The 103507-nt window shown below is 36.9% G+C and overlaps 5 protein-coding genes across 8 annotated transcripts; 1 reads left to right on the forward strand and 4 right to left on the reverse strand.

The window, feature by feature from the left end:
* Positions 1–7435: 7435 nt before the first annotated feature.
* Positions 7436–17427, reverse strand: LOC308682435 (putative ferric-chelate reductase 1). Of its 2 annotated transcripts, XM_081352152.1 has the most exons (15): positions 16932–17427; positions 15053–15189; positions 14784–14881; positions 14583–14682; positions 14303–14494; positions 13811–13912; positions 13571–13715; positions 12398–12511; positions 12193–12308; positions 9935–10021; positions 9335–9426; positions 9195–9253; positions 8973–9113; positions 8224–8249; positions 7436–8101 (listed from the first exon to the last, which is right to left on the reverse strand). In XM_081352152.1, the coding sequence occupies exons 1-15, from the start codon at positions 17113–17115 to the stop codon at positions 8012–8014; spliced, it is 1683 nt and encodes a 560-aa protein (XP_081208278.1). In that variant the 5' UTR covers positions 17116–17427; the 3' UTR covers positions 7436–8011. The 2 variants fall into 2 exon arrangements, with proteins under 2 accessions (XP_081208278.1, XP_081208277.1); XM_081352151.1 differs by having other exon boundaries at positions 8973–9253.
* Positions 17428–18213: 786 nt separating this feature from the next.
* aglb (amylo-alpha-1, 6-glucosidase, 4-alpha-glucanotransferase b) lies at positions 18214–53254 on the reverse strand. Of its 2 annotated transcripts, none has more exons than XM_081352344.1 (34): positions 53054–53254; positions 51722–51828; positions 44942–45152; positions 44693–44862; positions 43220–43423; positions 41549–41730; positions 41338–41449; positions 41117–41243; positions 40567–40669; positions 40218–40315; positions 38894–39033; positions 38563–38750; positions 38179–38302; positions 36102–36265; positions 35893–35994; positions 34802–34957; positions 33972–34122; positions 33637–33761; positions 32059–32171; positions 31296–31430; positions 30986–31116; positions 30769–30905; positions 30483–30616; positions 30223–30398; positions 25652–25754; positions 25346–25571; positions 22789–22906; positions 22562–22697; positions 22270–22382; positions 21581–21792; positions 21405–21502; positions 19684–19771; positions 19462–19595; positions 18214–19324 (listed from the first exon to the last, which is right to left on the reverse strand). In XM_081352344.1, exons 2-34 carry the CDS (start codon positions 51801–51803, stop codon positions 19207–19209), a joined length of 4611 nt encoding a protein of 1536 aa, XP_081208470.1. In that variant the 5' UTR covers positions 51804–51828; positions 53054–53254; the 3' UTR covers positions 18214–19206. The 2 variants fall into 2 exon arrangements, with proteins under 2 accessions (XP_081208470.1, XP_081208469.1); XM_081352343.1 differs by lacking the exon at positions 53054–53254 and adding an exon at positions 52692–52800.
* A 51-nt stretch (positions 53255–53305) lies between these two features.
* On the forward strand, positions 53306–61543 carry frrs1b (ferric-chelate reductase 1b). 2 transcript variants are annotated; one of them, XM_081352346.1, is made up of 16 exons: positions 53306–53431; positions 54205–54400; positions 54507–54658; positions 54821–54915; positions 55356–55503; positions 55655–55837; positions 56288–56386; positions 57112–57262; positions 57342–57455; positions 58181–58296; positions 58376–58462; positions 59055–59152; positions 59953–60011; positions 60303–60446; positions 60648–60748; positions 60835–61543. In XM_081352346.1, the coding sequence occupies exons 1-16, from the start codon at positions 53426–53428 to the stop codon at positions 60925–60927; spliced, it is 1842 nt and encodes a 613-aa protein (XP_081208472.1). In that variant the 5' UTR covers positions 53306–53425; the 3' UTR covers positions 60928–61543. The 2 variants fall into 2 exon arrangements, with proteins under 2 accessions (XP_081208472.1, XP_081208473.1); XM_081352347.1 differs by lacking the exon at positions 53306–53431 and adding an exon at positions 53542–53565.
* Positions 61544–61933: 390 nt separating this feature from the next.
* Positions 61934–68661, reverse strand: LOC308682838 (uncharacterized protein; the record flags this gene model as incomplete). The annotated part of the gene is made up of 5 exons (XM_081352780.1): positions 61934–62835; positions 62915–63003; positions 63141–65208; positions 67923–67945; positions 68583–68661. The coding sequence occupies 5 exons, from the start codon at positions 68659–68661 to the stop codon at positions 62752–62754; spliced, it is 2343 nt and encodes a 780-aa protein (XP_081208906.1). The 3' UTR covers positions 61934–62751.
* Positions 68662–72890: 4229 nt separating this feature from the next.
* LOC308682615 (palmdelphin-like) lies at positions 72891–92210 on the reverse strand. Its single transcript, XM_081352446.1, has 9 exons — positions 91989–92210; positions 83354–83405; positions 80672–80752; positions 80196–80326; positions 78006–78120; positions 77667–77691; positions 77455–77574; positions 74920–75846; positions 72891–73050 (listed from the first exon to the last, which is right to left on the reverse strand). The coding sequence occupies exons 2-9, from the start codon at positions 83396–83398 to the stop codon at positions 73025–73027; spliced, it is 1470 nt and encodes a 489-aa protein (XP_081208572.1). The 5' UTR covers positions 83399–83405; positions 91989–92210; the 3' UTR covers positions 72891–73024.
* Positions 92211–103507: the final 11297 nt, after the last annotated feature.

The raw sequence follows: 103507 nt of genomic DNA on the forward strand, positions 1-103507 counted from the left end.
TCTTATTGCACAGACAGGAAATCATTAACTAAAATGCAAAGTATAAACAGTAAAACTGTTTTTGGTGTCGTATGCAAACTGCGTTGTAACTCATTTTCTTAAGGGTCTTAAAGCACTTCATTTAGAGTAGCATATATGCCAGTGCTCTAGTAGAAAAAAATTATAGTAGAAAAAAGGTTCTTTAAATGCTAAAAATGTTCTTAACACTCAAAAAAAGAAAAAAAAAACATTACAGAAAATGTATCCACTATACAGATTTTCAGAAACATTTTTTCTTATGCTGGGTGGATGTCTCTTCACATCCTGATAGCAATCACTAAGTTTAGTGGTTTAAATGTATATTTTATTTGTATATGTATCTTCTGTAGGAGGCGTAGGATCACATCACACGTCATCAGCGCGATTCATGCTATGCAGAGTTAAACAGACGTCAGTCATCGAACAGCAGCCACCTTTTACAGTTCCTCCAGAACCAAAAACAATGAGCTTGTGCCGCATACACGCCATAACTTCTGTAATTTGGAAGAAATGGAAACCCGTGACGTAATACTCTGAGCGCTTCGTGACTCGAATTTACGCTCATTTGTTCCAAACCAGTTAGGATCTTATGCTTTCAAAGCTTGCTATTGCTAGCCTCTCTGAAATTGCCTACCATTTAAAGGTTCTTTGGGGAACCCAAAATGGTTATTTTACGGCATCATTGTGAAAACCCCATTTTGGAACCTCATTTTTAAAAGGAAATATCACTAATGTGTTAAATTATGTGTAAAATATGAAATCAAACAAACAGATGTGCTGAAATGTGTAACAGCTTGTCTGGCATATGTTACTATAGTTTGTTTAAGGGAAAAATACCTCAGAGACATACAGTGTCCAATCAAACCGTTGTTCTTTCATACTCCTTTTCTAGGGCATCTGAACCAGGAAAAGAAGAACTTAGCCAAGACTCTCCAGGTGATACCTGCTTTGTCCTCAAACACATGAGGTGGGCCGCAGTGCCAACTTCTCACCGGTGTATGTGATTTCACCAAGTACATGTTCCTGGATCGACATCTTTGTTGGTCCTGGAACAACATTCCAATCAACCAATTAGATTTGAGGGACAAGTTTACAGTTTATGTCAAGTTTAGGCTTACAACCAGGGTTAGGTGTTTCTACATCAGTGTTATTCACTTCTTATTTTAGTGAAAAGTTATGAATGGGGTTAGGACTCAATTTTCCAGACAATATTGTTGTTCCAGGATCAACTAAATATGTTGATTCAGGAACATTTCTTACTTGGCAAAAATCACATTGAGTGCCAACTCCTCACCACCAGAAGAGAGCCCCGGTCCACCTGCCTCTCAGTGCAGCTCGGCTCTGGGGAAGATCCCTCTCCTGTAATCCTCTGTTATCCTCTGAAGAAGATAGAAACACAAGGACACTTGTTTATGTGTTAAAACCTGAGATGAAATTGAAGGTTTTGGGTGCAGGGGCCAAAATAACAGAGGGTTCAAAATGAGGGGAACCAGGGGCCTGGGGTCAACCAGGGGTGTGAAAATGTAAAGTCGGCGTCCTTATACACTCCTGGGCAAAAATGGCAAAATAATTAGTGGTCTTTTAATGGTATTAAGCATTTTAACTAGAAATTACTGGTCAGGAAATTAGCAAGAATTGCACAAATGCTAGATAAAGTAACAGCACGGAATAGCCTTCCCCAACTTACAGACAGCTTTACAGGAAGAGTCGTCAATGTTGTTCCACTCAATGTTAATGGCTTCAAACAGTTCATGAGTAGTTGAAAAATGTCTCCCAGTTAGATTGAGTTTAATATGAGAACAAATATTCACTGATATGGACTCTGGCCAGGCCAAAACATGAGCCTGATGGACTTGTTCTCTAGCCACTTCTTAGTTGTGTTTGTAATTTGGGCAGGAGCATTGTCTTGTTGAAAAATAACATCTGATTTTCTCTTTTCATTTGTGGGAAGTAAGCCATTCGGCAATATTCTCCTGTACTCCAAAGCATTAAATGACTTTTCACAGTGAAGCAACTCACCAATACCAGCATCTAAAAAGGCTCCCCACACAACAACACCTCTTCCTCCATGCTTCACTGTGGAAGAGATGCATATATTATTATAGTTCTCACTGGATTTTCCAAGACACCGCTCTGGAGCATCACCATGCAACTCGTGTTTCATTGTAATTCATCACTCCACACACAACTTCCCATATTCTGCCAAAAACATTCTGTCATTGATGATTTTCACTTTTGCTGAGCCACTGAAGCGAGCTACTCAGAACAATTCTTCCAGTCAGTCAAAGCGGCATTACGTCACGAAAGTACGGATTCGTTGGAAGACCACAAGTTTTTAGGGTCATGGTTTTGGTTTTTGGAAGACCATTTGGGACAGGGCCTAACATTTTTAAAGAGTTTATGCCGTGAACTTCACATGCTTTAGAAAGTCCAGCATTGAGCTGATCCTGATAAGCGTCATTGCCACAGTTGTAAACACGACGACTCTCTTTTTCCATGAGGGGGTTTGGCATCTCGACAGCTTTGTTTCCAGGCGAACTGTTAAAGAACCTGACACACACGTCTCCCAGAAATCTGGCAGAATCCAACCAATCAGAAGAAATTCCCAAAGTGTTTCCCATTTTGTGTGCCCTATGCATCAGATGTTCAGCCAATGGTCCATGGGTGTAACTCTGCGGCTGAGAGACTAGTCTAGACCTGTAACTCTAGAAGTACAGTTACTTAAAGAGTTAAGTCTCGACTTGTAAAGTCTTTCAAAATTGTGTAAATTAAATATTATGTCAGTTTTAAATATTCCAGATTACGTCTGGGTCATTAGTGATATAAACAATTATTTTAATGTGCCTCCCTTATTTCAAATTCAGGTTAAATGTCTAATTTAGTGTGATTTAGATGGTACGGCAAGGAATCCGGGAGTCTTGGAGGAGCAGTACATTTGGTTACCCCTTATTGCTTAAGTTGGCGAGATGATTGTGAATCAGCAGACAGCTTAATTGTAACCGTAAAGCCTCAGCAAGGTTCGGCCAAATTGACTTTCCATGTAGCAACATTAATGGCTTGAGTGCTGAATATTGCATTGGTGCTCTTGTTTAATGTTAAAGTATTTAAAATGTCCACTATAATGGAACAGTTGACGGGAACATTTTAAAGTTTGTGGGAGGGAACTTGTATTTGCATGTGGGCATTTATTAAAAATAAGTCAAGGAAACACTTAAAGATTAAATTATTTTAACCACTGTAAAGCCAAACGTTTTAACTTTTAATGTAGTCACTCGTGTGACCGGCTGTAGTTTCGACTAGGCTGCGAGTTTAGTGATGTGAATTTAAATAACTTCACCTAAACAAGAGGATATGGAGAGATAACATCATGTTAAAGGAACAGAAACTTATTTTGTGCAAGAGGAAGTTTCAACATTCATCTCATTTGGGCACATACTGTATGCTGTAGTTGCCATGGCGAAAAACAACCGTTTAATGATTTACAGTTTGATGGAAAACAAAATAAATGCAAAATAGGGGCAGTTTTACAGTCTAAATTGATCACCGATTTGAATGTAGATACTTTGTAAATAGTATCAGGAGATTGTTTCTTTTAGCAAGGATGAAACCAAATCTTTGAAATCTCAGAGTGGGAGAAAGCTGTGCTGCTCGTGTCTACATATATCAGCAGTAATGGGAAGACACACCTAATGCTACAGACATTACATCAGAAAGAACGGCTCTCGTGAAACCACAGACACACAGAGACTCATACTCTAGTTATTCTGTAGTAAGTCTAAAACACTTACTGGTTTTCAGTAAATGATTCGGCAAAAAATGTTTAAAAAAATTAACTAAACGCATTAAGAAATTTAATGAACTGTAGAGAGTGTTCACCCCAAAATGAAATTTCTGTTATTTTGATTCCAACTTTCTTCTGTAAAACACGAAAACAGTTCACGCAGCTGTTGATCAAAAACCATCATTTAAGTATCATAAAATTACCTCACATACGTTATGTAGGCCTAAATCTCACTGCTCACAGTCATTGTATGAACATTTATACTAACTGTATATAAACTTTCAAACGGTAAATTAATATACATTTTAGGGGTGAACTAAATGTCTTAATATCTGATTCTTTTTTTTTTTTTTTTTTTTTTTTATGGAAACATCCTGAAGAAATTTACTTTGCTAAAATAATTTTGTTTACAAGCAGAATTCCTGTTGAGAACAGATTATTTTTTGCTTCAACTTTCCCTGTCTCCAACAAGACATTTTCAAAGATAAACTTCAGATACTGGTTTAATCTGTGCAGCCCAGAAAATGAGTTCCACTAAAAGCCAGAAATATATCTGAACAGAAGTGCATTTCATATCAGATTAATGTTGTGATTATTAATTAATATCTTTTGGAACACAGATGAAATATACATTGAATCTAATATGGTTTTCATCAAGTTGCATTTGGATGAATGAAAACCAGGAGGATGTAATCCTCCAAAACAACTTAAAAACATCCCCTGTTTAGGGAAATACATCCAAAAGTCATAGTGAGCATTTCAGAAACATGCTTCAATTCAAGTCCAGGGGCCCGGAGCCCGGGGCAGTTCTGCTGAGGGCATCTCCGGATCACTGACCCTTCATGCTAATGAACATCATTCAGACAGTCTCCCATGATTCACTCTGCAGTTCACTGCATCATCAAGGCAAGTTCAAAGCAGTAAGGGATTCAAATGAGAATTGAGGAACTCCAACAAACCATTGCGTAAAGATAAATAATTTACCTGTAGAATTTGTGGTGTTTTGACGTCTTGTTTTATGCGGCAGGGCCTAAGTTTCGCTCTGGTTTTTCAATTTATGTCAAGGCTGTTAACTTTACCTCAGGCTGGGGTGCGACGTCCCAAATATACCAAACGCCCACTTTGTCTGACTGCTGTCCAGCCTGTGCTTCCAAATCCAGATCCTGCTTGATCACCCGCTCCCATTTAATGAAAAACCAAAGCACATGTCTATCTTGGGTCCGTGTAGATAAGCTGACTTTTCCTAACCTTAACTCACAATATACAATAGGCCTACCACTATATTCATAACAAGATGCACTCCTTGCAGTGTTCTCTTTTTTACAGGTTTTGTCTATTGATGAAAATATCCTTTAAATTTAGTCAATATTCTGTCATGTCGTTTTAATGAAATTTACGGGGAAAAAAATTGTGGACAAAAGTTCAAAATTGACCTAACTTAACCACGTCCACCGCTTTTCAAGGGCGGGAGACAGGCAAACAAATGATAACACGAGTCGGCTAACTCGCTGAGATGCGTTATTTTTGTTTAGTGATAAATTATTTCAAATGATTTTCATCACGCAAAAATCAGAAAGCACATTATCAGAAACACGTTATGTTAAATATAACGCTAGAAGACGAGGAAATTGTACAATTTTAATTAAGTTAATAAAGATTAAGTTGAAGTTTAAGCACTAAAAACTGGAAATAAATAAAATAATAAAAAGGACAAAATTAAACTAGGCTACTAAACATTAAACACATTAAAACATACTGTAAAAATTAAAGCTAAAATATTACTAAATATGTATATATATATATATATATATATATATATATATATATATATATATATATATATATATATATATATATATATATATATATATATATATATGAAAGTATACAAATAACACTAAAATAACACTGGTGTGGCAACTGCGTCCCACCTGAAAATGACAACTCAGAAGTCAATAATATAACTTCTTGATTTAGACAAAACTGTCATAAAATAGTCTTTTTTTGCAACTGAGAAAGTGACCAATATGAAATATTGTTGTGGTGACTTTGAAAGAGGAGACTCTGAATCAAAGCAAGTTGAAAGGACGGCCCCTGACCCCGACTCAGTCGGCCTGTGAATCGGGCACACAGCAGACTGCTAGTGTTGTGCTTTTTTCCTGTGTGTTTCCTCAGTGCCACGACTGCCCTCCACGTTTACCAGCCAAACACCAGGAGGCCTGTGCTGAAACAGCAAGAACCATGAGGCACAACACTGTAAAAGATAAAAGCCAACCAGCTGACTTCACACAAGCTGCTAAATCAACACCAGAACACCACAGCGCTCTGTGTGTAAAGACTAGATGAACACCCACATACTACCCACATACCCAACATCCCTTCTTTGTTCAATGTTTTATCAAGACAGGGAGGTAAAGTGAAAGCATAAATGTTCAAAATTGAAACATTTCTGCCATTAAAGGAACACTCCACCGTTTTTTGAAATAGGGCTTATTCACTTTCTTTCCTACATTTAGATAGGTGGGCAAATGCATTTTTGTCTCAGTGCATGCATTGTTTTAGTTTGACAGGGTCGGCGCTAGCTTAGCTTAGCATAATGAATGGAATCCTTTGTTGCCAGCTAGCATGTCCTGAGTAAAAGTGATATAAAAAAATTTAAAAAACCACCTAATTACTTCTTGTGGCCTGCGTATTCACAACAAGTACAAATAGTGATGCAGATTAACACTAGGCGATTTCCTAGGCAGATATTGACTTATATATTAAGGGCTATATTAGGGGGAAGCACAGGCGAAGCACTGCTACTTGGGCGTGATATCTCTGCACCCAAGTAGCAGTGCTTTGCCTGTGCTTCCCCCTAATATAGTCCCAAGTCAATATCTGCCTAGGAAATCGCCTAGTGTTAATCTGAATCGCTATTTGTACTTGTGAATACGCAGGCCACAAGAAGTATTTTTTTTTTTATATATATATATATATATATCACTTTTACTCAGGACATGCTAGCTGGCAACAAAGGATTCCATTCATTATGCTAAGCTAAGCTAGCGCCGACCCTGTCAAACTAAAACAATGCATGCACTGAGACAAAAATGCATTTGCCCACCTATCTAAATGTAGGAAAGAAAGTGAATAAGCCCTATTTCAAAAAACGGTGGAGTGTTCCTTTAATGCAAACGATTCATCTGTGCATGTTTTTCCAAATTAAATTGTTTTCATAATCTTTCATGAAAATGTAACAACTTTCACGGCCTCTGAAATTATCTTTATTTTTGCTGACATCATCAAGTCTTAGGACACTTTTAACACTTTATTCCTAATGGTTCAAATCTTTTCCAGTTCTGTTTTTCTTTCTTTTTTCTTATCCTGTTTTACTAAGAAATATGCCACATAATAGAGGCTTAAATCAGTGCTAAAGTGCTCTTTAGACACTTAATTCATTTTATTAAATTAAACATGCAACAAAACAATAAAAAAAGGCTTGTCAACGCTTATAAAAGATCTTTTCCTGATTTCTATCATACAGTTTAATTAGTCATTCAGTTAATATTCATCATTCATTCATACATCTTATCGTGAGCAAATCAGCAATTATTAATCCAAAAAGTAAACAAAATGGTTCATTTATTAATCGAAATATATATCAGAGAGTTCGTATTTATTCCTTCAATAGCCTGTACAACAAAATGTCACATTGTTGTTTAAAAATACCTGTCATGACACTGCCATCTAGTGGATGTTGACATGTACACTTAAGTTACAATCACAGTATCATGTCTATATACATACAAATATATAAAAACACTTAGTTAAAATATTCTCCTTAAATGCTTAAAATAAAATTTGTAAAGTTTTAAAATAAAACACATTTGGATGACTTGTTTTCTGACCTCTGTAATTAGAAACCGAGATGATTACACTATTGTTCTTCCATCTCAGTGAGCAACTGACTGTACAGTTATTGCAAGAACAGTTTCCCAACAACAGCTCGCACTTACATTCATTACACTCAAAGGCACAATGGTGAATCTATAATTGTTTAATTGTTATTAGCACAGAAAGAATGCAATATTAACTAAAAAATGAAAAGAAAACAAAATTGTGCAGAGATACTTCTGGGATCATATGATACTGTATATATATATACTATACTTGTACAATGATAGTGTGTTGCTTCAACCAGTGAAGAAGGCCGATGCATATTGGGTGTACTTAAGTAGTGCCTATTCCAACAAGAAGTGATATCAAGAAGGCCAGGTTTCCCAGCAAAAATACCAGAAGCAGGACTATTTCAGGTTTCGTCTAACAAAAATAAAACAAATATATTACTTTAAAACATGAAATCACCTTTTATTTATGTAGTCTACTAAATTATCTATATACTGTAATGAGACTAAGCCCATATGTCTTAAAGTTGGACTTACCGATCCACAGCTGAAAATATCAGAATCTAAAATAAAATGACAAGGGTCAGATAACAATAATACATTTTCAGATAATAATTTCCAAAAGTGTAATTCCAAGAAAAAGTGGAAATCAATAATAATAATAATAATATGATGCACAAATATAAATATACACTACTGTTCAAACAGTTTGGGGTCAGTAAGATTTTCTTTTTTTAAAGAAATTAATTTTATTCAGCATGGATACATTAAAGTTAACAAAAGTGGCAGTAAAAATATTTATAATGTTACAAAATTTCAAGATTTCAGTTGTCAAATAAATGCTGTTCTTTTGAACTTTCTATTCATCTGTTTTTAACATTGATAATAATAAGGAATGTTTCTTGAGCATCAAATCAGCATATTAGAATGATTTCTGAAGGATCATGTGACACTGAATACTGGAGTAATGATGCTGAAAATTCAGCTTTGCATCACAGGAATAAACTACATTTTAAAACTATATTAAAACAGAAAACAGTTATTTGAAATTGAAATCATTTTTCACAATATTACTGTTTTTACTGTAATTTTGATCAAATAAATGCAGCCTTGGTGAGCAGAAGAGACTTCTTTCAAAAAATGTTACCAAGCCCAAACTTTTAAAAGGTAGTGTAGTGTATAAAATAATAAGAAAATACGTAAATCAATAAAAAGGGTGTTATGCTTCTTACAAATTAAAGCATTGGTATTTTCAAGTAACTTTCCCAGTGTGAATGCAGCGTTACCTTTTTTCTTGGCGCGAAAGTTAAGATCTTGAAGAATGTACGTCAGGGCCTCCCAGGTAATAAAACCTCCCATTACTTTCATCATCCATCCATCCGTCTTATATGCTTCAAACAGCTGCAGACCAGTGAAAATTGCAGCAACTGTCACAGAATAAAAAGAGATCATGTTTTCATCTGAGGAAATGGAAGATGTTGATGAAGATAATAAAGTTGTTGTCATACCTGCGAGGGCTTTGATAGCTAAAGCAATAAAGGAATGGGCCCAGTTGAAAATAAACCTCCTGCAAAGAAAACCATTAGATTAATAATAATGCGTGACCCCTCGCCTTTCCATGTCGCATAAGAGAAGTGAAGTTTCTCACCGCTCATCCTGCGGCCCACAGCGGAAAGCAGCGACTATGGGCTGAATGAGACTGAGGATCATCACCAAACAGCCCAGGACAGGATGAGCTCCCTACACACACGGATCACAGTACGTCAGCACAAAACACTTCACTTCAAACATCAATTTAAAACCCTATGTCTTTATATGGATATATGTATATACTGTAACTGTGTGGAAGTGTTTTCACTAAATGTTTTACTGACAATTATTCAAATTTAATATTTCATTTACTGAACAGTGAACAATAGTGTCTGTCATCATGTTGCTATAGTATATATATTCCACTATTCCTATAACAATTTGGCTCAGCAGCAAATCAGCATATTAGAGTGGATCATGTGACCCTGAAGACTGGAGAAATTATGTTGAAAATTCAGCTTTGCACTACAGAAATAAATGAAAAAATATGAATATAGAAAATAGTTGTTGTTTTTTTATTATAATAATATTTCACAATTTTACTGTTTTAACTGTAGTTCTTATCAAATAAACACAACCTTGGTGAGCATACAACACTTCTTTCAAAAACATAAAAAAATGAACGTGTGTGTGTAAAATTCAATTGATTTTGATTTACCCCAGCCCAATCCTGCGCATAAGAAAACACCAGTATAAATGCAATGGCTGTGGCTATGACCGACAGGACCATCAGAGACACGTGGGCCTGTGGAACAACAAACAAATCATATTTAGTTATTTTCAATCATTTGGTTAAACGTACTGTATGTTTTTAACAGCATTACATAATGCATAAAATCAGTCTATGTACATTCAATAACATTACATTCTACATTTATGCATTTGGCAGACGCTTTTATCCAAAGCGACTTACATTGCATTTCAAGGTACACATTTACTAGCCTGGGTCAGGTTTCTCTTTCAGGTTAGCTCTTTCTACGTGCAAGGTTACGAACGCTCGCAGCAATTCCACGAGCGTTTCCCAAAAATGCACTTAACATGAACGCGCGAGAACGCGCTCTACATGCTACTTAAGAGTCGCTGTCCATTCGCGAAGTGCTGAAATATAACCTTATATGGAATCGTATTCTGAACGTTTAACCTAATAATTGTCATCTGTTGTGGATTAGCAATCAAGACAAGTCTATACAAAGCACCTACAGACGGAGGCACTGACAAAATGGCTAAAAAAAAAAAAAAAAAAAAAAAGATACCTTTCAAAAAGATGAAATTAATGTCCTTTTAGAGGAGATAGAGTGAAACAAAGATGTAATTTTTAACAGATTTAAAGGATTTCTTTTATTTATTTTTTGTTCATTCATTTAGGCTAATTTTGATTAAATTATTAGATTAAATTATTTCTATTTTTTTGTTTTGTTTTCTGACCTTTTTGATTATTTAATTTATACATAAATTAACCAACAACAAAAAAAGAGTAATAAAGTGTACAATAAAGTACAATCAAAACCTTATATTATAATCACATGTATGTACGATTACTCCAGAGCACTGTAGATCTATGAAGATTTTCAAGTGCTACTTAAGCTACGATGCTTTTGGGAAACAGACCATAATATTAAGATCAGTCGTATGATCGTTTTTACGATGAACTTAGGCTTACGATGCTTTTGGGAAACGCAGCCCTGGATGTCAGCCGAACTTAGCCCCGCCCACAAAAAATTTAATATACCTATGTCAGGCTACACATTTACATTTTTATCAGTTCTTGCTTTCCTTGGGAATCGAACCCATGACCTTGGTGTTGCAAGCGCAAGCATTCTACTGTTTGAGACCATTTATTTTAGAGTGCTGATATTGTGCTGAAACGCAAGTTACTCAAGATTATCTATGCATTTATAGATCGGTTTTATAAAAGTAATATTGCTGTAAACTGTTAAGTGTTATATAATGCAATAAAGATTGTTAATGGCAAGTGATGTTCACACACCATAACTTCTTATCTTATCTTGCTTGCACTAACTGCACACATACGTATTACTGCAAAGCATTCATCAAAGTGCTGTTTCATGCTGATGAAACAGATATGTCAACATGACATCTAATTCATTTTACAAATGAGATGACAGTTAGATAAAGGGGCCCACATGGTCAGGACACTGCCTTTGTTTATTTTTTTATTTTTTTTGCATGTATAGTCTAAACAGCAAAAAATGAAAATCCAAAATCCATATTTATACAAACTTGATCCAGTTGACAGTAAGGTCCGATTTTTAAAAAAAAACTTTTTTCAAATTTTCAACTTTCTTTAGTGTGTAATGTCGCTGTTTGAGTATGAAAAGGTCACTCCAAAGGGAGTTATTCTCTACATTAGTGCGCACTGATTCTGAACTCCCTGAAAAGCCTCGATTGTAGTCTTGAGTTTTCTCCTGTCATAAAAAAAGGGCGAGGCCTGGTTAAGTTTTGGTAGTACCGTGTTGAAACTCGCTGTTATGGTAATGCGTGTGACATTTACGAAACACGCTATATGTGGTTGACCAATCACAACACACTGGTCCAGGTGACCAATCAGAGAACACTGCTGCAACAGTCACTAGACACCAAAATCAAGACTTTGAAAAAGTGCATAATAGGTCCAAGAGTTGAGCACGGTGCTAACAGCGCCAAGGTCATGGGTTTGATTCCAAGGGAATCCATGAGCTTAAAAAAAAAAGATACCTTGCATGCAGTTGGATAAAAGTCAAATGCATACACATAAATCCACATGCGATTTGAATTATGGGTAAAATGTGAATTTTTTTCTACTACTATTCTCTTTACACACTGAGAGCTGTACTTCTGTTTTTTGCCTCTTGGCATTGTTGATGATTGTGTAGGTGATTAATATGGAAACCAATGTAGAAACAGATAAAAACTTACCAGAAACCAGAAATCTTTACCGCCTAAACCTTGGCCCTTGGCAACTCCCTTTAAATATCGTGCTATCATCATCCCTATACTGCCCGTGCTCATCCAGGCGATTAACATCAGGGCACCTGAACCAGATCAGTAGCATTAGGACCACAGTAACACTGATGTGAGGCTCTAATGTGGATCCAATGGCAGTGTTTCATGATGTACTCACCATGGGCTTTAACGATTGCAGGGAATTGTTCATTGTTTGTGTCGACCGGGGATGGATTCAGTAAATCAGCCTTGGTGCTACTGACGAATCGGGTTGTGTGATACTGGATGTTACCTACAAATGAAGGTAATTCTTCAGTTAAAGGACATAAGATGCTTTCATCATTTACTCTCCATCATGCTGTTCCAAACCACTGACTTTTTTTCTCCCAGAAAACACAAAAGAAGATGTTTTTGCCACTCTTGTGCATACAATGAAAGCATACGTTGACTAGAGACAGTCAAGCTCAAAAAAGAACGATAAGATTGGTATAAAAGTGTCTTGTGCACCAGTCTTCTGACAGCTTTCTGTGAGGAATTTTTGTTATTCACTGAAAAGCCTACCTTGCGTAAATCTTAATTTGTGTTTCATGGAAGAGCAAAAGTCCTTTGAGTTTGAAACAACATGAGGGTGAGTATAGGATGACAATCTTCATTTTTATGTGGACTAACCCTTTTGGTATATTAAAGCAGAATAAAAGCATTACATCAGTGTTGTTATTGTTTTAGAATAATTTTTTACATTTTTAATCATTTAAAGCTGAACTAAACTAAAATATAAATATTAGATGAAAAATTTTAATTAGAAATGTTGCATTGGCAACTGAAATAAGAGCTAAAATGGCTGAAAATTACTAAAATAAATCAAATAAACGGTCACACTTTAGGGGTAAGGTCCAATTCTCACTATTAACTAACTATTAACTATGACTTATTAATAGAAGTTGTAACGTTTAGGTATTGGGTAGGATTAGGGATGTAGAATAAGGTCATGAAGAATAAGTCATTAATATGTGCTTTATAAGTACTAATAAACAGCCAGTATCCTAGTAATATGCATGTTAATAAGCAACTAGTTAATAGTGAAAATTGGACCCCTAAATTAAAATAAAGCCAAAGAAACATTTAAAAACGAATAAAATTACAAAAGCACATAACATTATTAAAAATTAAAAATACATTTAAAAATTAAACGGAAAATATAAAATAAAAGTGAAATTATTAATAAATACTACAATAGTATAGAATTATACTAAAATAACACTGCATTACATTTGACAGTTTTTTTTTTTTTCTCAAATCTTTGATTTTACACAACATATACATTTTAAATCAGGCTGGATAAACCACCGACCTTGATTGGAGGATCCGGAAGCAATCATGAGAAAGTACTGGCTAGTGGACGTTGCTCTACTTGCTGTGCTAATGGCATTACGAGAAGTAAAAGAACAATTGATATTTCCGTTCGTCAACTCTGTCTTGATATTAGTCACATCCCCCTGTAAATAATGTAGAATATGTATGTGAGTGATGATCTTTTATGAAACAACAGTTAAAAATGGCGGCACACTAGAGGAATGGAAGTGAACTGTACCAGTTCGAGAATATTTGGAGTCTCTCTTCCTGTGGAAAAAGCGTGTTGCACTTGGAGGACGCCAGCGCTGTTCTTTATACAAATGTAGATGTCGTCATTGCCCTGGAAATACAAACAAAACACTTCTTAAACCCATATGAACATGATGTTGTCTCATTGTCCCTGGAAAAACAAAATCACACAGGGTTTTGTTGATGTTTGTTGAGAATTGCACAATAATGAGTCAGTGCTGACGGAGGTAGTCCTCCAGAAAAGATTCAGCAGATAGATCTCATGTTTCAGGTGAAATATAACATGTCCAAAATGGTGACACCGACTTGGATGTTTACAGTGTAAACATAACAGACATCCAGGACACACCCATCACTCCCAAAGTTCTTCACATTCCACATTTCAAGAAGGTTTTTTTGTTAAATGTTTTTAGACAAATTAAGGTCTGCAGATTCCATTTGGGCCTGCTGATATCTCATGAGCAAGTATAAGAGCATGTACCATTCTCTGGTCATCTGAAAACCCAATGGCGACATATCCATCAGACTGGCCAAACATTTCGATGGTCATTTCAGATTGGTTAGATGATGCCTGAACTGCCATGAAGTAACAGGATGTGCTGGTAGTTGGGTCACAGTTGTTAGGCTGACTGAAGCAGACTTTGGTTTTCCCACAATCAGAGTTTGATGGAACCTGAAATGAACAGAGCAATTTGTGCCGAATATAAAACAACATTCGAGAACAGATTTCATGTTTTTGTAGGTGTAGGTGTTAAACTTACAGTCGGAGCTACAGTAGCAGTTGTTCCTGTACCATTATACACAACAGCAGAGCTCTTGACACCAACCCAAAAGATTTCTTTACTTCTAACAAATGTTGTTCTGAAAAAAAAAAAAAAATCCATTAAAAATCACACTAAGTAATACCATCATACAAATTATAAATCAATAGCCTACATTTAATGACACAGGAAAATGTATACCTGAACTCTATATTGCCAAGCTGTCCAGATGTAGGGGCCGTCCATTTAGCTTGCATTGAAATCTTTTCAGATCTTGATCTGTGAGAAACTGCTCCATTCTGGATAATATAATATAATATAATATAATATAATATAATATAATATAATATAATAATGTCAATGCTGTTATTTTTAAAACAAAAAATACATCAATGTCATCCCATACTAGTTTATGATTATTAGTAATGGAAGCAAGTAATGTAATAAAAATACAATGTAGAAAAACTCACAGCCACGCTACTGCAGGAGATGACCTGTGCTTCACTGTCCGTCACAGTAAAAGTGCCAATGGGATCTACCGATCCAACTAGATTTGCTTGTAACATAAACCCTTTGAAATGATCTCCTGATTGTGCACTTAGAGATACTGAGAAAGAAGAAACAGTTCAGTGGAATTTCCTTAGATACAGACAGACCCTGAGCTAGCATAGATAAACTGATGTATGATTATGATCCGATAAAAAAAAAAAAATTCTGATTATTAAAATAGTTCAACAATTCGCACGGGATTATTATTACCCCTGGACCTCTGTAATTAAGAAATTACCCCCCGACGTCTGTGTTTTTGGTGGCTCATCATTCACACGGGCAAATAAATGTTCGTAATTCCCTCGAGTTTACGGACTTTACAGCGTGCGCCCACCCATTCACACTTCACTAGCTGAACGTGCTGAAACGAAGATCGCGCTGCAGTATTGCAATTCAAAAAAATACCTTATTTAAAACCAATTTATTAGAGAAATATATTATATATTATAGAATATCATATTATTGTATAAATATATAATATATCTTCTTTTTCTTTTATTCTTTGTCCATATTTACAACAAGCCTGTCTGAAGAAGGTAGGCCTATTACTACCGAAACGTCGCGATAGGCTTGTTTTTCTGTTCATTTTATTTGGTTTATTTCTTTTTATATCATTTTTACTCTTTCACACTTTGATTTCTTGAGATAGGCTACTTACAGGGTGGACGTCTTTAGAGGCCGTGTGAGACAAAGAAATGCTCCGCGATACAGACCAGTTACACTACCAGAAAAAGCGTCCAAACTTTCCAAAAGAGCTTCCATGTTGCGCCAAAATGCTTAATTTGACATTTCCATAGCAACAGTCCGAGTTGAGCTTCCGGATCACGTCTTTACTGTAGTTTGTTTTCTCTTTTGCAGCACTTCATAGTTTTGATTGGAGAAAAACTATAATCGGATTGGAGTAGAGCATATCGAGAGATTTTATTATTAATATAGTTTTAATACAGACGTAAAATGGACTGTTAAATGGCCCATAATGGTTATTACGTTCTTTAGGAAACGATAGGCTCACAGAAAAACAGCCCAAATCACAGACATGGGGATTCGCACGGGACTGGTATTATCAGATGACCCCTGTGTTGGCCGAAATACGGTAGGTAATTTTCGGGGGAATTTTTACAGACATCTTTACAGACATGGCAGATTCGCACGGGATAAAAATCACAGACGACCTCTGCGATTATTACAAATTACCGGGGGTCCCTAGGTAGCCTAATACTAATCCCGTGCGAATAGGGCTATAGACTATGTAAAAACCTGATTGGCAGTCATTAATTAATGAATAGTATAGTATAGTATTGTGTAGTATAGTATAATTATAGTAGGCTAGGCTATGCATTGTGAATGCATTAGGTGATTTAAGTAATGCAGTTAACTAAAGTTAAAAATTCAAATGTTACTGTAAGTGTTATAAATATTGTATATTATTTATTAAGGCTCTGAAATTGATTCTGATTGGTCAAACAACATTCACTGGTCAAATATTTATTTAATGTCTGAAATATAGAAATTCTGGTTTAATAATATAAATATACAATAGTAGCCTATAGCCTACTTTGTAGTCTAGTACAATCCTTCTTTATTTTATAAAGAGTAGCCTACAGTAAGTGTACACTACATCAAAACTACTTTCAACTACTACAAACTACAAAAACTTTCTATAACACATATTAAGGTGTACAAAATAAAATAAACTGTTCATTAACACTCAACATACGAATCCCCTAAAAGCTGTACAAGCTTTTAAATGCTCAAGCATGTCCTACACAACTCATAGCAGTTGCAGAAGAACAGCCTCACCTGTGATTTCATCTCCCTCTTTAAAGGTGGTCTTGTCAGCAGTAACGTTGAACGGAGAATTGCTGGTCTGACCGTTAACGTTAGTCCCGTGACTAGGCATCAAAGATCCACACGATCCGCTGACCAGTCCACTAGGAAAACACTGCACGATCCCAACACACGCCAGGAGAACATACAGGAACATCTGAGGAGATGTAAAAACACACTATAAGTAATAAAGTCGTCGAGAGTATCATTAAACAGCGACGGGGAAGAGAAGAGAGAAATAAAATAAATGGATAAAAACAACAACCTTCGGGAAATTTGGCGCCCGAGGGTATAGTTTTTGTTTTGGCTGAAACCGTGTGTGTGCTTGTGTGTGTGTGTGTGAGAGAGACTGTGTTCTCGCGCTCACGACTCCAGCCACTTCTTCTCTGCAAATAGTGTAAAGTCATTGTGGGCAGGGCTTTACCTGGAGAGGTAAATGATGATATAATCCAACAGTGGGCGACCATGAGATCCTGAGTTTCTCATGAAGTCATTTAAATCATACTCAAATAAATACAATGCAATGCATGTTGCCTCAATACTACCTGTGGGTATCAATGGGGACAATTTTGTCTTTAAGGTCCTGAGTGTAAGTGTAAAATAGATTAATTAAAGGAAATGGGGTGAAATAATACAATTCCAATAAAAACACACACTTGTGCCAAAATGTACGCAGTTGGCATTAACACAGGCAAAATGATCAGAAAAACAAAACTGAAAAAGACAAAAATGTCCAATGTCCGTAAGGACACAATATTGTAAAACAATATTTTTTTTTAAAGAAAAAAAAAGTAACTAGATTGTTTTCTTAAGTTCTCCAGATGCAGAATTTGTCTGGCCTCTAAATGCTTGAAGAAAACATGGTAAACAAAAAAAATGTGTATAAAAAATGTTTTTTGATTTTGTGACAATTAATGATTTGTTTGCGGAGGCTGCACAATGTAGTAAAAACTGCATATGAAGATATGATTTTTCTTCAGAGCAAAAACAAAAGAAGAATGCATTAATTAAATTTAATTATTTAAATAAAACAATGCTGTTTTGTAACAATAATTTATGTTATAAATTATATCAATTTATGTTATGTCCCAGTTAAGACTCACTGTTCCATAGTATGGATCATTTTCTACAGAAAATGGGTAATAAAACTGATAAAAGAAATTGTACTCTTTTATGTACTCAATGCCCAATTTCACCACAAATTAAGTACATTTTTCTTGTGAAGATTGATACATTCATACATTTGAAACTCCTAAAAGTTGAATGAATCATTATTTATTCTTCAGTATTGTTCTATAAAGAAGTGATCACTCCTCTTTATTTCCTTTCCATTAAACAAGGCACAAGTTTAACAGCAATAATATAACTGATGCTATTGTAATTGATAGAAATTGCATTACTGTAATTCCAATGTGTAAATATTGTATATAGTATAGTATGTTTTCTCAATTTTCTTTAAAACTACTGTAGTTTAGACAAAATTGATCTTTCAATGTCTAAGACGTAGGGGGAAATCAGATGCAGAAGAAATGTACAGAAATCTTTGAATCAGAAATCTCCAATGTAAGGGCGACCCAGGAAACAGAAATGACTTTACAATTTTAACCATACAATGTGTTATATATTTGTTTCTGAATAGCAAGAAAAATCAAGGTTACAAAGCCAACATTGTACCATATAGAGAGTTAAAATTACACTGAACTTGGATTGTTTTACTAAGCTCTTATATTAGTTCAAAGCTGAGATTAAAAACAACTCATGAAACTGTGGTGTATCTGCTCTGTAATGCATGAGTGAGACTAAAATATGTACGTATGTCATCTTATGATGAAGTAGTTTGCTGTGTTTGTGAAAGCAGAACAAGCTTTTGTTGCCTTTGGAAAAGACCGCCCATATTGCCGATGAAGTAAACAATGAAGTAAAGGAGTAAAGGCAAGGAATCTATTCTTTGTCTTGAGGGATCATCAGATGTGTTTTAATAATCACAAATGGGCATAAATCTGTCTCTTAACCAACAAACCCAATCTGAATATGCTCATGCTGGTAGTAAACATGACAAAAAGCTCTCTAAAATGAGTTACACTACAATCAACATATAAAGTATTTCCAATTTCTTCCAAACACTAAAGTAGTAACAGTAGCAGCACACATTTGTGTCTGGACAAAGTCGTGAATGTAAAATAATGTCCTTTGAACTTCTCAGTTAGGTGGCAAGTAGTACATGAGATCTTCAAGGTCCTTGACATAATCATAGATCATAGAGGGCCTCCAGAACAGTGGCGATAGACCAGGCCTGTGTTTCACAACTGAATGGGCAGTACTGTCCGTTTTCATTGGTCAGCTCAGGTAAACCCTTCCAAGGTGATCTAGAACAAAGACAACATATAGATATGAGCTGCTGCAAATGACTCAAATACTTAATTATTTAACTCAATCTCCTGTAGATTCCAACAATTCCACAAGAAATACAACCATTTTTGTTTGTGTGTGAGATCTGCAATACCTTTCTAAATGGGTATAAAGTCTAGACAGAACATTCTTCACCAGGTACACACTTTCGTTGTACTTCTCTTGGCCCATTTTCTTAGCGAAATATAGTTTGGCTCGTAAGAAGTATCCGACTGGCCACAGCCATTCCTGAAAACGAATGATTAAATGTGCATGGTTAAACAAAACAAAACAAAACAAATCTCTCACATCTGAGATGATTCAAAAATATACTTACAGGTCCTTGGTGATAATTGAATCCTTTCGCACAGTTGTAGTTGTCATTATCCAGGGCGTTGTCATAAACGCCACAATACACCAGATCACTGTTCACAAATACGATACACACTGATCACAAATACAGATACTGTTTTGCACATACTCTAGTTCTGGAAAAAAACACGATAACACTTTCTAGACCATGCTTATAATGAATTATAGCTCCATTTATACTTATTTATAAGTAAATATTGCTATTCTTTAAATATATTTATAAAGACTCATTAAGACCTATATAGCATTATAAGAACAGTTATAGTTACATTTATATTATTTTTTATAATTACTTATAAGTCACACATTTGCTTTCTCAATGTGCATACTCATAATCCATTATACACTGATTTATTATAAATGATCAAATATCAAATAGTTCCAGAGACACTTGTTTGCAGTAGCTATTAGTTATCTATTATGTCTTTAATGGCTAATGTTTGCATTATGGTCATGAATGGTAAATTTGATTTGCTGAAATCTATATCTCCTCAGCTATATGCATGGTATTGCTTATAGCAGTTTGGAATTATAATTAAAAAAAATATTGTTGCAGTGTTTTGCTAGTATGTAACTTTATTAATTATTGTATTAATGATTTCTGTTTAACATTTTCATTATTTTATTACAGGAATTATTGTTCATTAATTACATTTACAAATAAACAACTTAAAATGTATAATGAGAACATCTTCATGATTTCTTAACATTTGCTTTAGGAAAATTGCATCCTATGTTTTCACTTTACTTTTTTATTTTATTTTACCTTTATTTTACCAGGTAGGCCGATTGAGAACAAATTCTCATTTGCAACGGCGACCTAGCCAAGATAAGGCGAAAAATGTGCTAGACAACACAGAGTTACATAATAAATACACAGAACACAGGAGTGCAAATTTACAAATTACAGTGAAACAAAATAAGGCAATACAAAATCAAGAAAAAGGATAAGATATATGTGGTTCTGTTGAGCAACATAATTAAGGCACAAGCAAATGTATTTTAAGATTTAAAAAAAAACCTTATTAAAGTGTATCTAACCGATAGGTCATTTAAGTGCATAGATTATAAGACTGCGATATTATGGGGAAAAGAATTTAAAGGAATAGGGATTTAAAGGAATAGCCATAATGATGCAACTTAAAGCCATCAATGATGCATTTACAGAGGTTAGTAACTGTATTATCACTCACATTAAGTATTTATAAGAACACAACACGGCTATTACTAATGATATATTTACTTATTTGACAGAAATAAATCTGAATGACTAAAAAAAGTAATTGTAACTATAATATAATAACATTATAGGCTGCATCTTTATAAATACATCCATGGAACCATAGGAATGACGAATTCATACTTATTAATTAGTGTTAATGGATTATGAGCATGCACACTGAAAAAGCAAATGCATGACATAAGTAATTATACAAATAATATAAATGTAACTATAACTGTTCTTATTACGCACTATAGGTCTTAATGAGTGTTTATAAATATATTTATAAAATAGTAATATTTACTTATAAATAAGTATAAATGGAGCTATAATTCAGTCTAAGCATGGTCTTCAAAGAAAGTGTTACTAAAAACACTGTCCAGTCAGCATGCCAGAAGAGCACACTCTTAACACAAGTGGCTGCTTAGGCAATAGGCAGACAGCAGGTGCTGTTTTCCTCTTACTCTGGGTCCAGTGTTTTCATTCCCAGAGGACCGAGCAGCTTCTTTTCTACCATCTCTAAAGCCTTCCAGGCTCTTTGCACGGTAAACAACTCTGGTGCCTGGTGAAACAAAGGGGTATATATAAGAGAACAGCCTCTAAAACACTTGAAAAGATTTTTACAAGCACTAAGACTCACCACAACCATGGCGATGGTGAAATTAGGCCTGAGCTGGTAGTCACACCAGGCGCTAGAGGACCCATAACTGTCTTTGTAAATGCATTTCTTGTGGACCAGGTCGGGATGTTGCTCATTTGGGTCCGCAGGGTCATCTGACACGTAGAATAACCTTTCAAAATTCTCTTGGATCAGTTGATTCCACTCCTTATATGACACTGACTGTTGTGCTCCTGGATGAACCACATTGTAATGGTCATGATCGATTGGAATATATGAAAAGTGATTTTCATGCTGTCAGCTGATAGGCTGTAAATATATGTTAGTCCATAACAGTGAATTGTGATACAATTGAAGGTGTGGCTTTTCAACAGTGCAGGATAGGAAAGTGTCACTTTATTTTGAAATAATAATAATAATAATAAAAAAGAATAAAAAAAGAATAATAAAAAAATAATAAAATAAAATAAAATAAAATAAAATAAAATAAAATTGAATTACTGGCAACTTATTGTGCAATAAATAAAAATGAAAATTATAAATAAATAAATACATATATACATACAGTACATACTTACAAATAAAATTTTATTATAAAATATTTTATTATTATTTTATTTTAAAATGTTATTACTGGCACTTTATTTTGTAATAAAATTATAAATACTGACATTTTCATTGAGAATGAGAATGTGTTATAAAGAACGTACCATCTCTGTGTATTGTGACAGAGGAGTATGGATAATTTCCACTCTCATTCATCATCATCAGCCAACGCACCGCTGACTTACTAAGACCTACAATCTCCACCGCAGAGCCATCCCTGAACATAAACACAATGCCATCATTCACTTGACATATGGAGGACTGGTTTATCCAGGCTCAAAACCACTCAGTCTCAGTGTTTCACATTAACAGCATTATTGTGTACTAGATATAATGGAGCTTTATTACACTGTAGAGGTTTAACGTGACAGGTATGTTCGCAGGTAATTATAGTACCTGGGTGTGGCTGGAACACCTCTATTATGGGCTTTGTCGCTCTCTCCCATTTTATCCATCCACGTCCCACAGTTGAAGCGATTTCCACCGTAAACAAAGCCTGTCTCGGGATTTACTTTGGCCTCAACGTTAAAGCCTATGAAGCAAGGCAATTGCAAAAGCAAGGTATGGTTAGAGACAAACATGGAAAAACAGAGTCCTCTGTACATTCATAGACAATGACTCACCTTCATCTCGCATGTTACGGTCGATCTGTGGACCCGCGTTTCTCTCTCTGAACACTATTCCCTGGATATGACGCTGCATAGCCTCTTGAATGACCACATATAGTGGCTGGTCGTGATCCTGATTCAAGTCATGGACAAAAATATTAACAGCATTCAGTCAATCTGAAACCATGCCAAAAATTTGATTTGACATTTTTGAAGAATATTCTGGCTACACTTTTCATTCTGAGGACTGGGGTTGTTAAGCTACAAAATGACAAAAAAAGCACCATAAAACTATGGTATCATAAAAATGAAATGTTTATTAATTCCAGAGGCTAATAATTTAAATATTAAATGGAAGTTAAAGGGATAGTTCACCCAAAAATTAAAATTCTGTCATCATTTACAAGTTGTTCTAGACCTGTATACATTCATATTTTGAAGAATATGGGTAACTTAATCAGTTGATGGGCCCCATTGACTTGCATTATATGGAAAGAAAATACTATGGAAGTCAATGGGGTCCATCAGCTGTTTGGTTACTGACACTCTTCAAAATATCTTCCTTTGTGTTCAGCAGGAGAATGAAATTCATACAGGTTTGGAACAACTTGAGGGTGAGCAATATTGGAGCAATATTTAAAACTTACAATATCTAAAGTCTGAACCTATTATAAAGTGTATGATGTTACACTTATAAGCAAAATGTCACATTTTAATAATTTTATTTAAAAAAGGCCTTGAAAGTTGCTTACCAATGCTAATGTACAGTAATAGGTAATGCTAATGTAATAGGTAATTGTGAAACAAAATAATAAATATGAAAGGCTTTTTTTTATTTCAGTGGCTAATATTTTGGATGTTAAATGGAAGTGTAGTAGATTAAGTAGCAAAACATTAAAAAACTCCCCTTATTGAGACATATAGGCCAGGGGCAGGGCATAGGGGCTTACGCACCGGATAGTTCTAGGAACTTAGTTCTAGGAACTAACAAGCAGGGTGGTTCCCAAGAACTAATGGTTCCCTTGGGAACATTTTGAAAGGGCATTTAAGGAGAAATCTTTTCATAGTTCCTAGAACTATGAGCAGAAGTACCCGGATTTTGGCATGTTCGCACCGCAGGAACTAGGAACGATTTTAGTCCAAGGAACTTCTTTTGGAGAAACTAATGTAGCTCCTACTTCAGAGTCGGGTCTGATGGTGCGTTCATGTCATCTTGTATAGATCGTTTTTTACGAGTTGAACGCACATGAACGCCACCACATTGTCGTAAATACCAGTGTGAAGCTCGGAATTTTCTTTAAGCCCCGATCTTTACAAGTTGTGGGCGTGTCACTGAGAAACATGGCGGAATACCACAATATTTAAAGGAATTTAGCTGTGATATTGTCAGGCTTTTCGAGTTACAGAGAAGTAAGCTAATTACCTGCACAGAATATGATGGCATTATAATATAACAATGTAATATGTAACGATAAAGTTTACAGTGGCTTCATAAATTAATTAAAAACATAAACAACCCAAAGCACACCTGATGCACATTGATGTCGTAAGTACGAACTTCCCAGGAGGACTTGAACGCACCATAAACCAGCACCAGTGGAACCGTCACAGGAACTACCAGTGACGTAAGTGTACGCTGATTGGCCGAACGCATGCGAAACACCAGCACCTGCCATTTTTTTAAAAAGCTGTGTAAACACAGATATATTTGCTCCAGAAACTAACTCTATGAACATGGGAACAGTGAAAGATTGGCCTCTTAACCTTTACGCTAAGGAGAAAATCCAACGTAATTTTGAGGGGACCAAGCCAAACATAATTATGTATTTCTGTTCAGCTAGCAACTGGACATCAACCACATGGCATATACTAATACCTTTTTCATATACTGTCTTTCTATGAATAACATTTCTATCTAATAACATATTAGACAGGACTGTTAGACAGATCGTAAACTAAACATGGAGAATGCGAGCACTGATGTCTCAGGCTCTGGCGTTCTCAGCGCCGTCAAAATAAAGGTCCTCCACTCCGTCAAATTAAAATTCACAACAACAAGCGTGGCTTACGTCACTTCATAGTTCCTACTGGCAGTGCGAATGCAACCAGGCAAATTACCAGGAACCATTTCTAGGTGAACCACCCTGGTTACTAGTATTCGGTGTGAAAGCCCATTTAATCAGGTTACTGGTTGCCATATTGAATTTAATGTGGATGAAAATGAGCCTCTGAATGATAAACTTAGTCTTTACAATGCCACAGATTCTATAAAGGTTCTAGATCACGTAACTTTCACAACTTAACTTTTTACTGAGTTTTACTGTATTTTTTCAGTAAACAATTGGTGTGTTGTTAAACAGTTCACTGTAATTCTATCCCTTAAATCTAGTGTTCATTCCTGTCAAAAATTAAATATGGCACTACCCTGACTAAGGTCTATTGTACTGTATCAAGTATCATAACGTTAGCCTCACAGCATAATTGCCTGAGTCATTTTTTTTTAAATAGCACGTAGGCAATTATGCTATGAGGCTAACGATAAGCAGTCAGAGATTGTTTCCTTTCTTCTTACCACTGTCCCCAGGGGCTGTGCCTCAGAATCATCAGTGGGATACATACGTGACACAGGGCATGTTATAATATCTGTGCCGTTGGGCACAATGCTACAGTAGTCCTGGATACACTGAAGCCACCACCACACTGCATCACGGCAGTTATAACGGGCTGCGACACCCTGACCCAGCAGATTAGGGATCAGACCGTGGCGCATCGTGCCAGCAAAGGCTAAGATTATATTTCTGTCGAAAACACACCAGATTAGAAGATGATTTCGGCGGGACTGGTATGTTTAGTATGCTTTCTAAAATGAGATGCTCACCTGGCCTCCAGGTACCGCCCTGTCAAAAGCATGAGGCCGCGCAGAGCTATGAATGTGTCTCGGCCCCAGCAGCGGAAGATTCCAGTGGAGAAATGCGGCAGACCTGCATAGATGAAAGTTACTGGAACCACAGGCATCTTCAACTTTATCAGGTCAAGAGACGAAGTATGAACCCCTGTGACATGCTGTATAAAATTGACTTGCATTTTAAACCAGGCCAAAAATAATAGGTATATTGTGCCATAATGATGTATTTACACATATTTTTGTACTCATTATAGTAATGTACTGTAAAATGTATTTATTTATGGTTTTGTTTTATTGTAATCTCATTTCTATTTATATTAATCAAAAAATATTTTATTTATTTTAATCTAGCTTCATTATTTAATAGATTAATAACCAACTAATATTTTATCACATTTTGTATTTGTTTATTTGTTTATTTATTTGGATCCCCATTAGCTTCCACAATGTGGTTGCTAGTCTTCCTGGGGCCCATAAAAGTGCTGAAACGTGTGTACAGTTAAAATACACAAATATAACATACATATAACATAACCACATGTATACATTTATACACATTCACGCACATACAGCATTTGAAAATGTCAATACCTATAACAGTCACAAATTAACTGGTGTAATACTATTAATTGTCATCTTTTTTAGAGTCTTCTTAAAATTACATATGTTGGATATATGCCTTGTTCTTAAGTCCAATTTATTCCAAGCAGATGACGATCTAGCTAAAACTGTTCTCGTCATACAATTGGACCTTGCAGATGGAACCACTAACACACCTGAGCTCACCTGACGCGTAACATGTCCGTGACAATACCCACTAAAAACCAATTTATCTATAAAGGATTTTGGATTGTTTTTAAATAGAGCATTGTGCATATAACAGAGAAGACTTCTATTAAGTTTGTCCTCCACCTTTAGCCAGCCCAAACAGGTATGCATTTTATCCACACTAGAGCGAAAAGAGCAACCAAGGGCTACTCTTGCGGCTCTGTTCTGAACGATTTGTAATTTTTTCAGATGTCCCTGTGCAGCACTGGACCAAATTACTGGGCAGTACCCCAGATGTGACAGAACTAAAGATTGGACAACTGTTTTCATAACTAAGGGTGGACAATATACTGAACATCTCCGGGAAAAAGCAATGCCTTTGGCCATTTTAGACACAATATGGTCAATCTGATCAGCCCAAGAGAGCTGACTATCCAGCTTCACACCCAAGAGTTTAGTCTGACTCACCTGCTCTACCACAGATGTATCAATAATTAGATTTAAGTTGCAAGGCTTGCCAAGCATACGTTTAGTACCAAAGACTATACATTTAGTTTTAGCTATATTGAGAGTATCCTGAAGTAACCCTTTAAGTTTCACCCAATTTGTAATGGCATTAAGTTCATTCTGCAAGGTGCAACTTATGTCAGTTATTGTAGGTGATGCATAAAACATTGTAGCATCATCTGCATAAAGTACAAAATCTGCTCTTGAAACAGCATGTGACAGGTCATTAACAAACACAGAAAACAACAATGGACCCAAACAGCTGCCCTGAGGAATACCACATGACAACTGTTTACAATCAGAAAAGCTCCCATTAAAAAATACCTGCTGACTTCTACCAGAGAGATAACTGCATATCAAGGACACAGACTGATGTGAAAACCCATAGCACTTAAGCTTAGACAGTAAAATGTCATGGTCAATAACATCAAAAGCTGCTGTGAAATCCAGCGGCACAGCACCCACAAGCTTTTTGTCATCCATAAAAGTTAGCCACTGGTCTACCATTTGTACCAATGCAGTGTTAGTGGAGTGTCCTGGCTTATAAGCATGCTGTGAATTGGAGAGCAAATTATTTGATACAAAGTACTGCATCATTTGATTAAAAAGTAACTTTTCAAATATTTTGCTCAATATAGGGAGAATGTTAATTGGTCTACAATTTGATCTTTCACTAAAGGTATAATTTTAGACTGCTTCCAAATTTCCGGAAACACCCCACTTAGCACTGATCTATTATAAATGTGACTGATACGCTTGCACAAGATATTAGCAACAGTTTTAAAAATTTTGCCATCCAAGTGATCTATACCTGCAGTTTTTTCCTCTGGGAGAGAGAGCAACATCTTTTCAACAATTTCCTCTTTAACTGTACCAAATGTCAATGAACAAGATTTATTCCTCATAATGTTCTTCACATTACTACAAGGTGAATCCTTAGGGTATGATAACATACTAGATCTTAAATTTGCAGTTTTCTTTATAAAAAAGTCATTCAAATGATTTGCTATAGCCTATCCAAAGGTTTAGTGATTATTTCTGCTGCTGTTTCCAAATACATATTAGAACACTTTGGGGTATTTGATTTATGGTTTATTGGTTTATGGTTTATGATTTATTGTTAATTAATTTATTTGCTTAATTATTTAAACTTATTTTTATTTATTTATTTACTTTTTTCCAGTTTTCTCTAGACTTTTCCACAGACACCCTAAAACTCCCTCTGGGTCTCCAGACGCCAGTTTGAAAAAGCCTACAGTAAAGGAAAGGTTGTGCAAGAAAGCCTTTATATGGGGATTGTTTGGGCATTTTTATTCAAATTATTAACCTTAGACATGCAGTCAGTCATAACATTAGAGCCAGAATTGTGGATTAGGCATACGTTTTTTGTGAGAAGTTATTATTAGTACAAAATTAGCTGTTTCAATTTAGCAGACTTTAAGTATATCAATTAAGTATATTAAAAGTACAATTGCAGGGTATTTACACTCACCTAAAGGATTATTAGGAACACCATACTAATACTGTGTTTGACCCCCTTTCGCCTTCAGAACTGCCTTAATTCTACGTGGCATTGATTCAACAAGGTGCTGAAAGCATTCTTTAGAAATGTTGGCCCATATTGATAGGATAGCATCTTGCAGTTGATGGAGATTTGTGGGATGCACATCCAGGGCACGAAGCTCCCGTTCCACCACATCCCAAAGATGCTCTATTGGGTTGAGATCTGGTGACTGTGGGGGCCATTTTAGTACAGTGAACTCATTGTCATGTTCAAGAAACCAATTTGAAATGATTCGAGCTTTGTGACATGGTGCATTATCCTGCTGGAAGTAGCCATCAGAGGATGGGTACATGGTGGTCATAAAGGGATGGACATGGTCAGAAACAATGCTCAGGTAGGCCGTGGCATTTAAACGATGCCCAATTGACACTGAGGGGCCTAAAGTGTGCCAAGAAAACATCCCCCACACCATTACACCACCACCACCAGCCTGCACAGTGGTAACAAGGCATGATGGATCCATGTTCTCATTCTGTTTACGCCAAATTCTGACTCTACCATCTGAATGTCTCAACAGAAATCGAGACTCGTCAGACCAGGCAACATTTTTCCAGTCTTCAACTGTCCAATTTTGGTGAGCTCGTGCAAATTGTAGCCTCTTTTTCCTATTTGTAGTGGAGATGAGTGGTACCCAGTGGGGTCTTCTGCTGTTGTAGCCAATCCGCCACAAGGTTGTGCGTGTTGTGGCTTCACAAATGCTTTGCTGCATACCTCAGTTGTAGCGAGTGGTTATTTCAGTCAAAGTTGCTCTTCTATCAGCTTGAATCAGTCGGCCCATTCTCCTCTGACCTCTAGCATCAACAAGGCATTTTCGCCCACAGGACTGCCGCATACTGGATGTTTTTCCCTTTTCACACCATTCTTTGTAAACCCTAGAAATGGTTGTGCGTGAAAATCCCAGTAACTGAGCAGATTGTGAAATACTCAGACCGGCCCGTCTGGCACCAACAACCATGCCACGCTCAAAATTGCTTAAATCACCTTTCTTTCCCATTCTGACATTCAGTTTGGAGTTCAGGAGATTGTCTTGACCAGGACCACACCCCTAAATGCATTGAAGCAACTGCCATGTGATTGGTTGATTAGATAATTGCATTAATGAGAAACTGAACAGGTGTTCCTAATAATCCTTTAGGTGAGTGTATATTAAGTACATAAATATGTAAATGTATTTGTAGTATAACTTAGCATAAAATAAATTTGTTTCAAATACATTTTGGTATATTTATTTTGCACTAGGGTAATGACAACCATTTTTTTTCTTTAACTCTGCAATAACCTGTACAGTTTTATCTGATGTCATACTTATGGCATATTGTATGTCCTGTGCATTATGAGAGTGCAAATAATTTAAACATTTTACAAAATTGCACTATGTAAAGATTTTTAATTAGACAAAAACTGTCAGCTTATCATTATAATACTATACACTACAATAAAGTCCTTCTCACACAATTTAAGCACAATAAAAAATGTGGAAGTGTATGAATTTGTACACTCATACAATCTTCATTTATTTATGTAAATATGTTACTTTTTGCATGATATTATACAGTAGGCCCGGCATCTCAATTTTAGACAATATGCAATGGGAGTTTCTTGGCCTAAAAAAGGCCTTGTTTTAGGAAATTTAAAGCAGGAATTAATCTAAATATCCCAGGCAATCTAATTATTTATAGTCGATGAAAATGTGTATGAATCCAACCTGCAGCAAGAGAAACGCAACACTGCTCCTCTTGTTTGGTTACATTGTTGAGTCGGACCGGGACATCCTCCAGTTCGGGGGAGAGGGGGGGCAGGGCAGGGACATGACCTAACCCACACATCTGAACCGAGCCCAGGGCCAGCTGCTTCACCAGGGTCGACCCGCTCTGAACAAAGCTGTCAGTTCAGTAGAACCCATTACACACATTATTACACACATTACTCACAAAATATTAAACTTATACAGAGAACAAATCAAACCTGGACATTTGGGTGAAGATTTCATCTACAGCCGTGGCATACGCCCCAACAATAATGGCATCAAAATAAGACGGCACTAAGTAGCGTGGAATATGCTTGAGGTATGTGAATACAGCATTGAACCACTTTCCGACCTAGGATAAATCAGAAATATTTAGACAGAAATATGCCACATCAAAGTGTGAAAAACATTTAGACAATTTTACATTGTAGAAGTTGCACACCAAACTTTATTACTTTATACTATTTATTACTTCATCACTAAAAAACATATTTCCTTTCCTACCTCCTGCAGAGCTCCGCCTTTATTCATCAGGCGAGTGCTCACGTAATTGATCATCCAATCACCTTGCCTGAGATTGTCACAAAATGGATGTCCGAGGTCATTTTTGGGACGAATCTCAGACAACACTGACACAAAACCTGCGAGTATTGAAAGCATGATGTTTATTCATAGTCACATGACTACAGTGACCGATCATGTAATTTGGGTTTTGCGGTACCTTGTAGGCCTCCGTACTTCAGCGGCATCCAGGATGGTATATTGTAGCAGCCACCACCATCTTCCCGTTCCTCCGCATCACAGCGGAATAATAACACGTTCAGCTCGGCCAGAGTCAGTTTGGATATTAAACTGCCACGTAATTTAAAACAACAGGTCTTAGTGAGAGAGTTAAGTTAAAAGAAACTGAACTGATGCATCTCATTATGTAATAAAATGAACTGTTAAACAGCACAGTTGATATTTCGCTTTCTAAGCAAATTAATTAATGAGAATTGAGTTTGTAAAAGGTAAACATAAATATGACTTACAATTCAAGAGCTACTTTCAGGATGCCAGGAACATTGCTGTCAGTCAGACTGCCGGATTTATACAGCCGGTTGAACTGCGAGAGTTGAGTTCGCAAGTAGCCGACCATTTTCTGAGAGTTTGGATCAAGACTCACCCTGTGAAATCAGTTACATGCTGAAATGAATTCATTAATATTCATTTAAAGGAACAGTTCACCTAAAAATAATTCACGCTCATGTAGATTTATACAATCAAATGCTGTTTTCCCCCACGGAACATGCACACACAAAAAGAGACTTCCATAGCACCAAAAAGGACAAAAGAGCACTTTAAAAGCATTATAAAAGTGGTCTATAATCCAAATGCTTTTTGGAGATGGTGTGGAGAAGTTTCATTTAAAAAAAAAAAAAATGTATGTGTGTTCCATGGAAAAAAATGACAGCATTTCTCCTTTTATGCAGCCCGTGGTCAACATGATTATATTATCATGACATTATATTTGTGTGGGTTTGTTTGTGGTTAACACCTTCAGATTCTGTGGCTATTTTTATTTTCATCTGAAGAAGGGTTGCAAATTATTTATATGAAGATTCTTTGAAAAAAGAAATTGTGTGTGTTTCAGACACACACAAATTATTTTAATTAGTATAAAAAATAATATATATATATATATTTTCTTTCAGTTTAAGCAACAAATGATATAATAAGTGACATTATTATAGTGAAACACATTAAATAAGGCTATTAAATAGGATGAATTTAATTTGGTGTGTGTTTGATTACCTGAATGCAATTACACTACCAGGAGTGAGCTTTTCAAACAAAATCTCCTCAACAAACTCACTGCGGCCCTTTGTGGTAGAATCTCCCTGTTTTACAATTTCACTGTCCTTTAACTGAAAACAAAAACACGTGTTATATGCAAGCCTACATCAGGGGGACAAGCTCTGCACACATACTCTACACCAGGGCTATTCAATTAGTTTCATTCGAGGGCCGCATTATCAAATCGAAAAGTTGAGGTGGGCCGGTGGGTTGGTTTGGGGGTTTATCTTATTTATTGAAACATAACAGTTTCAATAAATAAGCTAAAGTAACCCTAAAGAAGTGTGGTATTTACTTGTGGTACCCAACAGTATGCAAATATATAAAACCATAATAAATAAAAACTTGATAATTTACAGCTGTGTACAACTATTTTCCTTGGAACAAATAAATTATTTATACAAACTTATAGCTGTTGGTGAGAAATAATAATTATTTTATTTATAATAGTTATGCTTAAATGAAAATATTCTGACAGTGAGACTTGTTAACCACAGGCTCCCACTGTATAAAAAATGCCTAAACACAAGTTAAAAACTACACGCACCTTTACAAAGAAACTGACATAATTTCATAACAAGCATTAAACATATATTCCTCTACCTACCTAATAAAACTAATGCAATATAAATCACTATATTTACTATTAAACTATATAATATTATAGTATATATTTACTATATTTATTTATTACTACATAGTATTCAATATAAATATTGCACATTTCTGCCCAACCATGGTAAATTACTACAGTAAATGTTGTAAATGTTTGTAAGGGTGATTAGGGGATTAAAAGTCTTCTAATTTCGTTCATGCCACAATGTTTCTCCTGCTTTCCTCATCAGTCTTGTTGGGAATGTTGAGGCTGTTTCATCCGATTTAATACTAATTAAATCATCGAGTGATTTGTGGTTTGTAACAGAAATGTTTCTGTCGAACTGAAACGCTTCCACTGGTTGTCGCAACGCTGTTTAATATTAGTGTGTCCGGGACCGGGAGTAAACGCAACTCCGCGCTGGGCCGTGTTTAAACAACTAGTGAAACAACTGAAAACATCGCTATTTGTTGTAACATACTGAACGAGAAACCGCTTCAGATGATTCAGTGACGGAGCGGTCCGAATGAATCCGAATAGTTTTAGACCGTTATGCAAGCGCGTTTAGAAAGAATCGAACCAAAAGAATGATTCATTCACGAATGATTGGTAGCCTATCGCTGGTTCAGTCGACATAAATTCGGGACACATATAATAACTGCTGAAATATTCACACGTAAAACGTTTCTCAGGTCAATCGGAGCGAAAAGAGGAGGAGGGAGGTTGGTGCCGTCGGGCCGCATGGAGATGATTGGCGGGCCGCCAATTGAATAGCCCTGCTCTACACTAAGAAGCTATAAAAAGAGCATACTAAAAGCCAACAAATACCCCAAATTCCCACAGAACAAGATCTTTGTCTGTTAGTCTTTTCTCTGCCTGATGACAGCATACAGACACTTCATGCCACAGCACAGCTGCACCCAGCACTAGTGTCATGTTACCTGGACGTGTTCACGGGTCACAACAGTGTAGTTCGGCAAGCCGTTTATGCACGTCTCATCTTTCGCATATGACTCAGCGTTTCTCTCTATTGTACGCGCCTCAAAAATCACCTCTTCAATTTTACCTGCGTAACATGATGACAGATTAGACAGAACATGTCTAACTGGTTTATAAGGATGACTGATTCACAGTTAGTTGCACTTCAGTGACATTTGAAGAGAAAATGAACTGTCAAACTACTTGATGTGCTCGACATAAAATTAGATGACTTTGATTTCAACAGCGTAATCTGAAAGCAAAGAGCGCTTAGCCCTATAAGTGTTCGCATCTGTACCTGGGATGTACATGGGGGCCAGATGCTCTTTGTATTGGTGTGTTTCAGGGTTTTTAAACGCTGTTCGAGACACAGTCACAACAGACTGATGTGTGCTGGGGCAATGCCTGGTCACAGCCACGGTGTCTTCATCCAGCTGATCTACATAAACCTGTGACGTGCATGATGAACAAATACAAAGAAACAGACAGCAATGTGCACATAAGACTGAGAGGTGTAGGTTACAGGTATAAATATGACAACAAGTCCCACCACCCTAGTGACAACTTTACACCTCAAATAACATTTTAATACATAAAGAATTAATTTATAGGGGTTCGAAAAAAGTATTTGGACAGCTAAATATGTCTGAATGTCTTTGGATTAGAGTAAAACTTAGTGGTATTTAAAGCAATATTTTCAAGCACAAAATAAAATAAAAAGGTTTTTACATGATCAAAACAATATTTGGATAATTTTGGATACTTTATAACAAATGTTAAACAGCAAAAGGGGCTCAGAAAAGTGAAGTTTGTTTTGAGAAAATGTCTGAAAACCAACTCTTAAAGTGTTTTGGTAAAACCTGAGCTTCACATTTCTGCTTTTAAAATGAACTTCCAATGTAAGTTCTTCTCTTTATAAACAAGTTTGGTATGAGGTATGAACTGTTGTAACAGATTCCTTAATTTCAGTTTAATCCAGAGGATTAAGGTGTCTGCTACAGTGAGTAACAAATCAGTGAAATCAGTAGTTCATAAAAACTTCGCAATAAGTATCAAAGTCTCCTCTTGCTGTTAATGATTGTGACTCATAATAAATATATTTGACGTCTGATATGAGTAAACATTAACCTGGGTGAAGCCCTTCTCTGCCAGTTCTTGGTGGAGTTTGTTGAGGGCCAGCTTTCCTGCCATTGTCCCAGTCTGGAGGTTCACCTCCCCAACAGAAGAGTGCAGTGCATCAGGATTCCATTTAGGGTACAGACGCTCCTCCTTTACTACTGAAATCTGAGAAAAAAAGCGGATTGATATTACACCAACACCATTATGTGGGCAAAAAGCATATGTACATATATATTTGCAGTGTTGGTAAAGAGTGTTATGTAATCAGATTACTTTTTTCAAGTAACTTCAACTTAAATTGACATTAAAAGGACATTCAAACAAGTAAGCAAAGTTACTTTGTTTTCCCATTTATTGACTGACAGGTTGTGTATTTGCAGTGTTGCATTCAGAATTAGAGTTTCTTCCATTTAGATGAATGTAAATCCTAACAGATAGCTTTCTCCAGGTATATTAGAAACCCCAGGGAAATATTTTGACGTGGAAGGGAGGAAAAAAAGGTATGAATACCGACCCAGATACAAAAGACTCTTTGTTAGTGAGAAGTAAAGAAATAATTCATTATGGGAGTTTTATAATCAAGGTGCTGACAGAACAAATTATTCTTGTTACATAATTGGGCGGGACATAAACTGTAATTTTTAATCTGCTTTGTTATATAAAAATACATAAAAACTTGGCAAAGAAAGAGTAAGTTATGTAACTTTTTTTATGCAACAAAACAAAATCTCAATATGCAGCTACCGTTGTTTTTAACAGTCTGTTATGTTCACCAAGGTTGAACTGATTTGATCAAAAATACAGTAAAAACAGTAATATAGTGAAATATTATTACAATTTAACATAACTGTTTTCTATTTGCATATGCTTTAAAATTTTATTTATTCCTGTGATTGCAAAGCTGAATTTTCAGCATTACTCCTGTCACATGATGATCCTTCATAAATCATTCTAATATGCTGATTTGCAGCACAGGAAACATTTCTTATTATTATCAGTGTTAAGCTTCCTTGAATTTGTTTTAGATCAGTGACTTTAATGAGTTGAAAGCCTTTCTGCAACCAGCAGGACACAGCCAAAGTCACTGTACACATTTTTACCTGGTGAGGTACGAGCTCATCGTATCCTCTAGTGCTGCCTGAGGCGCAGCAGGCCATAGAGACGATAGCAGAGCTGGGTAAAGCATCATACGCAGAACGAACCTACAAGACAAGAATAAGAAAAACAGATCTTTCATATTAAAAATGTATATTAAACAGTATTAAAATAAACCTCATGATACATAAAATACATTTTATGTGTTGCTGACCTGAATGGGACATTCGTTGTCATGGGTAACATCCAGAAACATGGCATGAGCGATCGACGGCACTAAAGGCCTGAGGTTTGGCTGTACGAATGACCCTACAGGCTCCCCTCCAAAACGATACACCAGTCGACCCTCCTCATGGCTGTCCCCGGCACTCATGGCCTCTAATGATGAGCGAACAAATCTTATCAGTAAATGGGACATTTGATAAAAAGTTCAAACTTTACACGACAGGGTTCATGTTGCGGTTTAATTTGGATGTTTTTTCAACTATTGCCACTTTTCATACTCTCAAGAGTTTATTAGATTTGTGTACTAACTATATACAGTATCTATACAGTACTGTACATACATCACAGAGGAAATCTGTCATTTTTTTATGCAAGTCATTAACATTACCTTCACAGCTTCATTGTTTCGCCATTGGACAAAAAAACTGTAAAATATAATAAATTTATAAATATATAAATTATTTTTTAAACAAATATATTGGAATGGTTTTCATTTCACTTTTTGCTGAGATAATAGTTTTATTTTATTATAGTGCTGTCAGTCGATTCAAAAATGAACTCGATTAATCACAATTTTTTTTCTGTCATAATCACGAATAATCGCAATTTAAAACACTTACATTTTTATAGGGTTATATTTAGTTTACATATTTTATAATGTAAGAATTTCAGTTAATCTCTAAATTAATATAGAGACTGAATGAAGGTCAGTATCACTGATACTAATACAGCTACTGATGTCTCAATGAAAATGATTTTTTTTCTCAATTTTAAACATTAATTATAGCCATTCAACATTAAAGTGTAATTGAAAGCTATACATTTTTTTAACATTTATTAGGCTTCAAAAAATATAACAACTTTTAATTCAAGTGAACTTCAAACAATCCTCACATAAACCCATAATAAATGTCATATTTACCTGTGCCCTGCCTTCATGACTAACAGAAATTGAATAAAGTTATCAAACAGTCTGTATTGCATTAGATTAAATATAGACTAATCCTTATCAATGCTACAAAAGTGCATTAGTCAAGGTTGGGTAGGGTTAGGGCAGTGAGTAATTTTCTTTGCTACTTTGTTCTTTGATTAATATTACTGACAGAAAGCTTTATTGCCTGCTGTCCCTTTAAAATCAGCCGCTGCTGCATGCATGACACATCACACGCACGTCATTCTCTCACAACTCTTTACATTAATTTAAGACTTTATTTAACTAATTTAAGACTGACAAAAATGTATCACATGCGTTAACTGACAGACCTGACCTGACCTGTCCATTTTAAAATTTTAAATGGGACAAAAGTAAAACAATACAATGTAAACATAAATGGCTTTTTAAAAGTATAAAAAATAAATGACAAAAAAACTAATGTGGCCTTCATCAAAGAAGTTAATACGTAAAAATGAACCCCTGTGAAATAAAAGTGCCAGTAGTTCAAGAACCAGTCCATATCCATCTATTATCTAAAATCGAAGGATATTCTGTGTGAAATACAACTCAAACTCTATCAACAGCAGCTGTGGTGTTTTAGCTCATTTCGAGGATGATTTACATCTGCTGTAAATTTGTATTTCACATGGCATTCACATTTATTTCTGAGTGTCACTGCAACTGCATTTCCCAATCTCTTTGCGTCTTACCTCGGATAAGGGAGGTAATGCCAAGCCTAGTCATAAAGACATTGTCCAGCTCTTCACTGCCAGTAAAGAGCTCAGCCACCACATACAGCACACAGCAGCAGGGTTAGAAAACAGGATGGATGGATGAATGAATGGATAGGGGTGTAGGTAAACTAAGCAAGACAGACAATGTGTGAAGTGCATGACAATGAGTAGGAACATGCTCAGGTTACATAGTTAAGCATAAAGGATATAATGCAGGTGTATTAGTAATGAAGTATGGCATTAATAAGTTAGCAGATGACAAGTCAAATTATGTTATGGAGAGAAAAAGTATGTTATTAACGGTAAGGTATTAATGTTTTGAGAAAGCAAAAAGGAGGGGGAAAAAAAACACAAAGAGCAAATTCAGCATCAAACGTGTATTTTGCAGTCTGCAGTACCTCTGACGAGACTGGTTATCCCCAGCCGATTTACAAACAAATTGTCAAGCTGTTCACTTCCTGTAAAGAGTTCAGCTATCACATAAAGATTGGGCCTGACCACTCTGGCTGCAGCTAACATGGCCTATAGACACAACATACAAGATGCCACATTTAATAGTACACATGAAAAACCTGCAGTACAAACTCAGAAGGAATGAAACAACATATTTCCAAAATTAGAATGAAAGAAAAGTGATATCATTCCTCAGATATAATCTATGAATCTACAGTGACACTGCAAAACTTTCTGAGTTCCTGTCAGTAGCATATGGTGTCATTTGTATAAATATATCATGAAATATGCCTGCAGATCAAAAATAAAGTGGAAATCTGAGCACGTACCTCAGCCACATGAAGGGGTGTGGAGTGGCAGTTATCCAGACGCACACCGGAGAAATGTTTGGCTGTGATCTCTGTGTACTTCTTCATGTGAGCCCATAAGTATGGACAGTCTTCTGGCTTATCGCCATAGCGAAGTTTAACGCTGTCACCCCAGCAAACAAGCTCTCTTCTGAGGTAAACATTAGACCCTAACAGACAGATAAATCAACCATTAAAAAACTGGCTGAACATTTTTTGAATGGCTTTGCTGGCCCAACCAGCAACCAGTGTGGACCAGCATGCAGGTATTTTCATTACCGTTCAAAAGAAATCAACACATATTTTGACTCACCTGCCTCTGCAAAGTTTCTGAGCGGGTCATCACCCATGACCCATCCATTATGGGCGAGCAGATGACAAGCCTCATTTGGATTCAGCATCAGCTGGTTTTCCTTCTCCATTGGCATGTCCTCAAATGGGTAGGTAAAATATCTATATATAACAACAAAACAAGGATGAAAACTGTAAATCTGCCGTTCTCATCAGCGTATTACACTATAAAATGCTAAGCTTACAAGATATCATGTGGCTTCTGAGGGGGAAAAAATTGTTATTTGGATATATTTGTGGCATTAAAAAGTTTAGTTTGAGGCCCTTGACTAGAATACATAAGCATTTTCACAGCACTCAGAATATTTTGTTGTATGCATATCTGGACATGCAATAGGCGATGTCAAAAGAGAGAACAGAGCATCTGCTTTTAAACAAAAAACCTGTTTTATTCTAGCTTAATGCATTCTTTTTTATCAACACTTGAATGTGGGTAAGTTTCATAAAAAAGCAACATTTTGAGAAAAAGCTGAGAAAATCGCGTTTTCGTCAAAGACTACATCCAGATCGGATTCAGAATGATTATGAAATTCAGAATGATTATTCAAAACATTATGCTTGCACAGTCCTATAGCTCGTCCTGGGTCGATATTTTATTCGGTAACGTTCGGCAGTTTGGATATGCTGTTTAATGTTGATGATCGCGTTATTTTATATACGCATCTGCTTATCTATGCTATCAGTTATTTCTGCTTCTTTTTCACCTGATTTGATCAGATTCAGTACTCTTTCAGAAGATGCCTAATAATAGCGCCCTCTACTGTATAACAGTGAAAACACGGAAAGCAAGAAATTTCCGTCAATGGGGTATAGCTGCTAGTCAACTTGAGATCCTTTCCATCTAAGCTGGTTTTATCTCGTAAGCCTATTAGTTAATGTGTTATGAGCAGTGGGATAATCTCTCTTTCCTTTTTATTTATGAGAAATAACCATATTTATCCACACAGTCACGCAAAGCCAAAGCACAACCAAAAAATTATTACGCAAAATGTAGGCAGTTTTGTTTTTAACTGCTAGTGTCAAAAGTAACAGTGGGATTAGCATTAACAACTGCATAACCCAGAAAAAAAAAAAAAAAAACATGTTTAAAACATTCAGAATTAGCATTTTCATAACATAATGGGAACATTGGCAAAACGTTGTTTGAACATATTTTTGTTAGTTGTGTTTCTGTCTGTCAGATGATTTCTTCTTAAGTGGGCAGTTCTTGTCCAGAATAAGTTTCAAAGTAGACCAGACTTTCAGTCTGCCACCAGTCTTGCTCTGTGAGATTTCTTGATATTTACCTAGTCACCAAAGGGTTTGTCCGAGTGACAGGTCCAAGCAGAGGACCGTGGGTGGCGAGTCTCTCATAACAAACCGTTCCAACTATGCAGTTTATAGCCTGCAGGGAGGAAATGACGTAAATAAATCACACAGACAACAAACATATAAACAGTAAGATTATCTGTGAATCATACACACAACAGAAGGAATGAAACAACATATTTTCAACAATAGAATGAAAGAAAATTGATTATGCAGTTTATAGACTGCAGGGGAGAAATGACATAAATAAATCACACAGACAACAAAGATATAAACAGTAAGATAATCTCTGAATCAAACACACACCTAAAGCTAACAGAAACCAACCTTCTCATGATGACTTTGCATTTCCTTATAACATTCCACATTCAGCTCCTCAAGACTCTTCTTAAACCAATCACAGGACTCTTGAATGGATTTGGGACCGTTACTGTTGTTTTGATAAGTACAGGGAAATAAAGTTTATTTGCTCACAAAGTGCATTACACTGGCATAATAAGAAAAAAACAGATCTAATTCTAATGTAAAAATGGATTAATATATATATATATATATATATTCACTTGACATATATAATGGATTAAATATATATATGTACTTATACTAATATATATATATATGTATATATATTAAACTGTGATCATATATCATATAAGTGATGTAGGGATTTACTTGTTGATAATTAAATGACCATTAGAATATTATTGCTTAATTAGGGTGACCAAGTTATGTATAATCACAATAAAATTATCTTGGTTACCCTGACCTTTTCATTTGAGATCATTAAAAATTTAACATAGATATTTGATAACAGAAAACACATACTCTATCCAAAAAAACAATCATTAAACAGAACTTGAACAGGAAGTGGACTCACGTGTGTCTGCCAAACATCTCCAGGGCCAGTTGCATGTCTACGGTGTTGCTGAGGTGTCCATACTGTGAATCCTGGATGACTTTTAATTTCGGCTTTCCCATCAACTCGGGGCCCTCAGGTTTGTTACCTACAGACGCCAAATACATCCAACTTACCTCCGACCCTACAAAATACAAGTGACAGAGCATCCAAGAACACGCTAGCAGACTTCAAACGCTCACCAGCCTGAAGAACCTTCCTAAACTGCTCCACGGCTTTCTCAACGTTCACCTGCAGAAACTCCCATAGTTTCATCTGGGAGAAAACTTCCGTCCATAGAAGCCCTCGTAGGATCTGAAACATCAAACCAAACACCATCACTTGTTGGCCTGTCACAACAAACTTTAAAGGATTTTTGGCATATTAAAAAGCTGTGACAGCCTCCAGACTCACAGTAATGCGTTTCTCACTCTCAATAAGAGGTGGAAGGCCACTGTCACTGTATTTCCCATCAGCTACGGCACAGCTGAAGTGCCACAGGGCTCTATCCAGCACCCAGGCTGGCTTCAGATGAGGAGAGTTTACCAGGTTATAGCCACACTCTGGATGGAGTCTGATCCACTTACTGTTGGCAGCTAACCAAGGGAACAATCATAAAATCATAGTCTTATAAATAAATAAAATAAAATCTGTTTTTCTAAGCTATAGACAGAAGATATTATTTAAACTGCCGCATAGACTATTTCATCATCACTATGACCTTCGGCTCATTTTACTTCAGTCAATTGATTTCCTTTCAAAAACCAAACGTATGGAAATACAATCTGCTGTACCTGTTAGTATAAGATTATATTACACATGCTGGGTCAAAATTGGGAGGGAAATGAAAAGGTGACATGCAAACATAGTTAATTGGTTGGAAAATAAATTGCGAATAATTGTATGTGAGTTCCTGATAAGGATTGGTATGTTTGCACATAATAAATGGCAAGTAAAATCAATTTCAAAATGCTCATTAAGAGTGATAAACTTCAGTCTTGTGTCTAAAGAGCTGCTCTGATTCCAAATTTACACTATCACAGCCGTTCTGCTTCTTCTAGGCAAAGATGACAGCTGTGTTCAAAGAGCAGGAAACAGTTTCTGTGGCTCTTGAAAAAAATGCTCAAACCTATCCGGAATAATTCATCTACGATTTAGTGAATAAGCTCTGTTGTGTGAATAACAATAAAAACAATAATAACCATTAGGATTTATACAACCGGTTTAGGAGATACGTCCATTTTCTGTTTCTATCACTAATCAACATGCAGGGAAAAAATAATAAGACAAATCAAATTTGCTAAATTTGCTAAATTAGTCACATCATATTGTGTGACTATTGCTTGCTGGGAGACTTAAACTGTTTTTTATTTCCCTGCCAAAATTGTTGCTATAATATATTTCAGAGTGTGAGCTGCAGGTTTATGTAGTTTTAACCCATATTTATTGAAAAGTTGATTTGATGGCTTTAAAACAACTGCTGTAATTTTGTATCAGACTGTGAGTCTCTGAGGGCTACAGTAATTGAGCTGTTTAAAGTCGGTAAATGCCGATGGCTCATAGTTACAGTAAAGCATGTTAACCACAGCAAAACAAGCAAAAGATCGAAAGGAAAAATACAAAAAAATAAAACTTCTGGCATCCTGTAGAGCTACTTTTACATCCTGCTTGAGCACATTTTTACAGACTAACCGAAACAAAGCTAGTTGGCAAGAAACAGTTATAGTTTGACACCCAATTAAACTATATGGTGTTCATAAGGGCAGACATGAAAATGTGTTCCTATGACACACATGCAGCAGAGGGCAACATGAAACATTAGAATGTCACAAAGAACGAGGCAGCCAACATTAATCTTCCTGCAGTGTGACTGAAAGGTCAAAAATCTTAAACACTGTGCCACAGATGTGACCAGCTTTCATCTACAGTACCCTCTGATTGCTGCAATTGATATATAAATAGCCTAACCACTTTCTTAATCTGTTGTGTCGTTCTTCAGAGGTGACATTGCCATTCAAATGAGATAAATAGCCAAAGATGCAGTATTGGAAGTTTCTCCAAACATTATTCACTATGTGAAATTACCTGTGTGGTTGTACACCACATCTGTGATGCAAATCACATTCCACTCTTTCTTGAGTTTCTCCGTTAGGTTGCCCACATCCATCCAGGTGTAGTTCTTTCCAGGTGGGGAGAAATCGGGGTTCAGCTCTAGCTGATCAGCTATGGAGTAGCATGACCGTGATAAGCCTAGTTTCTGCAGAGGCGTGAAGTGGATCATATTGTAACCTGAACATAAAAAAAAAAAAAAACGTGTTTTTATATGATTCCTAGGGTGTTTTGGTCAGTTGCTAGGGCGTTGATATGGTGTTCAGGGTGTTTGCTATGGTAACTTACTGGAATAAAAAAAGTCAACCCACAGATCTCTATTAGATTCTGGACTCCTGTGGCTTTGGTCACTCCTACAATGTAAGTCTATGGGGGTTATTTTTCACCCGTTTTATCATCTTTTTTACGGTTTTATTTAAGTGAAAATCTAGCATAGAAAAAAAGACGCCAACAGTCTTCATGATCTGAGGTATCATTCATCAGTAGCACAAATGGTGGGGAAGAAGTTTCACACAGTTAATGGTTTGTTCAAGTACTGAGACAACAGCTTGTTTTAACCAACACTAATTTAAAAAAAAAACTGAGCCTGTCTGTGGCTGAAAAGGAAAATTAATATCAATTTCATTCTTAATCTTGTCAAATTGGAAAATACTTGTCCAGAATGTCCACAAAAATAGCTCACAAACATGCACATATGGCATGCAAGGGGTGTAACAATATATTGTGTCACAATATGTCGCAATACAAAAATTCAACAAGATGTATCGTGGATAGTGACAATCTGTATTGTGTATAGTTCACCCAAAATGAAAGTTACTGTGTGAGAAAATTTCAAGTAGTGTCAGTACTCAGTACTACATTACACTACTATATAATGTTGAATAATGTATAATATTGCAATGGGGGAATATTTCTGGGTCCTGATCATGCCAAATGTCGTATGTTACCAGTAAAAAGTGGCCTACATTATTTTAAATATATCTAGTCGGCGACAGAGTGCAAGCATATTCGTCTAAAAATAATTCTGTATTTCCAGCTTCAGAATCATGAATATTTTTTATTCTGGTGTCACCTTTGTCCTGTGCATTGGGTTACCAGCACCAAGTCCAAGCCTATTCATTTACACCGCCAGTGTAATACCAAATGTTGCATTTTATTCAACAGTAAAAAAATTGTTAACCTTTTACCATATGTCTTGGAGTATCGCAATAATATCGTATCGTGAGTTCAGTATTGTGATATGTATAGAAATTTTGATGATTCTGGTAAAGTGCAATAACCCATAGATTGCCGCAATCAGTGGGGAGCAAAAATATCCTTTTTTATACACATTAGCACATATATTTCTATATGAGGGAGCTTCAGATGGTCTTTTGCTGGAGTCACAAGTACTACAGCAATACCAAACTCATAAATGAGTTTCAACAGACACTGATAAATGATTCATACCAGTTTCCTTGGCCACTCTTAGTCTGTCTAGCCATTCATCCAGAGGGCCCAGACATTTTGCCAGGTAAGTCTGAATTGTAATGCAATCCAGAGGCAGGATCTTCCTCTCATGGCCGACGCGCAACACTGGATCCACAACAATGTAGCCACCTCCGGTTCGTTCCTCATCCCTGTATACACAATATGGTAACATCTTTCTTTTTTTGGTAACAATTAGAAACTGCCACAATTCCAAGAATTCTCACTCACCCACACCCAAAGTAATACTGATAAGACCCTGCTATCTCCAGGTCCAGTTTGCAGTACTTGTCTGAGTCATCCTCTCTGCCACTGGGGTTCACCCACTCCAGCCGACGGAAGCTGGAGCCAACGAACCTCTTGCCATGTGCTGGGTAGTCGGTGTGAACATGCACACTCTTGCCCTGCAGGGTCGGGCCCAGGCGGAACTGAAGCTCAAAGCCTACGTGAGATTAAATGTGAGTCACATGAGAAAACATCAGGGTAATTTCCAATAACCCCGCAAGTCTTCCTTTAAATAGTGCATTTATCAAAGAAGATCCTTGAATCATAAATTATTGTTCAGAGCAATGAAACAATACATATCAGATACTGTGTAATTTATGTTTTAGAACAAAACATGAAAATCCCTTCAAGTAGACTTCAAGAAGATCTTATTTTCCTCATAAATCTTTGATTTAATTCTCCTTGAAGCCACTGGTTGTTTATTCATATATTGTTTTGGTGTGCAATTTGATAAACTTAGCTGTTGCATTGTATATTAATACATTTTTAGAGAAATACAGTTCAGAAAGTTTTCCCGTTCGCCTTAAGCTAAAAGGCAAGTATTTCTGTGTTTATCAGTATGTTAAAATTTCATTAGGCTATTTAAAATTATATATTTTTTAAATAAATTATATTTGGAATATTTTATCTACAATTTACAGAATATGCGCCGTTTTGTGTTTAAAAAACAAAGCTGACCACTGATTTATACAACAGTATATAAACAATTAGATTAAAAAGTTTGTTGAGACAAACTTTAAGTTGGCTTGAGAAAGCCGGACCAGATAGTTTGAAGAAGTTTCTTGCCATAAAGTTTGATGAAGTGTTAAAAGCTTTACGTTTGAAAGTTTTAAGTTTTAGTTTAGTAGTTTTAAAAGTTTGAATGTTTTCAGTTTGAAATAGTTTAAGTTTTAGTTTAGTAGTTTTAAAAGTTTGATGATGGGCAAAGAGCCTCCTGTGCCCTTGCTCTTGCCTCCTCTGGCAGAGAAAGTGGAGCATTTTTTAAATTTTGCTGATGTGGGTCCCAGGAAAATACACTTATGCCCATATTAAAAAGACAGAGTTTAATTTTTTATTACATATGTAATCCCTTCCTCAATTTACGACCTCTTCTCCACTTTTGAGAGCTAAATATACTTGTTTTCCACTGCTGAGTGCACTAGTCAATGTGTTTTTGAAAGCCGTTATCTTAACTTCACCACCTTCTTGAAGAAATGCTGTACGCCACTATAATTTATCTATTAATAATAAATCTTGTTTTTTTCCCTAACAGATCGGAGGTCTTTTCCATCTTTGAAAGTAACACTGTCAAACATTTCAGATTTAAAGATGCAACACAGAAATCGGTTCTCTCCATCAGAATCTGTTTTTGAGACATAAACATTACATATTATTTGTGTGGTTAATTATTGCACAAAAAAAAAAAAAATACCAATGATGACATTATCTGCTTATTACACGGCATAGAAAAATTGACAAACCAAAAAATATTGATTTGAGTTTAAAGTTATTTTGTCTTTTTTCTTAATTTATGTTTTCCAGTAGATTGGACGTCTCATCTATCTATGTAAGTAACATTGTCAAACATTACACATTTAACTTTTTTTATTATTATTGAATGAAATTTTTGCATCTGCAGTATGTTTATTAAACACTAAAAGTATATACATATTTGTGCACACAAAATCCAAACTTCTTAAAACTCTGTAACATATACAGTAGATCAGTGGTTCTCATCCACGTTCCTGAAGTCCCACACAGTTTGCATGTCTCAATCAAACACTCCTGATTTATGTCATCAGCTCATTATTGGATGACATAATATATCGTGAAGGACATTATATAACAATGTAAACTTTTTGGTAAATGTGATCATACAGGCTTTGTTCGAGCTGTGAACAAATCTATTTTGTCTTTTTTTGTCGTCTACAGTAGATTGGACAACTTGCCATCTTGGTAAGTTACAATGTTAAACATTTCAGATTTAATACATGGTGGTTTTTGGAATATCTTTATAGGGAAAGTAGGGAATGGTGATTACTAAGATAAAAAAAAAAATTGAATTTCCTCCTTTGTCCTGTTTTCAACAATTAACCCTTAAGGCTGGACTACATTACCCAACTTTAAAATATTGTTATGTCCTGAGTTATGTTTATTTGTGTGTACTATTTCTTTGGTTGATTTGGTTCTCTCTCTTTATGAATAGGCTCCGCCCCTGCGCACCTGCAGCCTGTTCATTGATGTTCTGGGCTGGATATTGTCACAGTGTCTGGTGGTTCCCTGGGTTAAACACTAGAGGTCCTCAGTTTTCACGGTGTCTATGCATTCTCACTACAATTCCCATGATCCTGTCTGTCACTAATTGTTCATTGCCTTACAGCTGTTTCTCGTCACCTTGTTAGCACTTGTGTATATATACCCTGTCTGTTTCAGTGTTTGTCACGGAGTCCTTGTATATTGTCCCCACACTTCCGTTGTTAGTTCGAGCCTGTTTCTTGTATTTATCTTTTTGGATTGCCTTTTGGATTATGACCTTTGCCTGGACTGGTTGTGAGTACGGATTACCCTTTAATAAAACACTGCTTTTGGATCTTACCTTTTCCCTGTGTGTGTATCGTGACAGATATATAAGATGAGAGTGGAGAGAGAAGGGCGGAGGCTGAAAACTACGATTTGTTTCCACAGTGGCGTGATCGCTTCGATCACTGTTTCAGCTCTGTAAAGAGCTTGGCGTGCACTGAGGGAGATGGGCTTGAGAGGAGTGACGAGAGCCCTGTGTGCGTCATGTTTCCGCCAGCCGCTGATAAACTGTGTTTAAATGTTGTTCGTTTCAATGTTGTGTTGGTCTATGTTTGTTTATTTCTGATAACATTATCGGTTGCCTGCTGATACACTTTAATAGCACTTTAATAATGGGGTTCGTAACAATATAAACATATTATAGAAACACTAGACAGCGCTTACTTAAACACAATTCATGATTAATATGACGGCAATGTAGTACAGTTCTTATTTACATTTAATGATTCAATTATTCTTGTACTAGGCATGTTTGTTTGTGTTAAGAATGTAACTTGTTTTTTTCTTCATGTGTGTGTTAACCAACTCAATAACCAAACCCAAACTTTGAACCCAATAACCAAACCCAATTACCAAACACAAACTTTGAACCCAATAACCAGACCCAAACTTTGAACCCAATAACCGAACCCAAAAAACAAAACAAAATGATTTGCAGAGCCAGAAAGATGGACCAGCTACAGCTCCAATCTGCCCGGCTGCCTTCTTGATCATCACTGATCTGAGGACTACATTGGAAAATCAACAACATTAACACACACACAGTCATTTGTTTGATAACAAACTGTTTGGCTTTAGATTACATAGGGCCCTATCTTGCACCCAGCGCAATTGACTTTGTACAACGACGCATGTATCATTCCTATTTTCCCTCCACAGACGCACATCGGTAAATTAGGAAATTAACTTGAGCTACCAGGGGCGGTGCAGTGAAAAGAGGCGGCGTGTTCTGGCACAAACGTTCCCTGGTGCTATTTTGCAGGTTTAGAAAACAATTCCGCCACTGACCAGGAAAAACCTAGTCTAAAGTCAGTGGCGCGTTGTGCATGTTATTCATATGCTATTTTAAGGGCGCATGCTTGGCCATAATCAATGTAGCACATACACTTTGCTTATCTCATTTACACACAGACGCAGCAGTTCTCATTTTTAGAAAACCATTCATTACAAGGAAAAATATTACCACACGAGGGAAATCATTGTTGTGTCCATGAAGATGTGAAAAAATAGGCATAAATCTAGCTTACACATTTACCCAAATTTGTATACGCCTGTTTAACCAAAGCTAATTTGGGTGGGTTTCTCCCATCCCCAATGTAACTTTTCTGTCTTTTACGGCCCTGACGAGAACGTCAGTCTCCTCGGCTGTGAACCGCTGCTGGCGCGCGCCTGGCAAATCCGCCGTTATAATAGCAACCCGCCATGGAACAAGCGCGCCTGCTCTTAAAGGGAATATGAGATGACGCTCTGATTGGTTTATTTATGCCCAAACCACACTTATGAATAATAAAGCTACTTCAGACCAACCCATTTTAGATTTGCGTCGGGCGCAAGAGTAATTTATCCCGCCGATATAATAGCAACAGCACCCAAGATCCGCCCACAAAGTTACACGCATTTCGCGCTTGATACTTGCGTTTCAGATCGTTAAATTAGGGCCCATAGTGTCTTATTTATCAGATATTTTTACCTTTTGTAAAATTGACTGCTTAATTGGCTCTTAAGTCCTTTTCCTGTTCAGTAAGTTCCTGTTCAATGTCTTGTAACATTGATCTATGTTGTATAATTGATTTCACAAGTGACATTATATTTGGGGTGACATCTTAAACACCAGTCAAATCTTTTTTGATGATATCTGTGTTTAGCATTTTAGTACTATCTCTCGGTTTTTGTAGTCTTGTATCGCGTATTTAACTTGAGCAAAATCATCTGTTTTAGCATTGCATTCAGTTTCTGTATTCGTCTATATCCCATACTGTAGGACTATTTAACTTTACTGTTTTTTCATTACAACTTTTTTTTTTAATTATATTTATAGTCAAATACTTTGAGATAAATTGTCTAATTTAATATTAGTTCTGTTTCAATTAAATATTTTGTGTTAAATCTAGAATTTAGTTGACTTTACATCCTTCAACTGAAGTATCTGTTAAAACTAATAGCTTAAATAAATGCTGGGATTGTTTCTTGTTTGACTGTGATAGTTGATGTCCAACTGATATTGTTTTCATTAACAAGAAGAACTAACATTCGTTGAGTAAGTGTTTTTATCTGGTGTTTCACAAACGGTTACCATTTGCTTTCATAACCCAGTTGTTTAACGATATTAAAACAAACTTCAGTTGCTACAACATCCTTAAACATCCCCAGAGGTTTGGATTTTTACGAGACACACCAGTTATCGGCGAGTTTCATAACCTTGTTGAGAACACACTGCAATGTCTCCAAGCTGACGTAAGTGAGGTACGCGCTGCTTCTGTGTGGAAACTCGTGTGTCGCTGTGTTCAGAGATCGCTCAGGGAGGTTTGGCTATTTTGATTTGCATAGCAGAACACCAGATGGCATACCAACAGATGAAGACACAGGTACTGCTGTAATGCTGACATTTTTCCAGTTGGAAGACATGGTAGAGAGACTTCTTATAATGTTTCAAGGGTGTTTCTTACTGACTGATCGGGAACAATTTAATCTACTGCCTGTGTCATTCATAAACATTACACCTGAAATGTGTCAAAGCAATGAAGTGTCCCATGAGTGTCTTGCTCTTAATAATTTAGAGCCATTTCATCCACCCATCTCTTCTGATAACACTATTCTCAACAATGACCAGAGTAGGCCTACTGTAGTTTCACAAGAGTGTGTTCAAGCCAGAGATCCAATTCAATACAACAATGTAGCAGCATCGAGAGATCATCTTTTTGATGTACAGAACCACACAGTTGATCAATATAAAATGGTTACAACTAACACCACTGAGCATTTAGAAACAGGTACAAATATCCCTTTAAGTGGAATTTCTCATGACACATTCTCGCATGGTCAATTTATCCAAAAGGCTCAAAATCTGCAGGGTACACCTACTGGCTTAAAGCAAGTGAAAAAACTGAACCAGTCTCAAAGACAAAGGGCTTTCTGTAAAAAAAAGGCACACAAAAACAAGATGACAACAAAAGCAAACAGATAAAAAGTTATAGGCATCACTATTGTTCTCTTGCATACTTGCATGGCTTGAGGGAGCCAACTTACTGATATTGTACTTAAACTTATTATTAGTATGCAAGAGAACATTAGTGATGCCTTGCCTTTGGCCAACTTAATAAAAGATACAATAAAAATTGTCTAATCTTTAATCTTACATTTTTATTTTAGGGTGATATTGCGATTTTTTTTATCATTAAACAGCATGCTTGTAAAATCAAATTAAGAAAAAAAGTTCACAGTTCACATAATTCTTTGGAAGATTGCTAAATTTGATCTGAAAAGGCCTGTTTTAATCCATATTTACTGAAAATGGTGATATCATTTAATTGTTTTGAAAAGACTTGCTGTAGAACCTTTATGTTGTAGAACAAAACATGAAAATCAAATAGACTGAGATTTTAATTTACTCGTAAAAACATATTTATTCAAGCTATTTTACAAACCCCCAGAGGGAACCCATGGCTCAAAAATGATAATGCTATAAAGATTTCCAGGGTTGTGGTTGCATAATAGTACTGCTTCAGTACGTGCAGTATGTAGTAAGCAGTTTGATTCTATTAGTAGTATTCTATTCTACTATTCTGTAATCAGCGACCATCTAACAGTTGCATAGTAAACTATATTTACATTATCTACACTGCAAAACATATGAGCACCACAGCAAACAGGATAGAACACCAGCACATTCCTCTGCTATATATAGCGGACATATTTTTGAATGTGATATTCGGTGCTCATGCACCAAAGCATAAATCTATCCAAAGCTCCTTGGGTTCCAAAGTCTTGAGTTGCAGAGAGTAATAAAGTAAGACAAATAAAAGGGATAGAATAATGTATGCATCAACAACAACATTAAAAATTAAAAATGATACAAGAATAAAATAAACATAATGATAGCACAACTGATGATGACGTCAATTAAAATATTTGCATTTGCAATGCACAATTTTTGAGAAGAAGACCTACCTTGCTCCAAGCGAAATAGACTGCGCTCTTGTCTCTCCATGTCATTCAGGAGAAGCACTCGGATCTGTTGGCCACGGAACATGTTGGCGGTGCTTTTTTAGGATGCCCTTTAAACACAGGAGAGGTAACCTCTGAATTTGCAAGAGTGTGGGCTATCATACGATAACAACGATCAACATGTGAACAATCTGTTGCAATCGATATAGGCAAGTGGGGGATTTGTAAATGCTTGCCAGTTTCTCAACAATGTTTGAAGAAAAAAATCTGACCTAGTGACCTAACCTGAAACAACAGCATATGGACACAATGATGACATAGATAGATAGATAGATAGATAGATAGATAGATAGATAGATAGATAGATAGATAGATAGATAGATAGATAGATAGATAGATATAGTCAGATGATAGATAGATAAAAATTGTCAGATAGATAGAAATAGTCATAGATAGACAAAAAGTCAGATGATAGATAGATAGATAGATAGATAGATAGATAGATAGATAGATAGATAGATAGATAGATAGATAGATAGAAAGTCAGATGATAGATAGACAAAAAGTCAGATGATAGATAGATAGATAGATAGATAGATAGATAGATAGATAAGCAAATATATACTGTACTTTTTTAAAATGTTGCATAAATACAGACATGCATAGTTTAAAATAAATAAAAGATTAAAGAATTAGGCCCTATTTGTTGATCACTTTATATCGCACAAATTTGTAAAACTTTAAAAGATACATTTTAAGCGCTGTTACATTTCATAAACATTAAATTCAGCTTATAATGTATTTACATGTAAGATACGCTGCATGAAATATTAAAACAACCAAAAAAATGTTTTACTTATCTTGACAAGAGGCCTTTTATTTTTCCCATTTGATAGTAGCATGCATTTCATGCAATAAGTAAATATTAAAATGAGGAGCCATAATTGAAATGAACTAATAAAAGTTTAATTACCAGCAACATCCGACAGACTCCTCACTGGAGTGTCACCCGGTGTTAGTCAAGCAGACCTTATGCATCTAATAAGGTCATGCATCTGAGGTGACATGACCTTTCGGTGACCCTAAATATAGCCAGCACCTTTAGTTACATATCACTGGTTACATCAGGCAAAGCTTGTGCAGTACATGCGTTGTCCATGCAGCACATAGGTGTGATAAAAACTATTGTAATTCCTCCAGTAACAATAATATTTTTATTAATAATGTATATTTTATAGTGAATTATTTATTATAATTTATTATTATAGTGTATTTCAGTAATATCACACAAGCACGAGCTGACAACAGCCTAAATATTAATTCGACTTGGATTACCTGAGCCTGAGGCGGCAGGCCCAAAGCCTCAGGTAACTTTAATCACGGCCATGCTGATATTCAGTATTAAGTTGAACTCTTGTTCGTGTGATTTTGCCTAAAGATTTTGCGTCCAGGAAAAACACAGATGCTCCGACCTTTAAAGGTCCTCGCTTGGGAATGGGAACACATCTATCGTTTGTCATTCATTTTTTTAGCCTCACCCACATGTCTTTGAGATCATTTTTGAGGACGGCATTCAACCAATCAAACGATTCCTAGCAAAAAAGACCCGCCCATACCTCAGCGCGTGCGCGTGCACAACCGCCTCATGCACAATTGTGTTTTTTTTTTACGTGACGTGATAGTGTGATGGTAATTTGTTTTAGATGAATGGAGGTAAGCATATGCACTTATTTTATCGTTCCGTCAGCAGTTTATTGTACTTGTCTGTCTGCTTGGCTGCTTATTTTCTTCATACACATGCGCAGACGTCTTGTCAACTAGGAAGTAGCTGTTGTTACAGTGTAAAGGTGAATGTGGCTGCTATTTTTGTGTATATTTGACCCTAGTTTTTATGGAAGAGGTCGAATTTCCCACTTTGCTTTCACTAACGCTTTTATTCTTATCTGTCTGTATCAGTAGATGTCATTAGCCTGACGGAAGAGACAGAAACCTGACCTTAACCTGGTCAATATCATTTTCACACTTGTATTACACACACACACACATACACACATATTTACACATATTATTACAGACCAGTGTCCAGTGTTGAAACGCTGCAGTCTTTTAGTGCTGTTCTGTAATCAGTTACAGTCACAGTCCTCCTTATCTTTTTTTCCCAGGTTTCTCAGCAAAAACTGATTAGACAACAGGCATTTAAAAAAAAAACTTTTGTAATGCGCAGCTGACTAACGTTATATTTATTTGTATCATTGAATCATGGACTAGAAGTTAAAGGGATAATTCAGTTGTTAAGTTTAGGTATTGGGTAGGATTAAGGGATGTAGAATAATTCATTAATATGTGCTTTATAAGTACTAGCCTAATAAACAGCCAGTATTCTAGTAATATGCATGCTAATAATAAGCAACTACTTAATAGTGAGAATTGGACTGTAAACTAAAGTGTAAAGTTTGGGTTTCACAGTAATTATCCATTTATTTCAGGTTCTCACAAAGATGAGGATTGGATTGCTGCTACTCCCATTATGTTTAGAGACAGTCATTTGCTACAGTAATGGAAAGGTTGAAGTGGCTTGTGGGGACATGACACCCCAACATGGCTATGGTCCCAGCCCCAAAGATCCACCATTCATCATCACAGCAGACAAATCCCAATTCAGCCCTGAAGATGAAATCAAAGGTATGAATACTGTCTTATACTTGTCAAATGTAAAAAAAAAAAAAAAAAATCAAATCCTGCTCTGACATAAAACAATACAGTACAGTATAATTTTTTATATTCACAGTGACATTATCAATGGCGTCTTCAGGGACCAAACATTACTTCAAAGGATTCCTCATAGAAGCAAGGAATGCTGGGAATCTCAGAGAAATAGTCGGATCATTTAAGTTAATAAATTCGGACATTTCTCAGCTTCTTCAGTGTGACAATAAAGTGGTCAGTGACATTTATTGAGAACAAAATATTTACAAAAATATTTTCTTCTAATTATTTGTTATTTATTATACTAAAAAGATTAAATACTTAAGAAATTATGGTACTTTGTTTCTCTCAAATGAATATAATTCATTGAACCTACTGTATTTTCAATATTCACAGAACTCTGCTGTGAGTCATACCAGCGAATCCCATAAGACAGAGGTCCAGGTGATCTGGGTAGCACCACCTGACTCTCCTTCCAGTGTGCAGTTTATGTAAGTATTCAAATGCTGTTTTTATCTACCTTCTAGTTATGAAACTTAAAGTTGGCATGAAACAGAAGTTGTGATGGTCTTTTCTTCCCTATTGTGATGTTTATCCAAGTGAAACGCCTTCTCGGAACAAGAAAAAATGTAGGGTGAGACTTTTTGTCCATTGGGAATTGATTGGATGGTTGTGGTTTGCTATTAGTCGATCTCATGTGAGTGACAGGTTGTCCCGCCCTCACGCCAGTAAACACGTCATCAGAGAAGAGATGTCACTGCAAGAGGGAGGGGAAGTTATTTTGATGAAATATTACTAGGGCACATGAATTGAAAAAAATTATGTATAATAATTTATAGATACTGCAATATTGCATAAAAAATAAGAATCGTCAATCTGGATTTCATGGTGACTTTAATGTGGGTTGTTTTTTCTTTCTTTTTTCTTTCAGGTTAACAGTTGCCCAAGGCTTTAAGGAATATTGGGTGAAGATTGCAGGTCCAGTGGTGTCCCAAAGTGGTGTCGTTCCTCCACCACAAACTACATTTGGAGGTTCCACTGGTGCCAAAACCACAGCTTTCTCAACACTGTCACGTTCAGTGAGTCAAAACACTGCTTAAGTTACTGGAGTGATAGTTTACACACTTTCATGAGTTTGTGATAATTTCAGGCTCAGAATCTTTGGAATATGTAAATAATACTAATGAATAATAATAATGAATAATAATAATATTCTCTTCTCCTCTTCAGTTCACCTCTGAGGGCTGTGGAATCATGAAGTCTTGTCTGAGAGATCCTCAGGGCTGTGACCCACAAAATGACACAGCGTGTCACTTCCTGTCCTTTAGGACAGAGGGCAATGGCGTGATGTTTGAGCTCAGTGGACCTGCAGATGGTTATGTGTCCTTTGCCTTATCACTGGACAAATGGATGGTAATATAGATAGACACTTTGAATAATTTCATATTTTACATCCTATTGTACAACATGTATTACTTTGACGTTTTGTAGTATGACACACTCTATGATTTCTGATAAATAGTCTGAAAGTGTAAAAACATGGTTATAATCATTAACTAAAACTAAAATGTATAAAAAACACATTTCCATTGTATTTTATTTCTCTTTTCTATTATTTTCTTTATTTTCTTCTTTTTTAGTTTAATTTTAAGCACTAAAATAACTTTAATAAAATATATTTTTAAAGAAAAACAAATGACAAAAATTGCTAAAACTCAAACTAAATATAGTATAATAGTATATCATGGATATAATAGTGATGTAATAGTATATCATTGATACTAAAATAAAATATTATCATTATGCCTTTGAATGACTAGCATGTCTTAGCATAAATAATAACAAATGTGTTGTGAATTTCAGGGGAACGATGATGTCTATCTGTGTATCAAAGACACAGACAGAGTTGACATCAAGGCTGCATTTGTTTTAGGACGGACTCACCCAGAAATCGCCTCAGAGGTAAACTTGCATTGATTGAACAGTGGACATATTTAACAAACAACACACCCTGGTTTAAGTGAGATATAATCTATGACGGGCCATTGATTTATTAGAAAAACAATGCACAGCCGAGGCGGAGTTCAACGGCCTGGTTTCAATTATTCAGCATATATTACTGTTTCCACACCTCGAAATATTGTTCAAATGTTTTATTTTTAAAGACATTTGTCAGGTTTTTGCCCTTAAAACGTGTATCGCATATCATCCCAAGCCACTGTTCCTAGTTCTATTATTAATCATCTTTGAGCTGGAAATGGAGGCTTGACTAATGCAGTAATATTTGATTGAAACAGTTTCTGAAACAAGAATAAATGAGGGTGGGACTTGATTTTCTCCATTGAGAATTGATTGGATGGTTGTGGTTTGCTATTGCTGCAAATAAAAAAAAAATAGTAATGTGCATGGATAAATCATTTATAATAATGCTGAAATATTCCATAAAATAATTGAGAATTGTCATGGTGACTTTAAGCTTGACAGCGCTTGCTTACCTTTTACTTTTGCACATTTTTGTTCCATGGAAGAAGGAAAGAATGGATTTGAATATGACATGAAGGTGAATAAATGATAACAGGAATTTGATTTTTGTTTTTAAATTATTACCTTAAAAACATAGTAAAATATTTAAAGATATTTAAAATATGAATTTATTCTCTAGTCTATGTGCTCATATTCATTCCTAGAACATTCTGAAAGACACAGCTTGGAGACTATCAGACGGAGTGATTCAGTGTAGCTTCCGCAGAGACATTTATCTCCAACCTGACAATGCGAACCGGTTCATCCTGGACCAGATGTACTACCTCTTCATGGCACATGGTCGAGCTGAAAATGGTGAGACATTGTTTTTTTTGTTTCTTTGATTATTTTCTGTGGCCAGTTGTGTCAAAGACTCTGTTTTCTCTCTCTCTAGGGCTAACTCATCGACATGACCGCCAACCTCTGATTTCGACCTATCAGACAGTCATAACGGGACCTCCTGAGGATCTAACTGGTTCTCGATCGCCCTTGCTCATCAAATACCATGGTGATGTTAAATAACAAAACTCTGCATACTGAATGTGATTTATACAATGCATTTGAATGCTTTTCACTGGGCAGATTGTTTGTTTGAATCGTTATAAGAATTGGTAATTGAAATAAAGCTGAAATAAAATAAAACATTAATATTAGAAGAAAATATTTAACTTTAAAAAAACTTGATCTCAGATTAAATTTCTATCTCCGATCAACTTCTATCCAATTTCTTACTCGGATAAATGAAAATTCTATCTCCGTCTGATAGAAAATTCTTGGCAACTAATGGAAATAATAAATAAAAGTTCTAAAATTACTAAAACTGAAATGAAAATAAAGCTATGTAATATAAAAAACACAAAAACTAACTGAAGTGACAAAAGCACATAACTAAATTACAAAAAAAAAACATATATATATATATATATATATAAAAAACTAAAAGCCAATCAAAATATTATTAAGTACTACAATTATACTAAAATGATCTGTTTTGGGCACGTTACAAAAGATTTCTATTTCAAATAAATGCAAAAATAAATGGTAATACAAAACATTATTAAGTACTGTAGTAGAAAATAATGCTAAAATAACACTGTCTTGGGGAAATAAACATCAACCTAGCAAACACCCAAAATACCATAGTAAATGTGTAGTAACATCCTTGTGGCAACATTTACAAACATCTGGTTTCTGTTGACTGTTCTAAAACTCAGTATCTGTTTGTATCTGTAGGGGCTTTCATGCTGATCGCCTGGATGTCAACAGTAAGTGCTGGTGTCATCATGGCACGGTACTTCAAACCCGATTGGCCTGAAAGGAATATTTTGGGGCAGAAGGTCTGGTTTCAGGTAGGAACTTGTTTGCTAAAATGTAGATTTCTGAACATTTTCAAATGTGAATCATCTTCAAGGCTTTCTGTTTCCACAGTTACACCGAATGCTTATGACCCTCACAGTTCTGCTCACCACGGTCGGCTTTGTATTGCCTTTTATGTACAGAGGAGGCTGGAGCAAGGTAACACACACACAGACACAAACGTCTGCCTATGAGTAAGACTCATGATTTAACAGCGTGTCATATTTTCGCCCCCTTTATCACACACCTCTGACTGTTCAACAGCGCTGTCAATGTGTCAGACCCACATGCTGTCTGCTCAGAATAAAAAAGAGCCAATAAATGTCCCATGTTCATCAGCTGTGACCCATCTTTTTGGCTCGTTTATGAAAAACATACCCACTTTTCTTCAGTGATTAATCAAGCACAGTGTTGATCAAGTGTCTTAATAATTCTGCAAGTGCTGGCTTATTTGAGCCTCAAGCTGACACGTGTATCCATCCGTAAGGCTGGGCATGAGGGACACATTTGTGACTCACCAGGGGCATCTGTGACATCCCTCTTGCCAATTATCTGTCACAGCTTCTGTCATTTCCTGTGTATGACCAGCTGAGGGCGCCCTGTTCCAATTGTCAAACCTGCCCCCACACACAATAATACCCATCAAACTTGTACAAAGCTGTTCCCTGTCATTACTAATTTCTTTATGTTAAGTTTGTTGACAAAATTAGCTTCATGAATACAGTTCTAATCTGTAATCTATTGTCCACAGAGGGCTGGCATACACCCCTATTTGGGCTGTGTTGTCATGGCACTCGCTGTCATCCAACCTGTCATGGCGCTTTTCAGACCAGCACCAGATGCCTCCAGGTAAATCCTGGAAACAGGTGCACTGCATAATACAGCCAGAAAAGAAATGCCCAGTATGAACTATTAGCATACACTGCAGTTTGTACTGTGCACTGCATACTATTTTTTTTAAAGTAGAGTTGGCTAAAAAAAAAAATTGTACATTGCATGCGGGATAAAGAGTCTCTCACAATCTGGTCTGATTGTGTGCTGCACATATACTGGCAAATGTAGTGGGTCATCTGGGTTTTCTACTCATACACAGTATATACTGTATGTTGTGCTAGTAATAGTGAGAGAATTCAGGTAGTATACCATTCTGAACATACACTACCATTCCAAAGCTTGGGGTTAGTAAGAGGCTTAATTCATAATTTTATTCAGCACATTAAGGACATTTTAAATCAAAAGTGAGAGTAAAGACATTTATAATGTTACCAAAGAATTATATTTCAAATAAACGTCATTATTAAGCAGCAGAACTGTTTTCAACATTCAAAATTAGAAATGTGTTTTGAGTACCAAATCAGCAGATTAAAATGATTTCTGGAAGATCATGTGACACTGAAGACTGGCCACAGCTTTGCCACATTACATTTTATAATATCTTAAAATAGAAAATAGTTATTTTAAATTGAAATAATATTTCAAAATATTTATGTTTTTACTGTATTCTTCATTAAATAAATGCAGCTTTGGTGAGCAGAAGAAAAAAAAATTATAGTGTAGATTGCTTGTGAATTACAGTTTTAATATTAATTGTGAAATGAAATGGTCTTGTTTGAAATGTCTGTGTTTTTTTCTGTAAAACCTGCTCTCAGGAGATACATCTTCAACTGGATGCATTTTGGAACAGGAACAATAGTTCAAATCATAGCTGGTAAGACACAATGCTGTCAAATAGTCTCGGATGGGTAATTGTGTGGCTCAGATCTACAGTAACAACAATGTTGACAGCAGAAAGCGGCTTTGTAAGCTCAGTAAAATTGCGCAGTGAACAGTTTTGTCAGAATAAAATTGTCTAGATAACTGATTGCATGCCATATGGTGTATAATATGTTGTATTGTAGAATTATAGAGGCTAGTCATGTTATGATGCATAATATTAGTTCAGAGTGCCTGAAACACTAGCAGTATGTGTAAAGCGAGCTGTGTGTGTTTCCTGATTTAGTTGTCACCATCTTCCTCGGGATCCATCAGCAAGCTCTGTTCCTGCCGGCTCCATGGTCAACAGTGGTCCTGGCGTTCATTGTGATCTGGTTTGTGCTGGCAGATTTGGTTCTGGAAGTCCATCGAAGGGGTTTTTTACCAATAGGTCAGTGAACCGCCTCCAACCATATGGGTTTTGTACCTGGATTCCTCAATTTACTGTTTATGAGTAGTGTTTCTTAGCGTCTCGCCTGGAAATCAGTTTTGCCGTATGAATCCATTCAATTGTAAAAGTTTTTATTACACTGCATTAGTAATTGGGTTGAATGCTAATCAGCTTCAGTTTTTGCGTATGTGTGCTTTTCAGGTAAATATTTTAAAAACGTCAAAGTCTACACAGAACATATTAATTCTGATGACAAAGAGGAGATTATGTTTGTTCCTGATGAGAATGAGACTTCTAGCATGGTGAGTTGAGTTTGTATTTATTTCCTCATGACAAACATGTGCATTACATTAACATTACACCCATTGCATTTTTTCTTTCTTTCTAGGAATCTTGTTTTAAAAACATAGTTTTGGCTGTTTATCTCTGTGGAAATCTGGGATTTCTGACTGTTCTCCTTTGGACCATCAGTTCAGTATGACACTCTCAGCAGTCATTTCCACATTTAGTCTCTGGGACTTTCGCCAGTTGTGCCTATGTTAAAGCAAGCCAAAGAAATATGGAGTAGGCTACCTGTCAATTTACAGTGATTATTTCAATTATTTCTTTTTAACTTTAAATTACATTTCTTCACTGCTGAGGTATAAATCAATTTAGTTGTATAATTTCTTAGAAGTTTTTGTAATTTATTTTTATTATAAATGTTATGGTATATATATAAAATTATGTGTTGTAAAGAACAAATTATGCTTTTATTTAAATGTCTCCTGATTATCTGCTTTTTTTATCGAATCTGAAGAACGTATTCCCTTTGTGTGTTATTTGGTGAAATCATTATTGATCATGTTTACTGATCAAGTATATATGCAATTATGTTTTTGAACACTGTGTTCTGGATGAGGATTTCTGAAAGTGAATTGTGGATTTAAAGACTGTTACTGTTGCCTGAGATGTAAACATTCACAACCGCATTAAAGACTAATGTGTTCATTCTGTACAAAGACTGAATGTAGTTTTAATGAAGGTTTTTGCACAAAAGACAATCTGTGACAGATCTATTGCCTTTTTAAATAAAGCTTTTTTTAAATTAAACTGTGTTACTGGCTTTATCTTCTAGAATTTGTGCAAATATTTTGTATTAATACATCTCTTTGCATTGTAATTTCAGCCGTTTAAGAATATGTGCTGCTGGCTCTCTCTTTAAAATCATCTTTTGGTGAGTTATTTCATATAGATTGAATATCATGCCATTTATTTGTGTGTGTGTGTGTGTGTGTGTGTGTGTGTGTGTGTGTGTGTGTGTGTGTGTGTGTGTGTGTGTGTGTGTGTGTGTGTGTGTGTGTGTGTGTGTGTGTGTGTGTGTGTGTGATTATCACATTTTTGTGTGAGGAAATGTGTTTTCTCCTGTGAAGTGTTAATACAAAAACAATCTTGTGCGTTTGCTCGTCAGAGTTAACTGTTTTAGTATTAAAAAGACAATTGATTTTAATTGACATTTATTTTTTAATTCTTGTTTTGAACATGTGATTGTTCAAATGGTATGCGAAGCAAGTATTTTCTTGAGACTGACATGTTAAGCAAGGTTAGCAAGCAATACTCTTTTAAAAGCATGGCGGTTTGACAAATATGCACATTTTCTGTGGACAACAAAGCAACAGGTAATCTTTAGATAGTAGATGATTTTCTGAATAGATTTAAGCTTTTCATACTGAGTGTAACTGAAGTATTGAAATTTATCTCGATGCAGATTAGTATCTTCAAAAAATGTCCTCTATTCCTAGCAATCAAATTCATATTCATTCTTTAAAAAAAAGAAATCTCTCAATGATTTCCTTTTGACAAAAGATACCAAATTGATGTTTTCTGCGATATTTAACAAAATGCATCCATTTTGTGTATATTTTGACTTAAATTTGATCCTAAAACCCTTTAATACTGTTTCATATTTTCATATCATTTAGGGATATACAAACATTTCCATACAAGAAAATACGAATATATGAATATACGAATATACAGTACATATTCTCCTCAACTTCATAGACAAAACACTAAAAAATATGGTTTATAAGTCTCTCTAGATACCTCATCAAAGAGGAATCACAAATATGCGTGAAACAGTACATTCAAATAACATTTAGGCATCTTGGCTTATGCAGATTTGTTTCAGGATCAACAACAAAGTCACACAAGCAGCAGTAGCAAGTGTACATGCTGTCACACTAAACAAACAAGTTTGAGCATTGAAAATTCTCTTACGTAAAACAGCTGCAAATTGACGATCAGTGTCCATCTTGGTTTTATTTTACTCATTGTTCGCAAACTCCCCTGCCTCCCAGCGCAAAGCCATGGCACTTTTACGTCGGCCTCCAGCATAGGTTTCAAGAAACTATTGAGAGGACAATAAAAGTGATTTTCATTTGCATTCACACATATATACATATATATATATACATACATATACTTACTCGATGATCACAAGCCAAAGCTGAACGATCCATTCTGCATGTTTTCATTGGAGATGAAGGGGATGATTTACATTTAATTGGCACATCATCTGAAATTATATTGAAAACCAATAATGAACAGATCTTTTCTGACATGCATGTGTTTTGCAGTCTCAGGGATGTAGTCATTACTTCAGATCAATGGAATGAAAACTTCTGTCTGTATTTTTCTGTTGGCATGCAGTACCTGTAAACGATGAGCTGTCCAAACGATTTGGAGACATCAGGAAGTGATCCTTTGAGTAAACACTGGCCCTTTGACGCTTCAGTTCCTCTTCTCGCTGCTTCACCATCTTAATCTCCTCATCAACGAGAGATATCGTACTCCTGGACCGCAGCTTAAAAAACGGGTTGTTGAGAAACATCTTCTCCTGGGTTTCCTCAGAAGCAGAATTCAAGTTGAACTCAGATGCACTTCGAATGATGAGGTTTGATGTCTCCAGAATGATGAGATTAGGGGTATCTTCAGGTCTCCAGTCAGCAGATTTGGAGGACACCATCTTTCCATGTCGTGGACTTGGAGGGAGAGGCTCTGGCTCGAGGACGATAACGCTGTTGGTGGCCAAGTCTAGTTTCTGTGAGCTTTTGGATGGTGAGGAGGTAATGGTGAAAGAAGGCATCATGCTGATGAGAGATTTGGATATACTACTATCGTCATCCTGGTGATCAAACATCTTCCTTTTCTCATCGACTTCTTGGCATAGTTTTCCAGGGTTCAAGCTGGCAGATCTCACCCTCATCTGTACGCAGTCACTGGAGTACGATTTTGACATTCCCCTCTCACGCCTCAGGTTGTCCTCACGCTCCATGGTCAGGCGAATCTCTTTCTCAATTGGAGTCTCTGGGTCTTCAAACTGCGATCTATAACTAGAGTCGTCCAGACCTGAATCCTCAGAGCAAGGGCTAAACTGGGTGTGCGCATAGTCCTCTGCAAGCGACAAGCTCTCAAGGTCCCTCTTGGGCCGGTCGATGTTGCGGACGGGCGTATACATGAAACTGTGACTACCTTGGCAGGTGCCAGATCGAGTTGTTGGTGTGCTTGGATGGTGTGTCAAGTTTTTCGTTTGCTCTTCGATCTCTAGCCACTGTTGGCGAGCAACTTTGAAATCCACATGTTCAGTACTGACGTTCTCGCTTTTCATTTCCTGAATCACACAATAATCTTTCGGCACCTTTTTGCCAGAGTCGGATTTGACGGAATCGAATGAATTGCTCTTGTGGGTTGCAGAGCCTCGTCCAAGATCCTCATCATCTTCGGAAATCTTGGACAAGCCGTGGAACAGTGTGGATGAATTGTAAGATATCTCTTGCGGTTGCTGATCTGGGTCATTCCCTGGTTGTTCTAGCACTTCTTCTTCCACAGGAACCTCCTGCTCTTCAGTTTCCTTTGAAACTTCCTCAGTATTCAGAACTTCTGTTTTTTGAATAAAGAGTTCTTGTGCGCTCAGCTCAAGGCTGTCAAGGTAGGAATCATCATCTTCCTTATTGATGGAGGAAGAGAAGAAGCACCTCCATTTATCATCGGTTTCGCTGTCTGACGACGCTGCAGCTATTTCGACACGAAGACACTCGTCTATTTCGTCTGGGTCGTGACAGGACTCTGTGGAGACGTCTGACAGAACTTCTTCTCGGATGTAGTGCTCAAGGATGGTTTCTTCTGGCTCCTCACATCCAAAACTTTCTAAGATGGCTTCATGTGAGTCTATACCCAATGGGTCTAACACATCTACATCGTCAGCATCATCTGTTTGAGGTGCGATGTTCTCCAACGGTTCCTGTCTCACCGAATCTTGCCTCTTATGTGTGACGTCATTTTCATACATGCTCTCAGCACTTGACGGAGTGTCGGATATCGAAGAGGTAATTGACTCATTGCGATAAAGTTCTTCTTGAGTGTCCTCCAAGACAAGCGCCTCTTTTGGACTGCAAATGTCTTCCAGATCATCAGCCTTGGTCTCCGTAGGAGGTAAGCCTGCTAAAATGTCGGCCACAACTTTTGTACTAATGGACTCTAAAACATCAGAATCATGACAAACTTGTTCATCTATGTTTCCTGCGTCCTTGCTCTCAGGTAACTCAGTCTCCAGGACTTCCATTTCACAGTCAATTATGTTTGCTGTGCCGGAGTTTTCACTTGTCTCCATGGTTACAGGCTCAGACAGGGACTTCAGCTCTGTATGCTCTGGATTCTCAGGATGAGAAGAACCTGCAATCTCTTCCAGTCTGTCCACCTCTTCAAGCTCACTCGTAGCTCCCTGCAAGAGAAAAATACGACAAATAAATTCAAAAGCAGCAAGAGGAATCTCATTTCCCTAAACACCAAAACATTCACAGCATATCAAAGCTAAATTTGCACCCACTCATGTTTAGTACCGATCTTATGTAATACTAAATTTCTAAGTTTTTCAGGGCTGATTCTTATATAGGAAACTTCCTGAGCTTAAACTGACGTAGCTAAAAGTAATATTCCTGGCAGGAGGTTGAAAAACTTGCTTGACTAACAACTTTTACAAATAAAGTAAAACCACAAAAATACATCAGGAATGGTGGCACATATATGAATGCATTCTATACTGAGTAATTGAATTCCGGTTCTTTAATGGTTCCATTAACGATTTATTTAAAGGGGGGGTACAATGGTGTTTCATGTATTCAGAGTTGTTTACAGTGTTAAAGAGATGGATTCTCATGCTTAACATGGCCAAAGTTTTTAAAAAATATTTTGGACGAATAACGGAGAATTTCTGTGCCGAAAATCTTACTTCCGGGTTTCGGCTGTTTTTTTATCGACCGTGGATCTAATGACATAGACCAGAGTGGAACTCCTTATATGAGCATTTCTCCCGGAAAAGCGCGGCCGCGCACACGTGGACTAGAGGAGAGCGAGACCGCGCACCTCAAAGCGCTTCAACAGGAAATCATCGGCAGCGCTGCATAGTGTCTCCAAAGTGTGTTTTTGGATGTGAGGGAAAGCTTACCAAAAAACCCAGCGTTAGGAACAGTGGATGCTGTTTGTTCCCTGCATTTCGACGATGAATGTTTTATAAACAAAGCCCAGATCGACGGATTCTCTCTATGGCTCTGCCTTCGCCCACACGACCCGCCTCCAGACGCTCGTTTTTTTCCGGAAAGACTCGGTACAGCCTATCTTTTCTGTTATAAATATAATAAAACTAAAGACTTTTTGGAGATATGAAGGATGCAATACTACTCTATAGGTACTCAAGATTAACAGGAGATTGAGTGAAAATGAGCATTTCACCCCCCCTTTAAATTTGAGGGGAAAATCCAATTCTGTTGTTAACGGGATAGTTCACCCAAAAATGAAATTTCTGACATCTTTTACTCCCCCTCAAGTTGTTCGAATCATGTATGAGTTTCTTTATTCTGTTGAACACAAAAGAATATATTTTGAAGAATGTTGGTAACCAGACAGTTGACGGTAGCCATTGACTTGCATAGTATTTTTTTTCCTACAATGTAAGTCAATGGGGCCCATCAACTATTTATTTTCTTCTTTTGTGTTCAACAGAAGAAATGAACGAATACAGGAACAACTTGAGGGTGAAGGGTGATATAAACCTTCATTTTTGGGTGAACTATCCCTTTAATAAATTGTAAAAAGGTGTAAAATTAGGTGTCAGATTGAATTATTCTTTTATTTTATAAAATAGCCTACCACAGAAAAATAATGTGTATCTTTAACTACACATTGTCATATAAACAACAATGTTGTTCTTAGACATGATTCAATTAATGACTTGCTGTTCAGTAAATGAATGAGAATAATTGTGAAACTGATTTATAAGTTTTTCTGTATCACTTACCCCTTAAGAACTGCTAATAAGAGTAATTTGCTGAGTGATTTGACTTCACTGACCGCGTTGTATACGTATTGATTCAGCACAATGTTCTGGCTCATGAATCATTAGCTCGGGACTTCACATAGGCTATCGTGCTGTATGTGATTCACTAAAAAGACTCATTCATTTTGCACTGAAATGTCGGACATTTCCGAGTATTCTGAATTGGCAGAACATACGCTATAACCGTTAATGGAACCGAACGTTATCGATATCATTCCGTCCTGGTTTTAAAGGGATAACTTAGTCACCTCAAAATAAAAATTCTATCATTAAGGCCTACTCACCTCAAGTTATTCCAAACCTGTATGAAATGAATTTCATTATTCTGACGAATACAAAGGTAGATATTTTGCCGAATGTAAACAACTTGAGGGTGAATAAATGATGACAGAATTTTCATTTTTGGGTGAACTATCTCTTTAATAAGACCTTCTGAAAGAGAACACACGCGAATAGTGGCATAGCGGCCAATTTAATGTAAAGAACGACATGGTAAGAATAGTATTCAGAGTGAATAACCTCAGATAGCTTACTGCAGCCGCTTTTTCAGGTAAGAATTAAGATCAAATAATGACAGATTTTTTTTTTAAGGCTGAGATGAAAAATTGTGACAGAAGCACTGCGTCCAGCAACGCCTTTGATTTCTGAAAGACACCATGTTGTTGTTGTAACTGCACAGCACTTAAAAAACAGGTTAGTCACAAGCATTAGTTTCACTCTGCACAGAAATTCTTACCTTTTGAACCGATTCTCCCAAATTGCACCTTGTTACATCTAACACATTTTATATTGTGAACGTTATTTTTTTAAATGTTTGAAATTCACCTGGGCTTCCTTATGTAAAATATACAACATTTATTCCCTATATTAGATTATTCCAGGGTTTAAGAAGAAAGGGAAATCACTTGTTTAATTACAGTGAATTATTTCACCAAAAATGGGTTATAGTAGGCAGAAATAAGTAGACTCATTATATAAGACTGCAGAACTGGCTCTTATTTATGTCCTGTATTTAATCAGCAGCATAGGCTCTGGATCAGACAGGAAAAGAAAGAAGAAATCTTCTGAAAGATTACACCCTCATAGACTGGCACTGCACTGACCACAGGGTTTCTTATATTGCATACTGAGAGAGCATTTTATATGAGAATTAACAATCAATCACACATTGCATGTCCTTATTTGTCTTGTCTTGTCTTGTCTTGTTGATGCGCCACTGCAGAGCGTTTGATCACGGCAGCGTGGTTTGTTTACATGGATTTTTCTGATCTCATTCGTACCAAGTGCCAAAGTGATGTGTGATCTAACGCTCAAACACTTTCTGACAGACTAAATCAGCTGCCATGGGGATTAGAAAAGGGATTTTTTCTCTCTCACAACATCAAAACCACAATTACACACTTGAATGCTGAACATAACACAATATCAGTACAATATGGGGGTTGTGTTGAAATCAAAATCTATAAATTGACAGCACCATTCATAGATTATATAAGTTCACTTTGGCTTGAAATACTTTAGTCGTCTAGCTGTTCCTTGATGTCTGTTTGGTGCAATTACCATCATTGCACGAAAGTCTCCCACAATCATTCAGAACTCAAGCGGCATGCTAATGCGACCACTAAAAACAGTCAAAATTATGTGAAATTACCATCCACTTCAGCGCCTGCCCATTTCACCCCAATCAAGCTACACAAAAGGCACAAAGCCTCATGAAAATGACAAGCGGTAAAGTGTTGACTACCATAGCAACACCCCCCTACCCGGCTCCTCCTCTAGCAGCTCAGCTTGTGAGAAAACTTCAACGCTCTCGCACCCTCTCCGTCTCAGCATTTGTGTCATGACAATCTGTAATCCTTAAATTATTCAGTGACAATAACATTTGCATTGAAGGCAGACGGAGGTACCAGCGTGTCCCAATACCTACCGTGAGCTTTAGAAACAGGAGCCAGAAGGAGATCATCATCACTTTGCCAAGAAAATCTTCCTGGTGAAACCTGCATGCACTCTGGGCTTGAGTAAATAGTTTGTGGATGCATGGATAGGAAGTGAACTTGTCCTGATATGGGAGTTATTGGCAGAAATGCCATTGCATGTTGGTCTGATGTCACTGATGTTGGCATGAGTGGTCACCTCAGGGCATCTCAACTCTGATTTGCCGCTCCAGTGTTTTTGCATTAACAGCTGCAGTTTTGGCTGACTGATCAATGGCTTGTCAATGAGGTCGATGGGTTTCCTTAAATGAAAGTTATGTCATAGGGGATTGTGGCATAGTTGGTGCAAAGATTTCACTAATAAATATAATCAAGGTATATATTTTGTAGGTAACTGGTAACAAGGTAACTGTTTCGGTATCTATAGGCTGTGTGCAGCATTGTGTGAGCAAAGGCCATTAAAGAAGAACATTTCATGCTCAAGGTTGTTCTATTCAGAATGAAATAATAACCTGTGTGGAGCATCACAGTAACAGGTGCTGGGGGGCCAGAGCGTAGGTGGCCATTCAGATGCATGTGACTGAGCACTGAGCCTTTGGAAATGGGAAGGCGATGTTCTCGGGTGATAAAAATCACTATGCGACATGAGAGCATTGCAGAATAAGACACAAACGTCTTGAAGGGAGAATTTTGTAGAGATTTATCAGTTTGAATGAAATTATTTAGAGAAGCTGCTTGTACAAATAGTTTTTAATACAACAAGGGAATAAATATATATTAAAAATATAGAAATATAATATAATATACAAATATAAATATACAAAAATGAAGTTCAGATATTACTTCAGACCTTTACCAAATACTGTAGTAAAAATATATACACACACATGTATGTATGTATGTATGTATGTATGTATATATAATATGTATATACACACCAGTCAAAAGTTTGGAGACATTACTATTTTTGTTTTTGAAAGAAGTCTCATCAAGCCTGCATTTACTTGATCAAAAATACAGAAAAAAACAGTAATATTGTGAAATATTATTACAATTTAAATGAATGATTTTCTATTTTAATATGCTTTAAAATATAATTTATTTATGTGATGCAAAGCTGATGCAATGTCTTCAGTGTCACATGATCATTCTAATATGCAGATTTATTATCGAATTATTATTATTATTAAATTATTATTTATTATTAAAAATAGTTGTGCTGCTTTATGTTTTTTATAACCTGTGATACTTTTTTTCAGGATTATTTGAATAAAAAGTTACAAAATAACTTTTTATTCTATTTCTATTTAAAATAGAAATCTTGTATAACAATATTACATTACCTTTCAAAAGTTTGGGATCAGTAATTTTGTTTTCTTTCTTTTTTTGAAAGAAAGTAATACTTTTATTCAGCAAGAATGTGTTAACTTGATAAAAAGTGATAGTTACGATTTATATTGTTAGAAAAGATTGTTTTACAGTATATATATATATATATATATATATATATATATATATATATATATATATATATATATATATATACACATTTAGACTTCAAAAATGATAAATGATAATATATTTAGAAAATATATGAACACAAACTATATCTGTTATCATTGAAATATTTTTTAGAAATACAATTATATATGATTTTATATACATGTTGTACAGTATATACATTTTTATATTGATTTATTTGGTCGAGGTGTTTATTATTATTATTATTATTATTAAATATAATCAAGAGAATAATCCATTATAATATGTGAAATTTGGTGATTATGCTGTGTTTTAACGATGAATTTTCAAGTATTATAACTGGTTTCAATCAATTAAAAGAACATACCTGATTTGAAATTCTAAAATAAGCCATTATGAAAACTGTATATTATGAGTACATGCAGGCTGCATAGAAAGTGTTCCCCATATTTTTGCTGACATATTAATAGCAGTTCATGTGTCAGCTCTCTGCTCTTCTCTGCATTAATGGGAGGGTGAAATGGACCAGGAGACATTCTCATCTGTAATCAGTTCCAAAGAGGATCCATCTCTGTCTCACATTTACCCTAGGCACACACACACACACACACACGCACATGCACGCACGCCTCCACTCACCCACGCAGACACTTTAATTCACTCTAAAACACACTCACACACCCACACACACATTCAGCTGAGAAGCCCAGTGCTGATGCTGTCTGACAACATCTCAGATCTCGTATTCCACGTTTTCTGAAGTGCTCGAGGTTTGTACAAGCAGCCTGGGATTAATTAAACTTTCACAGCTTCACGTTGTTCCATCTTCACGCTTCAGGTTTAAATTAGAGAGGACGTTGATGAATTTTGAAGCCCAAAATAATGAGTTTTATTGATATGACTGACATTTTTAATTCATAATGCTTTAAAGATGCACATCATGGATGTCATTAAAGCCAGATTACAAAAATGTAACAATATACATATCAAGTATCAATGCAATCTCACTTCTCACATTTATGATGCAACAATATTAAGTTTGACATAAAATACAGTAAATGTTTCAGTCGGAAAAGCAGACAGAAACCTATCACCCCATGCAAGCGCACACACTCTCACACTCTTGTTTGCAGCAAATCAAGTCTCTTTAGACCACGTTAGCACAGACCCAATGAGTTCAGCATCTGATTGTCAGAGCATCTCAACAATATCACATTCTTTACAGCACCACTGAAAAATGCATAACAGCAATCCAGCACAAACTACATGTAAAACCAACAGCATGACACCTAAACAAGTTCATTCACCCCATATATTTTCATTAAGTAGAAGTCTGACCGTTTATAAAGTTCTCTGTGTCCTACCTTGTTGTGATATGAGCAGACGGAGGACAGGGAACGTGCTCAGCGATTCTGTCTTGGCTGAAGCTCTGCTTCTCTGTAACCACAGAGACTGTGACTTACTCTGAATGTGCCAGAAACAGCCAATAGCTGAGCAGCCTCAGCCGTTCCGACACGCGCACTCAGTTTCACAAGGAATTTCTTAAAAGCTCTCTGTCAATCAAGCATATCCTCAAGGTTTCATGTAATTGGTTTCTCATCTTTAGAGAATATGACGTAATATGGTTCATTACAATCCTCTCAAAAACCTGCCCTTTGCTCTGATGCAGTGATAAAGTTTAAGATCAGGTAACTTAGTTTAATGTGTTTAAACACTTGTCACTTCTTTTTTTATTTTGATGTGTGTCATGTAAACATACATTAGACTGGCAAAAATAATATTCTTAATCAGTATTTTTGTCTTGTTTATTGTAAAAAATATCAAAGCAGGATAAATTTACAAACTCACTAAATGCGTAACATTAAAACTTGTTTTGAGAGAATATATCGAATTTAATTCGGGATTTTTTTAACCCCCACTAGATATTTTTTCTGTTGTTTTTCTTGTTCTACAACTCAATAATTCATTTTGTTAGATTTATGGTTTAAAAAAAAATCCTGTCAAAAATGTTTTTTTTTGCCAGAAAGCGCCTTAAGATATTTAACAATTGTGGTAAATTAAAAAATGTAAGTAAATGTAAATATGACGGCAGTGCTGATTATGAAAATAACATTTGGAGTGTGAATGTCGGCAAGATAGGCTAAAACTAAGTTTGTTTAATGTAATATTATTTATAATAATAAGTCACCTTACATAAAACTTTGCCCGTGCAAAGGGAGGTTTTGGGAGGGGACAGAAACAAGGGTAACACTTTACAATAAGGTTTCATAAAATTAGTCATAAATAACATTAGCATTTTCAGCATTTATTAATCTTAGTTAATGTCCATTTCAACATTTACTAATACACGATTGAAATCTAAAGTTGTATTTGTTAAAATTAGTTAATGCACAGTGAACAAACAATAACTGATGTATTTTTTATTAACTAACATTAACAAATATTAATAAATACGGTAACAAATGAATTGCTCACTGTTAGTTCATGTTAGTTAATACATTAACTAATGTTAACAAATGAGACCTTATTGTAAAGTGTTACCGAAAAAATCACTTTGTTAAAAAATAAAAATAAAAACAGAAAAAAAACTTTACCAAAAAGCTAAATAAATTACATAACAGTCAACTGAAAAACATTATGTACAACATGATGGCACTCAAATATGAATCATGTCATAAGCAGATTTTTTTTTTTTTTTTTCAGATCAGTCTCTCAGTCCTTTCCATCCTCATCAGCAAGTACAAGCTGCCGGCATTGTAATCTTGCTTTGAAGAGCTTACATGTATTTCTCAGCTGAGACATTTCATTGGCAGTGCTGTGGAGAAGACAGTAAGAATATTAATATTAATATTATTCTGCATGCAGTTGCTTAGATAGATAGATCAAAATCCAGTTCAATCCAATCAATCAATGAAATCAATGGATTTGTCTGCGATCTGTCAATAGAGAGGATGATGGGATTGCAGTTAGCACATTTACCCTGCACTGGCGAGCCAAAATGAGGGGATGACAAAACAGAAAAAACAATGAATATGCCGAACATCGCAGGTTTTAGCATTCATTTTGCACCTTACGTAATGCAAGCCAAGGATTATTACATAACTGTCTTTTTGGCTGATGTTATGAAAGACCTTTTGAACAGACACAATGTCTTAAAAGCAACCAAGGGCAAAGTGCTCAATTATAGCCGATGAACGGGAACGGTGCATTACTCTGGAGGAGAGAAAAAAATACTATGCTAATTCACACATTAGCTGTCGGAAACGGCTGAACCTATAATGAAACAAAATAAAGAAATGAATAACATGTCCTAAAGATATCTAAAAGCCATTATGTTTTATCAGCCATTGCACACATTCACCATGGTAACCACAGTCTCCGCCACAGAAATTGTTACTACAATAAAGGAATATGGGTTTTCCTTTCTGATTCCTTCTGTAATTTTGTTGTATTTTAATTATTTTTGACAGTGTCAGTAATGTCTTAAAAGTACCGGATTTTTGAACTAGCTCATGTTTGCTTTTTTTTTTTTGTCATTAACGGTTTACCATGGTACATTTTTTGTAAGGAAAGTTTTGCCACTAAAGTTTGATTAGCAATCTTGTTATATTACTCATGTCCCAAAAAAAGTATGACAACAGCAAGTTAATGTCAAAGCAGAAATTATTTTATTATTCATATAAAAACAAGACAGTTGTTATAAGACAAACAATAAGTTTAATTTCATGCATGCCATGCATTTGTGTTATTTAATATTATTATTATTAGTAGTATATAATATTATTACTATATGTGTGGATGCTCCAAACACAATGCAGCATATTTCAGTTGATTATAAACATTAAAGTCTAGTATTTTTAGTAGTCTTGCTGCCGGATATTTCTTTGCATTCTGAAAGTTACAGTAAGGTTCGACATCAGTTAAAACATTAGGTATCATGAACTAAACTAAACTGTTTTAAAGAAATTATTAATCTAGGTTAATGTGAATGTATACATATTTTATTGATAGCTTCTGTTTATTCTTAAAACATTTACTAACGTTAATTTATATACTTATAATGTAGAAATTAACATTAACCGAGATTAATAAATGCTATAAAAGTGGATGTTCATGATAACTGATGCATTAAAAGGAATAGCTCACTCAAAACTGAATATTCTGTCATCCTTTTACTCAACCTTATGTCGTTCTAAACCTGTATGACTTTCTTTCTTCTGTCGAACACAATAGAAGATATTTAAAAGAACCAAACAACATTGGAGTCCACTGACTTCCATTGTCAAGACATTTTCTAAGATATCTTCAGGTAAACGAAGGACGATAACTATAATAATGATAACTATGAGAATAGAGTCCAATCACTTTTTAGAAAGATTTTTTTTTCCCAGCTGATAAACAAAGACATTAACAGCCAATCAAAATCGTTTCTGCTTTAAAGAGCTTGCTTCAATTAAAGTGGCAGCTATGAAATAAGTGCACAACAATATTGTGCATTGCTGTGGATGCTATTATTATCGTTCTTGGTGTGAACGGACCTTAAATGATGACAGAATTTTCATTTTTGGGTGAACTCTCCCTTATATGAAACCTCATTGTAAAGTACATTTACATATTAAACACATGTAAGGAACTAAGAAATGTTATTGGAAACCAAAGTGTCTCCTCAATCTTCGAATGGTACCTGTGGCTATCGGGTCTTCAGTTTCATTTCCAAACGTGTGTCTTCCAGAGCCGGAGGTTCTGATGGCACCAGGCCTGATCTCAGAGCGGTACACTACACTGTTGGGCTTGAAGATCTTGCTGTGGTAGCCCAGAGGGTGGTACGACAAAGGAGCTTCATCATCATCATCATCATCACCAATAACTACCAGTTCAGCCTGGATTCCTTCATCTTCCTCATCGGATTCAGCATTCTGATAACCCATGAAGATCATGGTAACAGGCTCACCGGATTCCACCTCGGGTGGGAGTAAGCTCACAAAGTTGAGACTAGAGTCTTCCTTCGGATTCAGAGGGGAATACCGTCCGAATCCCAGCCCGGAGTCTGCCGTTGGAGTTATCCGAAGCTGTTCCTCACACTCCTGTATGGGAGAAGATCCTGGGCTGATCCTGGTTATGTCGCTGTAGTCATTGTTAGCATATGGTCCATTTTGAGCTGGTTGGTTGGTTTCCAAATACTGGTTGGTTTTAGTGGTTGGAATGTAAAGAGCTTCTTGTTTGGTACATTTCTCAGCCTGAAAAGGACTCTGGTTCTTGTTGGGCATCTGAAGGCCATGAAGACTGATGTAACCTCTTTCTGTCCTCTGAGGGGTTGTAGGTCGACTGAATGGGCTTGAAAACACAGGTTCGTGGTATTCCACATCTGATGGGACTTTCTTCTCCGAGGCTTTCATCAGAAGTTCCTCTACTTCAAGAGGGCTCATCTCGTTCATGTCATTCTGGGAGTCCTGGCCATCAGGTGGCAAGGCGTAGACAGATTTCCGCCCATCTTCAAAAAGTTTGATGCCTTGCTGTTGAAGATCCAGAGGTGCGATGGAGGTCGTGGAGAGGATGTGACTCTCACCGGTGCGGAGATCTTTTTCCACACTGATCTTCATGGTGTATGTAGCTGAAAGGAAAGAAAAGCGGTAAACACAAACCACTGCGAATCAAATCATGAGATTAAAAAAAACAAACAAGAATTGAACCATCATTTAAATAAATGTATATATATAAAAAATTGATTAGCAAAAAAACAAAGACTTAAATATATCTAAAACACAAAAGATTTAAAATACATTATTATTCAAAAGTTTGTGATTGGTGACATTTATGTTTTTGTAAGATTTTTTTAAATGTTTTTGAAAGAAGTCTCTCTTTCACCAAGGCTGCATTTATTTGATAAATGACAATTTAAAATAATATAATATAGAATATAATAAAATATAGAATATTTTATAATGTAATATTTTAAAATAAAATTGAATCCTGTGATGGCAAGGCTGAATTTTAAGCATCATTACTCCAGTCTTCAGTGTCACATGATCCTTTAGAAATCATTCTGATATTCTGATTGGCTGTTTTAGACACATTTCTTATTATTATAAATGTTGAAAACAGTTGTGCTGATTAACATTTTTGTTAAGAATTTTGGAAGAATTATTCTATTTATTATAATTAATGTGCTTGAAAATACCCCTTACCTGTGGTAAAAAACACAGTAACACATGGCGTCTTGAGGCTTATTGCTTTAATAAAAAAATTGTGATCTTGCAATAGAGACAGAGCGCATTTAGTCTCCATTGACTTTGCATTGCGAGAGGCTGCCTCCTTGTCATTTCTTGCTTCTAACAGAAGACAGAAAAATGCCTAAAAGCTGCTATGTGACAAGGTGTACAGCAAACAAGCTAAAAAACCCAGAAATAAGTTTTCATAAGCTGTCGACCCCAAAAAATGAGTGTTTAGGACATAAAAGTGGATACAGGCTGTTGAGACAGAGCGTCACGTGTCTCATTACTCTGAGAACTAACGTACGGTACGCCCGCTGGAGGAGACGGTAATCGGCAACACAGGATAGTTTATCTTACAGAAATATAATATATAAAACTGACATTTGGACATTTGACTCACCAGTGACCAAATGTTTAACTTACTGCACACATGGTGTATTTTTAGTGCATACTGAGTGTCAGGATCCCACAATTTACCCATTCGTTCCAGCCTCTATCCACTTTTATGTCCTCAAACGCTCGTTTTTTGGGGTCGACAGCTTATGAAAACTTATTTCTGGGTTTCTTAGCTTGTTTGCTGTACACCTTGTCACATAGCAGCTTTTAGGCATTATTCTGTCTTTTGTTAGAAGCAAGAAATGACAAGGAGGCAGCCTCTCGCAATGCAAAGTCAATGGAGACGGTTGGATTGTTTTCCCCTTGGTGGGCGTGGTCTTCAGATTATGACGCGTTGCGCTCTGTCTCTATCTGTATCTATATACAATATCCTGTTCAGTGTTCAGATGGTGTTAACTTGATTTCATAATTCTATGTCATGCCCATAATTACAGTCATGGACACCATCTTTTTCATGTTTATAAATGAAAAATGAAAGACAGCATTTACTGTATGTACCTTGAATTGCTATAATTACAGAAGTGGACAGTTTGATGACATGTTTGCACTGTCTAAACAAAATATTCAGGAAATCCTAAATTATATCAGCAAATAGTTGCCTTGCGTTGTACCTTTTTTCTCCTGCTCTTCGTCAGTTTTGTGTTTCCCTGGTGCGACACTTCTCCTCCTAGTTGTGGGAGTATAGCTCTTCGGGACATCAGGTATAGCAGTGTAGATGTATTGGACTGGCTCTGTAGGAAGCAACATAAAGGTCTGTTGAGGAAGTGTCAAGGGAAAAGTGCATTACAAATAGCAATATAGGAAAAAGAAGAAATTGATTTACCTGGGAGGATATTTGCGTTTACTTCCTGTGGGGAAATACAGTAGTTTGCGCAGTACCAAAACCAGATTTGATTGAAGATATAAAACAAAACCAAGTTTCACACAAATCACATGAGGTCACATATCATGCAAACAGATCCTTTTCTCACAGCACCAACTGGCATCAAACAATTTTATCTTGACGTCAATTTGAAACCGAGGGGAATCTTCTTCACAGCATGTTGCATTGTAGTGATTTCCCTAGTTCCCAACTCAAAAGCGGATCCAATTTAAGGGGCTCGGTGTTGTAATAAGCCGTAAGGAGTCTCCAGGCCTTTTAAAGTGATTACACAAGCAATACCTTTATGACGTCCTCTGGAGTTTTCTCCACCTCCTTCAGTTGTTTCAGAAGAATCTCCTCTTTTGCAGAAATCTCCAGCTCTTGCGTCTCCAGAGCCGCAATCTCCAGCTCTATTCTGCAAAGACGCAGGGAATGTTGCTACATATCTTGACTCTCTTTCACTAAAAGCCAGTAATCAGGTCAAAACACAGCTAAAAATGGGTGAGTCAGCCTTTAGTCATTTCAGTCCCAAGTTATGGAACTCTCTTCTTGAGAAACTACAAGCAATCGACTCACTATGCAAGTCTCTCAAAACACATTTGATCACTAGGGTCTTTCTTTGATTTATTTTTTTATTTCTGAGAATGCACACATGTATTTATGATCTGTAAAGCACTTTAAAAGGTGCTATATAAATAAAGGTGCTTTACTTATATAATTTAGCTTATTTTTCAATTAAGTTATATGTAGATGAAATAATGCAACATAATATTTTTACTTAAATGCGAGGTTCACCCAAAAATGAAAATTGTGTCATGATTTCATCACCCTCATATCGATCCAAATCTGACTTCATTTATTCTGTAGAACACAAAACTTTTTCAACTTTGAAAATGTTTTAAATGGTTTTGTCCACACAATGAAAGTCAAAGAGGTCCAAAACACTGAATACAACCTACTTTCATAGTATGGACCAAAAAAAAAAACCTTGGTCTTCTTTTGTGTTTCACAGAAAAAATAAAAGTCATATAAATAAAGTCATAAAAGTTTTGTTCTACATGAGGAAATGATGACAGAATAAAAAATGTTTGGTAAACTATGTCTTTAATTTTTGTAGTGCAAACCACTTCAATTTGTATAATATATATATATATATATATACTGTATAAATATATATGTGTGTGTGTGTGTGTGTGTGTGTGTGTGTGTGTGTGTGTGTGTGTGTGTGTGTGTGTGTGTGTGTGTGTGTGTGTGTGTGTGTGTGTGTGTGTGTTATATTTATATATTGCAAAGGGATTGTACACAAACATTTCAGAATAACACTAAAAAAGATACATTGTACATAAATATAATATAATATAATATAATATAATATAATATAATATAATATAATATAATATAATATAATATAATATAATATAATATAATATAATATAATATAATATAATAAAAAAAGATTTAAACAAAACAAGTAGCTCCATTTTCTTTTGAACGAGAGCTTCACCATTATGGCACATTATCCATATATGTAATCTAATTCAGTAGTTTATTTTATTTTTTTATTTTATTTCATATATATATATATATATATATATATATATATATATATATATATATATATAGTAACAAATGTATAAAAAAATGTTTCAGACCTTTTTGAAGTAACCTGATTTCATGAAAATCACTCTATATAATGGCACCTCCTTGTGTAATGTTTCGGTATTGTTCAATCTTTAACATTCCTCAAGCCTATGGCATGTGCAGAGAGCTGATGATATCAAAAAATGAGTTTTTAGTTTCAGAATGTATACCCTCATTTATGTTTTGAGCGAGGCCATGAACCTATACGCCAAGATAACTAACATGAAATGACCAGCCACCTCTGTCCTGTGATTGTGGAGATTTTCATCTGATTGCTTCTTTTGCTCTTAATCCAACTGGTTTAAACTGCAGCCATCATATTGAAGAGTCTATTTGAGAGCGCTCTTTGGAGATTTGAGTCCTTTAAATCAACCTTAACAACTTCTTGAAAGCAAACTTCCATTCCATCTAAATAAAGCTCCACATGGAGAAACCAGGCAGAGAGTGTTTCACAGATATACTGTATTGCAGCTTATGGTAACTTGAGAGCGGTTCATTTTCTATCTGAAAAAGATTTTTCCTCAGTTATTTCGTCCTTTTGTTGTGTTAGTCATGCTTCCTGCGCCAGGTATGACCTCCTGCATAATGATTGTTGTTTTTTTTCCAGACAAAGCTTGTCGTAAGTCAACAGGCTCTCACTGCCAAGACGGGTTGTGTAAGTAGACAGTTTATGTAATACTGTGAGTGAGGTCTATCTGTCTGAACCTTGGCTAACACTGAAAGCCCATCACAGTGGTTAAACAGGAATAATCCAATTGCTTAGTTCTCACAATCAGGAAGTCGAGAACCTTGCAAACCATTAGTGATAGCGTACAAACTTTTTTTTCACTTTTTATTTGTAGAGAGTACCTGTCGATATTGCTCTGCAGGAGTTTAGTCTTTTGTTGGAAATCTTCAGTCTGGGCCTTCACAGATTCTTGCTCCTCTTCGCTCTGGGTGCTCAATCCATCCATCAGCCATTGTTCTCGTAGAGTTTTTTTCTGTTCGTGCAAAGAAAGCAACACAGCATGTTGTATCAGGATAATTGACTTTTATTCTTTACATTACAGTGTTGTAAATTAATATAATAAAATCACAAAATGCAAACACAATCTGTTGCAATAATATAATGATCATTAGACATAACAAATGTAAACATTAATTGAACTATTCACCTTTTGATATACTTTGATATACTATTTGAATACTTATTGGAATATGTTTTAATAATAGTAAATTCTGTATTCTTAAATATTTAAGTTACAAATACATATATCTCTCTCTATCTCTCTCTATATATAGAGAGAGAGAGAGACAGAGAGATTTAATTACATAACAGCACATACCTTTAGATATTGTAGCTTTAATTTCTCTTCTTCAGTGTTCCTTCGTTTCTTTTCTATCTCCTCTCGGATTTTTCTTTTGTCCTGATGAGAAAACAGAGTCATACTATGTAAAGTATAATAAGATCCTAAACCTTTTTCAGTTTCACCTTGACCCCATGCTCTTTTGTTGTTTCACGTCTTGCTATTAACACAAGCATGCATGGGGAGAGAACTAATATAGTCTTTTTGAGAGGGAGGCTTTGCAGCATTATTTTTAACTCTCTAATAAACTATGACTTCATATATAAAATGAACAGCTCAAAGGCTGTGTGTGGACAGAAATAACACATGGACAGATATCTCCATATATGCTCTGAATGTTCTTTGATGGAGTTCACATACAGTACTGACAGAAACTGATATACATGGATTAATCTCTCTGATTTGTTGTCTGGCCATTAACTCTTTCGCCGCCATTGATGGAATTTTCTAGCTTTTCTAGTTATACGGTAGGGGGCGCTATAACACATCTTCTGAAAGAGTTCTGAATCTCCAGATCAAAACACATGCAAAAAAGAAGCACAAAACAAGTGATAAAAGCATTGCTTTGAAGTCTTAAAAAAAAAAAATGAGATTTTCTCAGCTTTAAGTTCAAAATGTTGCTTTTTTAAATGAAACTTACTCGCATTCAAGTGTTCAAAAAGCTAGAATAAAACGTAATGTTTGTTTGTTTAAAAGTAGAGACTCTGTTCTTTGTTTTGATATATTGAATGTTCAGATATTCATACAAAAATTCTGGGGGCCATCAAAATTTTGAGAAAATTATAAAAAATGCTGCCGGTCACAAAAATTCCGGCAGGGAAAAAGTTAATGGTTGTGTGGTTCATATCATCAAGGCCACAAAAAGTATTAAGACTATAATTCTGGGATTAAGTGCTTTTATTTAAATGACACACTAAAAACTCTCACCTTATCAAGGTTACCAGACATAACGGAGAAAAATTCATCTGTTATATACACGTTTCAAACACCTAGAAAGGTTTTGTGATTACCAACTTGACACCAAAGCCAAATAACAATATATAATGTGATAATATTTCCCTTGCCAATATAAAACCTCGATTCTCCGTTCCACAAAACCAAAAAGAACAGCCTGATACTCAGAGCCGGATTAACGCAAAGGCAAACTAGGCACGTGCCTAGGGCCCGATTGGCGGGATGGGGCCCAGACAGAGGGACAAAAAAAAAAAAAAAATGTACAAATGTCCTATCTACAATTTATTTCAATATTTATTTATTAACTAAAAATAGTGACGATGTTTATCTTAACCATAGACTGTTACATTACTACAGTTAAACCAATTAATGTGTCCGTTACAAAGCGGGTGCCGGCTTCTGAAAGTATGTGTAAAGAACGCATCCATTAGATGCTGCGAGGCAAAAGCCTAATAAGCACACAAAGAAGCACATCTCATACAGCATGGATGTGTTAGTTGTCGTCATCTATTTTGGAGTGATTGCAATGTATTCTAAATATAAACTTGTACTGTAGATCAGCGTCATTTCTGGAAAAATCATTCACCGCTTTATTGCGAGTTTAAAAGAGCGCGAGCGTAACGTGCCCAAGACGCGACGCTTTGAATTTGCGCGTACAATGAATAACATCGCGTCGGGAGCTGACTAGTAAAAAAGCTACACAATTAAAAGACAAGACGTCTGTATTCTAAGTTAAAAAGCCAACACACTACAACATTTTTAAATGTTTCAAATAAAGGATCTCATATCTATGGGTCTATCTTCTAAATTCTGCTGATGATTAGATTCCTGACATTACGCCAATAATATCACTTTATATATTTTTTTCTGCTCAGTAGCGATCGTGTCTTTCTCTTCCACTTGATTTGTGTATAGCATATTTAAGGTAGCAATGCAATATAAAATCACTTATGCTCATCTACTGAAGTGGGATTCTGGAACTGTGAATAAATTGAATAAAACAGCAAAATAACAACAACAACAATAACATCTTCATTAAACAAAAAAGAGATTACCTTAGATAAAGTTTGATTAATATGTACATACAGTACCGGTAAAAGTCTGGACCCATTACTATTTTTAATGTTTTTGAAAGAAGTTTATTATTATGCTCTACAAGCCTGCATTTATTTGATCAAAAATACAGAGAAAAAAAAACAGGAATATTCAGCAAGGATGTGTTAAATATATAAAAAGTGACAGTGAAGACTTTTTTAAAACAACTTTTTAATAATCAAAGATCCTGAAAAAAAGTATCACAGGTTATAAAATAAATATTAAGCACCATTTCTAACATAATAAATCAGAATGATCACGTGGCACTAAATTCAGCTTTGCATCACAGAAATATAAAGTATAGTAAAATAGAAAACCATTATTTAAAATTTTAACTATTTTCACTATATTATTTTTCTGTATTTTTGATCAAATAAATCCAGGCTTGATGAGCATAAGAGACTTCTTTCAAAAACATTAAAAATAGTAATGTGTCCAAACTTATGTACTGTGTAAGTAAAAATATACTGCTTTTAAAATTAAATGTTGTATAAATAAAAAGGTTAGGAATCATATTTGTTTCAAGTGTTTTTTTATTGGGGGTGGGGGGCCTCCAACATGAATTTTGCCTAGGGCCTCCTAATGTCTAGAACCGGCCCTGCTGATACTCACTGTTATAGCCTGCAGTCTCTCTCGCAGCAGGGTTTCCTCCTCCATTATGCTCCTGACACAGAGAGAGAGAGAGAGAGAGAGAGAGAGAGAGAGAGAGAGAGAGAGAGAGAGAGAGAGAGAGAGAGAGAGAGAGAGAGAGAGAGAGAGAGAGAGAGAGAGAGAGAGATAAACAACCTATTCTCACTAACAACCCTCCGTCAATGTCTGTCTAGAAGACTATAACAGGTTGGTAACAAGCTTTGATTGGCACATGTGGGTTGGCATGAGAGAAGTTTTGGTAGGGGAGACTTGATGGTGGGCGTCAAAGCTGGAGGAAAGGAAGGAAGACTTGTTGGGGGCTCTTTCACCCACTATCTCTCTGCCTGCAGGATGAATGAGCAGATAAAAGATGAAAGATGTACAAAAGGGTGTGTGTGTGTGTGTGTGTGTGTGTGTGTGTGTGTGTGTGTGTGTGTGTGTGTGTGTGTGTGTGTGTGTGTGTGTGTGTGTGTGTGTGTGTGTGGGGGTTGTTTCTATCCATGATGTGCTAGCTAACCATAACTTGCATAGCTAGCATGTCACTCTTTGACACTTCATGTGTCAGATATCTCCACGTGGAGTGCTTTGCCCATGGGACAGAGTAACATAATGTCTCATGTCAATAAATAATAGATAAATACAACCTGGGGTCATTTAGCTTCCACTTAACAGAAGAGGTTGCGTTAAGTGCAACTTCTGATGATGCAGTATGTAAAAATATATATTAAATGAAGACTGTGTAATTGCTGCACCAAATAATAATAAAAATAGTGGCATCAAAAGAAATTGCAAAAGAAATTTTACATTTCCTGAAGAAAATGGCACTTGTGTGTGCCGCTATGATGCTAAAGTGTTGTAGGTGGTTGCCAGGGAGTTGCTACGGCATTGCTATGATGTCTTGGAACTTTTAGAACATGTGATAAGATCACTAGGATATTATTGTATTTGCTAGATGATCAAAAGAGCCCTCCTAAAATAGCATTACTTCGTATTATTCTAATAATTATTATTATTATTTAAATTAGCAAACACAACTATGGTTTCCGAACAGGTTTCCCTATTGCCAAATCTTTCTCTGCACAATAAAATGTAATTTCAGCTTTATATAATCTCTGGTGCATGATATCAATTTATCAAGTTTATTTATCAAGAGATGGAGCTGAGCACAGTGAGACAAACCATTTCTGTAAATATCTGCTTTGTATTTGTTCAGTGCAGTATTGATGTCATGTATCTTGAATTTCATGCAAGGCCATTTCTCAGATGTTTGGACTTGCAAAGCAAAAGTTGTTGGGTTAAGAATAGCCCACTGAAGACAGACCTCATCCCCTTTGTACAGAAATAAACACATGGTCAGCAAGATATACACTCTGTTGTCACAGGTGGACTGCAAGGTTAAATGGCATTCAGATAACGACATGTGGTTATGAAACACACGTGAATGACCGAACCCTCTGAGGCCCTGTGATCTGCTCAGAAACACAGGTGTGATATAAAATGTCACCCCCAAAAGTTTTTTTTTTCCTATGTTAACATATTTCCTATTGATACAGGACGTTTTGGTGAGGAATATTGAAATAGGCGAGTAATTTCCGAAATACAATTTAAAAGGTCAATTTTAAAGGTAATTCCGGTATTTAGCACTTGAGTCTCTTTTCTGGTTTGTTTTGGATGAACTAGCGTGGTGGACACAGAAATTTTGACGATGGGTCCTGTCTCGACTTTTGGACTCGTTTAGAATCGCCTTTGACCGCTTCAGAGTGGCTGGCTACGGGCATGCACGAACATGTCCTTAAAACAACCCTTAACGTTCGTTTTCAAAACTGTGTAACTCACCGAGTGGTTAGTGGTGTTCGTTGATGATTAAAAACAAATATATCGGCGCAGTGCATGATTTCAATCCGTTTTATTTGGTATAGTGGAACAATTTTTTCAGATACCTCACAACCGCGCATAAACTTCCGCTCGACATTTGAGTCTGAAGCGCAGTAATATCAACGAGCAATGAGTCATCCAACACACAGAAATCAATGGGATTTTACAAAATGCCTAATAAAACACGACATAAACTGTATTTCGCTACGCTACTTGTTTTTAATCATCAACCAACACCAGCACTAACCAGGTGAGTTACACAGTTTTGAAAACGAACGTTAAGGGTTGTTTTAAGGACATGTTCGTGCATGCCCGTAGCCAGCCACTCTGAAGCGGTCAAAGCATAGACTGTAAAAAAATTGGGTCAAAGGCGATTCTAAACGAGTCCAAAAGTCGAGACAGGACCCATCGTCAAAATGTCTGTGTCCACCACTCTAGTTCATCCAACAAACCAGAAAAGAGACTCAAAGTGCTAAATACCGGAATTATGCTTTAAGTAATCAAAGCTAATTTATAGGAAGAAGTAATAAAATAAAATAAAAATAATAACAATAAAAAAAATTCTATAGTAGATACTGGATATTTTTTATTTTTCTAAAATTGAAAAGTTGATGTTCAACTTTTAGGAGTACGTAGCCTATGGCTGGCTTCAAAGCTAACACATATGGGCTAAAAGTCACAATTGTAGATTTCATGGGGCCAAATCCTTTACAAACTTGAAAAAAGCTATATTTCCTGGTTGTGCCCCTCTCTCCCTGGCTGAAATGTGACCTATGCTCCATCTGACAGGTGAAGAGTTCAAACAGTAAAGCCCATTGCGACATGGACAGAGTGTGCTAACTGCTAAGCGTTGTCACATGTGGTCTTTGGTTTAAAATGTCAGGCTTGTCCCTTTCTTAAAAACAAACAGTCCTGAAAATGTGTGTTGTCTCTGATGAGGATCCATCTGACATCAATGTGACTAACATCCTGCACTAAGTGTAATGCCTGCTCAGATTGCACCCATCCTCTCTGACTGGTGACTGTACACATTTCTGACACCCTTGACGCTATCTAACAAATAGATCTACAACAAAGCAAACAGGCACTATTTTGTTTTTAAATCTAAATGCAGTTAGTGACCTTAACACATGAAGTCAGTTCCCCTGTAGATTCTCAAAGGAACCAAGAACTCACAATCAAAAATGACATTTCCCCTGATGACCCATCATGCCTTTAAATGTCTCACCGCTTAACAAGATGCCTCACTAATTTAAGATGCAGATTAAGTAGTATGGCAGAGAGAGATGCATTTACAGATATTAGTGCATCAGGTTTTGTTAGAATGTGCAATCAGAGACGTCCCTGTCCTCACATACCCTTTCAGCACTTAGAAAAACATAAGCATTAGAATTAATTAGAACCAAATAAATATTTTGCATTAAAGCTTAGCCAAACAGACAGTCAATTGATGCACTTAAAAAAAGAGATTCTTTTTTAAACAAACATTAAATAAAGTATATACAGCAACTGCTTTCTGCTTTTACTAACAAATACTCTGCATAGTATTTTGAACATGGTAAATAGTGTGTTTTTCTGGACAAGAACAAGCATTACACTACTAATTAAAAGTTAGGACACACCAACTAATTTAACTGTATTATTAGGCTAGGTAATCAAAGCTCTAAATAACAAATTGAAGTATGGGAATTATGAAATAAAGTACATACATTTCATGAATGAACAAAAAATACATTTCATGAATATTTTAAATTAGTCTAAAATTGAAAAGTTGATTGACAACGTTCAGGAGTACACAGTCATAGATGGCATCAAAGCTAACAGATTCAGTATATGGCTAAAAGTCACAATTTTTAAAATAAAATAAAAGGCATACTGTCTTCTTTTTACTCTCTTTGTCTAGGCAGGTGGTGCTGGGGAGGAGGAGGGGTAAAATAAGAATTTGCATAGCAGGCAGACTTAAGGCCTGTTCACACCGGGACGAATTTCGCACGCGATATTCGCCGACGTTTAACGTCTCGTGACTAAACAAAGGGCGCCAATGTGAGTGTGCGAAAAACGCCACGCGTAAAAGCGTCATTTTTTAAAAAACGCCTCGGGTTCATTTTTTTGGTTTGACGCGCCGCGACAAAAACTATCCGACCAATGAGATTGGCGCTTTTGCTCACGTATCTGGAGCTTCTGAAGTTACAGTAAAACACAACTTGGGGGCGCTCAAACACAAAACGGTCTTGCCGAGCACACATACGTAACGGCGAAGAAGATATATGCCGAGTAGCGTCTAAACACTGCCGGGAAGAAATAAGACGAGGAAGATGCAAGGCAAGATGAATGTAGAGCTGCTGGTCTCGTTGGTGTCGGAACATAAAGAACTGTGACAAATGCGACAGCGACTACAAAAATCTTGATAAAAGAGAAAAAGAGGTATTAAGCGCCATCTAATGTCAGAGAATGAATTTGCATGTTAACTCGGCTCATCGTCAGCGAAAATCGCTTGGGTGTGAACACAAAAAATGCGTTGAAAAACGCTGGCGAATAACGCGCGCCGATATTTGTCCCGGTGTGTACGGTCCTTTAGTGTATTCATTTTAGAGTTTCAAGGCTGAACTATTCATTATTAAGATCAATGTAAGATACATTATGAGCTGGGTTTCCATCCAAACATAAAGGGAATCTTTTCAAAGTTAGCAAAAAAATAAATAAAAAATCAAACAAATGCGAATTAGGTGCGTTTCCATCAAGTTGTTCGAGTGGATGACAGTGGTATTGGTAGTAACCAACAGTAAATAAAACACCATCAGCGGAAACAGCCGATTAGTCACGTGGGTTTAATGTTCGCTAAGCATTTTCATCTCCCATGATTCGCATTAACTCTTTTTCGCACAAGTCAAAAACCACATCAAGCGAGCGTAAAAACTTTTTTGCAAATTAAGGGATTTTTTTTCCCGAAGTTTGGGGTTTCCATTACATGTTTCTGATGTGATACTTCAAAATGAGCATAAAAACAGGGTGATGGAAACATATACTGTCAAAGAAGAGCTACAGCTCGCTTAATTGACATGATGAAAGCCTTAGTTTCATTCATGGTAAAATAATGAGCTCACAGTCAGGTTAGTTGTAGTATTGTAGTTATACAGGGCAGGTCAGGAAACTGATGTTCACCTGTGTTTAATCTGACCTCTTTCTCTGTCCTCGCTCTAAAAATACCTCACCCGCCAAGCACAACAACAGCATGAAATACTTTCTGGTTTATAATGACTCTTTTCCCCCTGGATTTTAAAGCTAACAACATTCCTTTTGCACTTCTTCAATTTTGTAAATGCAGTGTTTGAAAGATGCTCACACAATAGAGCTAATTTATGCAACAAATCAGAATAAATTATGCCCCAGCTAAAAATGATCCCGAGAGAGAGGGAGGATATTATACACAGACTCACATACACCCACACAAGCTTCTGCATATAAATGTCTCCCAGTTTAATGTTCCGAAGCACTTTAGATCCACAGAACTGGAATTCTAATTCCTGCATCCAGAATTCCGATGCATTATCATTCCTCTCTGCTTCAGTCAGCTCAGATTACAGCAGCCTGGCAGGGTTCAGTGAGGGAATTAGGACACCCAGTGTGGCGACAAACAGGAGAAGGTCATGCTAGTTAGTTCTGCCCACGCTGGTTCTCACTGCCAGAAAATAGGGTTCGTCTCACGGCTGGACTGACAGTGCTGGACAGTCAGGCAAACGCTGGCCCCCGACCTCTCTTGAGTTCTGAGATCCATCAGCTGTTAAGACATACACCCCTCTCCTCCTCCAAACCATGCCAACTGCTCTCTTTCTTCCTCTCATCTTCTATTTCCATCTCTCTGATTGCATGACTCACAAGCAGGTACCTAAAAAATACTGTGGTGGCAGCATGGTACAGTGATAGTAGATAGCAACACTTATGTGTCGATATATATGGAGTTCCCACCTTTTAATTTTTCCAGTTGTTCATAATGATAGGATTAGGATTTTTAAGGAAGTTGATTGTACTATTATTTCTACAATTTCTAGACAATGAAATATTTTCGAGCTGAGTATAACTGAAAAAAAAAAATATTTACTATTTTATTGAGTAGATATAAATGTTTTTATGGTTTTTCTGTTTTTGTTTTTCAGATATTAATTTATTTCTAGGAAGATATTATTTTTGTTATAGTACCATTGAATATCATCAATAGTTTTATTAATATTTTGAATCAGATTTTATTTGAATTAGATATATAGTTTTATTACTTTTTTATTTTAGTATTAGTTATTTTAGTACATCAAGTTACACATAATGGAGATAAGAAATTATGCCTTGGCAACTATAGCTGAAATAAAATAAGTTTACTTTTTTTATTTAATTTTATTTAATTTTATTTCAGTTAATTTTTATTTAAATACAATTTATTTTTATAGTTTTAGTTAAATTAAATTAATTAATTAAGATATTAAAAATATATTCACTGTGATATAAAATATAAATTTTCATGAATTTTAGTGATTAATGGATATAATGGATAATGATTTACTAACATTTTCAAATCATGAAAACTATTAACTTAAAAAGTCATAGAAATGTCTATATGGATATAATTTTATTACGTATATTACATATATAATTTTAGAAGAAAAATATATTCACTAATCACTACAGAAATTTCTTTGACTTAATATTTAAAATTTTAATGAATTGATTTTTAAAACTAATATTAATGAGTTTTGCCATGGGATCTCTTTATATACCATAAATCTAAATTAAATTGAAGTTGAAGTTAAATTGAAGTCATGGCAATAATTAGATGTAAATCTAAGGGTTATTATACAGAAATATTTGACAGTAGAATGTTGCAATTGGCCAATCAGAATGAAGTATTCCAGAGATCTGTGTAATACTTTTTTATAACATAGATAATATAATGTGCCGCATATACTGTTACAAGTTTTGAAATAAGAACAGCAGTTTTGATAAGTGAAATTGGTGGTGTAAGGAATTAGTTTTCCACACATTAAAGGCTGCAGACCCTAAATAATTTGACTTTTAAACCATTAGAGATTAGATTAGAGACTGGAGATTATAGGTGTCTGTCTCTAGACTGAATTTGAGCGAGGGACATCGGGCCGCTATAAGAGCGTGTTTGATCGGTATTATATCATGCACCATGAAAACCTTTGATCTCTGAGCTGTGACTGTGGCTGAGAGGCTGTTTGCTGTGATCACAGCAGGATTAGGACATTTTTTAGTTATTGCGTTGCAGATTTTGAAGTTAAAGTGCGACACTGTGGTTCAGTGATGGTATCAGATGGTATTACCAGGGTACTTTGTACTGTACCATGGTACTGCCTGACTGTTTACTATATTAATTTACCCTGTAATATACTGTAAATGGTACTGTGGTGTATATCAGAGTATATATTTTATGGTAATACCTTGAAAAGTACCCTGAGTTTACTATGTTTTTTTGGACATGCACAAAACAGTACAGTGAAAATAAGGGTTAAACATTAAAACTGATCATTACTGGCAACTGATTTCCTCTCAAAAACTCAACAAGCAACTCAAGAAAAAAAAAAATCCTGGTAAAAGTAGTAGACTATTAAAAAAATGTTGTGAATTAGATGTATTCAAATAGATATAGTCAATGTAGTTGCATTACCATTCACTAACCTGTATTGTTTAAAACTTAATTTTTAACTTTAAAATATACATTTTCATGTTTATTTTTATTTTTTAAATGCAAAATCTATTACTTGTTTATGAAAAAACAGACTACTTTCATCTCTCTAGTATCACACTGTGGTCTCTTTCCTAATACAATATTGTAATTTCAAATCAAACTTGATTTATTATAAATATTTTTAACAAAAACTGGTAAGTAGCCCTAAGATGATAGTGTACAATCAACCATTATCACATAGTCATTATCACAAAATAAACCGCAAGTCTATGTGCCTTAATGATGGGGTCCTGATCATCCTGCCAGAATTTATTTTGCAATAACAACCAGCTGACTGAACATTATAATTACTTAAACACTTTTAGTAACCAATCAGACAGTGCTGTGTATCAAGTGAACTACACAGGTTTTATAAGTAACCTTCATCATGAAATACCGACAGACTAAATCATATGTGTATGGACGTGGTGTGCTAGAATATTCGCATGCAGTCTGATTCATATATGTGGGTGGAAGAGAGAAGCAAAGCCTCTCTCTCCCCCCTTGTGGTTTTCCATGTGTGTGTACCGTTCGCAGGTACGAGACTATACAAGACTTCCTGTCACTCTGTGGTGAGTTGAGAGAGAAGAGGGTGTCCCCGGCTAGGGTGATGCCAACACAATGACGCCATAAGCCTCCTGATGCTTTGACACACAACAGCAAACTGGCAGTCTAAAAGTCAGACCCCATTAAATCAGTTCACAAAGGCTTTACGGACCTACCGGCGTCCAGCCAGGACAGCGGGCAAAAAAAGGCAAGCTTAGGGGAATTAAAAGCTTACGAATCAATGGACCCCCCAGCGCTTTTTCACACTGAACACAACAAAAACATACAGAGCAAGTACCTGAACACAACTGAGCTAACCAGTTAACCAAGCATAAGTACTAACAGATTGTTAAGTGACAGGCAGCAAATAACATTTAGAAGGAAAATAGCAAGCTGAATTACACTAAACAGACAATATTTAATCACAATCACAAACAAAAGGAAGAGAGCAATGCTCACCAGTTATCTTCTGCTGATGGTTTTAGTTGGGAAGCGCTGACCGGAATTCAGTCTGTTCCTTCCAGCATGGTTGCATGAGTGTGTAATGAGTGTGTGTGTGCGTGTGTGTGTTCAAGTGCAGGTACTGTAGGCTGAGGGTTGATCCTGTGTTACCATTCACTGGCAGGCTGCCCCCTCTCGCTGTCTCTCTCTCTCTTTAACTCTCTGATTCCCTCGCTTTCTGTCATGCTATCACTCGCTCTCTCTCTATCTCCCTCCCTCTTCTTCATCCTCTCTCTCTGCTCTCGAGCTGTCAGAGCCGGGCTGCTCTACCATGTGTTAGCCCACGTACAACTGCTACACACTGTGCCTACACACACACACACACACACACACACACACACACAGAGAGAGAGAGAGAGAGAGAGAGAGAGAGAGATCAGCTGTTGTTTCTATTACATGAACATGCTGACACACAATTTGTTAAATTACTCCTTAGTCCTCTCCAAAATTAGTTTTTAAAAGAACAGCTCAAAGGTATCGCAAACACTCTAGTTTTATCTAGGGCTTTATCGAGTGTGTATTGTGTGTGTTGTGGTGAACTACCCCCGCTAAGATGGTAATATTATAATCTGTTTCTCTCTATTTCTCTCTCAGTTTCATGCCACAGTGGTGATATTCAAAAAACAGAGTTTCCCCTCACGGTAGATGTTCAAACTAGGCAGATTTTGTGAACAAGGCCTGTAAAAAGCATTGTAATAACATATTTTGAACAGTTTGGGTATTACATTTGTGCATCCTGGACATTTCACACTACAAATATCACCCTAGCAACCACCAGAACAACATAGCATCATGAACATTTTTCAAAGCACTTTACCAACTACATAGCAACACCCTAGTAACCACTTAGATCATCTTAATAACCAGGGCTGCCAACTTTTGAGTTCAGCTTTGAGTGAGATTTTGGGGGTTCACAATTTGATTTTGACAACGCTGTAAAAGACACATTTTACTCTCCTCTAAACCAGATGGCACAAAACTTGCTGCATAAAATATCATAAAAATATTATATTAGTCATATGGTGTTTGCATATAAATGTGTCTTTGCAGTGTATGAACACATCCACCATGAAATGAAAAAAATACATTATCCTCAAAAAGCCTAAACACTCTCAATAATCTCAATGATCGCCCACGATCACTGATGGACTGTCCCGTATTAGCATATTTCTGCCCTCAGCCATTTGTATAGGCTACTGTCTGCCAAGGCAGCACTTTATGTGTCTTGTCTCGACACCCCCCACAGAAGAGAGGGGTGGGGTGAGCAGTTGCTCATTATCATTTAAAGGAACACGCCGACTTTTTGGGACTTTAGCTTATTCACCGTATCCCCCAGAGTTAGATAACGTTAAGTCCATACATACCCTTCTCATCTCTGTGCGTGCCGTAACTCTGTCTGACACACCCACCGCTAGCCTAGCTTAGCACAAATACTGGAGGTAAACGGCTCCAGCTAGCGTACTGCTCCCAATAAGTGACAAAAAAATGCAAACATTTTCCTATTTTCCTTACATGTTGTGATTTGTATAGTCACAGCTTGTACAAATAACAAGGTCACATAAGACACAGCCATTTTCTAACCATATACATACTGGGAACTATATTCTAAGAAGGCGAAGCACTGCTACTTCTGTGGAGTGATTTACTCCAACTCTGAGCGAACTTCAGGTGCCGTGAGCAAATCACTCCACCCAAGTTAGCTTAGAAATCTAGACGCACCCTAGCGGCAGCAAAATGTATTTTGCAGCCAGAGTAGTCTAGAAACTCTCCATAGACTTTCAAGCTGCAAGAACCTAAATTTGTCAGGCCAATCACGTCGCGTATAGAGTAGGCGGGGCGGGCTTAACATATGACGACAGAGTTGCAACGGTTACCTGGCTGCGACTTGAAAACACTGAATGACGGCTGCTGCTGCTGCTGCTGGAGAACAGTCTTTCGAATCGGCTTTGGCCGCGACTCTGGAGGACTTGGAGTTAAGTTTTTCTTTGAGAAAAGAGCAAAGAACGGCACTTAAGTCATTCTTAAAAAAGGAAGATGTGTTCGTCGTTTTGCCGGCCAGATATGGCAAAAGTTGAATCTATTGTTTGCTCCGCTGTTGGGAAAACGCTCTGGTTGGTTGAAGCGCTGTCCAATTGCGTGCAGAGGGAATTTGAAAGACAGCCGTTTATCCCGCCCCTCGGATTGAGCCGTGTCTCTGGTGAGTTTCCATCTTGATGTAGGTCTGGCTTGCCAGGCTACACCCAAGTAGCAGTGCTTCGCCTTCTGAGAATATAGTTTCCAGTATGTATATGGGTAGAAGATGGATGTGTTTCATGTGACCTTGTTATTTGTACATGCTGTGACAATACAAATCACAACATTTTGTGGATACGGTGAATAAGCTAAAGTCCCAAAAAGTCGGCGTGTTCCTTTAAAGAGACATGCACCGAAACAGGTCGCTGTGAACAGAGCTTTTTTTGAGGAGGTAAAAAGGGTGTTTTTTTATACAACCATTGAGGAAATTTTAACCAAAGTATGTTACAAACTTGAAGTTTATGTTACTACATGAAGACCCTAAAGAATCATACCAACATGTGGAAAATGGGCATACGATGATGACCCCTTTAAGCACTTGTATCAGTAATGTGGGCCTTTTGCCCCATTCTGGTGAGCCTTTTACCCCAGAGTGGGGTAAAAGACCCTCCTAGCCACCACGCATTTACAAGATTTTTTAGGCAAAACAAACAACTTTATGATTTATGTTCCTATAAAATGTGTTGACTCATCAATTGAATTCAGTTCAATTGAAACATAGGCCTATATGACTTTATTTTCTGCAATTATATTGAAAAGCGTGTTCTATTAAGCCCAGTTCTACCTTACCCTATAAGTTAGTTTTACTAAAAGAAAAAATCTTTCTCAAATAATGTTGTAAATTATACAGAGAACCTGTCAGCTGATATTGTTATTAAAGTGGCTTTTCTGAGGTAAATGTAAAGTTACGTGACATTCAAGACAAGAGCTACAAAAACACTGATTAAGCGATTACATGAGACAAGATACATTTCAGTAAGTTGTACTGGTTCTTTCAACATACCTTCTGATGTTCATTTATGTTTATTTTGTGCTGTAACAACTAGAAGTAAAAAGGGAGAGATGATCGGTTCAAGTGCGCTCGCTCCCGCTTCACTTGATCTGAGCCGTTATCGATCTGTCACGCCATATTGAGAGCTCCAAAACGGTATTTATTGTTTGAATTTCGTAATAAAACTTTACAAATTTGAAAGCTGAGACCTTTAGTAATTTAGTGCCTAATTTAGTGCATTGTCTGTGTCCTCTTTGCTCCATGGTGTTTTTTCACTGCGCGAGAAAATGGACGTGTGGCGTGAGAATAGTACAATTGCGTGACTCTATGGCTGCCCTGTTGCTTAGCAATGTGCTACAAACACCCTATCAACCGCATAACAACGTTGTTGAGGGTAGTTGCCAGGGTGTTGCTATGCAGTTGCTAATGTGTTCTAGCTGAGTTCTGAATGATACCTCAAATCATGCACCTTGTTGAGGGGAAATGTTGCCAGTACATTTCTAAATGATTGGACAGTTCAACTCCCATGAACTTACATTTAAGAATGGAGGCAAGCTTTATCTAAGGAACATCCTAAATAACCCTAGCAACCACCAATATAGCTACTACATAGAAACTACATAAAAAACTCTGAATACCTTAGCAACCGCATAGGATTGTGGGTGGTTGCCTGGATGTTGTTATGAAGGGAGAAAAGACATATCCAGGGACCAAAATATCATAGATCTCCCTAGCAACCACTTAGAATATCCTAGCAACTGCACAGTAATGCACAATAGTTGGGGGTGGTTGCCAGTGTATCTATGAGGTTGCTAAAGTTTTCAGAGTGTTTTTATTTTAGCACATATGCAGTTGCTACATCTATTTATTCATTTTGCAGATGCTTTTATTCAACACAACGCACAAATGAAGAACACAACAAGCAAAAAACAATTCTAGTTGTGTCCCTAGGAGGTTCTGAGTGGTTGCCCAGGAGAAATGTGATATACTTGTCCCTAGATACGGCTTCCACTTTTTTCTATCTTAATATCGCCATTCTAGGAGTGTTGTGTATTTGCTTCAGGTAGCCTACTTAAATCCCCATCACAAAATCTAGCACCCTAGCAACTACCAGAACAACATAACAACATTGAAACATTTTAAAAACACTCAGCAATCACATAGCAAGATAGTAGTTTGTGGTTGCCAGGATGTTGCTATGCGGTTGCTAATGTGTTCAGCACATTGCTCATCAGTTGCTAGGATGTTCTGAGTGGTTTTTAGGGTGACCTGTGGTTTTTCTGGTCCCTAGATGCAGTTTGTCTCTCTCCGTAAAATCCACTTTTTTTTCCTAGTTTAATATCGCTGTTCTAGAAGTGTTGCCTATTTTCTCCACGTAGACTAATCAAATCCCCATCACAAAATCAAGCACCATAGCAAAGAACAACATAGTAACAAAATAGAAGCATTCTAAAAACACTCAGAACACTGCATAGCAACATGGATGGATGCCAGGGCGTTGCTATGTGGTGGTGTTCTGAATGTTTCAGCACATTGCTAAATAGTTGCTATGATGTTCTAAGTGAGTGCTGATACAGGTATATGATATTCCGGTTCCTAGATACCACTTTGTTCCCTCCTTTAATGTAAGTCCAGTTTTTCTAGTTTAATATCACTGTTCTGGAAGTGTTGCCTTTTTGCTCCAAGACTACACAAATCCCCATGACCATTCTTATTCTAATTAACTTGATGAGATCCGAGCTCATTATTTCTATATTGCTCTGCCCCCCTGTAGGAATCACATTCTCATTATTGCCCAGATTAATCAAATTGCACACTGTATGTGTGTTCAATTATGCCACACTTGTGAAACTAAACTAAATAATGCTTTGGATGATCTGATGTAATTCCTAATGTATTTAGGCAAATGTGTGCTAGATTTTGTGATCTGCTGTGTTGTGTGGCACGTGCTTTCACTCTACATTCACGAATCAGCAGCCTGGAGCTTGTACAAAAGTGTCCATGGCAACGGGCTGATCCCATGCCAAGTTATTTGGTCCTAGCACACTAAAGATAGACCCACGCAGCACACGCGGGAAAGTCTGCACTGCATGAGATTCCAAACCATCAGCACCTGTACCTCATACTGTAAAAAAAACACAAACAAGACGCTTATGCTGAAGGAAACAGGAGACAGGCTGCTACTTATAACATAAAATACCATGGTATGACAATATCTGATTGTATTACCATGATACTTTGATAAGTAGCATGATTACCACAGTCATATACCATTGTATTTAAAATGGTACTCTTACTTGGTGTTAGCCATGCTTACAAAATAGTACTGTGGCTGTACCATGGTAAAGTGATGGTATCAGATGGTAATATATGGTATACTCTTAAATAAACCATGGTACTATGTAATATGGTATTTATTTACATATTTCCAAGAATATTAATAATACATGGTCAAATAAACCATGGTAGTCCCACAGTACAACGAGTGACGAGTGACTAAAATATTACTATATTATTTATATGCCAGAAATTACCAGGTTCTAAAAGCCATGGTACTATCATGATACCATGAACAAAAAGAACATGGAAATGCTATGGTACTTGCTGTAAGTGATATTTCAAGCACTGTACAATTGTTATAATTATATACCATGGCATTTATATGGTCTCTATGTACCTCAAATACTACCAAAGAAACAAGATATTACCATGGGGCCATGTTTAAAAACCATGGTAAATACAGATGTTGTGTTGTGTTTTCATGTTTTGGGACTTTCCATTTAGAGATAATGATTTTTACACTGTACAAACTGAATAGCCTATCCTTGTACACCCCTAAACCTACCCATCACAGAAAACTTAGGATGATTTATTAGCTGTTATCCTCATGGGGACCAAAAAATGTCCCCACAAGGACAAGTATTTCAGATATTGCCATGGGGACATTTTGTCCCCATAATGTAGGGTTTACCAGGACACACACACACACACACACACACACACACACACACTAAGGGGACAGCTTGCAGAGTGAACAGAAATGTGGGACATTGCTGCTGGCTACGCATCGTACAACACCATCGCAGCCTGCCACATTCCCGCTGGCTCTCTAATGAACGGAAACCCAGGGCGGATCTGTCACCAGAACGCTGTCCTGTAAAATATGGAGCCAAGCTGCCTACACACAGTCTGTCATATAAGAGAGGAATTAATCCATGTCAAAGAAAACTGTACATCCATTTGAACATCTGAGAAATGCAGACCTTTTATGAATCTGTCAGTTCCAGATGCAGTTGTGATGTTAAGGATTCAATTCGGCTGAACCCCTGAATGACAGCTTGACGTCTTTGAAGCACCGGTCAATGTTTGTTCGTTGGAGAAAGATAGTCTCTCTTTCAAAACCCTGCAGGAGAGCAATAGAGAGGAGAGGGGGGAAAGAGGAAGAGGACTTTTGTGAATGACATAACAACAGGATGCTAGATAGATAGATAGATAGATAGATAGATAGATAGATAGATAGATAGATAGATAGATAGATAGATAGATAGATAGATAGATAGATAGATAGATAGACAGACAGACAGACAGACAGACAGACAGACAGACAGACAGACAGACAGACAGACAGACAGACAGACAGATAGATAGATAGATAGATAGATAGACAGACACACACAGACAGACAGATAGACAGACAGACAGACAGACAGACAGACAGATAGATAGATAGATAGATAGATAGATAGATAGATAGATAGATAGATAGATAGATAGATAGATAGATAGATAGATAGATAGATAGATAGATAGATAGATAGATAGATAGATAGATAGATAGATAGATAGATAGATAGATAGATAGATAGATGCAGCGAGTAGTAAAGCTGAAGTGTCTTCCTCTGATCCATTAGACTCACAATATGTGCACTGGAAACATGGGGAAACTGCTCTATACACAAAGGTACTTAATGAGTCCGTTACATATCAGGTGACTTCCAGCCAAAAGCATTTAAAATAAGGCACAGATAAGTGGATTTATAGGATATGGCATGTATTGTAATGTCCACAGCAAGGTTAAGTTCTCATCATCATCATCAGCTGTTTTGTCATTTATTCACGCAAAGCTCACTCTCTGTCTTCTCATTCAAACTCTTTTTCACATCCACACACATGGATTCAAGAGTTCTTGCTCTACAATATCATAATATTGAAGTTATGAACACACTAAAGCAGATAGATCTCCCTGCAGGCCAACAGAAGTGCTGTTGCACAGTGAAATCTAAGGTATGTGTATTACTTTTTCTGAAAGAAATTATTAATATTTTATTCAGTAGCAATGATGCATTATTTGATCAAAAGTGACAGTAAAGACATTTATTGTTACAAAATATTTGTATTTCAAATAAATCTTTCCTTTTTAATTTTCTTTTTATCAAAAAATCCTGAAAAAGTAGCCGTTTCCATTTTCAATATTGATAATAAATATTTGTTTTAGCAGAAAATCAGCATATTAGAATGATTTCTGAAGGATCATGTGAGACTGAAGACTGGAGTAATGATGCTGAAAATTCACCTTTGCATCACAGGAATTAATCAGATTTCAGATATTCAAATAGAAAACATTTATTTAAACTAAATAATTATAATAATGTTTCACAATGTCACTGCTTTTACTGTATTTTTGATCAAATAAATGCAGCCTTGGTGAGTAAGCATATAAAACTTCTTCCAAAAATCTTACAGACTCAAAATTTTGAACAGTTAGTGTGAACATAAATAGCTACACTTACACTATAATCAAAGCAAAAGTACCATTAAAACGTGTTCTCTTTTGTGACTGACAGGAGATCAGGAGAGCATTGTGAGTGTTTGTGGGAGATCAGAGTCACTCCAGCGCTCTGACAGACTCTTTGTGTTGCTGATGAGGGAAAGACACTCTAATAAAAGTTCCTGAAAAAGACACAGGAACATATGAATTGCATTAGGAGTCACAATGGCACATACATATAAAGTTTGACACATGTTCTTTATAGAGTTAGTATGTTTTATGATCATGAAATCCTACAACGACCCAGCTGTCAGCTGTAGCCCAATTCTCCATTCAGGTTCGGTTTTTGTTGCCATGGCAGCCAGAAAGCCCATAGTGAGAGGAGGAGCAGAACATGAACCTTTCATTTCTATGTTCTAACAAAAATAACTAGAGTTTGTTCTCTTACGAGAGTCCTCTCGTACTGCGTTTTATCAAAACGCTACGGGAAAAGTCTCTTTTCACGAAACACTGAAGCAAAAATTATCCTTTAATTTTCATATATGTAAAACGCGTTGCGGCAGCAGCAGACAGCTATGGCGAGACGGCTTGCTCGCTCATTGGCTGCTCTGCGGCAACTGCTTAAGCCTATCGAGCGAGGCCTGAGATGACATCAGGCCAATGAGGGCGCTTCGCGCCCTCCTCGCCACTTCCCGCCGAAACGGGCGTGGCTTACCTCTATAAAAGGAGCTTGAGAAGGCTGACTCACTTGATTTTAATCTCTTCAGCGAAGCGCACGCATCGCTGGATCACGGAAGCAGCGTCGTTGAAGCAAGCACATCAGCGGGACGAGCCCTCGAAGCTGCTGGCCAACGCCGCCTTCTACAGCCGTACCTGCTGCGCTTTCCGGCGCCTATATCCTTTTCATTGCCTTTCTGTGTGTGTGTGTGTGTGTGTTTTCTGCAACACTCACCCCTAAAAGAGCTGCGTCTTTTTTAAGATGCCTTCTTGCGGCTCGTGCCGAGCCCCACTCACCGAGGGAGACAAGCACGTCATCTGTGTTTCCTGCCTGGGTGAGGACCATGCAGCGCTCGCGCTCGCTGACGGCGGATGCCCTCACTGCGAGCTTTTGCCGATGGTGACTCTGAGGACTCGCCTGGCATCCTTTTCCAAGCCTGCATTCACCGCCGCGATGCCGCGCCGTAAAAAGCGCCGCTCGCAGCGGGTCCCGGAACCCGCTCCAGCCCGACCAAGCTCGCCGGTTCGCCCGCCAGCTTCACCGGCCTCTCTCGAATCACTTCCTGATGCTCAGCGCCCGCAGTCTGCCGCCGCTTCATCGAGGAAGTCGGTTCAGAGGCTGCGTCGGGGGAGAAGGATTCCTGCTCTCTGATAGCTTCAGGCAGCGAGGATTGGGCGAGCTTTGAGGACCTCGCGCCTCCTGCCCGCAAGCCCTCAACGAGAGCCAACATTGAGAAGGAGCTCATGCGAGTACTCGCGCTGGCCGCGGCGAGCCTCGGCCTCGAGTGGTCTGCACCGGAGCCCCCCTCTCGAACCCGGCTGGATGGTAGCTTCCTCCCTGGTGAGCGCACTTCTCCGGAATCTAAGCCCGCTCCTTTTCTTCCTGAGTTACATGAAGAAGTTGCGAAGGCCTGGAACGCGCCCTTCTCTGCGCGGACGCGCTCATCTGTGTCACCCGCATTTTCCTCTCTGGATAATGCCGGAGACCGAGGCTACCTCTCTCTTCCGCCGGTGGAACAGGCGATAGCGACCCACCTTTGCCCGCCCTCTGCTGGACGGCGGGCTAAACCGGTGTTGCCTTCTAAAGCCTGCCGCATGACGTCGACGCTGCTCGCGCGAATCTTCTCCGCCGCTGGGCAGGCCGCGTCATCGCTACACACCATGGCTACGCTGCAGATCTACCAGGGTGATCTCCTCCGTAAACTGGACGAGATGGGACCTGACGCTATCTGCATCGCGGATTTAAGGAGCGCTTCAGATCTCACGCTCCGAGCTACTAAAGCCGCCGCACAAGCCATGGGACGCTGTATGGCTTCCGCCACTGTCGCTGAGAGACACTTATGGCTGACGCTCACGGAGATGGCCGATTCCGAGCGCACTGCGTTTCTCGATGCCCCGCTGTCTTCCACCGGCCTTTTTGGTTCTTCTCTCTCCGAGTTCGTGGAGAGATTTACCGAGGCCCAAAAAGCGTCTCAAGCCTTCAAGCACTTCCTGCCGAAGCGCTCCGGTTCTGCAGCGGGTCGTGACAAACGGACCCCGCGGAGCTCTCAGCCTCAGCCCCCGCCTTCGGCCGCCTCATCGCAGCAGCCACAGCAGCGCAGCTCGAGGCCCCGCTCTCGGTCCAGCGCCCGGCGCCCCTCCTCGCGCGGGCCGCGATCGAAGATCGTGGTAAAGCCTGAAGTGCCGAAGAAGTCCTAGCAAGCCTAGGAAAGCGCAGGTGTGTGAGTCCCGTTGCGGCCGGCCTCTCACCCAAGCGCCCCACTGTTTCAGTCCCAAGATTTGCGACTGTTCCAGTGTTTTCTGCAGAGAGCAAGCCCGCACTGCTGCCCGCTTGCCTGCACACAAAAGCCGTTTTCACGGCTACCCAGATAAATCTCAGAAAGAGTGTATTTTCTGGTGTCCCGGCCACGGCCGATGGTGCTATAAATGTAGTCTCGATGCCCACTCCTCAGTGCCCATCACTGCACGTAAGCACAGCCCTACACTTAGGGCTCGCGCACATAAAATCGACTCAGGTCGATTGCGCTTCCAGCATAGTGAGAGTGCCCACTTCCCAGTGCCCACGAACACTATGTCTAACACATCACAGGCTCTCTGTAAAAACGAGAACTGTGAGCGCGCGCTCTGCTCAGGCAGACGCCGCGCCCAAAGCAGTAAATGTGCCCGCTCCCAGCCCACATCTACTCGCTCACATGGGTCCTATGAGACTTTCTCAGTCCTCCCTCACTCAGCTAAGCACTGTAGCGAGGTCGAGGATGAGCGTCTCGCCCGCTGTATTAAGCGCGCGCCCCGCCTCAAATGCCACAGGCATAACGCCTATGTTTGTATCCCCCGAAGCGCCTCTGTCGCACGGCGATCAGAGCGCGCTCCGTATCCAGCCCCTAGCCAGCCATGCAGATGCATGGGCAGCGCTCCCAGGGGTTTCGGACTGGGTGCTAGGCATTATAAAGAGAGGCTTCTCGCTACAGTTTTGCCGACGCCCTCCCCGCTTCACAGCGCGCGTCGAAACTACGTTTTCGTTGGAAGTAGCTCACCTACTTCGAGCCGAAATATCAAAACTGATAAGCAAAGGGGCGATAGAGCGCGTTTCCCCAGCTCTAAGCGAAGGGGGACTATACAGCAGATACTTTCTAGTCCCCAAAAAGGACGGCGGTATCAGACCCATACTGGATCTAAGACGGCTGAACAGAGTATTAGTGAAACGCAGTTTCAAAATGCTCACAACCAGCAAAATTCTCGCGCACGTTCGCCGAGAAGACTGGTTCATGTCGATAGATCTGAAGGACGCGTATTTTCAAATACAGATAGCGTCACACCACAGGCGATACTTGAGATTCGCCTTCGAGGGTCAGACATACCAGTATACAGTCCTGCCATTCGGCTTGTCCCTAGCACCTCGTACATTTATGAAATGCATGGACGCAGCGC

Source organism: Scardinius erythrophthalmus (genome assembly GCF_964197995.2).
Source record: "Scardinius erythrophthalmus genome assembly, chromosome: 22".
Lineage (NCBI taxonomy): Eukaryota > Metazoa > Chordata > Actinopteri > Cypriniformes > Leuciscidae > Scardinius > Scardinius erythrophthalmus.

Coding starts and splice junctions, on each gene's coding strand:
- frrs1b (XM_081352346.1), top strand. Junction 54,659..54,820: donor TTCAGTGTGACAATAAAGTG/GTCAGTGACATT, acceptor CAATATTCACAG/AACTCTGCTGTGAGTCATAC. Junction 58,463..59,054: donor ACAGAGGAGGCTGGAGCAAG/GTAACACACACA, acceptor TATTGTCCACAG/AGGGCTGGCATACACCCCTA.
- aglb (XM_081352344.1), bottom strand. CDS start 51,803: ATGTTCCGTGGCCAACAGATCCGAGTGCTTCTCCTGAATGACATGGAG. Junction 41,244..41,337: donor TAGGAAGGTTCTTCAGGCTG/GTGAGCGTTTGA, acceptor TGGCGTCTGTAG/GTAACAAACCTGAGGGCCCC. Junction 34,958..35,892: donor ATGAGCTCGTACCTCACCAG/GTAAAAATGTGT, acceptor TTTTTTTCTCAG/ATTTCAGTAGTAAAGGAGGA.
- LOC308682615 (XM_081352446.1), bottom strand. CDS start 83,398: ATGGAGGAGGAAACCCTGCTGCGAGAGAGACTGCAGGCTATAACA. Junction 78,121..80,195: donor CTGCAGAGCAATATCGACAG/GTACTCTCTACA, acceptor GCGTCTTTGCAG/AATAGAGCTGGAGATTGCGG. Junction 77,692..78,005: donor CTCCAGAGGACGTCATAAAG/GTATTGCTTGTG, acceptor ATTTCCCCACAG/GAAGTAAACGCAAATATCCT.
- LOC308682435 (XM_081352151.1), bottom strand. CDS start 17,115: ATGTTCCTGTATGTTCTCCTGGCGTGTGTTGGGATCGTGCAGTGTTTT. Junction 13,913..14,302: donor TTTCAGATGACCAGAGAATG/GTACATGCTCTT, acceptor TTGTATTTCCAG/GGCAATGACGACATCTACAT. Junction 8,102..8,223: donor ATATTTTCAGCTGTGGATCG/GTAAGTCCAACT, acceptor TATTTTTGTTAG/ACGAAACCTGAAATAGTCCT.